Raw genomic sequence first — 123437 nt, forward strand, 5'->3', positions numbered from 1 at the left:
AGAGTCAGCAGCAACATGTATATAAATCTCACCGTGCAAAGAAGATCTGGTTTGGCTCGGACCAGACTCAACATTTGAAAGCACAAATGAATTGTTCCCTTTGTGTGCTTTGGGAACGCAGGGCCAGGGTTAAATTGGCCCAATGAATCAGCGGCCTCTGGTGCAACACTCGGGTAATATAACAGTGCGTCCAATGTAACATCGCTTGCTTTGATCAAATGTTTTGCTTTGTTTTGTTGGGGACAAAAGCAGCTCATTTCTTTTCCACTTTCCTACTCACCTCCATCCACTCATAGCTTGTGTCTGAGAATGACGCCTGTGCTTTCCTGCCTCTTTACTCTTTGTGTGTGAGTGAGTTGTCAAGTTGTTGTGGCTTGCCTTTTATTTCTGCTTGTTATTGTAGAACTCCATTTTTGGTTGGCTCTTCTCAGCTCATTTGCCAACTTTGATCAACTTTTGACCCGTTTCAGTCCGTGCTGTTTGACTTTTCTGAACCACATCACATTTTCAGCAGTGGTTTTAGTTGCCTTAAACTGTGAAAGAAGTGGGCTCATGTTCTCTCAAGTCAGGGGGACTGTTTACTTATAAAAGCTCTTTTTCTTCTTTCTTTTTTCAGTCTTAATTTATTGTTAGAGTTATCCACATTTTGTTGGCTCACGAAGAGGCTAAGGGCTGTTGTTTCAAGATGTTTTTATTTGTCATATACAGGTAACAATGGCACATCATTAATGAAATTCTTAGTCTCAGAGCCCTCTCAATATTGCATATAGAAAAAGTAAAAATGCACATAAGGTAAGACTTAGGTAAAAATAAATATATAAATAAGATAATATATATTAATAAAGAGTAGAATAAATAAATACTTTACTAAAAAATACTGTGGCTGTAATAACACACGTCAGGGTTTCATAGAAACACAGACACTGATTCCAGTGAAACATTATACTGGGCTGTCTGGGGTGTACATGCACCCAGTGTCAGCTGGAATAGACTCCAGGCCATGTTGACATTAATATTGACAGGAACACAACTGAGGAATTCAGTTTGTGACTAAATGAACTACAGAGGCTGTCTTCTGTTTGTGCAACGACTCCGCTGCAATCAAAATGACAAGCCCAGGGGTTAAACAGCATTCAGTTAATGAGCATTTAAATCTGATCTGCAGCTAATGAAGATTACTGTCGAGTGAGTTCATTTTTTGTGTCCTGCAGCCTGGCGTTGCTTCCAATGATGGCTTGGAGTTGAGTAATAAGACAATAATGAAAATAATGACATCCTGTGGCTCGCTCGCATCGTTTTTTTCTAATCCCTATGATGCAGTCAAATAGAGTTGGTCACAGTACTTGAGGATCTACAAAGGAGGGTGGCATAAATAGAGTAAAGCTTTTTTAAGTGCCAGGCAATTTCAAATGCAACTTTCCAAGATGGAGAAAGATGTAAGCAAAGGGGGAGCAGAAGAGGAAGAAGATGAGAGATAGGTACAGTACTTCCAGCTGCTGACAATAATCCTTTTTATACAACTGATACTTGTTTTGGGTTGCTGAGATATTGTTGAATCACCGTCTGCTTTGATAGCAGCCTTCAGCTCTTTTTATTTTTGGTTCAGGTGTTTTTCATCAATCCAGAAGATTCTCCGTGGCTCTCAGGTCGGAGGAGATGACTGGCCAATCAAGCAGTGTGAGAAGATGGTCAGCGAACGATTTGGTATTAGTTTTGGCACTCAGAGTGTGTCAACAGGTGGAAGCATGAAGTGCTCTGAAGTCTCCATGCAGATGGCAGTGTTGACTTTGGACTTGACAAAGCAGAGCAGACCAACCACCACCAACAGCAACAGATGAAACCTTAAATCATCACAGATACCAAAACGTCACACTGGACTTCAGAAACCTTGGATTGAGCCTCTTCCTACAGAATCCAGGACTTTGATTTCCAAATGAAATGAAGAATTTACTTTAATCTGAAAAGAGTATTTTAAACCACTGACTGATGCTCCACTTCTTTTTTTTTCTGTAGCCCAGGTAAGACGCATCTGATGTAACTCTACTTGTTTCTGATTCAGAATGGCTTCATATAAGTGACAGTTGTAGCTTTTTTTTTGAAGACTTCTTGATGCACTGGCAGCAGCTTCAGTCCACTCCTTGCAAAACTCTCCCAAGTTCTTGAATTAACTTTTCATGACAATCCTCCCAAGTCATCCCTACTGCTTTAGCATCTTTTTTTTTTTTAATTTACCATGCTTCTTCCTTCCATGTTGATGATCATCTTCTTCATGCTCTTCTTTTCACTTTTCCATCACGCCACCAACCCTTCATACCACATAGCTTCCCCTCTGAGCCTGGCTCTGCAGGAATTTTCTTCCTCTTAAAAGGGAGTTTTTCCTTCCCACTGTTGCCAACTGCTTGCTGAAAGGGGATCATGTGATTCTTTTCTGCAAAATACTTTAGGGTCTGTACCTTGCAGTACTGTTATTATCATTTCCTAATCACAATAACAGTCAATGCGCTATATAAATAAACCTAAATTTGAACTGTGATCTGAACTGAATTGAATTTGGACAACTTCCCACTGTCCATGGTTACATATGCTGCACTAGACCAAAAAGACTGCATTTACACTCTTTGAATAGTATTACTAGCACTAGTACTCAAACTCAAAATGAAATATTCTAATAATGTTTCAATTTTTTTCTGATTTTCATGAGCCATTAAAACAAAATGAATTACCCAGAAAAATTGTATTCTCATTATACTGAAATCATTTGAGATGCTCTAGTATAAGACTGGGACTGTGGTTTCATGGTGAGAGTCCTCAGTTGACCTGTGAGAAAGTTTAAAGTTGGCCATTGTAACAGTCTCGGCACCAACGATAACCTGGGACAAAATTCTGAGAGAAAGAATCAAACCCAGAAAAAATAAATTGGGGGGCTTCCAGCCAAGAAAAAAATGTTTGCATGATTAGCACAACTGTCATAGTCGATAAAAAACAGATTTGGGGTCTTTTATACAGTCACTGGTTTTATCATTATACAGTATACATAAAGTTTATTTAATAAACAAAATGATTAGATCCATGTCACAGTATCACATGCAGTAAATACAATCTCAGTCTTTTGGGACCTTCAGCACGAGGGGCCAGATAACCAACCATCTTCCAATCTTCAGAGCAAGTATTTTGGTACATAATCTTAACAAAAAAAAGTATGTTTGGCAAAGTTGGTCTTTCATTTTCATTTTCTCTTTAATGTTAAAGTTAATCTTCTCAGATTTCCATCCATTCATTGCCTTCCAGCTACATTATCTGGTTTACATAATTACTATTAACAGAGGAGTGCTCCATGACTTGGCTGCAGATGTGCCTTTCTATGAAGCCTGTTTAGCTGTTCAGCTTATGACAAACAGTGACCTTGGAGAAAATAGTTATAGTTAGCCTGGAGGTTGGGGTGTCTTGAGGTCTTTTTTAACAGATGTGACGCCATCTATAACCAGATAAGTGTATTAATAAATTCAGATTTTCAAATAGGTGAATATATGTTGGCTGAACATGATTTGTTTCTAAGAGTCTTTTCGAAATATCTAAAAATCTCCATTTTGCTGGGGAGAGATGGTGAGTATCAGTTTCAGAGATCACGTAGTTCTTTCTCTCCCACCGGACCACCATGGTCAAAAAATGATGATGCCTATAGCTGCAGTTGGTTTAAAATCTCTCATTGTGGGACACATTTTCTAAAGCCTAGAAAACAAAGTCAAAATGAAAAGGAGCGGCTTATTTCTCTCGCAGACTGCAGACAGTACACTGAAAGGTTATTTTGCTCAGTGACGCCAAATAAATTACAGCCAACACCAGCGTAAATCAAAGCTCACACTAATTTGAAAAGGAGAAACACACCCCCACAAACCGCTGCACTCTCCTCCAAGATCGTACTTAGTGTAGCTGTGATCTTTGTGGAGACATTCAGTGTAAGTATTATATTCCACTTCAGGCTGGTAATAAGTGTTTTTCCACTCGACTCCACTTCTCAAAATGATCCACAATCCATTTCCTCTGGTCACCTGCATGAATATAACACTTCCTTTCTTTCTGCCACTTTATTTTTATCCTTTGGTCTGTGTCTGTGTCTGTATCTGTCGATAGCTTTACCAGCGATTTTCTTTCTTGCATCGAGTTATGTTATTTCCCAGCTCTGCATGACTCCTCGGGTCCCATCTGTGGACACTCAACATGGAAGAAAATTAAACAGATGGTGGGGCTGTCATGCGCCGCGGCGCGTGTGCACAAAAGGATCCAGACGCAGACTCCGCGCTAACAGAAAAGACACTTTATTATAATAACGAAAGGCGACCCGGGAAAACTAAGGAGCAAAACAAGGAACTAAAAACCTGGGGAAACAATGACACGAGGAAGCCGGGATCGGGACTGTGGGAGGCTGCAATAGAAAGGGGAGATGGTTACTAGGGAGCCGGGAAGCGGGGAAAACACATCAGGACTGAGTTAGAGTAGGGGGCTTACGATAGAACGGGACCGTGGGAGCTCGGGAGGGAAGTGTGGCAGTCCGTGAGCAGGAAGTCCGTGGGGATAGCGAATGGGCCAGATGATGCACCGAGTGACCCAGTTGAGCCGGAGGACAGGCAGGTGGCAGACGCCGAGTCGAAACCTGGACACAAGTAGGCGGATTAAACACAGTTCCAACCAGAAGTGAATGCACGCTTTCGTGGAAGTCTAGTTACCACTGTGAGGTGACTAACGGACTGGCGTGGAGTATCCGTCAGCGCCGGGTTAAGTAGATCTTCATGTAATCACCGTGATGGAGAGCAGGTGTGCCGGTGATGGCCCAGCCCGGGGGTGTGGCTACCCGAACATCACGCATTCCACAGACACAGGACCACGGACCATGACAGGGGCAGACAGGGGGACTTAACATTGTGTGTGTGTGTGTGTGTGTGTGTGTGTGTGTGTGTGTGTGTGTGTGAGTGAGAGTGAGTGAGTGAGTGAGTGTGTGAGTGTGTGTGAGTGTGTGAGTGAGTGTGAGTGAGTGAGTGAGTGTGAGTGAGTGTGTGAGTGAGAATGAGAATGTAATCTGGACTGCAGTTTCTGCAGTCTCTCTATGTGGATGTATCTCTTTATGTTGGATAGTTGGCAGTAATAATTCTAGGAGCTCCATATAACCTAAAGTTCTGAGTAATTAGAGATGACACAATGGTTTCTGTCAAAAAGTAATTCTGTTGTTCCACTAACTTTTATTTATCTCTCCTGTGTTTACCTCCCACATCCGGCATGAGTGTTGGCTGTAAGACTCTTTTAGCAGCAGACGTGTAAAGTAAAATTTGCACGTTCATAATATTTTGACCCACCTATTGTTGATGCAGCCATCCATACCGACAATGTCATTTTGCAGAATGAATTTGAGACACTTATTTTTCTGGATAATTTCCATTTCGTATGTGAATAAACAGATCGAACCAATCAGACCACTGCATTTGCCAAGAAGTGTCCTCGTAGTTCACTGAATATACAATCACATGGAAATGGTAAAGTAATATTTTTTTACCTCAGGCACACAGCTAGACACCACCATGATACATAATACATTAGGTTATGTTCTTTGCTGCAGCAGCCAGCTGTGTGTTCTTGTGCAAACTTAATAACTGCAACGTTACCCGTGCAATGTGTGTGCACAGCTTTTGGAGATTTATCAGATGTTAAAGTTATGTCACCTTAAAAGTTTTGAAAGTTCGCTCAATTTTGCATCCTGCTCTGTCCCTTTAAAATACTGTTTCACTGCTACAGCTGAGCTCCAGTTAGTGAACTTAGCACCGAGATGATTTATTGCTACAGTTGCAGAGCTGGGCCAAAATGTTTACACTTCACTCTCTCTCTCTCTCTGTGCTTTTCTTTAGTTTCTGTGTCACTCGCAAATTTGATTTCCGTTCCATTCAGATGCTTCTATGCAGGAAAAATATGAAAAAAAAAAAAGATTTGTCAAACCTGCCAAACTTTCATGTGTAATTCTTGGGCGTTGGAAAAAAAAGAAGGATTTGTGTATTCATTGTGGGAAATATGTCAGTATGTTTTAGTGCTTATTTAAGGTTCTATTTAAAATCTATTTAAGATAGGCTTTAAAATGGTTTCTAGTCATCATTTGTAAATCCAAATCAATCAAATCAAACCGCAATCTGCTCGCTGCAGAAATGTCTCGTTTCTGTCAGTCTGGATACGTGTCTTTGGGATTACAGTTTCCTCTCTATATGACAGGTTTTTACCTCAAACAATGGAGAACAATGTTTTGTAACTGTCTCCAAAACCTATACTGACACAAAGGTTCGATATACAGTCTATGTTAACTTTGAATATGAATGTGGATCTATATGTTAACATATTTATTCATCATCTAATGATATCTGGGAAGCAAATTTGCCTGTAGCCCATTAAGACACAATTTTTAATGACAATATAAGGGTCCCCAGAGCTAGAGATAAATAACTAAACATGGACAGCCAAGAGAAGTATCAGGGAGTGAAGGACCAACTAGAGCACATAGTAAATGATATAGATGGACAAACTGGTGATGGCTGACCAGCTGCACATAGTAGTGATGGACAAGCAGAGAAAGGTCCCTGAGTCTGACAAAAGCCACAGACTGAGCAGCTGCTATACCATCGCCTCGTGTTGCATACAAATGACATCACGGGACTTTTGGGTAATAACCCAACGCACATTACTCACCATAACTCGAAAATGAGTCACGCTGAGCCAATCAGAGTAGATATTAATGAAAAAGGACTAAATGTGATTGTGTTGCCTTGAATGAGTTCAATTCAATTCAGTTTTGTTTATATACATTAATCCAACAGTTCAAGGCACTTTACATCGTAAGGTAAAGACCCTACAGTAATACAGGTAACAGAGAAAATCCAAACAATCATATGACCCCCTATGAGCAAATGCTTTGGTGACAGTGGGAAGGAAAAACTCCCTCTACCAGAAACCTGCAGCGGAACCAGGCTCAGGGAGGGACAGCCATCTGACACATCCAGTTGGGGGTGAGGGAAAGAAGATGGCAAAGACCCACTGTGGAACAGAACCAGAGATTAATAATAAGTACTGATTAAATGCAGAGGGGTGTATAAACACATGAGTGAGTGAAAAAAGTAAGTGAAGAAGAAACAACCTGCAGCCTAGACCTACTGCAGTGTAACTAGGGAAGAATTCAGGGTCCTATAACTCTATGGTTTATCAAAAAGGAAAGCTTTAAGCCTAATCTTAAAAATTGAGACTTTATCTGTCTCCCAAATCAAAGCTGGAAGCTGTTTCCACAGAAGATGGGTCTGGAAACCAAAAGGCTCTGCCTCCCATTCTTTTTAATATGCTACAAACCACAAGTAAGCCTGCAGTCTGAGAACAAAGTGCTCTAATAGGGTGATACGGTACTATGGCATCATTAAGATAAGATGGGGCCTGATTATTCAAGACCGTGTATGTGATGAGAAGGATTTTAAATTCCAAGTCACATGCAGTGGCTTGTTTCTTTCCCATGCTCTACATTGAAGTTCACTTTTGTATTGGAAAACTTTAATATGTCTTGTATCAAACTAATCAGAGATATTGCCAAACTTTTCTGCTTGCAACGCCCCCTCATTCACCTCCCCCTCCATATCTTTGTCTTTCTACACCCACCATTTTTTCTTCTATCTCCTTTCCACCCTAATATCTCCCTCACTCTTTCAATCCAATTTTCTCCTCTTCCTCCATTCTGTCATCCCTTGTCCTCCTCACTGTCCGCCCCCACTCCCTCACATCATTTAGGTCTTTTCATCTCTCGGTCATGCTGTCTATTTGATTGGAGCTTGCCTTTATGGAATTTCATTCTTTAGCTTTGGGGTCATTTTCTATCTGTCTCTTTCATTCTGCATATCCTCCTACTATATTCCTCATTTCCCATCTTTTTTTGAACTGTTTTCCTCACTTCTTTATCATCTTTCAATCACATTTCCTTCCTTTTTTATATCTTTCTGTACCCAGTCTTCCCTCTCCCTTTAGTTGAGCTGTTCCCTCAGCTCATTTATTGAACTTTAGCCCATGTTCCTCTGATAATTCATATTCTCCGTCTCCTTTCCATAGTGCATAGTATTATGCCACCATTACATTAATCATTTCCATAAGTTTACTGAATAATACTAGAAAGTTTACTTCTGAAACCATCAATCATTAAGAATCTGGACATGAAAATGTTATTTTTCTTTGCTACCATTAGCTAATATTTCCCTTTCACAAACATTACACCTATATAAACTAAAGTCATCATATTCTATAAATGACCAACACTGATAAAATCTAGATATATTTGGAAATCTTGTGCCTAGGCTTTGCAACACATTTGTATGGAGGCATGTTTCTAGGTGACTCACAACTGTCCACGTTTGACTTTTGAGTTTGAGGCATTGTTCTGTGGTAAAACGTGCAACCCATCACCTCTCTGTTCCAGTGCTACATATTTCATAAGGTCTCTCTTAAGGTCCCATCACAGCTTTTGATTGAATCCTAGCAATGCTGAAGTCTGGAGTTTGGTTTTAGTCACTAAAACACCTTCATTCGTTTCTTTTTCAGCCGTTCTGTTGTAGACTGCCCTGTTTCATGACTCAGTTTCAGCCACACATTTGCTCTAGAATACTGTGGTATACAGAGGAGTTCACAGTTGACTCACTGACTGCAGGGTCCTCAGGTCCTGTGACTATAAAACAAACCTGAATCATCACACCTCCATCACCATGTTTGACAGTTAGTATGAGGTGTTTGTGCTGATGTGCTGTGGTTTTCATCAAATGTGAAACTGTGCATTGTGGGCAAGCATCACCACCTTGTTCCTAAGCCATGCTGTCATGATCGTTTTCTCCTGTTTTCTCTTGACAATCCTCGTCACTGATGAGATAATTAGAAACATTGGCTGATCAACTCAGTTCTAACACAAACCCTCTGATTAGATTCTTTGTTTCGAGGCTGGGTCTCCACTCCAGTGCTTTGACGTGTCCCAGTGACTGTCCAGTGTTAATCGTGCTTATCATTCCAGCCCTGTTTCTCTGTTTTGTAGCACCATGTCTGAGGCTGATACAGTTGGTTCAGTGTACACCAGACTCAGAGTGGAAACTTTTGAGATTCTGCTATTCCTCTGTGCCAAGCTGACCTTACTGAATGGAAGGCTTCAAACTTTAGTTTCTAATTGCTCTCGGGCGACTCCAGCAGTGCATTCTTGTACCCATACACTATGGCCAAAATTTGCCCAATCCATATCAGAGAACTCAAAAAATAATACATTACATACTATTTGGTCATTTTTGAAAGGTTCATTATTTATAAAATATTTTCACTAAATGTCTCATCACACTGCCCGTTTAATTAGATTTGTTATTTAAATGCTTGAATATTTTGCAATAAAATGTATTATTATTATTATTATTATTATTATTATTATTATTATTGAACAATGATTTAACACTAAAACTTTTCTGTAATGTGAAAAAGACCATTTTTCATAGTCCTCTGAAAAACTAAGGACATCCCATAATTCAGTCAGTTGTAAAAACCACTTTTTGCAGCAGTATTCATTTTTTGTATGGATTTCTCAGTCTCTCACATCGTTGTTGAGGAATTTTGGCCCAGTTCAGCCTTGCAGGTATTTATTTATGCACAGCTCTCTTAAGGTCCCATCACAGCCTTTTGTTACAGGCGAGGCCAAACCGGACAACTAGACTCAAATGCAGATCACACACGGAGGCACTGGTGAGCGTCATTTACAGAACTTTATTTACAAGCCCAAGATAATAACGAAGGTGATTCGACTGTAAACTGTGAACTATGACAAATAACACGAGACTCTAACAACATTAGCAAACACAAGTGATACTAAACTATGTGAAATACTAGATTTACAAAAAGGCACTTGGGGACTGTGACAAGGGAATAGGAACAGGAAACACGATCAGGACGCTCTGAACACTAGAATGAGAGAAGACAAGGTTTAGTGGCTGGGTCTGTGAAGTCCTGGTGAGTATGAACCATAAACAGATTTTATCTTACTTTAGCAGGTGGAGCAATGGCAAGAGAGGGATAAGTGGTCTGAGTGAGGCAGTGTGGGCTACAGGAAGAGGGGATCAGTCGAGTACTGTGACAGGAGGACAAGCAGGTGAGTGAATCCAAAAGGTGCTGTGATGCAAAGAGCTGCCGAGTTTAAACCAGTGTCCGGATAAAAGAGTGTATTGCCAGAGGGTGGAAGTGACAGGATGGCTGAGGGTAGGAAAACACAAGGTGAATAAATATTACTATAAACAAAACTCTTTCTGTGAAACACTATGACGGTCAGCACTAATTGCGGTTAGCTGATGACTTGGCAAAGAGTAGTGTTGCGTGCTGGTCTAAGTACTGGCAGCTCAATTACCAGCAGGTGTGGAGACATGCAGAAATGTAGCGACTCTGCCCAGCGGTTGAAACCGTGACTCTGTGAAAAACCCCAGCATTCACTCTGAGCATGACTCTTTTGATAGAATCGTAGCAGTAGCTGCAGTCTGGAGTTTGGTCTTAGTCACTAAAACTCAGTTCTAACACAAACCCCCTGTTAGATTCTTTGTTTCGAGGCTGGGTCTCCACTCCAATGATAATCGTGCTTATCATTCCAGCCCTGTTTCTCTGTTTTGTAGCACCATGTCTGAGGCTGATACAGTTGGTTCAGTGTACACCAGACTCAGAGTGGAAACTTTTGAGACTCTGCTGCTCCTCTGTGCCAAGCTGACCTTACTGAATGGAAGGCTTCATATTGTCTTATTTTGTCTCCATGTAGCTGCCATACTTGTTCAATCACATTGCTGCAACAAACCTTGTAAAGGTCCAGAACTTAACCCAATTAAAATTTTGTGAAGAATGCTAATGGATGCCCACAATGAACTGAAGCAACGGTGGAAAGAAGATGGGCCAAAATTCATCCATAATGATGTGGAAAAACTGATAAAGTCATACAGGAAATAATTACTTCACATTGTTACTTGTACAGGTGAGTCTACAAGCAGCTGGATCATGGGGTGTAGTTTTTCACAGGACTCCTCTTATAAAACTTTATTTTTCACATGAAAGCTAAAAACACTGAAGCTGTAAAACTGTCTACATTTTTCTGTAAAAAAAAAAAAAAGTAAAGAAAAAACCGAAATAAAATTAGTGATGGCCAACAGCACGAAAGACTGTGGGCACCCCAGCTTGAAACTGACAGACACATGTGAGCTCATTTATGTATACAAACATACTGCATCCCATCACAGCAACTTACTTCAAAGTCATAATGTTAAGGCTAAAACATGTCATAATAGCTTTAGGAGGATTAGGATGATTCATGCCAGGGACCCCACATGGTTCCCAGAAATGCCAACGTCTTTTTTCCATTACATAACTGGTTAGACACCAACTTTACAACTGGATGGAATTACAGCATTATGTGCCCTGCTAATTATTCTGGTCACATGTTAAAAACCCTACATACTCCAGTGTTCAAATGTTCAACTTATAGCATTCATTGTATATATAATAAAATGTATAATTTCATTGTACATTCTTGGACAATGGCAATAAAGTATTTTATTATTATTATTTATAATTATTATTATTAGAAGCATAAATAATTACACTGTTGTTTAAAAAGTAAAATTCTAGTATTTTACTTGTTCGTTATTTACCTCATATGTGTGTGTCTGCACTGCACCTGTGCGGTTTATCAATCCAGCTTGCGTTAGCTGATAAATCACTACTCCACACTTTAATCTACAGACGGTAACTTTTGTCTTAAAAAACAAAACAAAACATGGAGACAGCCAATATGCTAATGTTGGTACTTTGGCTGTAGTTATATCCTAAACACTTTTTGTCGATACTTAATGTTAGCATATTCTATGAACTTGGAATTTTGCTTGGTGTCTAAGGTGTCTAGTTTAGAAATTAATACAGTTTCTCATCAAACGTAATACTGAGTTGGTCATTTTTTTAAAGCCAGGCTTGTCCTGGTCCTGACATCTCCATTGCAGCTTTTGCGTCTCTGTCTCTCTTACCTCCTCTTGCTCACCCTGAATGAGGACCACAGCAGTGAGTCTTCTGCACACCTGTTTCTCATCTTCTCAGTTCACTGCAAAGCTTAAGTATCAGCCTCCGCTTCCTTTGTAAGTACAGTTACTTTCATTGTAAGTAACTATACTGGACTGATTGGACTTTTTGATTATTCATCCTGCCACATTATTTTTCATTTGACTTTAATTCTATTTCTCTTATTGTCCTATACTTTTACAATAACCTAAATATTTCTAACAAATCTACAGAAATCTGTAATTTTATTCAATTTCATTTCATTTGGTCCCTCGCTAATGGCGTCATATATTTTATATTCTTGTAGCCATCAAGCTAGTGACTTGTAATGTTAGAACCACCTCATAAACTGATTTTTGTATGATTGTTCTGACCATGGGTAGCAGCTCTAGGATACCTTCCGACTGAAATTAATGTCATATAATGTTAGTTAAACAAGATGCATTGGTAGCAGAGCAGTTATTATTACATTAGCTACATTACTTTTAGCTTTTTTATTAGCGTGACAACATTATATGAATCTCAACAACAAAAGGTGAAGAGAATAAAACTGGAATATTGTGCCCTTCTTTAAAGATGATTTTGACCCTATGCCATATTACAAAGTCATAAAATTAAAGAAAAAAGAAGAAAAGCATACAGTCAGAGAGGGCAGGATTTTAACTCTATTAAAAATGTTCATTTCTCGTCGTTTTGCCTTAGCTACCAGTCTTTTATTTTTGTGTTTTTGCTCCCTTTCGTGTTTCCTGATTGATTTCCGCACAAGTGTTCTCCTCCCAGACTACCCTTCTCTTCCTGTCTAAACACACAAAGCCTTAAGATGTTCAAACCATTGAGAAAGAAGCTAAGGGCAACAATGGAGAGATCAACTGAATAACAGCCTTATACCCCATAACAATAATTAAAACCAAGATTTATGACAAGTTTGGTTTAAAATTACAGTAATTATTCAACACTTTATTTCTTTTGCTTTTTCATTGCTCAATATTTTGTATTCATTGAGACACGAGAGTGAAGTAAATGAGTTCCAAGAAAGCTGTATTACCATTTACTTTGTTGTATTGCATTAATTTAACAGAACTGCTCGTGTGCGGGACCGATCTTAAACAATGCTTTGATTATTATTATTATTATCATTTTAATGGATAAGGCAGAAAATTATTTGATGGATAAGGTTTTAGAGCTTTGAGTTTTGGAGACAGTTTTTAAATTTGGCAATACAGAAGAAGTGAAAAATGCAGCTGTCTTTATCCACTAGTTTCCATGGAAATATTGGTCAGTTTGTTTTCAGAGAGAGTGCATGTCATTATTAGTAAATGGATCACAGCTCAGTAATTGTGAATTGTGAAATCTGTTTTCCACATAAATCCACAGACACTGTCTTTCTCCTTGCTCTCCACTTTCTAAGTAAAACACACTTCAGATGCAGTAGATTCTGAATCATTTCTGGCAATAACACAAACATGAACAGAGGTGGAAGGAACAGACAAGCTTATGTGAAGCTATGATTGAATAACAACATGATGCTCAGTGTTGAAAACCATATATGACCTGTTGTTTTTCCACTCTTTTTTCTTTCATATTTTCCTGTTATGGTGGTGAATTACAATGGATCATCATGGTCAAACTGCACACTAATCACTAAAGCTGTGTAGATACACACACTGGAAGTGATTTGCAGAGACTAGAGCAGGGGTGGGCAATCTCAGTCCACGAGGGCCGGTGTCCCTGCAGGTTTTAGATGTGTCCTCGAACCAACACAGCTGATTTGGACTGAGATTGCCAACCACCTGGACTAGAGTGACCAGAGACCATAGAAAGATATTTGACAATTTCAAACACTGTGGGCAAAATAACTGCTGCTGACCAAAAGTGGGCGGGACCCAAAGTAAACTGTGTGACCAAGAAGGTCTTATTCTGATTGACATAACACCTTCCAATACCACTGTCATTGGTAGTGTCTTGTGTGCTCTTCCAGACTTTTTCAATTTCATTTTGTTTATATATATATATATATATATATATATATATATATATATATATACCGTAATTGTCGGGCTATAAGCCGCTACTTTTTGCACAAGCTTTGAACCCTGCGGCTTTTAGTCAGGTGCGGCTTTTCTATGGATTGTCCCTGATTTTTGTCATATCGTAAGACGATTTGTTTTGCTTGTTCCGCTGTTGTACGGCACTACGTTGCCTGGCGGAAGGGCATGTGATCAGACACACAGTATCGGGGTTCAAGAGTGGTATGTTGGTCACGTGTCCATCCACCAGGCAACATAGTGCCGTACAAGTAGCGCGAAAAACAAAATTCAAATTAACGCTACGCGTTCAGCGGGAGTCGTGGATGACGAGCGGCAATAAACTTGCGAAAAGCAAGTTATGCTCAACTCCACCATTGGATTCTGACAGCGTGGAAAAGTGTGAAAACATCCACGATCACCAACGGATTTGAAGGGCTGGACTGCTGCATGATGGAGAGGAGGACACCGCCACGGCCCTTCTGAGGGTGTTCGACTCTGACACTGACAACGAGGATTTGTTTGGTTTTGTAAGTGACAACGAATGAAAGAAGCTGAGAGTGGATGACGTAGCCATCCTGAGCCTGTTCGTATCCGACACTGGAGAAGAGGACTTTGGTGGTTTCAGTGCGCAGGAAGAAGAGAAAGATGGTGGTGAATGACTGACTTTTCTTCTTGTTAAAGCCGTGTCACTGCACCTGAGCCTAAAAGGTAGTCCGGATCTATTTTTCTGGTGTGCTGTAGGTTATTGTTATGTACTACATTTGTTACTCATTTATGAAGCACAGTACATGTTTCGTACTTGTAATTACCGCTACTTGTACATATACCTAAAAAGTTATGCAAATATGTACCCATAACTTGTTTTTCAAAATATTAATAAAAGGGGTGTGTCTCCAAACAGCCATCTCTTTCCTGACAATTCGCTTTGTGCATATTCTCTTACATATGATAAGTCAACATTGAAACACCTGCGGCTTTTGGTCAGGTGCGGCTAATGTATGTACAAAACAGGATTTTCCCCTGATTTTAGCTTGTGCGGCTAATATTCAGGTGCGCTTTGTAGTCCGGGAAATACGGTATATCAACAGGAAGAGTGACTGATAGTGGGGTGGCGGGGACATTTGACCTTTCAGGGCCACTGTACAAAAGGTCAGGCATGAGACTGCTGAAAGCGCTAGGCTTCAGGTTTTTACTCTCTGTATGATATAAGTGAGAGCAGACATGGTCATTCTGAGCAGCCCCACCCACTTGTTGTTTAAACCTTCAGTTTGCAAGGGGCAGCCAATCAGAAGAAAGCAGGTTTAAAAGGGAGGAAACTATTGAGCTGCTCAAGTAGTGTCCAAAATAAAAAGATGAAACATTTGGAGTTTGAAATGAGCATAACTAGTCTGCTTTAATCTGCAAATATCTCCTTGGGTGAGACTCATGATCATTTTCATTGCATGTAAAGACTCACTGTAGCCATCTGTCAGTCTATCAAGTTTACGATTTTTCACATTTCTACTTTTAAGACTCTAATTTACCAGAATTTCACACCAAAAGGTTGGCAGCTGTGGCTCTGGGAGCAATGTTGGTTGTTCAATCACAGGTTTGGCATTTTGGTTCCCAGTCTGTGCACTTGTCCATGGGTAGGAAAGTGAAGCTAAGTCCCCAGCTTCACATTGTGTCACTCAGTTCATGGCAAGTGTGTAAACAATTTGGGTACCATGACAGAAACAGTGATCCAAGTATCTGAAAACTGATTGTTGAGCAGGACAAACACAACTTTCTCACCGTCTCGCTGTCTTTGCCGAGCAGTTTCCTTCATGGTTTTCTTTTATGCTCTTTTTAAAATGAAGATAAATACACTGCATCTTAGCCTGCATCCATGGCATCTACTCAGTTCTTTCCTTAACTGTGAAAAATTGGTTTGTAAATAAATCCTATTGTGCATGATGACGCTTCTCACACTGCTGCAAAGCCAGTATTCACGGCTGAGTGAGCGCAGTGAAGATGTTTTAATGTAGCAGCCCCGAGGACAGCAAGTTAACTACTGGATTGAGATTAAGTGGATTTCATGTTGCTATGGACAATGTTATTACTGCACACCCACACGAGCCTTTAGTTATACCTACGCTATTTAGTATAGACTGAGCAGGATTTATTTTGGGTTTGACCCCATTTTTAAGTGGCATTTGATACTGCAGCCAGCAATAGTGGTTTGCATGTTGGCACATATAAAAGCTTCCAAAGAGTGTTTTGTTGGAATGTTCATGTATTCGAGACAATTATGTAAATATCAGGTCTTAGTTTTCTCTGCTCTACTTGTGCTTTTGTGAAATTTGGCCAGCTGGTCAGAGTTTGACATGGTTGTTCAGCTGTGCAATGTAAAATGAGAGCTATTAGCTCATGTTGTTGAAGTCAGGGGGGTTCACTGGAATTGCTGAGTCATTTAATTCTGTCAAAGGGCGTTTTCATACTTGGCCTAAATACTCAAAATCTCCATCCAGCAGCATTTCTTTGGAAGACAAAGACAATATTAGAGGTTTTACTACATTTATTGGCCACTTACTTAAATATATGTGTTCAACTTCCCCTTAAAGCAAATCTCTATATGTAGTATCAGCCAGTCACATGGCAGCAACTCAATGCATTTAGGCATGTAGATGTGGCGTGCTGATGTTCAAACTGAGAATCAGAATGGAGAAAAGAAGTGATTTAACTGACATTGAGCGTGACATGATTGTCGGTGTCCCTGGTGCTGGTCTGAGTAATTCAGAAACTGCTAATCTGCTGGGATTTTCCCACACAGCCATCTCTGGGGTTTACAGAAAATGGTCCAAAAAGAAGAATGTATCAAGTGAGTTTCAGTTCTCTGGGTGAAATTACCTTGTTAATCCCAGAGGTCAGAAGAAAGACAGATCACCCTGTTAGCACCTTCTGTCACCACAGGAAACTGAGATTACAATCCACTCAATAGAAGAATGGAAACATAGCCTGGTCTGATAAGTCTTAATTTCTGCTGCAACATTCAGACTGTAGAGTCGAAATGAAAGCATGGATCCACCCTACCTTATATCAACAGTTCGGGATCCTGGTGGTGTAATAATCATTGTTTGAAAATGTTTGAGTCATTTAGTACCAACTGAGCATTGTTTGACTGCCACAGCCTACCTGGGTATTGTTGCTGACCATGTCCATCCCTTTATGACCACAGTGCATCCATCTGGGCTGCTTTCAGCAGTATAACACACAGTTTTGCATTATCAATGTGCAGTCAACAAGTCTGCAGCTATCATGTCAGTATGGACCAAAATCTCTCATGAATGACCTTACTGCAGCAACCTTTCTGAATATCTGTAAAGAATAATTAAAATAGTTCTGAAGGGAAAAGAGGGTTTAATTTGGTACAAGCAAGATGTAACTGGTAAAGAGATTGGCGAATGTAAATGGTCATTTATAAATCATAAACCAAACAGCTGGAATCTATCACAGTTAAACTCAGCTCTTTGTTGCAGACCCAAGTTACTCTTTTTGTTAGCCAACTGCAAACTTCACATTATGTTATTAAAAAAAACATCTTATATTGACATTGGCACAACAGCAAGGAGTTGTTGCATCACACCTATTTTCATATTCAGTATTCATTTTGATCCCAACTACACACCAGTAAAGTTCGGTGACTGCGTCTTGTACCAATGTCTCCAGCATTTGAACATTACAAAAAACACAATTGCATAAATTATCACACCCAGAACACTTTGATTATCATAATTTGCTGAAGCAACGGGTAGAAGTGCTGAGTGTTAGTTTTGCAAAGTGTATTCAGAGAGATTGAGCATGACAGAATGAGAAAAATATGTGCACATGGAGGAGCCTGCTCACAGAAAAGGAAGAGAAGAGTGTGGTGTGATGTAGCAAGAGAGGGCAACAGACTATAGGAAGTGCCAGGAGGATTGCCATGATTTATACATTGGGGAAACCAAATGACCTCTGGCGAAGTGGATGGCACAACACAGAAGAGCTAACTCGTCAGGGCAAAGACCTCGGAGTCTATTCAGACCTGCAGGCCAGTGGACAATCTTTCAATGATGAGGAGCAACGCTGGTTTGAGCTCGTCAAGGAGGCCCTTTACCTGAAAAGGAAAAGACCATCTCTGAATCGAGGAAGGGGCCTAAAGGTACATCTTTCACCATCTTACAATGCTGTGATTTCAGCCATTCCCCAACTCTCTGTGAATGGTACTCATGATCATTGATCAATGATCAAAAGACATTGACCTCACAGCCCACTGTTCACCGGTATGAAAATGTATTGTTTATAGGGTTGGGCAAACCTGCAGTCAGCTGAGACTGAAGAAGTTGGATAAGTGACGAAACGTTTCTCCCACTGAAAACATTTCGTCCAGATGAACAGAATCGACCTTTTAGGAACATAAAGTGTAGAAAAGCGCAGAGGGATGTTGCAACATTCACAAGAAAGTCTCTCCCTGTTCTTTCACAAGGAAATTTGAGTTTGTGGACAAAGATACAGGATGTCCAGCGCCTCCCAGAACTACGTTTGTTACTATAGTTGTACACTTTGTTGGAGAGTCTATTGTCAATCTCACAATTTTGACCAGGCTGTCAAACGTACTTGTGATTTTGGTTGTTTGAATTGTTTACTTACTTAAAAACTGAAATTAAACATATGAATTACGGTTCTGGTTGAGTTATTGCCATTGAGTTTGGTTATGGCGTCAAAAACCACTAATGAGAAAAAGAATGTCTCTATGTGATTTCCTGTTGGCCTAATAGCCAACGCATCAGCCTCTGTAGCTGGGATTGTGGGTTCAAGTCCCACCTGGGTCTTCTTACCTTTAAATTTTGGGTTTTAATCATGAATAGAGTGCCAACATCTAATTTGCATCTTTACACTTCAGTCTGATTAATAATGAGTACATTACAATTATTATTATTAAATTATCAGCTTGGAAGCTCCTTAGACTGCAAAATCATGTAACACAATCCCTTCAGCATGCCTTTAGATGTTCATTTTTTCAGCTAATGCAAACACTAGATTTTTGGGAAACGTGCCTCAGGATTCTTGTATTAATTGAGGTTGACATCGAAATGTCAGCCTTGCATGTGTGTTTATATTTAATGTAAATATTGTTGCTAATGTCTCAAAAAGGCTCAGTACAGACAGGACACACAGTATGGTGGTATCGTAGTTGGAATGAAACGAACCCCATCTGTCCTCCTCTGACTGTTTTCACAGGCAAAGCAAAACATAAGAGCAGCGAGATGGCCAATGTCCATAACTTAATCAACATCTCAGGCCAAGCAAGCTGGCCTGTTCTTTCAGGCTCTCTCATCTGATTTATGTCCTTCTACTTTTGAATGAATGTACTGGTTTCTTGTTCCTGTATACGGTATATGCTTAACTGTTTGATAAGGATGAGCTAAGCATCAGTTCACACCTGAAAGTTCCTCAGCTTCTTTTTCTACAAATTCAGACTTTTGTTTTATGAGAATAAACATATTTTAAGAACATTAACAGACACAAGGATCTTATTTTGGGACCTCGGGGAGTTTGCGTTGTGTTATGTGGGAAAGTAGGAAAGTCTACAGGCTTTTTATGTTTTATCTGGTGTACACAGCTCACTAGATTTGGTATTTCCAAAGGTAGCAGCTGAGGAAAAAAGTCTTTGTTTTCTCAGTAGTGTGTAAAATTTGCAAACATAAACAGGAGACAGTCTTGAATTTTGATTATCTAACTATCCTTCTGTTAGTCTCTTTCTATGACACATCACTGTGAGTCAGCATCTCAGCGGCCTCAGCATCTGGAGTTTGTCAGTCATGTTAGTGACATGTGTCATCACAAACAGCTGATGAAAATGGGTATCAATTATGAGTAATTTTTTATTCATCAATTAAATCTCTATTTGCCACTTGTGTGTAATGTCTCCCCCTAATGGTGGCCAGGATGGAATGATTGAAATATCATGATCTAAGAATCACGCAAACTGGTGTAATTTTTAATGCTGTACAAAAGTGAAGTTAAACCTGTTTTATACATTCAAGACATCAGACATGATTGGCAGTCACCCTTTAATGCATGGGCTACAAAATAAATAAATAAAAATAAACAAAATCTGTGAAGGTCAATTATAAACATACATTATGGGGCAGGCAACAAACCACTGATTGATTGTTCTTCGTGGCCCCCAAAGGCCTGTTTGAGCACTGTAGTTATGCTTGATAGAGCAGAACTGCTATTATAGTTTACAACCTAATAAAAGAGCAATTACACTGAAAATGGAAACTTCAAAATATTGAAATATCCCCCGAGGATCAGGGCTCGTTTCTCAGATGGGCAGGAGAAACACAAGAGGCAAGAGACACAGAGGACAAGATAGATAGATAGATAGATAGATAGATAGATAGATAGATACCCTGCTGTGCTTACCAACAAAGGTTTTTCCACCAAGTACTAAGCTGTGTTTTGCTATGGAGTCAAAATACTTATTTGAAAATCAATTTATAACTTTTATGTAATGTGTGTTTTAGGAGAGATGGTTGGTTTCTTTGGAGTGAGCACAATTACCAATAGACAGATAGATGTTAATATCTGTAATCAAATCTACATTTTGAGAACATCGCCCTTCATCCGATTAAAAAGAAAAAATCACAGTGACTCATGAGAATCCAAGAACAGGGAGTTATGCCAAACACCTGCTCCCAGTCCCTTTGAGAATGTTGTTGTTATACATGATAAAATCAATTGAAAAGAAAAACCGTCTGTCATGTGAGAGCCCATTAAACCTTGCACCTGGGTCACTCCAAATAAAATCAACCCAATGTGAAACAAGTTGCCACCTGAGCTCCTCTAATCAGCAGAATTTTCCTTTTTTGTATGGAGTAGTTTCAGTACATTTAATGATGCCACACAATTAGGGGTGGTTTGAAATTTGGTGCATTTTAATTTACTTTGTTTTTTGAATATTTTTGAGCCCTCATCTTGTCTTAAGCTGAGGAGTTAGCCACACGACATTGTCATGTCTGCATAATCCCATGTGTTATATCACCATGTGGGACAGTTGTCTGCTCAAAACAAGGTAAACAGCGCTTTCCTACTCTGTCTGAGCACTCAAAGCACTTTACACAACTAATTCATTCACTTCTTCAAAGCTCTATCTACCATTCACACTATGATGCATGCATCGGAGAGCAACATGGGGTTAGTATCTTGCCCAAGGATATTTGGCATGCAGACTGGAGCAGACTGGGATCAAACCACCAACCTTCTGATTAGTGGCTGACCTGCTCTACCACCGAGCTACAGCCACCCCAACACAAGTATCTCTTTGTACCTCATTTTAATACCGTGTTAAAATACGTAACTATTCCATCTCTGTCAAAATAACTTTCTGATAAAGTCATATTTTTAACACTTACGAATGTTGCTTATGGCAGCTCATAAAATAGTCCTGGTGTAAACCAACATCCAAAGTGTAACGTATGATATTGTATCTTGTACCTCCAAAGCATGAAGTTTTACCTCAGCAGGAGCTGCATGGAGGTAAATGTTGCTCACAGACATGTGCACTGTGTGAAGTGTGCATTATGTATTTGTCACAAATGGCTTGAAAAAAATATTAACAATTTTTGTATATGCAACTCCTACATGATTGCTATGGCTTCCCCCCCACTTTTTCTCCAGAATGATCCTATATCGTTTAACCAAAAACTCACTTTTCTGTGTCCTAATTAAGAAGGCAACCCTAACCCACCTGCTTGTTATTGTAATTGTGTCTCTTAAGATACTTTAGACACTATGAAGTTTAGATCAGGGGTGTCACACATAAGGCGTGGAGGATAGCTTTAGAAAATCTGAAAGAAGTCATAGATTTTAACTGTATTGTCACAAGTTTTAATTTTTTTCCCGACTGGTATGCTCCTAAGGTCACACCAAAGTAATCTATCTACTATAGAAATTTCTGTTTCTTACCAGTGGATCCACAGTTAAAACATGAAGTTAAAAACACTCCTATGTCCTCCCAAAAATAGCAAATATCACTGGACTTCTGTTAATTAACCAAAAAAACTTTCAGTTTTATACTTACAGAGTGGTCTTTGCAATGATCTACCAAAACATTTCTGTAATTTTAAACATTTATCTCTCACAGTTTAAGCTGAAAGAATTGTGCTGACAGATTTTTCTGTAGTGTAGAATAATGGCAAACTGTAGGGCACTGAAACCAGCTTAACATCCCTTAATTAGATGATCTTTTCTTTCTTTGGTTTACGTTTTACTATGTTGCTATTAGATACGCAAAGACCATATATGAACAAAAGCCAAAACTTCCAGGTCCAAAAGGTGCAGCCTTAAAACAACATTCTTTCTAATAACCAGCAGGGGGCGCCTTCTCCGCTGCAAAAACAAGTTGGCGTCTGCAGAAGTATATCCTCCAAAGTAGCCAGCTCGAGGCTAAAAGTACTAAAAGTATAAATAGACTCACGCAGCGAGTATCATGACTGTGGACTTGTCTTGTTACACATATTTCACATTCATTTTGAATCAGAGATGCAAACACAGAATATGTGAGGCTATATGTGAAATTTATTATCTTTCAAATGAGGAAGATTCAGCTTGTAAATGATTTTTCGCTGGGTACAATTTCAAAGCGTTTTTTACTATCAGTTATTAGAGGCGTATCATTTCAGTATTTCATTACTTTTGTTACTTTGGAAAAAAGCCTTTAACATTTCACAGCTGCATTGTTTGGATAAGAACCAGTCTCAGGTCATCTGTGAACACCTTAAGGCATTTTTTCTCTCTCTTCCGGTTTGGTGTTCTGGTGCAAGTATGACATCAGTAACTCAGGAGCTGCTGATGACCTGCTTTATCCAGTTGGTGAGCCTGGTGACGCGAGTGTAGACACCGTAGTAGTCTGGACGCCCGCAGCCTCTACCCCAGCTCACCACCCCGGCCAGGAACCAGCGACCTGAAGGCTCCTGACACACCAAGGGACCGCCCGAGTCTCCCTAACAGACAAAGGTAACGTTAACGAGGCACAAATAAGACTGGGTCTTCACAGCACAGAGGCACCATAATAATTGACAGTACTTATAATTACTACAGTGACTCACTATGTCATCATCATCAGGGGTTCTTAGATATGTGGCTTTTAAAACTCATTTTATAACATCGATGTGTTTTAAAAAACTGGGCTAAAAGGAGGAAATAACGTTATAGATTTTTTTAATATTTAAAATTTTAATCAGTTTCTCCTTTTTTGTGGCTTTGAGGACATCTTGACAGAGAGCAGGACTACACGATTCTAAGTGATACATAGAATTTTACTTTCATTGCATCATATCAACTTTAAAACACTGCAGGAACTTATTGAATTTAGATTTTTTGTAATATTAGTTATATTAAAGAGAGAATCCATACAAAATCAGTTTAATTTAAATCTCTGCTTTGATTTTACCTACAGTTTCTTGGCAGTTCTACATACACACTTGTGCGGTATCTCCACCCAGCAAACCAAAGCCTGGTCCTCTTTTGACTGTTCACTCTTCTTTTTTCAAATGCAGGTAAAGATATTTTAGATGGGAATGGTGAGACTGACAAAACAGTAAAACTGCAGGCTGTAAAGGAAACAATGTGTAGAGCTGAGGGGATGAAGTGCTAAGTGTTGTGTTGGACATTCTGAGTTCCACTTGCTTTTTAATTTTTAGTCATTTGATCCATTTTTGCTGCCAAAGTTCAAAGCACATGCAGCTTGTATTTCTTTGTACCTGACAGGCATCTTTCCTTCCATTGCGGTAACCGGCACAAAGCATTCTGGGAGTAACCAGGTGTCCATAGGAACGGATGCAGGATTCCTCGCTAACCAGGCGCACATCAACTTTCTGAAGCACATTACTGGCTGTGCCTGGGAAAAGTAAGAGGACAGAGTGACAGAGGGCAAAAGAATATCCTCTCAGTCGTAATGCTGTTGAGTCTTTGTGCACTGCTTAAGGCCCCAGTAACACCAGCTTAGAGACCCATTAGCAATTGTCTGGAAATGGCCAGTGATGAGGGGAAAACAAGTTTTCCCTGACTGCGAGTGCTTTTGGGAGGTTGTTGCAAAAAGGTATACATTTCTGCACTGACAACCTTCTTTTGATTGTTTTGGTTGTCATCACTCATAGTACGCCTGGAAAATGCTAACTAGTGTTCAGAGTCAAAGCTGTGTCTTCTGAAACATGTTGGTTTCAACTGTAAGACACAACGTTTACCGTGAAGCCAAACATTCTCCGTTTTCACTTCCCATCGCACTTTTCAACTTTCACTGTTGACTTGTCTGCAGACAAATCAGCATACTTTCATGCAAACTGCAGCAATCTGCTAGCGAGCAAAGCAATCACAGAGAAGATTTTGGTGCAGCACCATTTGCAATAGATATCACCCAACAGCACTAATAACACTCTGCAACCTCCAGCGTCCAATAAACATTCCTAATGTGCCCTTTATGGACTGGTGTGAGGGAACCCATTGTGTGCTTGCCCATAGAAAGCTCATATAGGGGTCCTAAAGGGGCAAAGGTGCTGTGGATGCTGTGTGTGCACAGGTATTTCTACTCTAACTGAGCATTTTAACCACTTTCCTAGAAGGCTCAAAGAAAAGACAATTTAATTCAAACACTTTTTCCTAGAACTAAGTGCTTTGTCTAACATATCCCCCGACACACTGTAGACTGAAGTATCCAGAGAAATTGATCCACCAACCTTCCAGCTGCTATATTACCCATGCTATCTAATGAGGCACAGCCACCCGACTTTGGGCCTACATGGGTATGTCTGCCAGCATATTACTTATATTAATGAAACACTATACAGGGTAATGAAACCACGGAACATGTTTTAGTACACTGTGAGAAATAACAGGAGACTGAGAAGCTGAGAGAAGGTGATTGATGCAGAACCTCAGAAACACTGTTCCACGCTGCATACAGCTGGTGGCTGTAATGTACCACGGGGCAGAGTTAGGCAGCCCTCTGTGATCCCTGCTACTGGTGTGAAATGTGGGGTACATCTGGGCAGACCACACTTAGCGTGCTTTGTGTGGGCAGCTGTTGTTCCCCATAGTGTAGAACCCAGATGCACCCATGTTTGCTGGAAAGCCTGGTTGACGTGTCTTCACTTACTAATAATGAACAACAAAGGTCTTCACTTACGGTAACACGAAAACACTTTATTCCAATTATGATCATGCAAATGCATTTTAATGTATTCAAATTTACCTTCGATTTTTCTCAAAAGTTGTATTGATTCTTATGAAGCGTTGCATGCCAGTATATGTTCTCCCACACCTTTTCTCTCTCTCAGCCTTCAGTTTATTAAGTTCATCGTGATAGCAGAAACCACTTCCACCCACACCACTCCATCTCCTCCTGCCTTTTTGATTTAAATTAGGTTTTTTTTCCATGTGTGTTTGCTCAGATATCAAAATAGCACACCCACTTGCCTCCACATCACCATCTGCACAAAAACTCCCCATATCTCGCACGCACTGACAAAAGGATGTTTTTAAAAACCACACAGTCGTTTGGTTGTGAAAATGATGCATCACACTGAATAATACATAAGTCGGTAATCATTCTGCAACAGGAGTCAAACTTGCTTAAAAGAAAAACTAAAAAGTGAGTGAGTGCTCTTCTTTTAGAGTAAACCTTCCATTTTTAAAGCAGTAAATGTAACATCACTCTAGGACTAGTAGTGTTTATGAAACTGCTCAGTGGGATTTAAGTGTCTTTTAAGGGCTGTTGTTGTGTCTGTGCATAAAGCAGCCTGTAGCTCAATGTGATTTATGATCGTGGAGAATGAAAAATGACTGTTTTGAGAGGCAGGTAGGATAGAGGTCTCCAACCTGAAAACAGCAATCCATTTAAAATGTCAGAAGATGAATTTTAAACCTCCAAGATGTTTGATCATAGAGGAAACCGATTAAACTTTGCTCTAATAAATATGGATGGCCACTTGAGGCTGCCTCTGAAAGCAAGTCAGTTGCCACGGTCTCCTATATCAAACTGCCCAACTTTACAGCAGAAATAAACATGGGAAAAAAACTGGTCTCTGTGGCTAATACTCATTTTTTAAAGGTTTAAAGTTTGGGTTTATTACTGGCACAGCTGCTCTGAACAGCAGATGGCTAGGTCACAGACTGTTAAACCTTCTGTCAGCTCGTTCAAGTTACTGAAATGGACCTGTGTCTTTGCAGTTTTATTTCAATATTTTAATGTCATTCCCAGAGAAAAAGTAGTCCAGATGGCACGGTACACAAGGACAGGTCTCTAGTCCATCATAACGCCAAAACAGAGAGACAACCACACGTTCTAAAATCTAACCTACAACAAATTCAAAATCACCAGTTAACCTAATACTCATGTTTCTGGACTGTGGGAGGAAACTGGAGTTTCTGAAAGAAGCCCGTGCAGGCAATGAGTGAACATAAAAAGCCCCAGCTCACCAGGGGAGTCTCACCAAGACCTGTCAGAGGTGCTTGCTTATAGAGGTTTGTCTGATTGTTGGGGTTTTTCTATACTATTGTAGAGTCTTTACTTTACAATATAAAGCAAATTGAGGTGATAAAGTGTAGCAGATATGGAGGAATTTTGAGAGGTCAAACCAAAAACTTGGAAATCACTGCCATAGCAGGTTTACTGGTTATTAAAAGATCTGTAATTTGCTATTCCATACTCTAGCTTCTTTGCACATCCTTCAAGCCCTCCCCTTCCCTGTTTTCAAAGCTCACCCCCCTCACGGAGTGCCCCCCAGCCAGTGACCCAGCAGAGCAGGCCTGGCTCCAGCTGGTGCGTTGGTGAGGGCAAGCAGGTGGGTCGAGCATGCCCAGCCAGCAGCGCAGCGGTGGGCCGGTCCAGCTTGAGCAGGGCCAGGTCGTAGTCGTGGGACTCATCGTCATAGTAATGATGAAGATGGATGCGTTGGACCCGCGCCACCTCCTCTGTAGGGCTGCTGCGGTTGATCAGAAGTTTGCCAAGGTAGACTGTCCACACTGAGGGGGAGTAGAGACTGCAGCAGGAGCAGAACACAAAGAGGTCAAATGTGTTGTAGGGCCAATAAGAAAGCGTTTTTTTCCTGAGCTATTTAAAAAGAAAACACCCACACAGTTAGCAGTATTAACTCATGCCAAGAAATATCTGTTTATACTTTTTCAGCTTTTTTATCTTCCTCATCCACAGACTCTGAAGGCTGCATAAGCTTTTAATCACCATGCAAGAAAATTAAGCAGAGAAAAATAGGTAATGCTCTAGAGGATGCTGCAGCTATAGTTTTGGGGATGGTCCAGATTGTGGGGTTGAAAAACACAAGTGTATACAAATCCATAAATACTCTGCCTCTGACTCAGACAGGCTGTCACAGTTAAACCCCGGTCAGCAAAGATGCAACCGAAGGACAGAAGGAGGAAGCAGCAGCAGAAATAAACTTGATTTATAAAACCACGACTAAAATGCTCCATCAAAGTCACGGCAGAGGATGATAATATTTTAATCTTTACACAACAGAGAGCCTTTGGTTGTCTTGTTATTAACAGCACTTTCTAACATTTAAGTCATCACACCACTTCCTTCCTTCTTGTTTCCTGCCCTTACCGGTCGTCATAGAAACAGTGGGCAGCCGACACCACCCACTGACTGGCGATTAAAGTGCCACCACAGATGTGGTTACCCCGCACCTGCAGGCTGGCCTGCCATGGCCACTCCCCCTCTGAGGCGTCCGTTCCCCCAACGATGCGGCTGGAGAACTGCCTCAGGCCGCACTCTGGATACACACACGCAGGTATGTTTAAACACACTGATGTGCACAGTGTGAGCTAATACATTTCAAATAAAATGCTCGCGAGTTATTGAAACAAATTCTCTGACATAGAAGCACACAGAGGTCTCGAAATTTAAATGTGATACAATTAAAATAATGAGAATAAAGTTAGAAGGTGTTAGGTGATCGAGTCTTCTTACCACAATGTTTCTCATCGGAGGCGTCAGGGCAGTCAGTGACAAAGTCACACTCAGGATTTGGTTTCTTCAGACACGTTCCGTCGGCACACACATAGGTCATATCTGTACACTGCACGCCTGGGCATGGACACAAGTATAAATTTATATTTAATGCAATTAAACAATAAAGTTTACATCATGGCCTGTGTCTGCTTCCCTCATCAGTTCAGCTTGAAGCTAAAAGGAACCAATATGCACGTGGTGCCTGTTACTGTTGAGATGTTCAGGACAAAGTCATGTGGGTCTTCCAAAAGGATGCAGGACAAGATAAAAACAGGCCACTACCTCACTGAAAACAGATATTCCTGATATGTTTTTGGCTGTCCCTGTGGCAGCAGACAGGCAGGGTTTGATTCTGCCGTGGGCGTTTTGCTGCATGCAACCCACACCTTCCTATCCCTCACCTTCATGCATCTTTCTAACTGTCACCTTCTAATTAACTCATTCACTGCCAGCCATTTTCAAATCAGGTAACTCCCCACTGCCATTGACGTCTATAGACGTCAATGGCAGTGAATGAGTTAAAAAGTCAGACACCTCAGACTGAATTGAACGACTGAATGAATCAATGATTTAAAATGACGTCTGGGTGGTTACATCTTAAAGCACACTTTTTATAAGCTAAGCATTTTAAAAGGTGAATGGAGGCTTTGGTTATACAGCACACAGGAAATGTAGTGTTAGAGGCATCTGACTACATATATTCCAAAAAGGGGGATCGTAGTGATTTTTCCAACTACCTTTTGCCGACGGCTGTGGAAGTATTTTATGTGTGAAAAGAAGGACACTTGCAGCCTGTTACCTTCAGTGCAGTTCATCTCATCGGTAGCTTCAGGGCAGTCTGGGTGTTGGTCACACACTTTGTAGTAGTCCACACACTGACTGTCCTCTGGACATTTGTATTGTGCCACACATACTGAGAGACACACATGTAAACACTACATTCAGAACCGTTCACTGACAAAATATTGTAGAAAAACTCAGCCGTGTAACATGAGTTAGCCCACTGTGCTTCTTATTTACAGATTAAATGTATTTTGAGTGTGTCGCAGTACATAATTAATAGCTTGATTTAATGTATGCTGGATTATGTTTATTAGGAGAAAAGCAAAAGAGGAGTTTTATTAGAGAGTACATTTGAAAAAGTTATTAAATAAAGTGCTTTTGATGCTTTTGTATAACAGAAATATACAGTAAATATGTCTGAATTTGTGGCTAGCATATTTTACTTTCTGTAAATTAGTATAGTATCAGCATTAGTCTTTGCAATGAAGAAGTATTTGTCGCTTCCATATTTTTGGTATTATGTTTTTGCATGTTTGTCATAGTTAAATGTTAGATAACCTGAGTAAAATGCAGTTTTTAAATGATGATGATTTTATTTATTAATGGAAAACAGCCATCCAAACCTACCTGACCCTATGTGAAAAAGGGTTGGTTTTCCTATAAACCAAGCGGTCGTTCAGCCTGAGTGGTTCAGTGGTTCACCTTCAGGATCTTCGTGCAGAGAGCAGAATCTGTGGTTCCTTCAGTTACAGCAAGTCATCGAGCAAAGCAGCCCAGACCATCACTCTACCACCAACCGCCATGTTTGACTGTTAGTATGATGATGTTTTCATGAAATGCAGTGCTAGTTTTACACCAGATGTAAACCTTGGCAAATGTCAGACGAGTCTTTGTGTTCTTTTTTTCCTCCTTGATCTCTCCCATGGAGGCCATTTTTTCCCAGTTTCTTTCTCATTGTTGTTGAACTCTGACCTTAACTAAGGCAAATGAGTCCTGCAGTTCTTTAGATGTTGTTCTAGGTTCTCTTGTGGCCTCCTGGATGAGTCTTCAATGCACTTTTGGAGTAAATTTGGTAGGCCAGCCACTCCTCGAAAGGTTCACTGTTCCAAGGTTTCTCCTTTTGTGGATATGACTCTCACTGTAGTTTACTGTGAGTCCCAAAGCCTTAGAAATGGCGTTCTAACCCTTTCCAGACAGATAGATGTCACTGACTTTTTATCTCACCTTTTTTAGATGTCTTACTTCATCACACAGGGCCAGGAAGGTTTAGATAGCTTTTTCCCTTATCCCTGGTTATCTTTGTCTAATATTAAAATTCTCTTGATGATGTCTGGAGAACGTCAAGTCGTGGTTGGCGCTAAACTTTCTTTGTTTTAACGATTCTAAAACTGAAGTAATGGTGTTTAGACCTGCTTCCACTGCTGTTCCGTGTGTTGATCTGCAATCCCTGAAATCATTCTGTAAACCAGAGTTTGTTAATCTGGGTTTTAAAATGGATCCTGAGCTTAAGCTTGAAAGCCAGATCGGGTTGGTTGTAAGGTCTAGTTTCTTTCATCTGAGGCAACTGGCCAAAATTAAGCACTTTCTTACGAGACAGCAATTTGAAACAGTAATCCACGCTTTTGTAACCGTTCGGCTGGATTACTGTAATTCTCTTTATTTTGGGGTGAGTCGATCTTCTGTTTTTCAACTGCAGCTAGTCCAGAATGCTGCTGCACGCCTTTTAACTGGCACTCGTAGATACGAGCATATCACCCCAGTTTTATATTCACTTCATTGGCTGCCCGTGCATTTTAGGATCCATTTTAAGCTGCTTTTATTTGTTTTTAAATGTTTGTCCAATGCTGCCCCTCTGTACCTCTCTGAGCTTCTTCATCCATACATACCTTCCCGGTCCCTCAGGTCGGTAGACCAGCTCCTCCTGAGTGCGCCCAGGACTAATCGTAAGCTCAGAGGGGATCGGGCGTTTGCTGTGGCAGCACCAAAATTGTGGAATGAGTTGCCTTTACATGTTAGACAGGCACCTTCCTTATCTGTTTTTAAATCACGTCTTAAAACATATTTATTTACCTTGGCTTTTAGCACAGCAGGACTTGTTGATGTCTCTTAATATATTTTCTTATTAATTATATTATTTTTAATTTTAAGATATTTTATATGTAATTTAAACTGTTTCCTCTCTGTTTTATATTTGTAGCACTTTGGTCAACATTGTTGGATGTAAAGTGCGTTATAAATAAAGATGCTATCTGAAATATTTAGGTCTTAAAAAATGTGCAAAAACAAAAAAATCAGGACGGGGATGAACATTTTTTCACAGCACTGAATCAATAGTGAACACTTGACCTTAGTCAAACCACTGAGAGCATTGTAGCTTGACAGGCTGCCAACACTCACAGGTTTTAAAATTAGAGATTCTTTCTGCCTTCCAAGTGCTTTCATGGGGTTTTTAAAGAGTAGGCCCATCAGATCAGATCAACATCACCCCTGGATTTAAAGCCAGGCAGCTTTCATTAGCAGCACTCTGATAAGCCTTACATATCTGATGTTTTTCTGGAACAGTTCTACTCTCATCCATGTCATATAAATCTGGCAGTTTTGACTCTCCAGTGTCACAAGTGGCCTCACCAAGAGGGTGGTGGCTGATAGACAATAAATTCAACATTATTTTACTTAGAATGGGCACATTTATGTGTCACATTCAGTATTTGAGCATTTACTCTACCCTCTCAATGTGAAGGGAGAGTTATTTATGTTTGGAGTTCTGTATATACCACAGTTTCTCTCATCGAGGCCATTGGGACAGTCCTTGATTCCATCACAGATGGGCACGCAGAGACCATTCACAGTGCACAGGAACTGTCCTGGGCAAGCTATAAAACACAAATACACACAGAGCTCGAAATTATGCTGAGAAAAGGTCACAAAATGACATCCCAATATTTTCATCAACATTTCATGGCTGTCAGTTCCAGCATCCACAACTCACGATCTGACAGGTTGAAGACGCTGTATTGCAGCTGAAGGCCCGGCCCTGTGAGTGACACCTCAGATGTCATGAAGATAGTGGTTGTCATAGAGAGCAGGAAGAGACGTTCGCTGTAGGGCTGCAGAGCCCTGGTGCCGCACAGTCTGAGAAAGGAGAGGGAGGGTGAAAGTGAAGGGACGTGTCCCTGAAAGCATCACCTCTCCACTTGTACAAGAAACTATTGATCGGTTTCTTCCTGATTAAATAAAGAAAGTAAGGGATTTGTGAGTTTAAAAACATTTTAAAAAATGTAAATTGCCTATACTGGAATTAAAATGCTCTCAAACATAAGGGGATTTGGTTGGCTTGTGTGGTACAACACTGCCCCCTGTTGTTCAGTAGGGAACAAAATCCTCTCAGGGTCTAAATACATTTTACTGAGGCTGAGAAGAAGCAGAACTCAGCACCTGTGCATTACACAGAAAGACAAAATCCTTTACACATGACTATTTGCTAAAAAGGGAACTATTTGAAAGCACGACCCGTTATATCAGTTATGATGAGGATTTGTGTTATGTTGGGCTATCTCAAATGTTCTTTTTGTGTGTGTAAACATGTACAATAAGTTCCAGAATAGGCACTAACGTTGCTTTACTGGGCTGAAAAAGGTCTTTGTGGCACAGCTTACCTGCGATTCTGGATGATCCACTGTCCCTGGGTACAGGCCTGGTTGTACTGGGCTGAAAAAGGTCTTTGTGGCACAGCTTACCTGCGATTCTGGATGATCCACTGTCCCTGGGTACAGGCCTGGTTGTAGCTGGCTCTGCTTAGCTCATAGCCCTCAAATGTCAAACACAAGCCCATCCCTGCACTGGGCATCTGAAATCACACACAGGACAGTAAATGTATCAATCAAGTCATTTACTTGACAGGTTCTTTATTATAATACGAGTTACCATTAGTGATTCAAAGTTTGACGTGGATCATTTGATGATAAATAAAATAATCAATCAATGTGTGGATCAATAAAAGATGCACGGCTGAAGGAGAGGCTTACAGTAAAGCTCCAGGTACAGTTGGTGTCAGGAGGGTAGTAGCTGGGAAAGAAGGGTGTCTTTAGTGTCCCTTGGACCCCTGATATTGCATCCAGCTGTATAGTGGAATTACAGTCTAAGAATGATGAAGACGCAAAGCAAGAAAGATTGTTCAGTCCACAATATAATCATTTAATGTCAATATATACAGAAAAGAAGAGGGGGACTCATGAATATAGCAGGATCCACACAAGATTGATTTCTACCATGTCTTTCAGAACACAACTTGATTGATTCTTGGTTTTGTAAGACCAAGATAGATTGCCATAAAAATACATGAGGATATTGATATCTGCTGCCCAGAGACTAAATTCCACTCACTCTGGTCATTTCTGTAGCTCTTGCACAACTAACCGGTCAATAATTTCATTTACAGTGTGACATATCTAAATATCTACTGGACAGAATACCAAAACGTTTTCCAGATGATGTAACATAATCACTTGGGTGATGACCTGAAATTTTCTAGTGCCACCAAAAAGTTGACATTGCATGTTAGGATGCTGACTTTTAGTCAAATTATTGTATGATACATTTTTTACCAGAGAGAAGTGCAAAACATTCAGGTAGGCTTACCCTGGTGTTCCCAAGCCTGCACAGACAAAGAAAAGGATTCCTTGTAATTGTATAGACCCTGTTTCCAAACCACTGTCATCCATTCTCCTGATGACAGGACACGGACCATGTGCTCATGTCTGCTGCAGCCATACACACTGGTAGGAAGGAAGGAAAGTTGCACAGAGCCCATAAATGATAGTGATAATAACGTGTTAGTATGAGTTTCTATTTTGGACATCTATAACAGGAACTATAGAGGCCTAGATATGTGTAGATCATCCTATTTTAAAGGTCAGGCCAAATATTGATTTCATTTTGTGGTTTTTAAATATTCCTGTCACTTTACATTAATGCCTCACAGTGCTGTGTATCAGTCTAAATATACTTATATTGTTAGGAGAGACTCACGATGTGATGAGATGATTATCAGCAGGGGTGAGCGAGTTGTACACCAGCAGTCTGTCACTGCACTCTGGAAGCAGCCACTCCATATGGAGCTCAAGCTGGGAGCTTGGGGTGGTCTGGAGGTGCCACAGACAGGAGGAACGCTGCGTGTTAGGGCCACGGAGCAGAACGGGGCTGCTGGACACCACCTTCTGATAGCGGTAGCAGTCTTGGGGCAAAAAAGGCAAGAATTAAAGTCAGAACTGAGTCTGTACTTTTGTGCACAGATGATGGGATTTGTAAATGTTAAACTTCAATGGCTTTTGTTTCTATGGTTTAACTTAAGCTGATAGGGATTGATGACATTACACTAAATATAAAGTTTTACTTTGACTTTAGATATGGAGCTATTACGTTAAAAGGAATTGTCTAAAAAGAAACAATTAAAAGATCAAACTAAACTAGAACAATGTGCCATGTAAAGGAATAACACAAGAGAAAATCAGTTTATAGAGTTTTTGGCGTCTGTGCTAATAAAGCTGCTAACATTAGCATTCGAGCTAGCTAGCTTAAAACCTAGAAAATGTTTTGCACTATTTATCTTCCAAACCCAACAATATATAAAGAGCTTACTAATGTTAAATGAATTTAACTTAGACATTCACTGAGCACCCAGATGCTATTAGCACTAGTTAACAGTTTACATTTGCATTCCATTAACATTACTAGAGATTTTGACAGAAAATATCTTATATCTTAGCCATCTGAATCAGAACATTTACTTTTGTAGGTCAAATATGTTGTTAGCAAATTTAAATAATTCAGTTGTTAGTTAGTATCCAAGTTCCATTGTTTTTATCTTGTTATTATTATGCCCCTTTCAAAACATTTTAAAGTCATTTCAAAACTAAACATATAAACTACCTGTACTATGATGTAGTTAAACTCTAAGCATGACCAATGAGTGCCCATCTAAGCAAGTCAAAAAAAAGGGTATTAAATGTTGCCAATTAAATAATGATGCGACCTAATAGAGGTGGAGTTCAAATGTCAAAACAAGGCTTTAAAATGTTTTGCCTTTCACCCCAAAATCACATTTGTTCAGTGAATTATGTATACAGTATAATAAATTAAATTATACTGAGAAGCATGCTCAACATAAAATCCTGTTTACCTTTGTTCCCATGAGTTACTTTATTTCTTGTCTAATGTACAGTGGACTGTGCTACTTGTAATTAAAGTTCCGGTACATGAATTAATTAATACAAAATAAAAAATTATAAACAAACTGAAATAAAATCTGATACCAAATGAGGCTTTCAAAAGTTTTACAACTTTGGGGTCAGTTTCTGTAGGGAGCAGAACAAAAAGGAACAGAAATTAAATATACATTAAATTTAGATTTAAATCTTCCTTTAGCTGTTTTTCTGCCCATGTTCTTCCTCTCACCACTGACAGATAGTGTAGGGAGATGGAAAAGGTATCCATCAAAGCTGGCTGTCTCTTCCACCTTTGACCTGCTGTACCCCTTCAGCCCCTCCACCAGGCTCCTTCTGACCTTCTCCAGCGTGACTCCCTCAGCATGGCTGCTGGGTATATTCAGCAGTATCCAGAAGTGAGCCACAACGCTTCCTTCCCTGCAGAGACAAAAAGACAACCAAGACTCGATGAAAGACCAGTCAAAAGTTTGGACACACCTTCTCATTTCATGGTTTTTCTTTATTTTCATGTCTATTCACATTGTACATTCTCACTGAAAGCATCAAAATTATGAATGAGCATATGAAATAATGTAGGAAACAAAAACGTGTGAAATAACTCAAACCGCTTTTTATATTTTAGATTGCTTTGTACACTCTTGGCATTCTCTCGATGAACTTCATGAGGTCGTCACCTGAAATAGTTTTCCAATAGTCTTATACAGTCTTATCCCAAACCATTGCGTTTGGGTTTAGTTTATGTGACTGAGGAGAACAGGCCATCTGGTGCAGCACTTCCTCACTCTGCTTCTTGGTCAAATAGCCCTTACACAGCCTGGAGGTGTGTTTGGGGTCACTGTCCTGTTGAAAACAAAATTATGGTCAAAATAAAGGTAAACTGGATGGGATGTAATGTCGCTGCAGGCTGCTGTGGTCGCCATGCTGGCTCAGTGTGCCTTCAATTTTGAATAAATCCCCAACAGTGTCAGACGAAGAAGGCAAGAAATTCCACAATTGAACACTGACAAGGCACACCTGTGACATGAAAATGATTGCAGGTGACTACATCATGAAGTGCATTGAGAGAGAGCCAAGGGTTTGCAGCGCTGTCAACAAAGCAAAGAGTAGCTACTTTCAGGAATCTAAAATATAAAACCTATTTAGATATATTTACCAACTTTTTTTCTACATAATTCCATATATCTTGCTTCATATATGATGTCTTCAGCATGTATCTACAAAGGTAGAAAGTAGTAAAAATAAAGAAAAACCATTAAATGAGAAGGTGTGTCCAAACTTTTGACTTCTAGTGTTTTACTGTCTTTACTGATTCAAAGTATTTGGTGCCTATGGCTTCATGTTGTCATAAGTATGCTTGTTTTTGCAGGTATTTGGTGAAATACCAAAAAGGACAGTTTCTTAAATAGTCACAGTGTTTCACTTGTTTGGGCCCCAAAGCAACTTCCCAGCTAAAATCCGCAAATTTACAGTATAAATAAAAAGAAAAAAGAAATGAAAAATAAAACAGCAACATCTGAACAAGGTGAATTCTGAACTCTACAACCAGTCTATAGTCTGTAGTTTATCATTTTAAGGTTGCCATGTCGAGCTTTTTGTATACAGTTTATAAACACGCATGACCTGAAATACAGTTGGTACTTTTACCTCATGATCTTGGGTTGATTATAATCGATCGTGGCTCAAGAGTTGGGAGTTCGCCTTGTAACCGGAAGGTTGCCGGTTCGAGCCCCGGCTCGGACAGTCTCGGTTGTTGTGTCCTTGGGCAAGACACTTCACCTACCGTCTACTGGTGTTGGCCAGAAGGGCCGATGGCGCGATATGGCAGCCTCGCTTCTCTCAGTCTGCCCCAGGGCAGCTGTGGCTTGCCTCCACCAGTGTGTGAATGGGTGGATGACTGGGTGTGTAAAGCGCTTTGGGGTACCTAGGACTAGTAAAAGCGCTATACAAATACAGACCATTTACCATAATATACCTAAACCTATACCTGTTGGTAGGATAAAGTTGATCATCTTCAGTTTTTGTCAGTTCAGAAAGCGGTAGATTCTGAACTTGTTGAAACACATCAGTATTGTAGCAGTTAGCATAAAACACCAACCACTATAAAGAAACAACTGGTGGCTGCTCCCTTATTGAAAACAGAGTAAAAACTTACCGTATGTTAAAGCCACAAAGATATTTTTCGGAGGTTAGTTTTAAGAAAAAATGTGCAGAACAGTGTAGATTTTAAATTTTACTCAAAGCTTATCAGTAGAAAATATCCTCTTGTTGACAAAAACTTGAACTGAACTTGGAGTCATGATGGCACAATATTCACTACTTATCAACCTAGTTCAAGGCTCAATTTGTATTTTAGAATCACTGCTGGCACCTAGTCTACCACTAAACTACAATACTGCCCCATTCCTGTTGTTATGACTCTGACTTATGACTATGTGAAGAAAAAATGTAATGTACATACCCAAAGGCAAACACAGTGGTGCAGTTGAAGTATCGAGAAAGAATCGAACCTTTCATAATATTCTCTACCTGAAAGAAAGCAAAACACTATCAGCTGTTCACATGAAATCATTCAGGTGCAGGATGGTAGTATTCCTGTCAGTACACATGCACTATATGTACTTTATACTGCCAAACATAGCCTCCTGAATGCTAATTTAATGTATTATTTTTGCTGTGCTATGTGGTTCTTTATGGCGTAGTCACCAGTTAATCTGACTACAGTCTGCTCTTCTTCTGTTCTGGTCTATGGCTTATTAGTGTAATGTACTTTAATGATAAGAACTGTTTGTGGTAATATCTCAGAATTATTATAATCTACGGTACCTAAACAAACTTGCTAAGCATTATTTGTTTCAGTCCCCTTTTTTGTTATTGTTTACTTGTTAAGATTACATTGTGAAAATTAGTGGAAAAACAGAAAGCCTTTGAAACTGACAGGATCACCTAAGTGACCTAAATTTTTAAGACATCTGCATCAGAGGAATTCGTGGTCCCTGCTCACCATACTCTCGACGCCCTTGGCTTCCTTCTTGAAAACAGGACTGTTGTGAGAGGACAGATCAGTAGAGAAGTTCCTGTTGAGGATGGATAAGTAGGCAGTGTACTGCTGCTGGACACGAGCCTCTAACACCCAAACCTTGTATTCTGTTACAGAAATGTGGACCAACACAGAAATTAAAGACATCAAAGAGTAACTGTGATGCTACATAATAATAGTATCATAACAGTGATCCAATGTTCTTCATCTGTCGTATGATAATGATCCATGGGACAGCCCATCTGTGCTAAGAATAGGCATGAAAGGCAAGAAAAAAGGAAACTGGAAAATATTTGCTCACTCTGTTTCAGTATACGTGTGCGGTACCATTATAAATATAGCATCTCAGACTGACTCTGATTTGCTTTCCCTAGCTGTCTGTGAGTTTCTGCTTCTTTACCACATCCTTGTCAACCTAATTCAAGCCTTACATTTACATTTTAGAATCACAGCTGGTACCTGCTTGACCACTAAACTACAACACAGAGGACAATATCAACTCTTATTATTTTACACACTAACTCTAAGTTCCATCCATCCATTCATTCGCTTCTGCTTATCCTTTTCAGGGTCACAGGGCTATCATATCCCAGCTCTCATTGGGCGAGAGGTGGGGTACACCCTGGACAGGTCCCCCTTTGTTGCAGGGCTAACACACAGAGACAGACAGCCATCTGCACCCACATTCACACCTATGGGCAATTTAGATCAGTCTATTAACCCAGAGGGAACCCACACAAACATGGGGAGAACATGCAAACTCAACACAGACCTGATGGTGGAATTGAACTCAGGACCTTCTTGCTGTGTGGCAACCGTGCTAAGCACTGTGCCGCCTAACTCTAAGTTAGTTTGTAAAATTTCATGACTAGATGTCACTGAATTACAGCTTGTGGTCAACTGAATTCTGTTTCCCTACTCCTCCCGATAAAAATGCATGACCCTGGCTTCTGTAGTCATTGTAGGACCAACATGTTTTAGTCAGCTGAGAGAGAACTAAAATATTACATTTAGATAGTACTCCATAACGGCTGCATTGTCAATAGCGTATGTCAGTAAAATATTATTTGGTATTTAATGTTCGGCAATTGGAAGAGTTGGCCTTGGTTCAGGATGTGAATCCTGTTGGCGTGTTGAAAATTTGATCTGGCTGCAAAGCATTTAAATGTTTCTCCAGTTCCATCATATCCTGAAGTACATATCCTTTGCCAAAACAGCAATTCTACAGGGATCCAAACGTATGGTGTTCTGGTTTGGGTCTTTAAATTATATCCCGATAAGCAGTACAATTACGGAGCCAGCTTCTCATGCACATGATGACTACTATCCTCAAATAATCCTCATGACTTGACAATTATTTGAAACTGAGCATGTTGCAAAAGATCATAGGTAAACATGCAAACCACATTTTGTAGATGCTGTATACATGTGGCCACTCACACAGCATTGTCATTGTCAGGAGCACAACTTGAGATTAAAATATTAACAAAATGAGAGACAATGTTTTGCTCACCCAGGAAATACCAAGCCAAAACTGCTGCTGCAACTATAATGATGACAATGAGGATGATGAGGAAGGCAAGGACACACTTGCAGGACCGAGACTTCCTAGTGGGCGGAGCCACAGCTTGTGTAGCAGCTCCCACCTGAAAACAAAAGCTTAACATGATCTACAAAGAATCTGACAGAGACAGTCCCAACGCTGTGGCATCCTTTGTTTTAGAGAAAAATGAAAATGTAGTGAATCATTTAGTTAACATCTAACCTGGTTTTTGAGTAAGTTATGTTTGGGAAGTAGGTATCAATTTGTTTAAAATGTTATTATATTTATTTATTGTATTTATTAGATATCTGCAAATCCCAATCAAACACAACTGATTGTTACAAAGCATACTGACACAGTTTATGGAAACATGTATGTAGAAGTGCCTGAACCTGCATCAGTCATGGCATTAAAAGCACAGGAGCCTCCATTTTGAAAGGTCTTGTGCATTCTCTAAAACATGCATTTACTCTAAAAAATGTTAGATACGCAAAAATCCCTACAAAGGACATAGATCAGAGTGCATTGCTGCAGTTTTAATGTTTCAGTATTACTGACCCCATTGCTTAGAGAAGCATGTGTGATCCCCTGGTCACAGGATACGGACTTCTTTGACCCGTGGCCAAGTGCCATTGCATCACACCACATTTCTTAGTCCTTGAGAAATCATCTTGACATCCATGAGGGGTCGCTGAGTTCTGAATTTCCAACCAGAAGTCTTTTACCAGCCATCTTTGGTAATCACAAAGCTGCACATGTTGCTCTGACAGACAAAGAGCAGTCCAATTTCTGTTTGTAAGTCCAAAGGTTAAAAAAAAGACAGTCAATATTTCCCAAACCTCATTTGGCTTCAGCATGTCACTCAGAGTTAGCTGACTTACCTCTATGCATCAGCAAAGCAAGAACTGATGGTTCGATATAACTGGGAGGAGTAAAAGTGAGTCAGGTACACAACCTGATATCACAAATCATCACCAAGCAACAGCAGTGCACCCAGGCAACTGCCTGCACAGGTAGGACTGCAGGGAATAATAAGTTATTTACAGTCTCTATTCTCCAGAGTTAGTTTTCCCTGCAAACAAGAGTCTACTACACACAGAGGTATGATTGTCTTTATCTCAGGGACTAAAGAGTTTCTCACTCCACACTGATTTAAATTTTGCCTCTGCAAATCAATTCATTATCAGGAGCACATTTTTTTGAAAATGTTCATGTAAAATCTTTTATTCGGTTTACATTAAACTTTAAAAATAAAAGGCCCACAAGCTATTTACACTTGTCATTTATTTTATTGTGAAGTTCATCACAGTAAACAACATGTTTTACGACTGACTTGATGGTCTACAACATACAGGGAAACCAAGATCAAAATAATAATGCGAACTGTTAGACTATTTGTCATTGACATACTTCCATTCCATTACAGACGTATACATATATTTATTTTTTTAAAAGGTAAAATTATTTTTATAAAACAAATACAAGTTCTTATATAAGTCATTTATGCTATTAATGATCTGCTACATCTAGACATTTCATCTTCAAATATCCTGGTTATGGTTAATATGCGATTATCATGATAATAACATTAGTTCACAAACTCACCTATCTGGAACTTACATTCCTTTACCAACATTTGTTTCAGTACAATAAGCTACATGCCATTTAGATGATCTCACTAAAACCACAATATAAACGCAAACACTTTTATTATTATAACCACATTATTATTAATTTGAGTTTAGTTTCTCATTAGATAATACATTTGGTTTTTAACAGTAACAGTTTAAGTGCAAAGTTCAGATATAAGAAAAATTATTTTGTTTAAATATAAAAGATAAAGGAAAATACATTTATAAATATCACCACCAGCACTGCTGAACAACGTGAAGTGTATAAAGTTTTATGTGATGTTACATTTTCCTGAGAACTTATCCGGTTGTTCAGTCTGACGTCACTAGCCGTGTCTGGGCCTAAACTCCGCTGCAGGTCCATATATCAGACGATCACTATGGCATTACTGAGAGTTGAAAAACTGTCTGAAGTCTTTCATCTTTAATAAAATGATCAGCGTTCTGCTCTACCAGGTGTAACAATTGAGTTTAACATCCAGGCATCCATGAAAACGGAATTTATGACATTTAACAGAGTTAGAAGTTAGCAGGAAGTTAGCTCGCTAGCTTCTATCTAAATACAATATAGCATGTCCTGACTGCGGGGTTTTGGAAACAAATTAAAACGTACAGCTCTGTTATCACTTCCAACATAAATGAAGACAGAAAACTAAACAGCAGTGACGTTTGTAGGGTTACTGAAGTTTGGCTAGCTGGTATATAATGATGTGCTACGTGACCGCTAGCGACACAGCTATGTTAGCATAATATAAACAAGCTAACTTTTTTTCCACTCGATAAAAGTTAACGTGAGGGTTCTCGGTGGTCAGGAACAAATGTAATCGCATGGCAGGATGCTGTAAAAGGACCAAGCTTCAGCCAGGAGAACAACTGAGATAATCCATCCACAATACGAGGTTAGTCATTCATATACTGCTGCATGGGCTGGGCTGTAGTTACATCCTAAGGTTTTAAAAACTGAGCTTAAATAAATGATTAGCGGTAATAAAAGCCGAGGGAGGTCAACAGGGATCACTGGAGCTTTTTGAGATTAAATAGAAGAAAATACAAAACATTAAACATGTTAACAACACAAAAGCCATATTAAACGCAGACTACTTTAGGCCCGGAAGTAGGATTCGTCACGTCATCACTTAACGACCGGATTGGGTGTGATACATGCAGTGTTGCCAACTCCTCAGTAAGGAAAATCGCTATTGGCTGTCCTAAAAGTCGCTAGAAGTCGCTAAATGACGTCATCGCCTAATTTGCATAATTGGTCATGCTAATCTAATTGTAACCTATGTTGTTGGAGAGAGAAATAACATCGTGGAAGAGACATAAAGTGAGTAAAAAACGTCCTAAATGCATTTAGAGTTTATTTAGAACTACAAATTAAATTTCTTTTAGCAATTATTGTTTTTTTTAATGTCACAATTCCAACCCTGCTCCTTTACCCGGGCTTGGACCAGCAAAAGTGACCCGAGATTGGCACTCTGGTGGAGTTACTTTGTGTGTGTATGTTTATAAGTAGTTTTAAACCTTGTGATCCACAAAACAGCATAAGAGTAAAAGAGTAAAAGAAGAACTGACTGCGTTACAGCACCCGCTGCTTGTTGAGAGTAAAAGCGATACGCGCTTTCACGTCTTTTTTTAGCAATTTTTTTAGAAAAAAACTCGCTAAGGGGTCTGAAAACTCGCTAAATATAGCGACAAAGTCGCTAAGTTGGCAACACTGGATACATGTGCTACATGCTATTTTGTCCTGCTAGTTGAGCCTGCTGTCTGTTCTCAGACCTCCTCCTGTTTCACTGGCATATATCCATCACCAGAGGGCTCCACCGACCTGCCTGTTGACATCAGAGTAAACGCCTGTGTCATGTGACCTGGCTGGAGCTGCAACGCTGGACTCAGTCGTGGCCCAGGCAAGTTCAGAGGCAGTTGTGGAAAAGAGAGCAGGGAGCATGGTAAAGCACTGGAAGGATGAAGTGGAAACAGGAAGCGTGTAGATTCAGTGGACTTATCAGCATCCTCCATGCCCTCATCCTGACTCAGCTGCTCCTCTCCCCCACTGCTAACACCTGAATCCAAGCTGGGAAGCTCCGGGCTGTCAGCCTGCTGTTTCTCCACTCGCTCATAATCAGAACAAACCTGGATAGACTTGCCAAACACACCTCCGCTGCTTCCAAACAGCCTCTGAAAATCTGCCTTTTGTTCATTCCCTCCCTCCTCTTCCTCACCCTCAGGTTCCTCATCATGGCTATCAGTCATATTGATGCTATCTGCCTCCATGCTCTCTTCACTGACCTCTGCACAACTGCACATGCCTGAATCTAGACTCTGGAGCCTAAATCGATCATTGTCGAGCCTCTCAGTTTTCTCGTAGTCTGAAATCACCTGCACTGGCTCACTGTTACTGCTGCCTTTGAGCAGCAACATTAACGTCTCCTTTTCTTTCTCTCTCGCTTCATCACTTTCCTGTTCTGCGCTTTTTCCTTCACCTCGAGTACCAACAGGACCATAAGGCGTGTCAGCCGCACAGGGCTTCAGATTCCCAGCAGTGAGTGAGGAAATAGGAGGAGGGCTACAAAGCTCAGAGTAACTTGGGTTAGTGAAGCTGGAGCTGGTGGAGTCATAGCTCCCTTTGTTCAACACCATCTTCTCATCTGGCTTGTAGGCCACAGCAGCATCCACAGGTGAGGTTAATTCTACAGTGATCATTTCCACTGATTTCAAGAAGGAGTGAAAGTATTCACTGGGGAACCCACTCTGGAGGAGAGAAAGTCATAGAACAGAAGAGATTAGAAAGATTTGAAATATATAAAATTATCAATCTGCACTTTAATGGGATTAAATAGGAAAGCATCAGGTGTTTGGGGTGCTTCACTCAAAATTTAGTGAATTTGAGTTGTTTGGATCATAAAGGTCATAAGTCTGTGGCTGGATTAGTGAGTCACTTTGTCTGTCTGGTTCCACCTCCCACAGAGTTCACATCTATCTGCAATGCTCTGTCTTCTTATGGTACATGTTGTGTCCGTCTGCTTTTTAAGCTACATTAGCTTATTTTGTTTTGCTTTTAGACTCCTTAAACTCTCTGTAGCTCCCTGCTAGTTTACAGAGTTTTTTTAAATAAATATTTTTAGACATGAAAATTAGACCCTGATGCAGTCCACCTCTGTGGTTATACAGTGAGCCTTGTTCCCAGCAGGCAACAGGTTAACAGAGAAAATATTGTGAGGTGACTGTTGTTGTTAAATGGTGCTGCATGAATAAAACTGTACTGAACGAAAATTAAATCATTGTATAATAGACTTCCCATGAACTTATCCAGCATCTGATCCTAACACTGTGATGAAGCACTCTACTCTTAACCCTACACTAAAGAAGAGTCACTATTGCACTAAAACTATTGGCTAACACACAGCTTTGAATATATGATAATAATTTGATTTCCTGCAAACAAATTCACCACAGTATTTCATAAATGTTATGTTTACTGCCCTGAAGTGGCCACAGTTCTATCTAATGCATGGATTAATAACATGTAATAATAACATGTTATAACAGAGGAAATATCTGCGGTTCGTACCTGGATTTCTCGCAGGAAGGATTTTCCTGGGTCTGGTATGGGTGGACCTTTGATTTTCTTTATTATGTAAACCCTAAAAAAATAAAAATAAACCAGAGTTGTCAGAAAATAACTACATCAAATTAGAAGAAATGATAATAATATTATTTGCTATAGAAACTTGTGTCTGTGCTCACGTACCGGGTGGGTTTGTGAGTGCTTAAGAGCAGGCCTGCCAGCAACACCACCACACCGACTATCGTTACAGGAACAACAAACGTATTACCTGAAAAATACGGGACAGATCAGGTCACAGTGGCTCAGAAACATGAGAAAACTGGGTCATACAGCCAAGTCCACGAGACACAGACAAGTTTGCTTCTGCAGCCGATACAGTGAATTTAAATAGAAATCAAGATGTGACTGTGATTTATTATTCAAGAGACTAAGGATGAATTTTGCATGAAGTGCATTGAATACAAAAATACAGACATTTTCAGTTATGCCCTTCATTTAATTATTATTACTAATCCTTGAGTGCAAATCTTTTGTATGTGACTGTCTGAAGTCAGAAACCTTCAAAATGCCATTTCTTCCCTTTACTGCAGCCTCCTTCAGTTGCTGTTTGCTTCTGGGTCTTTCTTCTGTCTGTCTTCACTAAGTGAAAAGTACGCCATGTTGGGCTGGGGTAATGTGACCGATTTGTCCTTTTATGAACATCTCTGTTCCTTTTGCTGCACGTTTTGGGTCATTACAGGCCCATCCTGTGAGTTTGTAATATTTGACTGAATCAGAAAAGAAAGTATTGTTGTTGCTGTAGCTGCTCTGTAAGCATTCACCAGTAAAGACCAGCTAACTATTACCATCAGCAGCCATGCATGCCAGTGCCATGAAGCTGCTGAGTTGTTGATGTGACAACCCTCTAAGTGTTGTAGGACCTCTATGATAAGTCTCTTTTGTTTTTTAGCCCATTCAAGGCCTTGCACTGGTGCCCCATATGGACTGCATATTTATGTTCCCATGAAAAACTACCGAATGGAAACTAAACACTTTGATCAACTCAAGGAAACAGGCCAGATGTGGACATTGATGCTTTTGAATCTGAGAATTAATGTAGTTGTGATATTGGTAGTATGTGTTATTGTCGTCTGCCGTTTATCTTCTTCTTTGGTGGCTAACGAGTGTTTGTTGCAGACAGACCACTCCTAGATCAGTCCTATTGACTTTGAATGGAGAGCCAGCCCTCTCTCTCACCTCTCCCTTAGTGGCTGAGTGGCAGTTACCACTCCTTCACTTTTCCCTTGTATGTTGAAGGTTGTGAGTTATATTACAGCATTGGACATTTTTCACAATGACTTCTTCCCCTCTATGCTGTGTATTGCACACCAACACACTTCAAACTTTAAACATTTTCCCATATACATAATTATTCCATACTGCAGTAATCATGCTCAGCATGAATGAATTGGAAAGATTTTGACATTGGTATGTTATGTTAAACAAAACATTTTGAGATAAATGTACCTGATGGTGGTTTTATTTTCCCTACTGGTGACTCCCACGATGCAGTGGGGCTCCAGTCACTCCAGGCTCCCTCGAATTGAGGTTCAACAGACTGCACACGAACTCGTGCCTCGTACCTCTCGCCTTGTATCAGCAAATCTGGCTCCAGCTCTGCCTTGCACTCCTGCTCACACTGAATGCCACGTTTTCTGTGCACAGCGGGATCCTGACACACAGAAACCAGCGTGGGGTTGAGAACGAATCTTGTTTCACATGTGAACTTTCACGATCTCAACTTTATACTTAAACTTTTTCACATTGTGTCATAAAATCTAAACTTACACTCCATGACTGATCCTGCTTCTTCCACTCGACTTCACTTCTGTATGAACTGATCCTTTCATGTTCAGGGACTTGGGACAACCAGGAAACAGACGTGAAGTTGACTTTTGGCTCTGCAGGAGGATTCACCTTTACTGCAAGATCACACACACAGTTGTTTTAGGTCACCATGAATAGCTCGCACTGTAAATCACAAAGAGCCAGTATTTATACTGTAGATTACACTCACTGTGACAGGATGGCTTGAAGGAAGTGATTAAACTCTTCATTTGGTTGCAGCTCAGATTAAGGGACAACACATTGAAAGACTCAAACTGGAAAAAAATGTAAAAATATTTACTGTTTATGACAGCAGTAAATTCATTTTATTTATTACAGAAGTTTCTGTTTGGCAAACTTCAATTTTGCTTTAAATTCAAAATTGGAGTCACAAATATCCAATCAGATAATAGACTTGGTATAAACAGAGAGCAGCCATAAAGACAGAAGAGATGAAGCTTCTTTTAGACAGAAGGTGACCTGAGTGCATCAGGTAGCAGGTAAAATGAAATATTAGCCTTTTGATTTTGTCAAACTATTGTGAAGGATGCAATGACTGCCATGAGGCCATCTGCAGAATATTAGCGCTGACCCATAATTCAACTGAAATATAGGACATATAATTGTATCCCAGGGTGTTGAAAACAACTAGATTTTTTTCACACACTCACAGTGTATTCCATTTCAAAGATCAGGGAGCACTTCTTTAGGGCTGGTCTGGAGACATCAACAGACTTTAGGTCACAGGAAGTGCTGTAAGAACTGAGAAAAAACAGTATTAATCTCTTTTTGGTGCACATGATGACAGGTGTGATTTATATATTGTGAGTATTATGTGTTGAGCTTTTCTCTTTGTGATTGAGCTCCTTACCGGCGGGGAGATTTATACTGAGCATGTATGGTGCATGCAGTGTCATCAGACACGTATCTGCTGTTCCACAAACATGTGATGTTTCTATTGTAGTCAGTGTAGCAAGTGAGATCTGTGAGAATTAAAACAGGAGAGATTAAATGAAAATGAGTAAATATGTCAAACAACAGATCTTAAAATCAGTTAAACATGAATAAAGAGGAATAAAGACTAACTCTCTGGAAGCCTGGGACACTCATCACTTCTGCAGAGCAGCAGCACAGGCAGCAGAATAAACAGGGAAAGGCTTTTCTTATTTCTCTCCATTAAGTCGACAGTTTTCTTTCTTAGAGGCTGCTGGGATGGTGACTCGTGACTGTGACTGGAAGACTTGAAGGACTGTAGTTGCTTTAGGTATTGACTGACTGCTTTCTGATTCTTCTCATCCTGCAAAGGTAACCACATGAAATAAAATGTTACCATGTTAGCAACATGATTAGAGACGACACAGTTTTATTTCTCCAAACAGTCAATACATATACAACACAAAGTGCTGTTCAGCAACTGTTATTGTGGTTTGGAGACATCTACATAAAATAAAATTGAATTGAAATCATAATTTACATGAAGCGCTTCAAAAATTAATGTTTCCATTGGTGTTGCATTTGTGGTCTTTTCTTTCAGACATGCATCTCTACCACAGCCTCGCAAACTGTTGGCTGTTCGGTTTGTGTTCACTTGGTTTGATCTGCTCCACCATGTCAAATCAAATAAAACTGATACATAAATAACAACAACCTGATCTCCTGGATGTTTTCTTACACAAAAGAAATTTGCACTTAATCTTAAACTGAACAACATTCAGTAAAACATTTTTAATATTGTAATTGTAATAATACAATTCTCTTATAAAAATAATAATAGCTGTACATTAAAGCACACACGCTGTCCATTAAAAGACTTCAGTCAGTGACACTTACCTGCTGGCTGAGCTGCAACTGATCTGCTTCCAACTGCTGACTTAATTTCACCTGATATCCTGTCAAAGAGCATCACATGAGGGTGTTACTTTGTTTACGTATCAAATGTAACCAACTAAACTGACAAGACAAAAAAGGCAGGTGAATTCTGTGAGGTCACTGCCAGAACTACAGCCACAAATCTAGATCATCTCTCGATCACAACCCACAGAGCTCTTCTGACGAACATTTGAGCTTCTGAGTGTTTTTCTCTTGAAGCCTTGTAACCCTTTAGTTTCATCTAATCTGATTCTTCAACTTATAAACGGTTGTATATAACAGTACCTGCAGTGCACCTGTCTGTATAACTCTGAGCTGATAACTTCAAGCATGCAGTATCAGGTGGAAACTGGCTGTTCTGGGTTGTTGCTACAGTTTTTCATCTTCCTTGACTTTAGTACAGCCTGTCAGTTCCCCCACGCTGTTGTATTTTTGGCCACACACACACACACACACACACACACACACACACACACACACACACACTGCACTATTTATAAGGATTAGCAGTAGCTCCCTTTGCATGTGGACCACACTGACATTTAAACTGTGTGTTTGTGTGATTTTGTCCTTTTTGTGGTTTTGCAGCCAAGTACAAGCTAACCAGCAAACACCCACATCCTCACCTAATGTCTTCACATTATGCATTAACTGACTTTAAGCATTTTATCTTTGCAAGAACACATTTCAAACAAACTTTTCTTTTCATAGTGTTCAATACAAACATATTAAGTTTAAACAGCATAGTACTGAAGTTGGTTTAGATTCTCATTCACATAATAAATATCACGTCACATTAGATACTCCAGCTTTGCCCCAAACATAGAGCCAGACTCATAAAGAAGATCTTCAGATCACATCTTCTATAGAACAAAAACTGTGGATCTTTCTGAGAACTCAAATGTTCCATTAATCTGACAGGTTCACTTCCTGCTCAAAGCTTTTCAAGTTGATATAAAAGGTGTGAAAGAGGAAATTATGCTGACTGATCCTCTTAAAATGAGCTTTCAAAGCTTTCAGTTGTGTGCTGCAACTCACAAAAATGTTTCAAAGCAGTTTATGGTTTCTGTAACAGGTGCACTTCCTTCCTGATCTATTGTTATAAATATCAAAGTTTCATGCAAACTGGGAGGCTCTGCAGTGAGCGCTCATGGGTGCTCAAGGTGACAACGTGGCATTCAGTACTTTAACAAGATAAAAGCTCTGAAACTGTACAGAATTAAAAAAAAAACAAGAGATAAAAAATAGAAGAGACCCAATCAAGTCAAGATAAATTTCATGAAGGAAGAAACTTATTGTGGTACATTATGTTGTGAGTCTGCTTTGTTATCTGGTTGTTATCTGGTCTATGCACATTGCAATTGTTCTGACCACATAAACCTACCTGGCAGCATTAATGCACTGTTGCTCCTCAGTGTTGGTATAGAAGCTGAACTTTTATTCTGCCAAATCTTCCCAATGGTTGAAACATGTCACATAGTGTTTGATGTGAAGCAGCTCTTTGTTTATTCCTGTACTGAAATCCTCTGCATTCAAACCTTTCAGACAGATTCCAATTTTTTCATAGAACTTAAACACAAAAAGTTCATCATGGGGTTTCACGAGGTTCTGTGCTGACACTCATCTTTATTCATGCTTAACTTCAACAATATCACTAAAGTACTGCATGCATTTTCATTGCTGTGATGTCAGAGCCCAGCTATATTTATCTATGAGGCCAGACACAATGTTCATTTAGTCCAATTTAAGCATGTCTTAAAGTCATAATTGTCTAAATAACTCAGACAATACTGAGCTTCTTGAATCGATACTATGTAAAGACAACAGATCAATATAAATCTAGATTTATATAGCTCTAAATTTAGTATAACCTCTGCCTCAAGTACTCTCATTGTGATTACCCCCGGACAATCTTATTTATTTTTAATTCCAACATATCCTCAGATCAAGTCTTTGGCACTGCCTTCTTTCAGCTAGATCTCCCATGGTGCACTTCACCTTCCTTCCGCTCTCCTTTCTTTCTCCTCCCATGCATTTCTGTGATCCCATCTGTGATCATTGTGTGGCTTCGCTTTCCTGTAGTCTGGCTTCTTCCTCACTCTGTACCTGTTTGTAAGTGTCTCCAGCTACAGAAACATGTTTCTGATTACTGTCACACCAACCTTCCCACTGTTTGCTGTTTGTGGTTTCTCACTGCTTGTCTTTTCATTCTTTAGTCTACATCAGATGATTGATGCAGATGAGTTGGCCAGGTAAGTGTGTGACCTGTAAAGTGCCTGCAGATTACTAATAACATGGTGCATTAAATATAAATGCAAGAAAACCACAGCTGAAGCAAATTTCATTAGCCGTGCAGTGTCATGATGATTGACCATGACATTTAAAAAAAAAGTATCTTTGTGTTCTAACTCGTTCTTATCATTTTCACAGAGCTGTGAAGCATATGTTCTCTTTATTTATATCGTCTTCTGACTTTTGGACTTCCCCTAACGCATTACAAGAAAAAAGTGAGAAAGATGACCCTCTTATCGCTTTCTTTTTGCCTCACTGAGTCAGAAGCACGATAACCACAAATACACACTAAAGGCTCAAACCACATCCTAACCCTCGTCTCTTCACAGAAAACAATTTTCTTTCCACTGATAAAAAAAAAAACACAAAACGTCATTCACTACCCAGAAAGTCTGCTTTCCCTTCCTTCCTTTCTTATTAGGTGTTTTTTCTTTACATGAGTGGTTGAAAGGCATCTGAGGCCACAGCTTCAAACAGGTGGTAAAGGATCTAGAGAGAGTTAGTGAATCAGTAAGTGCAGATGATTAGTAAGGAGGAAATGGCTGATCACATTGTTAAACACAATCCTGGACAATGAGAGGATGTCTGAGGTAATTTTCAAGTATGACAGTGTTGTCTAAAGCTTAACAACTACAGAATGATAAAGCCGAGGATCCATACCATGAAGTTATAGGAAAGAGCTTATCAGTGAGGAGCAGTGAGTCTCCTGCTGAAAAACAGCTTTACAGATGTCAGACAGAGGACTGCAAGTCAGTAGAAGCAAAACAGAATAAATGCATGTGAATGAGAGAGAGACATGTGCAAGGAGTGGAGATAGTGAAGGTGGATGAGTTTAAATAATTGGGATCAGGCAGGGTGGAGACAAGTGTCAGAAGGGATTTGTGACAGACATATAGCTAGGGTGAAAGGCAATTTTTACAAGTTGGTAGTTGGTATGGTTTATGTGTGTATGTGTGTTTGGAGATGGTAGCACTAACAAGTAGCAGAATTGAAGATCTTAAGGTTTCAATGTGAGTGACCAGAAGAATGAGACTAGACATGAGAACATCAGAGGGACAGCTCAGCTTAAGCAGTTTGGAGACAACGTTAGTGAGGTTAGGCTGAGATGGTTTGGACATGTGCAGAGGAGGGATATTTGAGAGTGGATGTTGAAGATGGAGCTGCAAGGCAGAAAAACAAGAAGACAGGAAGAAAAGAGTCCTAACATCCAGACAGTCTGGGTGCTCGGGGCAGGGTGAAATGGAGGCCAATGATCCACTGTAATGATTTCTAAACCAAACAGCTGAAAGAAGGAGAAGACGACTCTAGGAGAAACCAAGATGGACTTGTACCAGAAGGATGACGAGACAAACGTATGCAGAAGGGAAGATACAGCTCATGAGGTCAGGGCCACTGTGAAGATGCCACTGCTGATAGATATAGCAAGGACAAATTCTGAAGTGTACAGGTTTATACTCTCAGCTCAGAATCAGCCAAATGCTGCAGAATTGGCTGGCCAGCACTTCATAATGCAAATAGATAATGGGTGTAAAAGCATAACAACCCAAGAGTTTCTCAAATAAAGAAAGGATATTCTCTAAGGACTGCATACAGCATGCTTTTAAGTTACTGAAGATAAAACTGAAGACAAAGAGACCCACAAACAGTAAAGGCCTAGCAGAGCATCTCAGTGGAGGACACACAGCATTGGGTGATGTATAGAAATGTCTTTAATATCAGATAATAAACAGATACAAAACTTTTGCTTTGAATTTTGAAATAAAGCTGAAAGTCTGCACTCCAAGCACATATTGATTGTCTGATGTGCAGAGGTGAAATTACAAGCAATACTTTTGATAATAATGAGCTGTAATTCATTATTATCAAGTTGTCTTTACAACTTCCTAAAACACCAACAGTGAAGGAGAGAGCATATTTTTCCCATATTGGTTCTTTTATTGCCTCCCTGTTAAATCTAGAATATAATTTAAAATTATTCTCCTCACATACAAAGTCATTAATAATCAGGCCCCAGCTTATCTTTAAGACCTCTGTTTCATCCCAATAGAGCAGTTTGCTCTTAGACTGCCTGCCTATTTATTTTATTATATTTATAAAAATATAATAAAATAAAAATAAGTGACATTAATAACCTACCAGTCCGGGTATGTTCAGTGTTCTGTCATTTCCATGTCTGTAAGATAATTCAGGGTTTACCTTTGCCCTATATAACACTTCTTTATATCTATCATCTAGTGTGACTTATGAAAGAGAGTTCAAAGAAAAGAAGAAGCTACACACATTGGGGTTTTTTTGTTTTTTTTTACTGATGGCAGTAACTTAGTGATATGGTTGGTCACATGTTTTGACATTTCATATCTGAGAATGAAACAGCCACTATGAGTATGTGAGTTTTTCAATTCCCTTTGTACTCTTTATCAAGTTACTTAACATGTAAGCCACCAACGGCAGGTAGAACAGCACCTTGTAGACTTGTTAAAGTGAAACTCTTTATGTGTTAAAAATGTTTCATGGTTACTACGACTGTGAAATAAGTGAAGTGAAAGTAGTATGATTTCAAAACTAGTGCTTAAACAGTTTAAACAGCCACACAAACCTTAATTTCATGTCTTTGTTTTTTCTTGACTTTTCAAACTTAAATAATAAGTTCTGTTTTATTAAGGCGATTTTTAAAGAGTCCGTGGGAAATATGTCTTCTTGCTGGGAGAACCTTGAGATCTCTTTCCTCTGTATAGTACAGGGTTCATTACTAATTTCTACTAAAAATTACTATTGGATTAGATACTTATTTGCAACAGTGTCAGTACCAACACACCTGCTGACACACAACTTTACACAGCAGTGCTACAGACAGGCAGACATCGCCTCCCCTCACTAATAGCTGAAGTAGAGGATGTTTACACTGAACAACACTTTGGGAGGAGTGATGCAACAACTACTTTTACAAGTGTTAGCCTGGCTGGCACATACGTTACTGTCAGTTGCTTTATTATTAGCAATTAGCAGGGGCGATCGTGGCTCAAGAGTCGGCAGTTCGTCTTGTCATCAGAAGGTTGCCGGTTCGAGCACCGGCTCCGACAGTCTCGGTCGTTGTGTCCTTGAGCAAGACACTTCACCCATTGCCTACTGGTGGTGGTCAGAGGGCCCGGTGGCGCCAGTGTCCGGCAGCCTCGCCTCTGTCAGTGCGCCCCAGGGCAGCTGTGGCTACAATGTAGCTGCCATCACCAGTGTGTGAATGGGTGAATGTAGTGTAAAGTGCTTTGGGGTCCTTAGGGACTAAGTAAAGCACTATACAAATACAGGCCATTTACCATTTTACCCAGTGGGTCACCAGGAAACTTTAGAGGGTTGCGTAAGGGGGTGCATCTGGGACTATATCTTTGCCAAATCAAGCACAAGAATCCATCCACTGAGGAAACCCTGTGGAAATAAGGGCAGCAGCGTAAAATAACATTATGTGAAGGCACATTGGCCATCTGTTCAGCCATTATTAAGGTAGTGGCTAGTGGCTTTAGCTAATAATAGTAATAAGGATAATGTGGGAACTAAGCACCAAATACAATCTTGCCCATATTTTGCCTTTGATGTCAAGTATCAAAGATTTTCTTGATTGACTTGGATGATTTTTATTGACTTTGACATTCATGTCATGACGTGACAGTATCATGGTTTCTCACAAGATGTCATGATTACATTGCTGAAGAGCCGTCTACTATAGTGAATTCGATACAGTCACCAGCTGCTAGGGAAGAATGTGTAATCCCCACAGGGCTGGACTGGTAATCTGTCATACCGTCATACCATCATTTTCCTAGTGGGGTGACGGGTCAGTTGAAGGGCCCTACAAGTTCTAATTCTTGTTAACAGAACTGAATGTTGTAGTTGCTTTTCACACTGTTGATGGCGACTGTATGCTGTTTTCTTTGTACCAGGAAGGCACTGTTAAGTACAAGTTTTAGTTGATGCTGTTGTATAAAAAATGATGAAGAATGATTTTGTTTTATAAGAGAAAAGCTATTTTTATTGTTGTTGTTGGTTAGGAAAAAGGAGATATAATGTCTCTCATCTCTTAGTTACCATAAGGAGAAAAATAAATAAATAATACTGCCACTTTATTATCACAGGTTTGGTTTCAGCTAGAACTTTTAAAGAAAGACTTTATCGATGTTGTGTTGGAAAAATATATATTAGTCTTTTGTTAAGTGTTATGTTTGGAAAAAAAAGGAAAATACTCCCAAGCTGGTGAACTGAATGTTGCAGTTGCTTTTCACACTGTTGATGACGACTGTGTGCTGTTTTCTTTGTACCAGTTGCCAGAATAAAGAGGGAGCCCAGAGTACGGGCAAGTCCAGCGTCACAGTGCCGTCCTTTCTACATGGACATATCACACCACATGCACCATAGACTCACAGAACAGCAACAGCTACACTTGCTTCTGCGTTTGCTGCTGTGAATGAGGGATAATGAAAGAACCTGGCATCTTGGTGCAAGAAGGGATGAGATGAGATGAGATTAGATTAGATGACACTTCATTAATCCCTCGGGTGGGTTCCTCTAAGAAATTCAGTTTCCAGTAGCACAGCACCGACAGAAGTTGCATGTTACAGAGTTGGAATACCAAATAAAAGGGAATGAGAGTAACGGCAAATGTGTCCTCCTTTTCCCCAGATTTGAAGGATTGGTCGGATGTATACTGTCAATTGGACAACTTAAAAATGTTCTTGTTTGGCTTTTTTCAGTGTTTTATTTGTTCGTGAGTAAATCGGTTTGGCTGACATTAAAGTGATAGTTTTCACACGGTTGAATCAACGTCAAACAGAAAACTGATTAAACAGAAATGTGAGATGGTTTGAGAATTTAGGCCAATGTCCTGTTATGTTTTACAAAGCAAGAAACAAACGGTTGAGTTTATTAAACTCCACCGAGACAGCTGGTAATGCAAAACTGAAGGCTAGACCATCCAGTTTCACAACAGCTCACTTCCGGTCTACCCGCCCTGCGGAGAATCCGGCCCACGTAGGCCGCGAAGGCCGGGTCCTCAGGAGGATGCAGCCTAAGAATTTGGACACGACCAGTTACTCATATTTTGTATCTTAAATACAGTGGGGCAAAAAAGTATTTAGTCAGCCACCGATTGTGCAAGTTCCCCCACCTAAAACGATGACAGAGGTCAGTAATTTGCACCAGAGGTACACTTCAACTGTGAGAGACAAAATGTGAAAAAAAAAATCCATGAATCCACATGGTAGGATTTGTAAAGAATTTATTCGTAAATCAGGGTGGAAAATAAGTATTTGGTCAATAACAAAAATACAACTCAATACTTTGTAACATAACCTTTGTTGGCAATAACAGAGGTCAAACGTTTACTATAGGTCTTTACCAGGTTTGCACACACAGTAGCTGGTATTTTGGCCCATTCCTCCATGCAGATCTTCTCGAGAGCAGTGATGTTTTGGGGCTGTCGCCGAGCAACACGGACTTTCAACTCCCGCCACAGATTTTCTATGGGGTTGAGGTCTGGAGACTGGCTAGGCCACTCCAGGACTTTCAAATGCTTCTTACGGAGCCACTCCTTTGTTGCCCGGGCGGTGTGTTTTGGATCATTGTCATGTTGGAAGACCCAGCCTCGTTTCATCTTCAAAGTTCTCACTGATGGAAGGAGGTTTTGGCTCAAAATCTCACGATACATGGCCCCATTCATTCTGTCCTTAACACGGATCAGTCGTCCTGTCCCCTTGGCAGAAAAACAGCCCCATAGCATGATGTTTCCACCCCCATGCTTCACAGTAGGTATGGTGTTCTTGGGATGCAACTCAGTATTCTTCTTCCTCCAAACACGACGAGTTGAGTTTATACCAAAAAGTTCTACTTTGGTTTCATCTGACCACATGACATTCTCCCAATCCTCTGCTGTATCATCCATGTGCTCTCTGGCAAACTTCAGACGGGCCTGGACATGCACTGGCTTCAGCAGCGGAACACGTCTGGCACTGCGGGATTTGATTCCCTGCCGTTGTAGTGTGTTACTGATGGTGACCTTTGTTACTTTGGTCCCAGCTCTCTGCAGGTCATTCACCAGGTCCCCCCGTGTGGTTCTGGGATCTTTGCTCACCGTTCTCATGATCATTTTGACCCCACGGGATGAGATCTTGCGTGGAGCCCCAGATCGAGGGAGATTATCAGTGGTCTTGTATGTCTTCCATTTTCTGATGATTGCTCCCACAGTTGATTTTTTCACACCAAGCTGCTTGCCTATTGTAGATTCACTCTTCCCAGTCTGGTGCAGGTCTACAATACTTTTCCTGGTGTCCTTCGAAAGCTCTTTGGTCTTGGCCATGGCGGAGTTTGGAGTCTGACTGTTTGAGGCTGTGGACAGGTGTCTTTTATACAGATGATGAGTTCAAACAGGTGCCATTCATACAGGTAACGAGTGGGGGACAGAAAAGCTTCTTACAGAAGACGTTACAGGTCTGTGAGAGCCAGAGATTTTCCTTGTTTGAGGTGACCAAATACTTATTTTCCACCCTAATTTACGAATAAATTCTTTACAAATCCTACCATGTGAATTCATGGATTTTTTTTTCACATTCTGTCTCTCACAGTTGAAGTGTACCTCTGGTGCAAATTACTGACCTCTGTCATCATTTTAAGTGGGGGAACTTGCACAATCGGTGGCTGACTAAATACTTTTTTGCCCCACTGTACGTAACGTATGTGTATTCCGTTACTCCCCAACACTGTCTGCCTGCATGGTTTTGGCTCCCACATACAACGAGCCATTAATAATTGAGATTATCTCATGGGCCAGATATAATTGTATAAAACACCCCTGGTTTTGACCCTGTTTCTACCCAATAAGCCATTACACAGACCCACTGTATGCTTCACATATGTCTCAGTTTATCTATGTGCCATTACCTAGAGGGTCAGAGAGTATCTCCTCTTCCTTGAAACTTGTTTCACTCTGTCTTCATCGCTGCGCTCTGGACACTTGTTGCTCACCCCATCGTGTGAATGCTCTCAGTTAGGTGCTTTTGACTAGAATTCATAGGATAGACACACAGGATTAATACATTATCGACTGTATAAACAGTAGAGACCATAATAGATATGTTCTCAAAATCTTTAATAAATTGCCTCCCTCACTGCTAAAAGCTCTAACTTTCAGGAATGGAGAATTATATTTTGGTGCAGTTCTGGACCCATGAACAGTGATGGCTAGCTTTCCTCACTGTCTCTTGTGCAGTGCTGCACTGATCCCTTCCTCAGAGCTATCACAATGCAAACACAACGAGTTATTCAAAGTCATGAGTTTTTTTGATGTGTTTTCAATATTTCCTTTAACTAAGGGAGAGTCAGGTCACATTTTATCTTGAATGACTGAATTGGTCACAAGCTCCATGACTTCAAATGCACGGTTTGCTTCACTCAGAGTCCTACTGGCTTGTTTTCCTACTCTGACCACAGATCTTGAAATCTTACCGTCACTTCTTGAATCCTGTTTGCTGCTGTAGGAAACACATTTTGCGGAGCTGTCAGCTGACTTGACGATGTTCTGTCCACTCTTGTACTCACCCTCCTAATTTCATCCTGTAGAGCTCCACTACTTCTCTGGAGATGTATCTTTCAGCTAAACACTTCACTCTTGACAGTGCTACCTATTGTTGGATCCACAGTTTAACATTTTCCAAAAATAATGCATTGAAGCATCCTGTACTTTATCATTAGTAAAATTTTCCATGGATTCTGTGAATAGTTTGATTAATCATCGGGGTGCAGTGACAATTCCACCTGCAGATTTTGGCTTCAACACACATCTTTGAGTTGGTGTCAGTGGAAAATCCACAATCTTTCAGATTTTTCCATAGTACTAAGTCCCCCCCCCCCCCCCCTCCTCCCCCGAGCCGTGCGCTCCCGTGTATCTTCATCAAAGTTAAGACATCTCCGTTATGGTGATGTTGCCCACGACATTAATCACCTCAGAAATGCCGCCAACATTTCACTTAGACGCAAAGGCACTTTGAGTTGTGTATAACTTTGAAATAAGTTATTTTATTTACTCCTTGGCGCAACAAACACACAAACACGAGCGTAAGAGTTCAGTGCGGCTGCACTCTGCAGGCTGTCCGTGCACTAAAGCACTCTGGTTAACGAACTATCCATTCACACTGACAATGACACGTCTGGTAATATAGAAGCCGACAGGTGCTTACGCTTTTTATGTCCTCGTTAACAGTTCGCTAGTTGGAGCATTTTGACACGACAGGTTCATGTACACAATTTAAACCGCAACACTCAGAAGTTATAACGCTGTATTTACCCTCATCCGGTTGCTTGAAAGTAGTGACGGTGAAAATCGCGAGGCTTCAAAATGACACGTCAGAAACCAGCTGATGATGTCACCGTATTTACGTCCTGTTTTGGGAGTGTTGTGGGAGTTAGTGTCTTATTAAACATGGAAGGAATTGTTTAAAACTACTGCTGTGAATAAAATATTTAATCTCAAGTATGTTTGTTGAAAGGGTTCGTATACATTTCACATTTTCTTCTCCAAGAAAAAATGACATCTTTCATCACTTCTTCTTAAACAGACGTCAGAGCGACGGAACCGCGTACCGACGTGACTGCCGCAAAAAACAGCGGCAGCAGTGACGCTGGTCAATCCTCGGATCCCCAAGATTCATCATATGTGCCAGTGTCAGCGTGGAGCCTTGTCCCCTCGCCCCCACAACCCTGGACAAACGACAGGGACAAGGAAGAGGCGGGTCTCCCGACATCGATCAGAGTGGGCATGGCCACCCTTTCTAAACCCAGAGAAAACACAGGAACAACTTTGTGTTAAAGGTGTTGAGTATGTATATTTATTTAAAAAAATAGTAAAATTATTTAAAAAAACAAAACAAACAAACAAATGCAAGCTCTTATATAGATCAGTAATGTTATGAAGTAAACTTTATGTTAGCTGCCGTTCAAATGTAAGTTAGAAATGTTAATATTTATTTGACACGGGACAGATGATGGCGACAGACACAGCTCTGTTATTATTCTGCTGTTGTCCTTGGGGCTGGCACAGAATCAAATTTTTCATAAGACATATCTATACCAGTCTATATCTAGGCATTTTCAAATATCCTGATTATAGTTAATATGTGATTATCATGATACCCTCTAAATAACATCAGTTCACACACTATACAGATAACACAACTATCTCAGCTATCTGGAACTTACATTCCTTTACCAACATTTGTTTCAGTACAAAAAGCTACATGCCATTTAGATGATCTCTAAAAACACAATAAAAATGCAAACACTTTTATTATTATAACCACCTTATTATTAATTTCGGTTTAGTTTTTCATTAGATAATACATTTCTTTTTTAACAGTAGAAATATCTGATGTAACAATTCACTTTTAAAAGCAAGGTTATAGTGAACAGTTGTGATATATGAAACATAATTTTGCATAACTATGAAAATAAAAGAAAATACTTTTAACGTTGCTGAAAAACGTGAAGTGGATAAAGATTTATGTGATGTTACATTTTCCTGAGAACTGACAGACTGTGATGACTCCTCCAAGTGCTACATGCTATTTTGTCCTGCTAGTTGAGCCTGCTGTCTGTTCTCAGCCCTCCTCTTGTTTCACTGGCATATATCCATCACCAGAGGGCTCCACCGACCTGCCTGTTGACATCCGAGCAAACCCCTGTGTCTTGTGACCTGGCTGGAGCTGCAAAGCTGGACTCAGTCGTGGCCCAGGCAAGTTCAGAGGCAGTTGTGGAAAAGAGAGCAGGGAGCATGGTAAAGCACTGGAAGGATGAGGTGGAAACAGGAAGCGTGTAGATTCAGTGGACTTATCAACATCCTCCATGCCCTCATCCTGACTCAGCTGCTCCTCTCCCCCACTGCTAACACCTGAATCCAAGCTGGGAAGCTCCGGGCTGTCAGCCTGCTGTTTCTCCACTCGCTCATAATCAGAACAAACCTGGATAGACTTGCCAAACACACCTCCGCTGCTTCCAAACAGCCTCTGAAAATCTGCCTTTTGTTTATTCCCTCCCTCCTTCTCTTCCTCAGCCTCAGGTTCTTCATCATGGCTATCAGTCATATTGATGCTATCTGCCTCCATGCTCTCTTCACTGACCTCTGCACAACTGCACATGCCTGAATCTAGACTCTGGAGCCTAAATCGATCATTGTCGAGCCTCTCAGTTTTCTCGTAGTCTGAAATCACCTGCACTGGCTCACTGTTACTGCTGCCTTTGAGCAGCAACATTAACATCTCCTTTTCTTTCTCTCTCGCTTCATCACTTTCCTGTTCTGTGCTTTTTCCTTCACCCTGAGTACCAACAGGACCATAAGGCGTGTCAGCCGCACAGGGCTTCAGATTCCCAGCAGTGAGTGAGGAAATAGGAGGAGGGCTACAAAGCTCAGAGTAACTTGGGTTAGTGAAGCTGGAGCTGGTGGAGTCATAGCTCCCTTTGTTCAACACCATCTTCTCATCTGGCTTGTAGGCCACAGCAGCATCCACAGGTGAGGTTAATTCTACAGTGATCATTTCCACTGATTTCAAGAAGGAGTGAAAGTATTCACTGGAGAACCCACTCTGGAGGAGAGAAAGTCACAGAACAGAAGAGATTAGAAAGATTTGAAATATATAAAATTATCAATCTGCACTTTAATGGGATTAAATAGGAAAGCATCAGGTGTTTGGGGTGCTTCACTCAAACTTTAGTGAATTTGAGTTGCTTGGATCATAAAGGTCATAAGTCTGTGGCTGGATTAGTGAGTCACTTTGTCTGTCTGGTTCCACCTCCCACAGAGTTCACATCTATCTGCAATGCTTTGTCTTCTTATGGTACATGTTGTGTCCGTCTGTTTTTTAAGCTACATTAGCTTATTTTGTTTTTCTTTTGGACTCCTTAAACTCTCTGTAGCTCCCTGCTAGTTTACAGAGTTTTTTTAAATAAATATGTTTAGACATGAAAATTAGACCCTGATGCAGTCCACCTCTGTGGTTATACAGTGAGCCTTGTTCCCAGCAGGCAACAGGTTAACAGAGAAAATACTGTGAGGTGACTGTTGTTGCTAAATGGTGCTGCATGAATAAAACTGTACTGAACGAAAATTAAATCATTGTATAATAGACTTCCCATGAACTTATCCAGCATTTTATTTTAACACTGTGATGAAGCACTCTACTCTTAACCCTACACTAAAGAAGAGTCACTATTGCACTAAAACTATTGGCTAAAACACAGCTTTGAATATATGATAATAATTTGATTTCCTGCAAACAAATTCACCACAGTATTTCATAAATGTTATGTTTACTGCCCTGAAGTGGCCACAGTATTATCTAATGCATGGAATAATAACATGTAATAATAACATGTTATAACAGAGGAAATATCTGCGGTTCATACCTGGATTTCTCGCAGGAAGGATTTTCCTGGGTCTGGTATGGGTGGACCTTTGATTTTCTTTATTATGTAAACCCTAAAAAATTAAAGATCAATCAGAGTTGTAAGAAAATAACTCAAAATAGAAGAAATTCTAATAATATTATTTGCTATAGAAACTTGTGTCTGTGCTCACGCACCGGGTGGTTTTGTGAGTGCTTAAGAGCAGGCCTGCCAGCAACACCACCACACCGACTATCGTTACAGGAACAACAAATGTATTACCTGAAAAATACGGGACAGATCAGGTCACAGTGGCTCAGAAACATGAGAAAACTGGGTCATACAGCCAAGTCCACGAGACACAGACAAGTTTGCTTCTGCAGCCGATACAGTGAATTTAAATAGAAATCAAGATGTGACTGTGATTTATTATTCAAGAGACTAAGGATGAATTTTGCATGAAGTGCATGGAATACAAAAATACAGACATTTTCAGTTATGCCCTTCATTTAATTATTATTACTAATCCTTGAGTGCAAATCTTTTGTATGTGACTGTCTAAAGTCAGAAACCTTCAAAATGCCATTTCTTCCCTTTACTGCAGCCTCCTTCAGTTGCTGTTTGCTTCTGGGTCTTTCTTCTGTCTGTCTTCACTAAGTGAAAAGTACGCCATGTTGGGCTGGGGTCATGTGACCGATTTGTCCTTTTATGAACATCTCTGTTCCTTTTGCTGCATGTTTTGGGTCATTACAGGCCCATCCTGTGAGTTTGTAATATTTGACTGAATCAGAAAAGAAAGTATTGTTGTTGCTGTAGCTGCTCTGTAAGCATTCACCAGTAGAGACCAGCTAACTATTACCATCAGCAGCCATGCATGCCAGTGCCATGAAGCTGCTGAGTTGTTGATGTGACAACCCTCTAAGTCAGCGGTCCCCAACCCCCGGGCCTCGGACCGGTACCGGTCCGTGAGTCGTTTGGTACCCGGCCGCGAGAGTTGAGGCTCAGGTGTGAAATGTATGGTTTTCAGGGTTTTTATCGGTTTTCAGCGTTATTTTGTTATCGTTTTTATCGTTTTTATCGTTAACTCGGTTTTCCTGGGTCTTTTCACGTGTGTTATGAATAAATCTTCTTTTTTCGGTACCGGTACTAGTTTTATTTTGTTGCATTTATCCGCGACACCTTAAAGGCCGGTCTGTGAAAATATTGTCGGGCATAAACCGGTCCATGGCGCAAAAAAGGTTGGAGACCGCTGCTCTAATTGTTGTAGGACCTCTATGATAAGTCTCTTTTGGTTTTTAGCCCATTCAAGGCCTCGCACTGGTGCCCCATATGGACTGCATATTTTATGTTCCCATGAAAAACTACCAAATGGAAACTAAACACTTTCATCAACTCAAGGAAACAGGCCAGATGTGGACATTGATGCTTTGAATCTGAGAATTAATGTAGTTGTAACTGGTTGATATTTTATTGGTAGTATGTGTTATTGCTGTCTGCCATTTTTCTTCTTCTTTGGTGGCTAACAAGTCTCACTCTGAATGTTGTAGACCAGGGCTGCCCAATCCCAGTCCTCAAGAGCTACTATCCTGCAGCTTTTAGATGCATCCCTACTCCAACACAGCTGAATCAAATGGTTTGATTACCTCTTCAGCATGCCATCATGTTTGGCAAAGGCCTGATAGCAAGCCATTCATTTGATTCGGGTGTGTGGGAACAAGGATGCATCTAAAAGCTGCAGGACGGTAGCTCTCGAGGACCGGGATTGGGCACCCCTGTTGTAGACAGACCACTCTTACCTCATAACAACCGGCTACTATTTCTTTGTTTATGAAATATTTCACTTTTTCTGGTGACAAAGTCCTATTGACCTTGAATGGAGAGCCAGCCCTCTCTCTCACCTCTCCCTTGTATGTTGAAGGTTGCAAGTTAAATTACAGTGTAAACGTACACGACACACACAGTAAATGTGCTCACTATTATTGCTTTTTATTTACTATTGTGTGCTCAACGAAAACAGTCTGTTCCAGTTCATTTCTCCTTCCTCCCCACTCAAATCTGCCTTCACTATATAGAGCAGGGGTGGGCAACTACAGGCCTCGACTGCCGGTGTCCTGCAGGTTTTAGATATCACCCTGTGTCAACACACCTGAATCTAATAATTAGTTCATTCCCAGGCCTCTGGAGAAGTTCAAGACATGTTGAGGAGGTAATTTAGCCATTTGAATCAGCTGTGTCTAAAACCTGCAGGACACCGGCACTTGATATAGAGAAACAAAAAGAGACACCGTCATCAGTCAATCGCCACCATCTGTGGCTCACCTGCATCCCAGTACTGCCCCACATCTACCCTGCAGCTGAGCCAGGGACCAAACTCCTGCCACATACAGCATTGGACATTTTTCACAATGGCTTCTTCCCCTCTATGCTGTGTATTATACACCAACACACTTCAAACATTTTCCCATATACATAATTATTCCATACTGCAGTAATCATGCTCAGCATATGGTAAATGGCCTGCATTTGTATAGCGCTTTTCTAGTCCCTAAGGACCCCAAAGTGCTTCACACTACATTCAGTCACTCACCCATTCACACACTGGTGATGGCAAACTACATTGTAGCCACAGCTGCCCTGGGGCGCACTGACAGAGGCGAGGCTGCCGGACACTGGCGCCACCGGGCCCTCTGACCACCACCAGTAGGCAAACATGGGGTTAGTATCTTGCCCAAGGATATTTGGCATGCAGCCAGGATGCAGCCTGGGATCAAACCACCGACCTTCTGATTAGTGGCTGACCTGCTCTGCCACCTGAGCTACAGCCACCCAGCATAAATGAATTGGAAAGATTTTGACATTGGTATGTTATGTTAAACAAAACATTTTGAGATAAATGTACCTGATGGTGGTTTTATTTTCCCTACTGGTGACTCCCATGATGCAGTGGGGCTCCAGTCACTCCAGGCTCCCTCGCGGTGCTGAAAAATAGACCGCACACGAACTCGTGCCTCGTACCTCTCGCCTTGTATCAGCAAATCTTGCTCCAGCTCTGCCTTGCACTCCTGCTCACACTGAATGCCACTTTTATTGTGCACAGCGGGATCCTGACACACAGAAACCAGCGTGGGGTTGAGAACGAATCTTGTTTCACATGTGAACTTTCATGATCTCAACTTTATACTTAAACTTGTTCACATTGTGTCATAAAATCTAAACTTACACTCCATGACTGATCCTGCTTCTTCCACTGCAATTCACTTCTGTATGACCTGATTACATGTTTGTGGACTTGGGACAACCAGGAAACAGACGTGAAGTAGACTTTTGGCTCTGCAGGAGGATTCACCTTTACTGCAAGATCACACACACAGTTGTTTTAGGTCACCATGAATAGCTCGCACTGTAAATCACAAAGAGCCAGTACTGTAGATTACACTCACTGTGACAGGATGGCATGAAGGAAGCGATTAAACTCTTCATTTGGTTGCAGCTCAGATTAAGGGACAACTCATGGAAAGACAGAAACTGGAAAAAAATGTTTGAAAAATATTTACTGTTAAAAAACATTGAGTGAGAACAATATAGAAGTCTTTTGTTTGGCAAACTTCAAATTTGATTTAAAGTAAAACAATTGGAGTCACAAATATCCAATCAGATAATAGAGTTGGTAAAAACAAAGAGCAGCATAAACAGAGAAGAGATGAAGCTTCTTTTAGACAGAGGATGACCTGAGTGCATCAAGCAGAAGATCTAGTAAAAATTGTTAATGAGATTACTGGGTACATTTGAAAGGAGTGTTATACATTTTTTGAGCTTTCTTGCTGAGAATGACATTACTGATACCGCTCCATGTCTATACAGAAGCCATAAAAACTTCACCTTAGTTTCAAATACACAACAGGGAAAAGTAAAAAACAATAAAAATTAATAAATAAATACTGACATCCGCCAGTGTTACCCCCAACCTCTTAGCAGCTGCACTTATAGTACGAATTTAAACATGCAAGCTGATTTCCCTCTCATCATATGCACAGGATTTTCAGAAAACATAATCTCTGACATTGACCAGATAAAAAAACTATTTGGAAGGAGTCAGTGACTGCCCCGAGGCTTTCCGTAGAATATTAGATCTCACTTCTAATTAAAATACAAACTGAGATATAGGATATATGATTTTATCTCGGGGTCTCAGAAATAATTTGATTTCTTCACACACTCACAGTGTTTTTCTTTTCAAAGATCAGGGAGCACTTCTTTAGCGCTGGTCTGGAGACATCAACAGACTTTAGGTCACAGGAAGCGCTGTAAGAACTGAGAAGAGGAATATTAATTTGATTTTCCTGCAGATGGCGTTACTGATGACATCTATGATTTATGTTATGTGAGTTTTATGTGTTGAGGATTTCTCTTTGTGATTGAGGTCCTTACATGTAGCGAGATTTATACTGAGCATGTATGGTGCATTCAGTGTCATCAGACACGTATCTGCTGTTCCACAAACATGTGATGTTTCTATTGTAGTCAGTGTAGCAAGTGAGATCTGTGAGAATTAAAACAGGAGAGATTAAATGAAAATGAGTAAATATGTCAAACAACAGATCTTAAAATCAGTTAAACATGAATAAAGAGGAATAAAGACTAACTCTCTGGAAGCCTGGGACACTCATCACTTCTGCAGAGCAACAGCACAGGCAGCAGAATAAACAGGGAAAGGCTTTTCTTATTTCTCTCCATTAAGTCGACAGTTTTCTTTCTTAGAGGCTGCTGGGATGGTGACTCGTGACTGTGACTGGAAGACTTGAAGGACTGTAGTTGCTTTAGGTATTGACTGACTGCTTTCTGATTCTTCTCATCCTGCAAAGGTAACCACATAAAATAAAATGTTACCATGTTAGCAACATGATTAGAGACGACACAGTTTTATTTCTCCAAACAGTCAGACATCAACCCACAGAGAAGAAAAACAGTTGGCTACAGATAAACACATTATAAACAGAGGAAGGAACAACAGACACACAAGTGTTTCAGATCCTGCCTCAGTTTGTAAAACTAAAAGCAGTGATGATGTAATCCAGACTCCTACTGTGTATACTAAGGAGCACTTAAACTTACTGTGTTTTAATTTACTTTCATCCATTTTCTTCTACTTATCCGATCTAGCATCGCAGCGATGAAAGCTAGAGTCTAACTCAGCTTGCACGCGTCGAGGGGTAAGGTGCACCCTGGACAAGTCACTTTACTATATAATACAAAGTGCTGTTCAGCAACTGTTATTGTGGTTTGGAGACATCTACATAAAATGAAATTGAATTGAAATCATAATTTACATGAAGCGCTTCAAAAATTAATGTTTCCATTGGTGTTGCATTTGTGGTCTTTTCTTTCAGACATGCATCTCTACCACAGCCTCACAAACTGTTGGCTGCTCGGTTTGTGTTCACTTGGTTTGATCTGCTCCACCATGTCAAATCAAATAAAACGGATACATAAATAACAACAACCTGATCTCCTGGATGTTTTCTTACACAAAAGAAATTTGCACTAAATCTTAAACTGAAGAAACAGCAAAACATTTTTAATGTTGTAATTATAAAAATAATAATAGCTGTACATTAAAGCACACACGCTGTCCATTAAAAGACTTCAGTCAGTGACACTTACCTGCTGGCTGAGCTGCAACTGATCTGCTTCCAACTGCTGACTTAATTTCACCTGATATCCTGTCAAAGAGCATCACATGAGGGTGTTACTTTGTTTACATATCAAATGTAACCAACTAAACTGACAAGACAAAAAAAGTGTGAAAAGTCTTTTGATCACAACCCACAGAGCTCTTCTGACGAACATTTGAGCTTCTGAGTGTTTCACTTGAAGCCTTGTAACCCTTTAGTTTCATCTAATCTGATTCTTCAACTTATAAACGGTTGTATATAACAGTACCTGCAGTGCACCTGCCTGTATAACTCTGAGCTGATAACTTCAAGCATGCAGCATCAGGTGGAAACTGGCTGTTCTGGGTTGTTGCTTCATTTTTTGAATCTTCCTTGACTATAGTACAGCCTGTCAGTTCCCCCACCCTGTTGTATTTCTGACCACACACACACACATACACACACACATTGCACTATTTATAAGTATTAGCAGTAGCTCCCTTTGCGTGGTGATTCTGTGAAAAACAAGATGAAAAAGAAACTGTGTTTGTGTGGATTTGTGCTTTTTGTGGTTTTGCAGCCAAGAGCAAGCTGCCCCACAAACACCCACATCCTCACCTAATGTCTTCACATTATGCATTAACTGACTTTAAGCATTTTATCTTTGCAAGAACACTTTTCAAACAAACTTTTCTTTTCATAGTGCTCAATACAAACATATTAAGTTTAAACAGCATAGTACTGAAGTTGGTTTAGATTCTCATTCACATAATAAATATCACGTCACATTAGATACTCCAGCTCTGCTGGGGACTCAAAGGAATCTGTGCAACTATCTGTCTCCGCTGGAGGGTCTGAGGGGTCAGGCGCGGCCTGTTGGTCCTGCTCGTTTTTGTCCACATCCAGCACGGCCTGCTGATCCAGGTCCACCACCACACCATTGCCGGCCACTTTCTAGGCCGTCAGTTAAGGGTCTTTGCCATGACGGACGGCCTCCAGACCTACTCAGTCACTACTGACATCTTCCACGCGGCCAGCCCCGTGAACTGCACTGTTTTGGACCCCTGTACAGTCACCCTCCAGATGGGCCCCCTAAGCTGTTTTGTGAACTGTTTCCTGGGCTTCAGTGCCTTTGGACTTTTTGCTTTGAACTATTTTGTGAGCTCCGGTGTTTCTGGTGGCCTTTTTGTTTTGGATTTGGATTTCATTAGCCCAGCAGTGTCTTAGTAAGTCATGCTAATAGACCATTACTTTTATTTTAATGGATCTTTATGTTCTAACTCATTCTCTTCATTTTGAAAGAGGTGTGAAGCATATGTTCTCTTTATTTATGTTAAGTTTTCTGACTTTTGGACTTCCCCTTACTCAGTACAAGAAAAAGTGAGAAAGGTGACACTCTCTTATTGCTTTCTTTTTGCCTCAGAAGCAAGAAAACCACAAATACACACTAAAAGCTCAAACCACATCCAAACCCTCTTCTCTTCAGAGAAATCAAAATTTTTTCCACTAATACAAAAAAAAAAGTCATTCACTACCCAGAAAGTCTGTTTTCCCTTCCTTCCTTTCTTATTCTGTTTTTTCTTTACATGAGTGGTTGAGGGGCATCTGGGGCCACAGCTTCAAACAGGTGGTAAAGGATCTATTATCAGCCATACTAGCATTCAATACAAAAACTAATTCTGGGATGCATTACAAAAATTACTGATAATATTACATAATAATCACTTTGAGTACTCGCCAGAAACTGCATTAGGTAGCTATTCACTGGAACTCTTCAAATGATGAAAGACGCTGATGCAAGTGAAGGAGGCCATCATTAAGATGTCAAAGCAAAATGAATCAATCAGAGAGAGATAGGAAAAGCTGAAAAGCAGGAGTACCCAAATCAAGTAGTAGATATATAAGTAGTTATAGTAGTAGTGGTCGATTCTTTAAAAAAAGAAAAAAGGAATGCAGAAAAACTAAACTAAAGTGCAACATTTAAAGAGGTACCACTGTCAAAGACATTCAATAGATGCCTTCATGAATGTAAATGCAGAGTTCATGTGGGTAGTCACCTTCCTTAACTCAAATGTTAGGGAAGGTGGTAGGGAAGCAGACTCAGCAGACATTTCAGGTTTCCAGAGGTGAGCAATTTATTTACAGTGAACCCCATCCTACATGAAACTTAACAAAACCTGTCATGTGTGACATCATCAGCACTTTAAAACGAGGAAATGCTAGGCGGGTCTTTCCCCAAACCTGACTTACATGAAGACTGAAACGAAAGAACAAAGTAAGTATGAACAAACGACTTAATCTGTAACATAATAAAATGTAAAGAAACATGTATCTGACTATTTGCCTTAATTTGCAGAATGCTTGATTTGCCGGCAACAGAATGCTTGCACAAACAAACCCGGGATAGTTAGTGCAGCAATGTTACTTTGACAAATAGCAAATCATAGCAAATAAATACACAGACAGAATAATGTGCATAATGTGCAAAAAAAAGGTCAACACATCTGGGACAAATGGAGAGCATTACAACTGCTCATCCACTTTGTCACAGCTTACAACAGGATGCAAACAGCTGGTTACACTCAGGAATAAGAAGGCCAGATCAGAATTTGCCATAAAACAACAAATGCGGCCTTGACTTTGAGCACAGTTTGGATAAAGACCCATCAGGTCACCGCTGTGTTCAAGTTAGAGTAATTTCTGACCAGCACACAAGGTGAAGTAGCTCATTAAGATGAGAGAGAGAGGAGGACGGATGGAGGAGAGTTAGTGAATCAGTAAGTGCAGATGATTAGTACTACAGACTACAGAAGGGTAAAGCTGATGATCCATACCATGAAGTTATGGGAAAGCTTATCAGTGAGGAGCAGTGTGGCCTCCTGCTGAAAAACAGCTCTACAGATGTCAGACAGAGGACTGCAAGTCAGTAGAAGCAAAACAGAATAAATGCATGTGAATGAGAGAGAGACATGTGCAAGGAGTGGAGATAGTGAAGGTGGATGAGACAACGTTAGTGAGGTTAGGCTGAGATGGTTTGCACGCGTGCAGAGGAGGGATATTTGAGAGTGGATGTTGAAGATGGAGCTGCAAGGCAGAAAAACAAGAAGACAGGAAGAAAAGAGTCCTAACATCCAGACAGTCTGGATGCTCGGGGCAGGGTGAAATGGAGGCCAATGATCCACTGTAATGATTTCTAAACCAAACAGCTGAAAGAAGGAGAAGACGACTCTAGGAGAAACCAAGATGGACTTGTACCAGAAGGATGACGAGACAAACGTATGCAGAAGGGAAGATACAGCTCATGAGGTCAGGGCCACTGTGAAGATGCCACTGCTGATAGATATAGCAAGGACAAATTCTGAAGTGTACAGGTTTATACTCTCAGCTCAGAATCAGCCAAATGCTGCAGAATTGGCTGGCCAGCACTTCATAATGCAAATAGATAATGGGTGTAAAAGCATAACAACCCAAGAGTTTCTCAAATAAAGAAAGGATATTCTCTAAGGACTGCATACAGCATGCTTTTAAGTTACTGAAGATAAAACTGAAGACAAAGAGACCCACAAACAGTAAAGGCCTAGCAGAGCATCTCAGTAGAGGACACACAGCATTGGGTGATGTATAGAAATGTCTTTAATATCAGATAATAAACAGATGCAAAACTTTTGCTTTGAATTTTGAAATAAAGCTGAAAGTCTGCACTCCAAGCACATATTGATTGTCTGATTTAAAATCTCTATGGTGATGTGCAGAGGTGAAATTACAATCAATACTTTTAATAATAATTACTTATAATTCATTATTATCAGGTTGTCTTAACAACTTCCTAAAAAGCCTTCAGTGGATACAAAATCCTGCAACGGGAATACCAACAGTGAAGCGCCTTGAGGCGACTTATGTTGTGATTTGGCGCTATATAAATAAAATTGAATTGAATTGAAGGAGAGAGCATATTTTTTCCACATTGCTTCTCTTCATTGCCTCCCTGTTAAATCTAGAATATAATTTAAAATTATTCTCCTCATGTATAAGGTCATTAAGAATCAAGCTCCAGCTTATCTTAAAGACCTCTGTTTCATCCCAATAGAGCACTTTGCTCTTAGACTGCCTCTCTATTAAACTAAAATGTAATAAAATAAAAATTAAATATCAGTAAGAACCTACCAGTCCAGGTGTGTTCAACGTTCTGTCATTTCCATGTCGTAAGGTAATTCAGGCTTTACCATTGCCCTATGTAGCACATCTTTATGTCTATCATATCTAGTGTGACGTATGGAAAAGAGTTCAAAGAAAAGAACAGAAGCAACACAATGTGGATGCTTTTACTGATGGTAGAAACTGGGTGTAGCAGGAATGAGGCATAATGCGACCATGATTCTGCATACTGGAACATTTTATTTTATTTCACTCGATGGCTACTCACACACTTACACGGCTGCTGCTCCCCAGCTGCCAGCCACAACAACAACGGCATGACAGGACCCAGTTCAGTCTTTTAACCCGGCGAGGCATGATTGCAGATGCCCTGCGGGTGCTTTTGCCTACCCTGCAGCGGCACCGCCGACCACGCTCCGCCACACTTGGCGAAATGATTGGTCACATATTTTGACATAAGATAAGATAAGATAAGATAACCTTTATTAGTCCCACACGTGGGAAATTTGTTTTGTCACAGCAGGAAGTGGACAGTGCAAAAGTTATGAGGCAAAAATTAGAATACAATAAGAATAAATACAGTACACAACTGTACAGAATAGAATAAAATAAAATACTATGTACAGTAGAATAAAATAAAATAAATATACAATAAGATAAAAATACAATACAAATACAAATACTATATACAACTGAGTAAAAATACAACGATGACAGAAAGGATTATTGCACTTAGTATTATTGCATATGTATGGATGTGTGTGCTTGATCAGTTAAAGTCTTTATTATGGAGTCTGACAGCAGTGGGGAGGAAAGACCTGCGAAATCTCTCCGTCCCACACCGTGGGTGCCGCAGTCTCCCACTGAAGGAGCTGCTCAGTGCTGTCACAGTCTGCTGCATGGGGTGGGAGATGTTGTCCATCAGGGATGACAGCTTAGCCGCCGTTCTCCTGTCACTCACCACCTCCACTGGGTCCAGAGGGCATCCTAGAACAGAGCTGGCCCTTCGGATCACCCTGTTCAGTCTCTTCCTGTCCCCAGCAGAGATGCTGCCGCCCCAGCAGACGCCACAACAGAGTCATAGAAGGTCTTCAGGAGTGGGCCCTCCACTCCAAACGAGCTGAGTCTCCGCAGCAGGTACAGCCTGCTCTGCCCTTTCCTGTAGAGGGTGTCTGAGTTATGAGTCCAGTCCAGTCTATTGTTCAGATGAACACCAAGGTACCTGTAGCTGTCCACAGCCTCAATGTCCATACCTTGGATGTTCAGTGGTTGCAGTGGAGAATGCTTGTGCCTGCGGAAGTCTACCACCAGTTCCTTGGTTTTACTGGCGTTGATCTGGAGGTAGTTCAGCTGGCACCAGTCCACAAAGTCTTGGGTCAGACCTCTGTACTCCTTGTCGTCCCCATCAGTGATGAGGCCGACTATTGCAGAGACATGTCATATTAGGAACTGTAAAACACCACAATAGCCACTATGAGTATGTAAGTTTTTCAATTCCCTTTGTACTCTTTATCAAGTTACTTAACATGCCAGCCACCAACGGCAGGTAGAACAGCACCTTGTAGACTTGTAAAAGTGAAACTCTTTATGTGTTAAAAATGTTTCATGGTTACTACGACTGTGAAAGAAGTGAAGTGAAAGTAGTATGATTTCAAAACTAGCGCTTAAACACTTAAAACAGCCACACAAACCTTAATTTCATGCCTTTGTTTTTTCTTGACTTTTCAAACTTAAATAATAAGTTCTGTTTTATTAAGGCTATTTTTAAAGAGTCCGTGGGAAATATGTCTTCTTGCTGGGAGAACCTTGAGATCTCTTACCTCATTCATTACTAATTTCTACTAAAAATTACTATTGGATTAGATACTTATTTGCAACCTGGCTGGCACATACGTTACTGTCAGTTGCTTAATTATTAGAAATTACCCAGTGGGTCACCAGGAAACTTTAGAGGGTTGCGTAAGGAAGTGCATCTGGGATTATATCTTAGCCAACTCAAGCGCAAGAATCCATCCACTGAGGAAACCCTGTGGAAATAAGGACAGCAGCGTAAAATATCATTATGTGGGCCCTTCAAGCACTGATAGCAATCCACTCGTACATTTTCATTACTTATATTGTATTGTCCAACCAAATCACTTAACACAACTATTGTGCGCTCATGCACCTTGTAGAACAAAGTGTATTGTATAAGAAATGGTGAAAATGTGGAGCAAAAAATCATTAGCTGTCAAGGCTTCTGCTGCTGAACCATCACCAGTAATACCAGCAACAACTAATAACAAGGCTTTGCAGTCACAGGAGGCTGGTGTTGCTAGGACCAGCTGTGGAGAAGTGCACGAAGAGGGACTGAAGTCCTTAGGAGAGAGTGAAGAAGAGAAACAGGAAGGTGACATTAACGTGGTGAGAAAATAGATGGAGGGACATAAGCAAGGATTCAAGTAAAATGAATGGCTACTTTGACCATGGGCCACTCCTAAAAACTGAATTGCACCAGAAACAACTGGTTGGGCCACCCTTAGCATCAATAACTGCAATCAAGTGTTTGCAGTAACTGGCAATTAGTCTTTTACAGCGCTGGGGAGGAATTTTGACTCTTTCATTTTGCAGAATTGGACGGTCGTCATGACACAGCATCTCAATCTGATTCAGGTCAGCACTTTGACAAGGCTGCTCCTAAGTCTTCATTTTGTTTTCCATTCAGAGGTGGACTATTGGTGTGGTTTAGATCATTGTCCTGCTGCAGAACCCAAGTGCGCTTCAGCTTGAGGTCATGAACAGATGGCCGGACATTCTCCTTCAGGATGTACAGTGGGGCAAAAAAGTATTTAGTCAGCCACCGATTGTGCAAGTTCCCCCACCTAAAATGATGACAGAGGTCAGTAATTTGCACCAGAGGTACACTTCAACTGTGAGAGACAGAATGTGAAAAAAAAGAAATCCATGAATCCACATGGTAGGATTTGTAAAGAATTTATTCGTAAATCAGGGTGGAAAATAAGTATTTGGTCAATAACAAAAATACAACTCAATACTTTGTAACATAACCTTTGTTGGCAATAACAGAGGTCAAACGTTTACTATAGGTCTTTACCAGGTTTTCACACACAGTAGCTGGTATTTTGGCCCATTCCTCCATGCAGATCTTCTCGAGAGCAGTGATGTTTTGGGGCTGTCGCCGAGCAACACGGACTTTCAACTCCCGCCACAGATTTTCTATGGGGTTGAGGTCTGGAGACTGGCTAGGCCACTCCAGGACTTTCAAATGCTTCTTACGGAGCCACTCCTTTGTTGCCCGGGCGGTGTGTTTTGGATCATTGTCATGTTGGAAGACCCAGCCTCGTTTCATCTTCAAAGTTCTCACTGATGGAAGGAGGTTTTGGCTCAAAATCTCACGATACATGGCCCCATTCATTCTGTCCTTAACACGGATCAGTCGTCCTGTCCCCTTGGCAGAAAAACAGCCCCATAGCATGATGTTTCCACCCCCATGCTTCACAGTAGGTATGGTGTTCTTGGGATGCAACTCAGTATTCTTCTTCCTCCAAACACGACGAGTTGAGTTTATACCAAAAAGTTCTACTTTGGTTTCATCTGACCACATGACATTCTCCCAATCCTCTGCTGTATCATCCATGTGCTCTCTGGCAAACTTCAGACGGGCCTGGACATGCACTGGCTTCAGCAGCGGAACACGTCTGGCACTGCGGGATTTGATTCCCTGCCGTTGTAGTGTGTTACTGATGGTGACCTTTGTTACTTTGGTCCCAGCTCTCTGCAGGTCATTCACCAGGTCCCCCCGTGTGGTTCTGGGATCTTTGCTCACCGTTCTCATGATCATTTTGACCCCACGGGATGAGATCTTGCGTGGAGCCCCAGATCGAGGGAGATTATCAGTGGTCTTGTATGTCTTCCATTTTCTGATGATTGCTCCCACAGTTGATTTTTTCACACCAAGCTGCTTGCCTATTGTAGATTCACTCTTCCCAGTCTGGTGCAGGTCTACAATACTTTTCCTGGTGTCCTTCGAAAGCTCTTTGGTCTTGGCCATGGCGGAGTTTGGAGTCTGACTGTTTGAGGCTGTGGACAGGTGTCTTTTATACAGATGATGAGTTCAAACAGGTGCCATTCATACAGGTAACGAGTGGGGGACAGAAACGTTTCTTACAGAAGACGTTACAGGTCTGTGAGAGCCAGAGATTTTCCTTGTTTGAGGTGACCAAATACTTATTTTCCACCCTAATTTACGAATAAATTCTTTACAAATCCTACCATGTGAATTCATGGATTTTTTTTTCACATTCTGTCTCTCACAGTTGAAGTGTACCTCTGGTGCAAATTACTGACCTCTGTCATCATTTTAAGTGGGGGAATTTGCACAATCGGTGGCTGACTAAATACTTTTTTGCCCCACTGTATTGGTAGACAGCAGAGGTCACAGCTCCATTTACCACAGCAAGTCATCCAGGTCCTCAGCCAGCAAAACAACCCCAGACCACCTACCATCATCATACTGTATGTATGATGTTCCTTTTCTAAAATGCTGCGTTACTTTTGTGCCAGATGTAATGGGGTACATGCCTTGCAAAAGTGTGTGTCAGTCCACAGAGTGTTTTCCCAAAAGTCTCGGGGATCATTAGGATGTTTCCTGCATTTTTTAAATTCAGTGTTTTCATAAAAGCCTTGTTTTAAAACTTTTTGTCCTCAATAACAGAAAAAAAATAAAACAGGTAACACTCTATCCAGCTCCTAAAGGTATAAATTCTGCACTCAGCTTTGCAGTCTCCAGTATCATTGATGTGCAGACAGATGCTGCTCATTTTACGGTTTTGCTCGTTTCTTCACCTTTTCCCAACAAGCTACCTTTTAACTCCATCTTGCTGCATACCTGGCTCACCACTACACCTGCTGTCTTCAGAATGTCTGCCCGCAATGTAGCGGGACACAATGTAGTTCTGTCCATCCTTGATCACTCATAGTGCTAAGCAAACCAACTAGAGCTTGTACACGGAGAGCGACGTTATCCAGAGTCCGACCATCACCTGCTCTGATCGGAGGAAGCTCCAGTATATTCCGTAGCTCTTTTAATGCTAATTGTCTGGGTTGCCCATAACTCTCATCAAGGGCTTTGATGGCTTGAGTGTATGGGTCAGAAACATAGGAAAAGGCAAGAGCTAATCGTTTAGCTTGGTCTACTTTCAGATGATCGAGAAGGACATGATATTTAAAGTGCTCTGTCTCATGAGGGACAACAAGGTTGGTAAGGGCCATTCATAACTGCATTTCATTTGCTCTGGTAAGGTCTGGGAAAGAAGGACCCTCAAGCTTGTATACATTCAATTCATCCATCCATCCATCCATTCACTTCCGCTTATCCTTTTCAGGGTCGCGGGGGGCGCTGGAGCCTATCCCAGCTGTCATAGGGCGAGAGGCAGGGTACACCCTGGACAGGTCGCCAGTCTGTCGCAGGGCCAACACACAGGGACAGACAACCATTCGCACTCTCATTCACTCGCACATTCACACCTAGTGGCAATTTGGATTATCCGATTAACCTATCCCCACAAGCTGCATGTCTTTGGACATTCAATTCAATTCAATTCAATTTTATTTATATAGCACCAAATCACAACAAAAGTTGCCTCATGGCAATTTATATTGTACAGTAGATACAGAGAACAGCCCAACAATCATATGAACCCTATTAGCAAGCACTCTGGCGACAGCGGGAATGAAAAACTCCCTTTTAACTGAAAACTGAAGGCTCTCCCTCCCATTCTACTTTTAAATACTCTAGGAACAACAAGTAGGCCTGCAGTGTGAGAGTGAAGTGCTCTAATAGGGTGATATGGTACTACAAGGTGATTAAGAGAAGATGGGGCCTGATTATTTAAGACCTTGTATGTGAGGAGCAGGATTTTGAATTCAATTCTGGATTTAACAGGAAGCCAATGAAGGGAAGCCAAAACAGGAGAAATATGCTCTCTCTTTCTAGTCCCTGTCAGGACTCTTGCTGCTGCATTTGGATTAAAGCATGTGTCCTACTGCTAACAGGATGACTAGAACTAATGAGTAATGAGTGCGGAAGGTCTCTGTTCATGCAAACCATCAGATGTAGCTGGGTGCTGCTTTATAGGAGGGTCTTTGTTCAGGAATGCAAATGAGGGGTCGAGCGGGGTCTTCATCTAACGGAACAGCAGGTTGAACACAGGAAATCTGGTGGGGACCCTGCAGTGGTGTGGTCGGGAAGTTAAAGGTAGTCTCATCTTGTGTAGGAAAAACTGGTCTAGGCAAAGCACTTGGAGGAACTGCAGCATCTAATATTGATGAATTCAGTTAAGGAGGGCTGGCAGCAGTAACTATACCAGAATGACGGCTAACCTGAACCTGTGGGGCCTGAGAGAGTGATTGACAGGCTGCTGGATCAATCACTGCTCATGTTGCTGATGCATTTGAGGAATGGCTTGTAGACTGCATACAGAGGATTTAATTCCATCAGATGAGACTGTGCAAATTGAAGATCTGGAGGACCAGCAGAATGGGGAGAAGAAAAATGAATCATGAACTGCCTAATCTCCCTCGTCATCATCAGGAGTTCCCTCATCACCTCATCTTGATTGGTAGGTAATGGAATAGGGCGTGTCTCTGGCTGGATTTCTACCTCTTGGGGAGGGTCCTGCTGCCCATGTTTGTCTGTGTCAATATGCTGGCATTTTCTTTGACTCTCTGTCTCACATCTAGTACTTCTAGCTCCAGGATACTGAATCTCATACTGTTATAGGTAGGCAGGTCGACTGTCACGACCAGAACGTCTCAAACCTTCAGTTAATGGCTGTTGTGAATCCATGACAATAACACTACTCCGGCTCGAAGGACCATGTTTTGTAGGAAGGCTCGAAGAAGGTTGGAGCTTGTTACCATCATGGGCTCATCCGGTCAGGATGAAAATGAAGAGTCATCAATCACAGGTTTCTCCTTTCATTTGAATATCTAGTGTTAAAGGAAAGACACTCATGGACCGCTAACTCTCAGCTGCTGCCCCATGTGGGAGTGAAGAAAGGGTGAGCTGTAGGTGAGTAGCAATCCTTATATAACGGGTGACAGGTGAGTGCAATTAAGGGCAAGCACCACACCCAATCAAAGGTGAGGAAAAGAAACAAGGTGCATCTGGTGAAGTGAGAGTGCTCAAAAGTGAATCTTTACAACAGGTGTATTGATGAATTAATGGATGCATGGATTGATTGATGGATGATAGTGGTGATATAATGGGACTGTTTTTGCCCCCCCAACCTCCCTTTATCCCCAATCACCCCCTCAGACAGTAGCGGTTTTAGATACGGGCGACACGGGCGGTTGCCCGGGGCGGCATCGTGGTGGGGGGCGGCGTCACGGGCATCGGCAAAAAAAAAAATGCTCGTACTCATGGTGCCCCGACGTCATGCCAGCACATATTGGTAATGGCATAGGCCCGGATCGGTTTTCTATCGCCCATTTCCTGGGAGTAAGGGCGCCCTTCGTTTGCGAGGTGCACCTGCTGCTTGCGGCGCAGAGAGGAGAGGGCGCGGCGACAGGGGATTCTCTGACCGGCTGGAGCAGCATCTAATAACCAACTTGCAAAATAAAACAAAATAAAAACAAACCAACAAACATAAAAACACCAGACATTATGATACAGACTTATAATTTGCACCGATGTTTTTTCGAAATTCTATACGTGAAAAGTAAACGCGAGAGGCCTCGGTGCGCCTGCTCGCTGCTGAAGTCAAAGTAAACTTTATTGTCATCTCCGCTACAGTCCAGTATATAGAGAGACGAGACAACGAGGCTCCAGTTACAGCAGTGCAAGTAAACAAACAATATATATAAGAAGAGTAAGAAAATAAATATACACTTTAGGACTCAGGGTAAAGGGATCAATAACAATTTAAAATTTACAGTTTGATGATTTAAAGTCTCACACACAGCCCGTCAAAAGGGGGGGGGCTGCTTCCAAATAGAGCACATTTCATTTATAATGTTGTAAATCCAAGGCCATTATGTATTCATGATTTGAATCCTAGGTTGTGTGGAATCTCAGAAAAGCACCCTAGACAAAGTGAATCTGTGAACTAAGGTGTAGGTGTGTTAGATCATGTTGTGGTGACCTTCGAGTTCGGGGATTTGTGTTCATACTGGAGTGCAAAATTAAAACCAATGGAAGATGGACGAGAAAAGTTCAAAGCCATCAGGTGCTCAGTTTAGAAAAGAGAAAAGAAGAGGAGGAGAAACAAGCAAAAGATACAGGTAAGCAGATGTGTCATTGGATAATGGCAGGTCATCCTGAAACAATCAGAATCAGAATACTTTATTAATCCCTAAGGAAGTTATGTGGGTTACAGTTGCTCCAAGAAGAAATGGTAAAAATAGCAACAGTAACAGACTAAACTCCACACAATACATTATGTTACAGATTTTAATATTAATTAGTCATTGTCAGTTGTTGATTTGTCCTGTTCTCATTGTATGACGAATTATGATGGCTGCTTGGTAGCCGTTTGCATACTATGCATACTCTCTTTCTCTTCATATGTGTGTGTGTGTGTACAACATGTTTATGTTAATGTACAATCCTTAATATGTTTTGTCTGTGTGTGTGTGTGTGGGGGGGTGGGGGGTGGGGGTGGGGGGGGTGCCAGAGGGAGTATTTGCCCAGGGCGCCAAACAGGCTAGGACCGCCACTGCCCTCAGGCGCGCTCTTAACCTCTGTATTTGGCACTTTTGCTAGTTCATGAGAGAGACAAGCGTCACTGACAGCCGGTGGTAAGGGGGGATGTCAATATCAGGCACAGATAGTGGTAGGAAAAGTAAAGTTCTCTACCTGCTGATTCAAATATGTGATTCACGGTCAAACCCTTTTTTTCTTTTTTATATTGCATTATATAGTGATTATTCACACGGCTCTGTTGGTGCCTGTCTGGTTGCTTGAATAAAATATTTAATCTAATTTTGATCATTGTTCAACAATCAAGTTGTTATTAAGAAAAAAACAACTAGATAGAGGAAAAGACAAACTTTATGTACATTAGAACTTTTCACAGTGGTCACTGTTCAACATCGGGGAAAAAAGGGCGGTGTGAATGTGACGTCTGAGTAACAGCGCTTTATTACGCCCAATAAAATGCAACAGCCCTCTATCCTGTGCACTCATATCCTTCTTGAAAGCCCAAATTTTAAACCCGAGTATGTTTGTTGAAAGGGTTCGTATACATTTCATTAGACGCGCGACAACATTTTTTTCTCCAAGAAAAAATTAAATCTTTCATCACTTCTCAAACAGACGTCAGAGCGACAGAACCACGTACCGACATGACCGCCGCAACAATCAGCGGCAGCTGGCGCAGTGACGCTGGCCATTCTTCTGACTCCCAAGATTCATCCACGTTTGAAAACTGGCTTGATGACACATCATATGTGCCAGTGTCAGCGTGGAGCCTTGTCGCCTCGCCCCCACAACCCTGGACAAACGACAGGGACGAGGAAAAGGCGGGTCTCCCGACATTGATGCATCAGAGTGGGCATGGCCCCTTTCTAAACCCAGAGAAAACACAGGAACAACTTTGTGTTAAAGATGTTGAGTATGTATATTTATTTTTAAAAAAGAAAATTTTCTTAAAAAGAACAAAAAAACAAATGCAAGCTTTTATATAGATGAGAGATGTTTTGTGAAGTAAACTTTATGTTAGCTGCCGTTCAAATGTAACTGAGAAATGTTAATATTTATTTGACACGGGACAGATGATGGCGACAGACACAGCTCTGTTATTATTCTGCTGTTGTCCTTGGGGCTGGCACAATATCAAATTTTTCACAAGACATATATGTGATTATCATGATACCCTCTAAATGACATCAGTTCACACACTATACAGATAACACAACTATCTCAGCTATCTGGAACTTACATTCCTTTACCAACATTTGTTTCAGTACAAAAAGCTACATGCCATTTAGATGATCTCTAAAAACACAATAAAAATGCAAACACTTTTATTATTATAACCACATTATTATTCATTTCGGTTTAGTTTTTCATTAGATAATACATTTCTTTTTTAACAGTAGAAATATCTGATGTAACAATTCACTTTTAAAAGCAAGGTTATATTGAAGAGTTCTGATATATGAAACATAATTTTGCATAACTATGAAAATAAAAGAAAATGCATTTAAAATATAAAATACATTGAATATCACCACCACCATTACTAAACAGCATGAAGTGGATAAAGATTTATGTGATGTTACATTTTCCTGAGAACTGACAGACTGTGATGACTCCTCCAAGTGCTACATGCTATTTTGTCCTGCTAGTTGAGCCTGCTGTCTGTTCTCAGCCCTCCTCCTGTTTCACTGGCATATATCCATCACCAGAGGGCTCCACCGACCTGCCTGTTGACATCAGAACAAACCCCTGTGTCACGTGACCTGGCTGGAGCTGCAACGCTGGACTCAGTCGTGGCCCAGGCAAGTTCAGAGGCAGTTGAGGAAAAGAGAGCAGGGAGCATGGTAAAGCACTGGAAGGAAGAGGTGGAAACAGGAAGCGTATAGATTCAGTGGACTTATCAACACTGGCGTGCACAGATAGAGACGAGGTGGTGCTGAAGCACTTGCCCTTTTGCCCTCAGTCCAAAAAAGTGCCCTTTTGAAAGACGTGATTTTTTTTTTTTTTTTAAAGCTGCGCGATTTAAAAAGGTGTGAAAATAATGGCTTGATTTGTGCCCCTTCTTCAAAGACACCCGAACCCTGTCGCTTTTTCACTGTCACCGTGTCACGTGAACACGCTTGCAGTTCATTTGTTGTGAGGCGTGTAGCAGCGGCATGACATAGGACTACTTGGAGTAGGCATAGTAGGCTAACTATAGCGACTGGGAGCCACGGCGGACAACACGGCAGCTCTTTCCCTTCCCAACCAGTCAGGTAACCCATGAATCGAGTGAAATTATTCTGTTTGCCCTCTAAGACCAACCTGCAATTGTTTTGTTGTGAAGTAGCCTGTCAGAAACTGCACATGACAAACTTTGCCAGCTTGCCCCCTCCATCCATCCATATGGATAAACAAAAAAACGACACATTTAAAATGTAACCTAAACCATTTAGGCAACCCCACTCTCCATCAATTCCGACCTTTTTGCATACACTATTGAAAATATCACGTTATGCTATAGGCTACATGCCGTTAGGCAGAGGGCTCTTTTGAGCCCATTTTTCGTTACAAATTTTAGGATGATCTCACGGAAATCTGTGAATAAATACAAAGTTTTCAAACTGAAGTCAGTGACGGGAAGACATCACACTTTTTAGAGATGGAACTGCAGAAAAACCTAAAACCTTGACATGATTATGAATAATAGAATTATGGACGTTTCTCCATTTTTGTGGATTAGCCTTTCCATAACTAACGTCAACTACTGTCCTACTTTGGTAAGATTGAAATTAATGTCTTTGACTGTCTTTAGTAGGTGTCTCCTGTGAGAAAGTTAGAACACCGTCCAACTGTCTAAAGATGCAGTCTTTAGCCTAACTGGTTGTTACTGACTCAGCGATGCTCGCAGACATTTACGCACTGTGTTGTGACCTGATTGTGACAGAACAGTGACGTTGTTATTGGTAGTTTGAAGGGTACGGTGTTGGGGGTGGTGCATGTTAAAAGTTTTGAGAAGCACTGGTTAGACATGTTAATTTTTTTTGGTGTAACATATTGGCAACATTAACACATTAATTTGCTAAAGGAAAAATAGGCAGTTCCCAATTGCCTGTGAAAACGACCATTCTGCCCTGTTCTTGTAATGACCACAGTCAGTCTTATTCGTTCTCATACATTTTGGTCTATTTATTTACTAATTTCAGCAAGCATAATGCCTAGGAAAGAGAGGCTGAGAAAGGAGAAAATAAAAGTCAAATTGCATTTAACCTGTGCGATTTTTTTATTATACAAAGAAAAGGTTTTCCACATATGCAAAAAGTGCCCTTTTTTCCCCCTGGAGCACTTGCCCCCCAAAATGTCTGTGCACGCCACTGCTTATCAACATCCTCCATGCCCTCATCCTGACTCAGCTGCTCCTCTCCCCCACTGCTAACACCTGAATCCAAGCTGGGAAGCTCCGGGCTGTCAGCCTGCTGTTTCTCCACTCGCTCATAATCAGAACAAACCTGGATAGACTTGCCAAACACACCTCCGCTGCTTCCAAACAGCCTCTGAAAATCTGCCTTTTGTTCATTCCCTCCCTCCTTCTCTTCCTCAGCCTCAGGTTCTTCATCATGGCTATCAGTCATATTGATGCTATCTGCCTCCATGCTCTCTTCACTGACCTCTGCACAACTGCACGTGCCTGAATCTAGACTCTGGAGCCTAAATCGATCATTGTCGAGCCTCTCAGTTTTCTCGTAGTCTGAAATCACCTGCACTGGCTCACTGTTACTGCTGCCTTTGAGCAGCAACATTAACGTCTCCTTTTCTTTCTCTCTCACTTCATCACTTTCCTGTTCTGTGCTTTTTCCTTCACCCTGAGTACCAACAGGACCATAAGGCGTGTCAGCCGCACAGGGCTTCAGATTCCCAGCAGTGAGTGAGGAAATAGGAGGAGGGCTACAAAGCTCAGAGTAACTTGGGTTAGTGAAGCTGGAGCTGGTGGAGTCATAGCTCCCTTTGTTCAACACCATCTTCTCATCTGGCTTGTAGGCCACAGCAGCATCCACAGGTGAGGTTAATTCTACAGTGATCATTTCCACTGATTTCAAGAAGGAGTGAAAGTATTCACTGGAGAACCCACTCTGGAGGAGAGAAAGTCACAGAACAGAAGAGATTAGAAAGATTTGAAATATATAAAATTATCAATCTGCACTTTAATGGGATTAAATAGGAAAGCATCAGGTGTTTGGGGTGCTTCACTCAAACTTTAGTGAATTTGAGTTGCTTGGATCATAAAGGTCATAAGTCTGTGGCTGGATTAGTGAGTCACTTTGTCTGTCTGGTTCCACCTCCCACAGAGTTCACAGCTATCTGCAATGCTCTGTCTTCTTATGGTACATGTTGTGTCCGTCTGCTTTTTAAGCTACATTAGCTTATTTTGTTTTTCTTTTGGACTCCTTAAACTCTCTGTAGCTCCCTGCTAGTTTACAGAGTTTTTTTTAAATAAATATGTTTAGACATGAAAATTAGACCCTGATGCAGTCCACCTCTGTGGTTATACAGTGAGCCTTGTTCCCAGCAGGCAACAGGTTAACAGAGAAAATACTGTGAGGTGACTGTTGTTGCTAAATGGTGCTGCATGAATAAAACTGTACTGAACGAAAATTAAATCATTGTATAATAGACTTTCCCATGAACTTATCCAGCATCTGATTTTAACACTGTGATGAAGCAGGTGTTTTGTTTTTTTTGTTTGTTTGTTTTTTCTTTCTTCCCCCCTTCTCACCGTCTCTTCTCCCCTTTGGTTTTCTTTCTCTCCCTCTCTTTCTTTCATTCTTTCTCCCTGTCCTATCCCCCAGTCATGTCTGTCCCGTTTGTAGCAACTGAAAATAAAATAAATTCATAATTATAATAAAGGTCAATCAAATGGACCAATATGGCAAGGCCATGATGATCCACTTGGTAAAATAAATCCGCTTGGCATCTTTCTTGGCCTTAAGACAACAATTCTGATGGCTAAAGATCCAAACGGGACACAAAAAAAAAAAAAAAAAAAAAAAAAAAAAAAATTTTAAGCTACTACACTTCACGTTCATTAATAACACTTTCTTGTTCTCAGAAATTTGCATTTAATGATCCTGTAACTCATACTTGTTCAATATCCTTATAGCTGCTGTTGAAAAACCAAAGACAGAAACACTGAAACCAGAGAGACGTCAGAGGATCAGTCTCTATTTAGCTCTGGGTTTATTTGTAGCGGTGATTTTTGCACTTCCCCTGCATTACTTGATTTTAACGTATTGCAAATAATCAATTTGTATTTGTAAAATCATTTGTAATTTATATATATATATATATATATATATATATATATATATGTGTGTGTGTATATATATATATATATATATTAGGGGTGCAACGATACACAAAATTCACGGTTCGGTTCGGTTCGATACTTTGGTGTCACGGTTCGATATTTTTTCGATACAAAAAAAATGTTCATGCCTTTTTAATTTGTCATTTATTAAAATTATAAATATATATTTTAACTCAAAAGTACAGTTTTTAAATTTAACCCTAACCCTTGTGCCTGTTTTTTATTTTGACAGCGAATGCGCACCTGCGGACCACTTATGTGCAGCCCTGGTTATTTAGCTCGTCATATTGCAGCCACAGAAATTCTTTTGTCCATGAAACCATAAAGCTGCACTTTCTGTTTGCCTTATAGTCTGATTTGTCATAACTTCTCCATTTTGTGGTAAGCTTTTCTTTGGCTGTCACTTCTTCACCCTGACCTGTCTTATTTGGCTCAGCAGAACTAAAATATATATCCTGCTGCTTTTACACACGCACTCACATAAGCTCAGCGATTCTCTGCGCGATCAACCTCTCACATGTTTAAGCTTGCTGCGTGAGGTTTCACTGAGGTTTCACTTGTCATGTTTGCATAGTAAGCTAACAATTAATAGGACGATGTCAGAGGAATTGGTGCACAAATTATCATCACTCACAGATCAGTGCTGTCGCTCTCTATACACAGTTCGCGCGATTGCAAAGTGAAAGCAAAAAAACAAGCGCAAATTCAAACGCGATTTCAATATGTCACATATTGACAGTGGCTCACCGATGCCAATGACATAATTATCCAGCTACATTTCCGAAAGAATGCAAAAGCATTGACATATATTTTTCCTTCCTACAATAGCCCGACGGGCAGGGCAGAGATAGATTTTGGTAAACCGACTGAAAAAAATCGCTAGCCCCGGGACGTCGGGCTAGCGATATTGCGAGCCCTGTATCTGATTGAGGAATCACTCATCTTTGTAAAAGAGAGTTTATTACAGAGAAATGTCTCTTTCCAAAATAAAAGCTATACTATCCGCTTCTTCTGGGCTATATTCTCAGCAGCATATTAAACATATAAGGAGAATCATGTGCTAACAGCTGTCTAAATGACTCGGCTAAAGTTAGTAGCATGCTTGCTTGTTTTTTTTCTGCTTCCACTTGTCTTTGCACTAGGATGATGTCGGCGTAAATGTGCAGTCATATTCGTTGTGTTCCCACTAGTACTTTCAGGTTAATCTCGTTGAAATGACCTTAACGCCACAACACGGCAAATCTCCGTTAACGAGCTACCGCCGATCGCCCAGTGCATGGGGCTAGACGGCCAACACGTTAACGAGCTAACTGCGCTAACACACTAGTTCCCACCCATGTAATTGAGCATTGCGTGGCACATCCAACATACTGTTTTACTTTAGTCCATGACTCGCTTACCTTCAGGGTCATACGTCACATGAAAACCAAAATAATTCCAAACGCCAGATATGAATGAGGGTGGGGGAGGTCCATGTTACAAGGAGAGCTTAACTTCTGTCTCGCTAGCTTGCCCTGCGCTCTTCCTTCTGACGATGCTGTCTGTGTTGAGCGCTCAGTGGATCTGCGTTCGACTACTCTGCCTAGGCTGCACTGTCGAGCCTAGGCGGAGTAGTCGAACGCAGATTCACTGAGCGCTCAACACAGACAGCATCGTCAGAAGGAAAGTTGATAAAATAAATTACAAATTTTGTATTGTTCGATACATATGCGTACCGAACCGAAAGCACTGTATCGAACGGTTCAATATCGATACGAATATCGTTGCACCCCTAATATATATATATATATATATATATATATATATGTATTTTTTTTTTTAATATATATAATAAAAGGAAAAGAAGAAAAAAAAAAAAAAAAACACTGTGATGAAGCACTCTACTCTTAACCCTGACCCAGTGGTCTCCAACCCTCCGGCTACAGAGTGAGAGTTGACGCTCGGGTGTGAAATTTATGGTTTTCAGGGTTTTTATCATTAACTCGGTTTCCCTGGGTCTTTTCCTGTGTTGTAGTTGTGTCTTATTTTGAAAGAAATATTTACACGTTACCATAGCGACCAGAGAGCATTATGGGGCAGAGAGGAGGATGTTGCTCTCAATGTTGTTGGCGCATTTCAGGAGGACGCCGCTAATAAAGTTACACAATACAGTGAATTTGCGTTTATTATTATATTTACAAAATACCACAAGGTCATATCAGTTCATTTTTTTTCATTTTCCTTGACATCTTAAAGGCCGGTCCCTGAAAATATTGTCTGACATTAAACCGGTCGGTGGCGCAAAAAAAGTTGGGGACTGCTGCCCTAACCTAAAGAAGAGTCACTATTGGACACAAAAGTGGTTAAAACTGAACATTGAATATCTGGTAATAATTGAATTTCCTGCAAACAAATTCACCACAGTATTTCATAAATACTATGTTTACTGCCCTGAAGTGGCCACAGTACTATCTAATGCATGGAATAATAACATGTAATAATAACTTGTTATAACAGAGGAAATATCTGTGGTTCATACCTGGATTTCTCGCAGGAAGGATTTTACTGGGTCTGGTATGGGTCGACCTTTGATTTTCTTTACTATGTAAACCCTAAAAAATAAAAATAAACCAGAGTTGTCAGAAAATAACTACATCAAATTAGAAGAAATGATAATAATATTATTTGCTATAGAAACTTGTGTCCGTGCTCACGTACCGGGTGGTTTTGTGAGTGCTTAAGAGCAGGCCTGCCAGCAACACCACCACACCGACTATCGTTACAGGAACAACAAACGTATTACCTGAAAAATATGGGACAGATCAGGTCACAGTGGCTCAGAAACATGAGAAAACTGGGTCATACAGCCAAGTCTACGAGACACAGACAAGTTTGCTTCTGCAGCCGATACAGTGAATTTAAATAGAAATCAAGATGTGACTGTGATTTATTATTCAAGAGACTAAGGATGAATTTCGCATGAAGTGCATGGAATATAAAAATACAGACATTTTCAGTTATGCCCTTCATTTAATTATTATTACTAATCCTTGAGTGCAAATCTTTTGTATGTGACTGTCTGAAGTCAGAAACCTTCAAAATGCCATTTCTTCCCTTTACTGCAGCCTCCTTCAGTTGCTGTTTGCTTCTGGGTCTTTCTTCTGTCTGTCTTCACTAAGTGAAAAGTACGCCATGTTGGGCTGGGGTCATGTGACCGATTTGTCCTTTTATGAACATCTCTGTTCCTTTTGCTGCATGTTTTGGGTCATTACAGGCCCATCCTGTGAGTTTGTAATATTTGACTGAATCAGAAAAGAAAGTATTGTTGTTGCTGTAGCTGCTCTGTAAGCATTCACCAGTAAAGACCAGCTAACTATTACCATCAGCAGCCATGCATGCCAGTGCCATGAAGCTGCTGAGTTGTTGATGTGACAACCCTCTAAGTGTTGTAGGACCTCTATGATAAGTCTCTTATGGTTTTTAGCCCATTCAAGGCCTCGCACTGGTGCCCCATATGGACTGCATATTTTATGTTCCCATGAAAAACTACCAAATGGAAACTAAACACTTTGATCAACTCAAGGAAACAGGCCAGATGTGGACATTGATGCTTTTGAATCTGAGAATTAATGTAGTTGTAATATTGGTAGTATGTGTTATTGTCGTCTGCCGTTTATCTTCTTCTCGGCAGTTAACTAATCTCACTCTGTTTGCAGTAGACTGATCGCTCCTACCTCATAACGACCGGCTATTATTTCTTCGTTTCTGAAGTATTCCACTTTTTTTGGTGACAAAGTCCTATTGACTTTGAATTGAGAGCCAGCCCTCTCTCTCACCACTCTGGTGAGTTAAAGGCTGTGAGTTAAACAAAACATGTTGAGATAAATGTACCTGATGTTTGTTTTATTTTCCCTACTGGTGACTCCCATGATGCAGTGGGGCTCCAGTCACTCCAGGCTCCCTTGTGGTGCTGAAAAATAGACCGCACACGAACTCGTGCCTCGTGCCTCTCGCCTTGTATCAGCAAATCTTGCTCTAGCTCTGCCTTGCATCCCGGCTGGCACTCCTCTTCATTGCACTGAATGCCAAGTTTTTTGTACACAGCAGGATCCTGACACAAAAAAAGCAGTGCGGAGTTGTGGATGAATCTTGCTTCGATTTCACACAGCCACAAGGTTGCCATTTAAACGTGCACTTTTAAGATCACTCAGCTCAACTTAACTCACTTAAACTTGTTCACATTGTGTCACAAAATCTAAACTTACACTCCATGACTGATCCTGCTTCTTCCACTCGACTTCACTTCTATATGAACTGATCCTTTCATGTTTGTGGACTTGGGACAACCAGGAAACAGACGTGAAGTAGACTTTTGGCTCTGCAGGAGGATTCACCTTTACTGCAAGATCACACACACAGTTGTTTTAGGTCACCATGAATAGCTCGCACTGTAAATCACAAAGAGCCAGTATTTATACTGTAGATTACACTCACTGTGACAGGATGGCATGAAGGAAGTGATTAAACTCTTCATTTGGTTGCAGCTCAGATTAAGGGACAACTCATGGAAAGACTGAAACTGGAAAAAAATGTTTGAAAAATATTTACTGTTAGAGAACATTTATTACAGAAGTTTCTTTTTGGCAAACTTCAAAAGGGGCTTAACAAAAGCTTAATTTTTTCCAACGACAGAAAAACTAACTATTTAGAAGGAGTCAATGACTGCCCCGAGAACATTACTTTCTACTTTCTGCAGAATATTAGTTCTGACTTCTAATTAAACTACAAACTGAGATATAGGATATATGATTTTATCTCGGTGGCGCTACAATAATTTGATTTCTTCACACACTCACAGTGTATTCCATTTCAAAGATCAGGGAGCACTTCTTTAGCGCTGGTCTGGAGACGTCAACAGACTTTAGCTCACAGGAAGCGCTGTAAGAACTGAGAAACAGTATTAATCTCTTTTTGGTGCATATGATGACATCTGTGATTTATGTTATGTGAGTTTTATGTGTTGAGCTTTTCTCTTTGTGATTGAGGTCCTTACATGTAGCGAGATTTATACTGAGCATGTATGGTGCATGCAGTGTCATCAGACACGTATCTGCTGTTCCACAAACATGTGATGTTTCTATTGTAGTCAGTGTAGCAAGTGAGATCTGTGAGAATTAAAACAGGAGAGATTAAATGAAAATGAGTAAATATGTCAAACAACAGATCTTAAAATCAGTTAAACATGAATAAAGAGGAATAAAGACTAACTCTCTGGAAGCCTGGGACACTCATCACTTGTGCAGAGCAGCAGCACAGGCAGCAGAATAAACAGGGAAAGGCTTTTCTTATTTCTCTCCATTAAGTCGACAGTTTTCTTTCTTAGAGGCTGCTGGGATGGTGACTCGTGACTGTGACTGGAAGACTTGAAGGACTGTAGTTGCTTTAGGTATTGACTGACTGCTTTCTGATTCTTCTCATCCTGCAAAGGTAACCACATAAAATAAAATGTTACCATGTTAGCAACATGATTAGAGACGACACAGTTTTATTTCTCCAAACAGTCAGACATCAACCCACAGAGAAGAAAAACAGTTGGCTACAGATAAACACATTATAAACAGAGGAAGGAACAACAGACACACAAGTGTTTCAGATCCTGCCTCAGTTTGTAAAACTAAAAGCAGTGATGATGTAATCCAGACTCCTACTGTGTATACTAAGGAGCACTTAAACTTACTGTGTTTTAATTTACTTTCATCCATTTTCTTCTACTTATCCGATCTAGCATCGCAGCGATGAAAGCTAGAGTCTAACTCAGCTTGCACGCGTCGAGGGGTAAGGTGCACCCTGGACAAGTCACTTTACTATATAATACAAAGTGCTGTTCAGCAACTGTTATTGTGGTTTGGAGACATCTACATAAAATGAAATTGAATTGAAATCATAATTTACATGAAGCGCTTCAAAAATTAATGTTTCCATTGGTGTTGCATTTGTGGTCTTTTCTTTCAGACATGCGTCTCTACCACAGCCTCACAAACTGTTGGCTGCTCGGTTTGTGTTCACTTGGTTTGATCTGCTCCACCATGTCAAATCAAATAAAACTGATACATAAATAACAACAACCTGATCTCCTGGATGTTTTCTTACACAAAAGAAATTGGCACTAAATCTTAAACTGAACAACATTCAGTAAAACATTTTTAATATTGTAATTGTAATAATACAATTCTCTTATAAAAATAATAATAGCTGTACATTAAAGCACACACGCTGTCCATTAAAAGACTTCAGTCAGTGACACTTACCTGCTGGCTGAGCTGCAACTGATCTGCTTCCAACTGCTGACTTAATTTCACCTGATATCCTGTCAAAGAGCATCACATGAGGGTGTTACTTTGTTTACGTATCAAATGTAACCAACTAAACTGACAAGACAAAAAAGGCAGGTGAATTCTGTGAGGTCACTGCCAGAACTACAGCCACAAATCTAGATCATCTCTCGATCACAACCCACAGAGCTCTTCTGACGAACATTTGAGCTTCTGAGTGTTTCACTTGAAGCCTTGTAACCCTTTAGTTTCATCTAATCTGATTCTTCAACTTATAAACGGTTGTATATAACAGTACCTGCAGTGCACCTGCCTGTATAACTCTGAGCTGATAACTTCAAGCATGCAGCATCAGGTGGAAACTGGCTGTTCTGGGTTGTTGCTTCATTATTTGAATCTTCCTTGACTATAGTACAGCCTGTCAGTTCCCCCACCCTGTTGTATTTCTGACCACACACACACACACACATACACACACACATTGCACTATTTATAAGTATTAGCAGTAGCTCCCTTTGCGTGGTGATTCTGTGAAAAACAAGATGAAAAAGAAACTGTGTTTGTGTGATTTTGTCCTTTTTGTGGTTTTGCAGCCAAGTACAAGCTAACCAGCAAACACCCACATCCTCACCCAATGTGTTCACATTATGCATTAACTGACTTTAAGCATTTTATCTTTGCAAGAACACATTTATGTTCAAGTAAACCTTTTTTTTCATAGTGTTCAATACAAACATATTAAGTTTAAACAGCATAGTACTGAAGTTGGTTTAGATTCTCATTCACATAATAAATATCACTACGTCACATTAGATACTCCAGCTTTGCCCCAAACATAGAGCCAGACTCATAAAGAAGATCTTCAGATCACATCTTCTATAGAACAAAAACTGTGGATCTTTATGAGAACTCAAATGTTCTAAAAGCTTTTCAAGTTGATATAAAAGATGTGATGGGGGACATTATGCTTATTGATCCTCTTAAAATGAGCTTTCAGAGCTTTCAGTTGTGTGCTGCAGCTCACAAAAATGGTTCAAAGCAGGCAGTTGTTTATGGTTTCTGTAACAGGTGCACTTCCTTACTGATCTACTGTTATAAATATCAAAGTTTCATGCAAACTGGGAGGCTCTGCACTGAGTGCTCATGGGTGCTCAAGGTGACAACGTGGCATTCAGTACTTTAACAAGATAAAAGCTCTGAAACTGTACAGAATAAAAAAAATACAAGAGATAAACAAATGGAAGAGACCCAATCAAGTCAGCGAGTCTCAACATGAAGGAAGAAACTTATTGTGGTACATTATGTTGTGAGTCTGCTTTGTTATCTGGTTGTTATCTGGTCTATGCACATTGCAATTGTTCTGACCACATAAACCTACCTGACAGCATTAATGCACTGTTGCTCCACAGTGTTGGTATAGAAGCTGAACTTTTACTCTGCCAAATCTTCCCAATGGTTGAAACATGTCACATAGTGTTTGATGTGAAGCAGCTCTTTGTTTATTCCTGTACTGAAATCCTCTGCATTCAAACCTTTCAGACAGATTCCAGTTGTTTCATAGAACTTAAACACAAAAAGTTCATCATGGGGTTTCACAAGGTTCTGTGCTGACACTCTTATGGCATCGGTTTATGGATCCACAACAGTGAAAGTCAGTGATCACATATCCTCTGGTGTTGGGTCGCAAATTTTGAAGCCAATATGATAACCTCCCACCAACGCTGTGGAGGCCAAGCTTTTCACATCCAATTAAAATCAAATCACTCATAATGATTCTCTGGAAAATGCATAGAATTCTTAGAACAGGGTTTATTAAACATTGTCATATGAACAGCAGAACAGTACATTTAAAAGCAGAAATATCACATAGAAAGCAAGCAAACAAAAAGCGAAGCAACCCCGGAGTGCAGAGCCTTAAAGCACAAACAGAAAACGCACACAAAGACAGACAGGAAAGAAGCAGCAGGAAAAAAAGAGAGAGCCCCAGTGCATATCAGAGTCATCTTATACAGGGACAGTGATCCCCCCCTCCTGTCGTTGGGTATCCTTTCATCCATTGTGTTTTCTTTTCATCTTCCACTTATGATATACACGACCCTACACCATAACTTGCAAACCAGTCTCTCATCCATCATTGCACTGGGTCCCTTTGACAGTTTCATGGCCAAAGTGAGTCTGAAAGTCTGCAGAAATGCAGTTAATCAGTTAATCCATTCAACAATATTGTTGGGCCTGCATGCCAGACGTAAACTGCTATCCATGCTGAGTGGGGGTTTACTTGTTCGCCTTCTGGTGTTTGAGGCAAGAACCAGAATCCCTGGTACATGCCCTGTAAAGGCCAGGTTTTTTGTCTTACATAGATATTAAAATGGCTGTACACTTCGGCTTTACAATCATTCATGCTTTTGTGTTACAGCCATTTAAGGGGCTGTATGCTTTTATCTTACAGCCCCAGAAAGGGCTGCAGGCCTTTGCTTTACAGCCATCTTTTGTACAGCCATTTAAAGGGCGGCAAATCCTGTTAAACACCGCTGCATGCTTCTGCTGCACAGTTAAATGCAGCTGCATGCTGAGAAGGGTCCTATGCACATCCTTTAGCAGTGCCAAGCTGAATTAACCCTTTGTTGGACTAGTCACAGTTGACCATTGATATTAATCAACATGTGCTCATACAACAAGTGGCACAACTTTTTCAATAATATAGTGGGAGATATATATGACCTAAATATATGGGTCATGTGATTTGAACATACAGGAAATGTTTAACAAAGTGCCTCCACTCTATAAACACTTCGCTGTAAATATGCATAGTCTATATGAGTATATATGATTACACACAATTTATGAAAGCAACTATGATTACATGTCTAGTGTATACAGGTATATATGTCATAATAAAATCCACAACACCAGAGTCTCAGCACTGGTGTACCCCAGGGCTGTGCTCAGTCCACTTCTCTACTCCCTTTATACACATGATTGCAGGCCTGTCCATCCAAGCAACAATTTTATGAAATATGCTGATGACACCCACGCACACGGACCAGTACCTCCTCTTTGACTTCCACCACCCTCTGCAACACAAACTTGGAGTAATCAGGACCCGGGCAGAGAATGTTCCCTCTAAGCCTGAAGGGAAAAAGAAGGAACACACACATGTAAAGGAAGCACTTAAAACATGCAGTTATCCTAGATGGGCTTTCATCAAGTCAGCAAAGAGGCACAGAAAAGAAGATCAGACACCCACTAGGGAGGATAAGAAAGACAAACACAACAATATTGTCATCCCCTATGTAGCCGGTGTATCAGAAAAACTCAGGAGAATCTTCTCCAATCACGACATCCCAGTGTGCTTCAGAGCCAGCAACACACTCAGACAGAAACTGGTTCATCCCAAAGACAAAACTCCTAAACACAAACTTAACAATGTGGTGTACGCTGTACAGTGCAGCGAGGAATGCCCAGACCTCTACATCGGAGAGCCCAAACAGCCACTTCATAAGCGTATGGCACAACATAGAAGAGCCACCTCCACAGGACAAGACTCAGCAGTCCATCTGCATCTAAAGGACAAAGGTCACTCTTTCGAGGATCCCAATGTACATATTTTGGGAGGACAGATGGTTTGAAAAGAGGAGTAAAAGAAGCCATTTACGTTCACTGTGAGCGACCATCTTTGAACAAAAGCGGTGGTTTACGACACCAACCCTCTGCCATCTATAATCCAGGTGTGAGATCCCTTCCCAGACGCCTTAACGCCCACTCACATCCTGGGCCATCTGACCTCAGGAAATCACACGATAGGGTGGGGCCAGGTTTCACAATGAGCTCACCCGAAACCTTGGCTGATTGTGACCTACACCCATTTTCACACCATGGCTCATGTGATTAGAGGATCTTTAGGGGGTCTTTAGTTCAGGACAAGAAAAATGTAAGAAAGATGACACTCTCTTCTCACTTTCTTTTTGCCTCTCTCCGAGTCAGAAGCAAGAAAACCACAAATACACACTAAAAGTTCAAACCACATCCTAACCCTATTCTCTTCACAGAAAACAAATTTCTTTCCACTGATAAAAAAACAAACAAAAAAACCATCATTCACAGGTCCGCAGCTCAGACCGTAGTAAGTTTTTGCTACGGGTTCCGTGTCGGGCTCGTAGCCAAAAACTGGGTCAACTTTGCTAGCGAGAGACAGAGAGAGGCGTTGAAAGGCTGCTCCAAAGCAACTTATTGTTTCGGAGGAAAACACGAACACAGTGTACAGTCAAGTGTTAATAGCTTACTTACAACTGGGCTCGTCAGGCACTCTTTTTGGCTGTAGTGGTTATTATTATATTTACATGCTTCCAGCTCCCGTTTCTGGTTGGTGACAACCAGTGTTGGTCAAGCTACTTGAAAAAAGTAATCGGTAACTAATTATTGATTACTTCCCCCCAAAAGTAATCCTGTTACTTTACTGATTACTTATTTTCAAAAGTAATTAGTTACTTACACTTTTTAAAAACATGATTTAAAACCTGAATAGGTAATAAAGCAATGGGTCTTTCAGCCCAATTCTACTTTTTCTGCATAATCCATCATATAAAATGTAACCAAATGAAAAAGTCTCTTTTAAAAACTTTTTATTAGTTTTAATCTTTTAACCGTATGCATCAAGGAAAAATTAAATTATATGCAATATTCTCTGACTGGAAGAAATAAGTTTAACATTTAAACCTATACACTCACACTTTCAAATAGATGCAAGTAGAACACAGCAGAAAACAAATAAAATCAAAGACTATGCAGTCCCGTTGCTTTTAAATCTATTTTCACCTGTTTAGCAGGAGTAGGGCAGGCAGAGGTTTGCCCGGTGCTGCAGCAGTCATGTCAGTGGAAGGATCCGGGAGTTTCTCTGTGAATTTCACATTCCCGTGGCAGCGTACTCGGTGCTTGCTCAAACGTTTAGGGGTTTTTTTCACTGTAAAAAGAAGTTTTCTTCCCACGCAGAGTTTACAGCGGATGCTAATGTTTTTGTCACTTTTTACAGAATCAAAATCAAAGTAATGTCAGTACTTCCATGCTTTAAACGCTGCATGGTCATACTCTCTCGATATATTATCCATTGTTGAACTGCACACAGCTGTTGCCACGAACGTCGCACTCGGTTACGTCATTGTCATGAGACACTCTTGCAAACAAAATCACGGTTTAGGAACGCAGTAACGCAGCATGCTTACGGGAAAGTAATCCCTTACTTTACACATTACTTTAAAAAAAGTAATCGGATTACAGTAACGTGTTACCTGTAACGCGTTACTGCCCATCTCTGGTGACAACTCGTACTTTTGGACTCTCCTTTTTCTCCCTCCCTCGCGCTCAGAGGGGGAGGGAGGGAGAAAAAGGAGAGTCGTGCTGCTGGCAGAATGGCAGCACGGACTACACTGCCCATGAGTCTATATTCTTTAGGGTTATGCCATCATAGTAAATCATTTTTTGAATAATAATTTAAAGAAATATTTCTTCACGTCTTTATGCGGGCCACAAGTAGAGGTGACATGGGCCGCGAGAATGAGACACAGGCATTAGAGCCTCTTAATGCAGCGGTGCATGCTCTGAGCAGAGGGGGAATGGGTGCCCCAGGAGGTAGTAGCAAAGGGAGTCGACTGGCCACTAGAGCTGGGCGATATGAGATTTTTCCATATCATGATATGTTTTTTTCATTTCAGGCGATAACGATATATATCACGATATAAGCCAAATAACTAAATTTGTAAGATTTAAATGTGCCGTTGCTCACAAGTAAAATGTGAAACAATCAGCCGCTTGTTTTGATTTAAATATTTATTTCCCATAATAAGTTAAACAGGGCAGATGTACTTAAGGAAAATGAGACTTCAGTTTCAAATAAATAAAGGCAAATATTGCAAACTAAACAAAAAGCAGCCGCTAAAGTGTTTAAGTTTGAAAATAGAACAAACAAAACAGACTACTAAATTGTCACTTCCACTTAGAAACAAAATATTAATTCTAAAAATAAATCTTAGTTTTTTTTACAGAAGAACAGACAAAATTAACTAACTTTTGTCAATATCAAATGAACTGAGAACTAAAAGGAAATTCTCACTCTCCTTGTTGTATAGCTGAGCTTTTCCAACAGTTTTAAAATAAAGATGCTAACAGAACATTCTTTAAATCCTAGGTACACATTTTTAAATTTTGCTGACAGACTGACCAAATTTTTTTTTCTTATATTTAAAAAGGTGACAGAGGCTGGTGTTATCAACATCATTGTTTGACGTTTTCATCACTTGTTCTTTTTGTCTTGAATTGCCCCATTTGGTGGAATCATAATTTAATGTTCTTTATAGGAAAAAGAGCTGAGGTTCTGTATTAGCCAATTGGGATCTGTTAGGATGCCTGGGTCGTTGACCCAGGGGTTTTGAGTTTATTATATTATTTATACTTTCTAGTCTTTGGTTTCTTTGAGTTCTGTCTTATAGTTTATGTCTCTGTCTTCTCTAGCTGCTCTGTCTCCCCTGTCAGCTGTATCCCCTTGTCTAGTTCGCGTCTCTGTGTGTCCTTAGTGGCTATATCCCCGTGTCCAGTCAGTGTCTGTGTCTGCCCTGGTCCCACGTCTCTGTTCCCTCTGTTGCAGTGCGTGCGAGTCTGTGTCTTTGTTCAGTTTGTGTTGTGTGTTTCCTGTTTTACTTTGAAAGTCCATGTCTGATGTTAATGTGTTTGGTTTTGCTTCCCCTTGTCTCGTTAGGCCTGATTTGCCCCAGCTGTGTTTCCCTCCTGTTACCCATTCCCTGATTGCTCCCTCTGTGTATTTTAGCCCTGTGTTTCTCTGTGTCCGTGTCGCGATCTACTGTTTTCTTAGCTGTGTGTTCTGTCATTCCTCCGGTGTAAGTTTATTTTGATTTTTCCAGTTATGTTATATTTGAGTTTAACATTAAAGTTGTTTTGAGTTCACATCTGTTTCCGGAGTCTGCACCTTGGGTCCTATTCCTGCCTGCACACAGCCTCACCTAACAGGATCCTGATAGAACCCCAAAATTCTAAATTTTATTTGGCACATTTTGTCAACTTGATTTACACTGAAGAGTGACTGAATATTTGCCTATTATGCATGCCAACAGCAACTATTACCTCAAATAAATAGGCTGACATGAAGAATATTCTTTCTGATGTTTATTTTTTAACAATAACCATGGAAGTGATTTAGATCTCTAGCTTTTAATATGTTTACATGGGCTCAAAAACACAATTAAAAGAGGCATTTTTAATTTTATTCTGCTTCCCAACTTACCGATAGCTGAGTGAAGTCGATGTCCGAAGCACTGCAGCCGGGTCCAGTTATTCAGGGATGTGGCCTTCACTATATTTGTCCCACTATCGGTTGTGATGCAGACTTGTTTGTCTTCACTCAGTCCCCAGGATGCAAGCGCTTCTGACAGTCCTAATGCAATTACTTCACCCGTGTGGTCGTCGGGAAGGTAGGCAGCTTGAAGACATTTGCTTTTCAGATTCCAGTCTTGGTCGATATAGTGGGCAGTAAGGCTAAGGTAAGGTTCTGACGTGCGACTTGACCACATGTCGGATGTAGTAGCGAAGAACGATACAGTTTGTAGCTCCTTCTCAACAGCCTCACGGCACTCTCTATATAGCGTTGGAAGCGCTATCTGAGAGAAATGTTTACGTCCAGGGAGTTGGTAACGAGGATCCAGTACCTTAATTAGCTGCTTGAATCCTTCATTTTCGACCGTGTTTATTGGTAGCATGTCTTTAGCAAGACAGTAGGCTATGGCATTCGTTATGTCGCTATGTCTCTTAGCTTTTTTGTCATATGGTAAGACGCTGGAGAAAGCCGACTCAATTGACTGTTGCTGCTTCGCAGGGATTCCCCCGGTTGTTTTCGATGACAAATTAGCACTTTCAGTCAGAGATTGAGCGTGCTCTTGTGGGTGGCACTGCTTCAGGTGATGAAACAGGTTAGTTGTATTTCCAGTCTTGGTGGGAACATGCTGTCGGCACAACTTACAGTGCGCGCTACTCTGTTTTTTGTCGGACTTCAAATAGCCGAAATATCTCCACACTACGGAACTTTTCCGGCCCTTCCTTTCGACAATCTCTTCGGCATTCGAGCCGTCATCTGTGTTCTCTTCCGTTCTCTCGGTTGATTTTTCTCTACTTGGTGCACTCATTTTCTCCATCACCCAGTCGACACGGCGGTTAGCTGCTAGCTGCTTCGCAAACAAATACGCACGTGCGCCTTGGCACTTGTGCTGTACGTAACAAGTCACGTGACGTGACGCTGCGGCTGTGATTGGTTCGGCTCTGCGCTACTTAATTTGGATTGGCTGACTTTTTTTTTTTTTCTTTTTTCTTTTTCTTTTTTTTAAGAGGACAAGAGCGGCGAGGTCTATCGCGATAGTTTAATTTCTCTATCGAGTAAAAGTTATATCGCGATACATATCGTTATCGTTATATCGCCCAGCTCTACTGGCCACTGGATCTCCAAACATTTCTTCTCGACAGTGCTATACCGGCACTCCTGATCCGTCAGCTTCCGGCTGATGTAGAGAACTGAGCGGTCGGCTCCCCCTACCTGCTGGGACAAAACGGTCCCCCAGGCCTCTTTGAGTCATCTGTCTTCAGACAAAAGGGGAGGGAAAAGTTAGGTGTGAACGGCAGCAGCTCCCCACAGAGAGCCTGTTTTAGCTGCACAAGCACCACCTGGCACTGCTCCGTCACTGGCCTAGATCGGGGGCACCTTTCCGGGTGAGATCGGTCAAGGGGCTAGCCCCAGGAACTGCCTCACCTCCTTTTTGGACTTGGGGCGCAGGCAGGATGCAATCGCTGCTGTTTTCTCCACCCGTGGATGCACCTGCCCACCCTCCAAGTGGTACTCCAGATACTGTAGCTCCCTCCGTCCAACCGCACACTTATTTAGGTAGGCTGTGAGCCCCACCCTCCTCAGGGAATCCAGGACCGCGGCCACCCGCTGCACATGCTCCTCCTAGCTGTCACTATGGCAGATCACGTCATCTAGGTAGGCAACAGCATATGCAGCGTGCGGCAGCAGCACCTGGTCGATAAGGCGCTGAAAGGTGGCCGGGGCTCTAAACATGCCAAACGGAAACATGACAAATTGGTACAAACCATACAGAGTGGAGAAGGCCATTTTTCCCGGGACTTTGCAGACAAGGGAATCTGCCAGTAGCCCTTGGTTAAATGCAGTGCCGTGAAAAAGTGAGCAGTGCCCAACTGGTCTAGGTGCTCATCAACCTGGGTCATTGGGTACCCATCAAACTGTCACACCTCATTCACCTTGTGATAGTCGACACAGAACCGCATAGAACCATCTTTCTTCACCACGAGAACTATGGGACTACACCAGGCGCTGTGCAACTCTTCTATTACTCCCATTTTCAGCATGTCGGCCATGTCCTTCTGAACAATTTGTCTTTTATGTTCAGGAAGCCTTTAGGGCCATGAACGCAACATCATGCCAGGATGCATTTCAATACGATGCTCAATGAGAGACGTTTGGCTGGGCAGGGGGGAGAACGCGCCTGCAAAGCTCTATTGTAAAGCAGCAACATCCGCTCTCTGCACTTGTGTGGGATGTAAGATGGTTATCACAATGGAGGGAGGTGGGAATGATGGACTCTGGCAACTCCCACCCAAACTCATGTCTCTCTTTGACCAGGCTCAAACCTGAGTTTAGCCCCTCTGTTGAACAGGCTCTGTTGACGCTGCTGAGCCTGGAGCAAATTATCCCATGAAAGCCTCCCCAACCGATGCAGTTTTGCTCTCAGGTCCAGCACGTACTGAATCTCATTTTTCGCAGGACTCGACCCTTCCTCCCAGTTTTTTTTTAATCAGGCTGTCTGCCGTACAGTAACTCAAAGTGAGAAAATCCCGTGGAGGCGTGGGGCACCTTCCCATGTCCCCATGCACACATATTACCTCCACCCACTCAAACAACGCCCCGGGCGGAACAAAGCTTTGGTGGACCAGACTCGGTGTGCAGCCCATGTCCACCAAGGCGTGGCGTATACCCCCTTGACACCTTACCGAAATGTGGTACGTCCCTCCCGGACCAGGGGTGGGTGCTGGAGCCCCGGCCATGCCTTCTGGGCCCCTGGCCCGAAGCAGCGGTGCGAAGGGGTTTGCGGGACTCCATGTCAGTACTCTTTACCGCCTCTTTTCCGAGCTGCCGGCGCCTGTAACTGGTGTTCCATGGGCTGGACGCTCCACCGTGCAGCCTCTGGTCCGACGGCCAGGTGATCCTCCGCCAGCGTCATGGCTGCGGTGAGGTCGGCAGGCCAATGGTAGCGGACCCAGCGGGCAGTGGCCTCGGGCAGCCCCTTCACAAACTGCTCGAGGAACATGAGGTTCAGCATACGTGCCTCCTCCAGTGACGGCTCCCGGAGGTAGCCAGCTGCCTTCCAGCTGCCTGGCCCACGCAAACAGCCATTCTCTCCCTGCCATCTGACTGACATCCTCCGGGGAGAGGCCCATGCGATCCACAACACCACCCAGCAGATGACCTTGAACACCCCCCGAGATGCTGGTGGCAGGCTCAAAACCCCTGTCAGTGGCAAAAGCTGTGTCGCCCTCTCCTCCTCCGGCCAGCGACATGCCAGCACCATGACCTGAAAACCTGTGGATCCTCTCCCTCCGCCATCCAGTTGAGCGTCACTGACAGCAGGGCAGGACGTGCTAGTGCTGCTTGAGCCTTCTATCCTCTTCTTGTCCCTTCACTGGGGCCATTACATCCCAGCCCAGGTCGTGGAAACCCTACTCACAAATGCAGGCAGAGATATACCTCTGCCCTGCTGCCAATCACATGCTTTGTCTCCTACTGTTGCCGTTCTTTGCTGTCAGGACTGGGTCGCCATGTCACATTGGCTGATTTGCTGCCTCTGGCACTACCAAAAGGAAGAGAGCATATTTCTCCAATATTGGTTCTTTTCATTGCCTCCCTGTTAAATCCAGAATATAATTTAAAATTCCTCTCCTCACACACACGGTCTTATGTTAAAGACCTCCAAACTAACAGAGCACTTTGCTCTTAGCCTGTCTGTTTTGCCTGCCTATTAAACTAAAATATAATTTAAAAAAACATAAAGTGACATTAAGAACCTACCAGTCCGGGTGTGTTCAGTGTTCTGTCATTTCAATGTCTGTAAGATAATTCAAGCTTTACCTTTGTCCTATATAACACTTCTGTACATCTAGTGTGACTTATGAAAGAGAGTTCAAAGAAAAGAACAGAAGAAGCTACGAACTGTGGGTTTTTTTTCTGACGACAGTAACTTAGTGATATGATTGGTCACATATTTTGAGACTTCATATGAAGAACTGTGAAACACCACAACAGCCACTATGAGTATGTGATTTTTTTCAATTCCCTTTGTACTCTTTATCAAGTTACTTCACACGTCAGCCACCAACGGCACCTTGTTGACTTGTTAAACCGAAACTCTTTATTTGTTAAAATTGTTTCATGGTTACTATGACAGTGAAAGCAGTGAAGTGAAAGTATTATGATTTCAAAACTAGTTCTTAAACAGTTTAAACATCTCATCTCTTTGTTTTTGTTTTGTTTTTTTTTTACTTTTGAAACTTAAATATAAGTTTTGATATGAAGATTGTGATCTCTTACCTCTGTATAGTATAGGGTTTATTACTCATTGCTACTGAAAGCTTCTGTTACCTAGCAACCGCGCCATAAGCAGCTACAGCTGTGGTGGACAGCTCATGTTTGACATGTTCGATGGAAATAGAGCTTTATTTTATATCATTTGTTTGACTTTAAACAGAGAAAATTGTATTGTTTGATGTATCTGGGAGAACACCACAACCATGCACCGAGTCCCTTTAGCCAACAATTATGCTAAGCTTAGCTAGTAAACTAGTTTGCTAGTGTAGCTCTTGAAACGAGTCTCATTTCATTGTGATGTTACAAATGTAATAGGATTTACATTATTGAGATTTTACTATATATACAAAAAATTTTGAAACAAAAAATGTAGTTGTCTCAAATATTGTATTTCAGTTAAAATTCAAGGTATACATTTCTGTTTTGTATCATTTATACTTGTGTGACTGTCTGACAGAGAAATATTCATACACACTGTCTGAAAGCTTTAGTTATATTTAAGGACAATATCCCATATCCCTAAAATAAACTAAAAAGATTTGATCCTTGTATGTTTCACATAAAACTGAAGACAAACTGATGAAGTAAATATTCTTTTATTGAATGAGAAAACTGCAGTACAATTTACGTAAGATGTTGAAGATATCGGAGCACCAAACAGACTGATGTTTGGGTAAGAGGCTCAAACGGGACAGATGTGATACAGAAACATGACATCCTTATAAAATACTGACAAACTTTATTAATTTACAACCTTTCACAGGTCTTTGAACTTTTTATTTAAATAAACTTCATACTTTTCCCACTGAAACCAGCACAATCCCACTTTGATGAAAACAACAGTTTAACTAAATATATTCTGGATAAATCAAAGAATTATCAAACTTGTCCGTGGTTCACTTTATTTTTCCTTCTTTCTCTGTCAAATCCTGTCGTGCAGCATAAACATCAGTGAGTGGTTCCCTGTATGCAGCTGTTATAGTTTGAGTTGGAGATACTTCTGCAAATACAGGAAAAAAATTTTTAGAAACTGTTTTAAATGTTTTCACCAGTTCCTCAACTACAGAGAACAGCTGTCTATTCTCCCCTTGTTCTCCTCTGCATCTCTTAGCAGCTGCTGGCTCCCCTTTCTCTCCCTCTTCCTCACACACTGTTGAATCAGTCCTGGTGTATCCCCAGGGTCCCATCACCTCTCACCTTCTCAGTCTCTCCTGAGTATGGACATTTGCAAAAGGAAATCAACCATGGCAGTTAAGAACAAAAGCAGAAGAAGCTTATCAAATATCGATTAACTTGCAGAATGAAAACACAGTTTTCTAATAGAATCACATGGACACACTTTATGTATTCTAATCAGAGAAAAAAAACTAAGGGGAAACGGGGCATACGATCCTACAGAAATGTTGGAGGACTTCTCCATTTACTGTCTGTCTCAATATTAACGGTTTATACAGGACGAGAGCTCTTTTAACTACAAACTTCAGCACAGCATGGTTGAGTCCGTGTTCTCACCACAGTTCACGGGCCAGACGTTTGGTGAACATCTGCTCGGTTTATGCTAAAACATTTAAGTACGCTTGGCTTCACACTGACAAAGAGACCCAGCTTTGGCAGAAAACTGAACTAACTAACTAAGACTAACTAACTAAGAGCTCATATGACCCAAAATTGCACTTCTTTATCTCATATTCATTGGGGTTAAATGTGTATTTAAACATCTTTACACCAAAAGAAAGGGCACTTTCACTGGTTTAGCCTACTAGATCAAAGTGAACTGTGCATGGCCCTAAATTGAGTTTGACATCGCTGAAGTAGGTTATACCATGGCTGGGAACTACAGCTGCACCTGATACTACATAAATAAAACTAGCAAAGTATTGTGAGAGTTAGTGTCTCACTAAACATGGAAGACGTTGTTAACAGCTACTGCTGTGCTGCTGAATGTTTGCTAAGTATTCAAAACAAACTTAATACAACTCGTCCCCAAAAATGCAATTTTACTCAGTACTGCTGTTCCCAGACACGGAAAGCGTGAATGAACAGACGTGTCCAACTGATTGAAAAGTGACAGGATATGATGTATGTATGCTGGTGTATGTATGCTGATGTATGTATGCTGATGTATGTATGCTGGTGTATGTATGCTGATGAAGTTAGAAAGGGTTTAGAACTTGTGATTGATCATTTTTAGTGATTAAATCAACTGAAGGCGTTTTTAGGAAAACCTGATTATAATAAATTACAATAAAAGTAATTTAAACATTAAGTAATAAATGCACAAACAAGCTTTTCAATATAACTCTGAGGCAGGATCTTTCTATTTTTACTATACAAATGTAAGAATAACAGTTTGGGGATGTACAAAGGAAGAAAATGAAACATTATTTAGTGTCAGATCCATGATGCATACACATATTAATGAAGGAACTGTTAATGTCAGTAAACCATATTGTGACATTCGGGCATTAATCTGACAGACTTTTTAGATCTTTCTGAGTTTTATCAATTACATTCATTTTGATGACATTTCAGTATGTTGGTAACAGATCTGTGTCATGGTTCTCGGTCATTTAACCCAGTGTTTTGAGTTTCTTGTGTTTTGGTGTCTATTATGTATCATGGTGTAGTTTAGGTTCATTTAGTAGTCTTGAGTTTATTCTATGTTTCAAGTTCTTGTATTCGCTGTTTTGTTCCTTGGCCATTAGGTTCCCCTTGTGTCTCTGTCATGTGTCGCTCTCTGTGTTTTCATGTTTTTGTGCAGGTGTGTCTTGTTTCCCTTTTCTGTGTCCTCGGCCCCTCTCTTAAGTTAAAAAAAAAAATGTTTTGAGGTCTTTCCAGTGTTTTCAAAACTGTGTTGCAGTGAGTTTTTCAGATACACACCAAACACACACACAGAACAACAAAATATATAAAATTACATACACTTCTCGCTCATTTTTTGAGAATTTCACCACTTTTAGTTTTTATGGAAACTAGCTTGTGTTATTCATGACATGACATCATTTAAAATAACTTTCTAAAGCCAGTAAATAGCTGCCACTTAAGTATAAATCTAAATCATACAAATCATTTTGTATTATACAAAAAAAAAAAAAAGCAAAAACAGTTGCGCTATTTTTTCATAATAAATGGGTAGGGGTGCAGTAAAAGTCACCAAGGCTCTGCACAGCTCCAAACTTCCTCTGCCAATGACATAAGTTTAAAAAATGTGCGTTGGGGCTTCACGGTATGGATTTCTATAGCCAAGCAACTCAATATGTATGTGGCCAAGAACTTTAGTGCATGTAGGGAATCTTAGCACAGTTTACTTGTGTCAGTTAGGTCAGCTAGTGGGATGGCAGAGAGGGCAGCCCTTACATTATAGAAAGAGTCACGTTATTTTTTTGTCTATGAGTTTCTAATCAGGCATAAATATTGACAGAAAGTATATTAAGGGTAATGCATTCATGATTCACATATTGTGAAAACTGAGCGTACGGTTACGTAGTTTCCGTAGTGTAGTGGTTATCACGTTCGCCTAACACGCGAAAGGTCCCCGGTTCGAAACCGGGCGGAAACATGATTTTTTTTTTTTTTTTTACTTCAAGATGGCAGCGCGAGCAGACGCAGCGGCCCGACGCTCTCCGCAACTTAGCAGCTTTCTTTTTCTGTGTTATTGTGTAAATACTTACGCTGTTGTGTACTTCACACACATGGAGAAATGCCGAAGTGCCTTTCATTGTTTTTGTAACAATGACAATAAAGAGCTATTCTGTTCTATGTGATGTTACATTTTCCTGAGAACTGAGTGACTGTGATGACTCCTCCAAGTGCTACATGCTATTTTGTCCTGCTAGTTGAGCCTGCTGTCTGTTCTCAGCCCTCCTCCTGTTTCACTGGCATATATCCGTCACCAGAGGGCTCCACCGACCTGCCTGTTGACATCAGAGTAAACCCCTGTGTCATGTGACCTGGCTGGAGCTGCAACGCTGGACTCAGTCGTGGCCCAGGCAAGTTCAGAGGCAGTTGAGGAAAAGAGAGCAGGGAGCATGGTAAAGCACTGGAAGGATGAGGTGGAAACAGGAAGCGTGTAGATTCAGTGGACTTATCAACATCCTCCATGCCCTCATCCTGACTCAGCTGCTCCTCTCCCCCACTGCTAACACCTGAATCCAAGCTGGGAAGCTCCGGGCTGTCAGCCTGCTGTTTCTCCACTCGCTCATAATCAGAACAAACCTGGATAGACTTGCCAAACACACATCCGCTGCTTCCAAACAGCCTCTGAAAATCAGCTTTTTGTTCATTCCCTCCCTCCTTCTCTTCCTCAGCCTCAGGTTCTTCATCATGGCTATCAGTCATATTGATGCTATCTGCCTCCATGCTCGCTTCACTGACTTCTGCACAACTGCACATGCCTGAATCTAGACTCTGGAGCCTAAATCGATCATTGTCGAGCCTCTCAGTTTTCTCGTAGTCTGAAATCACCTGCACTGGCTCACTGTTACTGCTGCCTTTGAGCAGCAACATTAACGTCTCCTTTTCTTTCTCTCTCGCTTCAGTGCTGTCTTTACTTTATTTAGTTTACATATTTACCCTTCATTTAATTACTATTATTATTAATGTCTGCATTCAAATCTTTTGCATAAGACTGCCTCATTCCTTTACTGCAGCATCATTCAGTTACTGTTTGTTTGGAGGTCTTTCTTCTGTTTTGTCTTCACTTAATAAGAAGCATGCGTTGTGTGACTATAAAAATTTATTCTTTTATTCTTTTGATTCTTTTATTATGAACGTACTGTGGTGGAGAACAAACCCTCCTCGCAAAAAAAAAAAAAAAAAAAATCATGTCACAGTTAAAAAACTTGGTAGAACTTTATAATAATATTACACTTTTAAGCATTATTGAGGTAATAAGTGTTGATGGGATTTATTATCTTTAAGGCTAACACTTGATGATTAGCAACACACATTTGTTTATCCTACTGCACACAATGTATTGAAGAATGGTCTGGATTCACTCTGATGCTGGCAGACAAACAGGGGGAAGATCCTTCACAGGAATGTGGATGGAGGTTGTGATAGCTACAAGACAACCCCCCTTCTTGAACTCTATAGGTCAGGCTGGAGAACGACAGGTGGTTGCCATGGTAATGGGAGTGTTGCCTGCGAAAGGGTCATCTCCATATAAGGCTGATATCCAGAGAGGTGCAGAAGAAGAAATGTGCACCAATATCAGACCGAAGGCCACCCTCAACTGATTCCACCAATCATGTTAACATTCTGTTTCTGTGACCCACCATAAAAGTCTATACTATTTGGGTGTGCTGCTCTTTGTTCGTTTGGCTCTCCTGAGCGAGCAAAGAGACTCGGCAGCCGTTTTTTAACTTGAGCCTTCAAATGCTTAATACATTTAAGACAACGCACTTTGAGCATGTTTGTCTTCTCTCTCTCAAAAATGAACCTAACAGTGTGTACTCCATGTTTTATATATAATTACTCCTCCTCAGTATGTCATTTTTAAATACACATATATTTATACATCTGTTACTACAACACCATGTACAGCTATCACTGATAGTAACTCACTGTTAGTATGAATTAAACACTTGCTAATACCTTACTAAAACATTAATAATTCTTAACATTGTGACATTATTATTAAGTGCTACCAAAAACCTAAGTTTTATATACATCCCGTACATCTGTGATTTTAAATATCTGGGTACAGGTTGCAATGTGTGCTGTGAAAGTTTATAGCAATTATACATGCTAAGTTTGTTCCTTTCTTCCTGCTTGTGACTCCCATGATGCAGTTGGGCTCCAGTCACTCCAGGCTCCCTTGCGGTGCTGAAAAATAGGCTGCACACGAACGCGTGCCTCATACCTCTCGCCTTGTATCAGCAAATGTGGCTTCAGCTCTGCCTTGCACTCCTGCCCACATTGAATGCCACGTGTTTTGCGCACAGCGGGATCCTGACACACAGAAAGCAGTGCGGGGTTGAGAATGAATCTTGGTTGGATTCACACAGCCACAAGGTTGTCATTTAAACGTGCACTTTTAAGATCACTTTACACTTAAACTTGTTCACATTGTGTCACAAAATCTAAACGTACACTCCATGACTGATCCTGCTTCTTCCACTGTACTTTACTTTTATATGAACTGATCCTTTCATGTTCAGGGACTTGGGACAACCAGGAAACAGACGTGAAGTTGACTTTTGGCTCTGCAGGAGGATTCACCTTTACTGCAAGATCACACACACAGTTGTTTTAGGTCACCATGAATAGCTCGCACTGTAAATCACAAAGAGCCAGTATTTATACTGTAGATTACACTCACTGTGACAGGATGGCATGAAGGAAGTGATTAAACTCTGCTTCATTTGGTTGCAGCTCAGATTAAGGGACAACTCATGGAAAGACAGAAACTGGAAAAAAAAAAATGTTTAAATCAAATTTGAAGTTTGCCAAAGTCAAAGATTGGAGTCACAAATAGCCAATCAGACAACAGAGTTGGTATAAACAGAGAGCAGCTATAAAGAGAGAAGAGATTAAGCTTCTTTTAGACAGATAACGAGTACATGTATCATCACTCAGTACAAGACTAAAGCGGTGCAGTTTGAACTGTTCAACAGGCAAAAGTCTAGTAAAATAGAAATTAAAATATCAGAAGCAGAAAATGAGAAATAATAGATTCACTTAAAAGGATTTTTCTGTACTTTCAGATTTCATTGCAATTTCACTTTCATGCCATTAAAAAGAAGCTGGACAAAAGCTATAATTACCTTAAACTTCACTTCAAATACAGAACATTCAAAGAGCAAGTCAAAGAGAATGATTCTGGCAAAAAACAATTTTTAAAGATCCCTGCTCACTGACCCCTCTCTCTTTCGTTAACTGTGGTATGTGCTTGATAAATTTGGCTAACCAGTTTTTAAAATTAATCCAACATTGATCACTACTTAGACTACAAACTGACATATAGGACATATGATTGTATATCTGGGGCTTGAAAACAATTTGATTTTTCCACACACTCACAGTGTATTCAATTTCAAAGATCAGGGAGCACTTCTTTAGAGCTGGTCTGGAGACATCAAAAGGCTTTAGGTGACAGGAAGTGCTGTAAGAACTGAAAAAAAAAAACAGTATTAATCTCTTTTTGGTGCACATGATGACAGGTGTGATTTATGTATTGTGAGTATTATGTGTTGAGCTTTTCTCTTTGTGACCGAGGGCCTTACAGGCGTCGAGATTTATAGTGAGCATGTATGGTGCATGCAGTGTCATCAGACACGTATTTGCTGTTCCACAAACATGTGATGTTTCTATTGTAGTCAGTGTAGCAAGTGAGATCTGTGAGAATTAAAACAGGAGAGATTAAATGAAAATGAGTAAATATCAAAAAACAGATCTTAAAGTTTGTTATATGATATAAATCAAGAGGGGGGGAAAGAAGACGACTAACTCTTTGGAAGGCTGGGACACTCCTCACTTTTGCAGACCGGTAGCAGTAGCAGCAGAATAAACAGTGAATAAACGGTTTTCTTGTTTCTCTCCATTCTTCAGGTAGTCAGTTTTCTTACTTAGAGACCGCTGGGATGGTTTGTTTCCAAAGTTTAGTCACTCAAAGAGTTTAAGGATTGTACTAACTTCAGTACTGACTGCTTCTTGGTTCTCCTGCACAGATTCATGTATACATGAATAAAGTAAAAAATCATGGGGCTGATAAGATACAGATGATTCTGATTCCTCACTCTTTTTTGTGCATGCAGTCACACACAAACACATATAGAAATACATTAATACGAATACAACAAGAATAAGTTCTATAAACAGGTGATAAAACAGAAAATCCTGCCTCATTTTGTCCTCTGTGCTTCCACTTACACAGACTAAGAAAACAGTCAACGACTTCAGTCAGTGACTTACCTGCTGGTTGACCTGCGACTGATCTGCTCTCAACTGCTGATTTTGATTCCACCTGATATACTGTCAAAGAGCATCATGTGACGTCTTTGCGTATCACCTGAACCACCCCAAAAACCCCCAAAAACAAATGACAACAAAAAAAGCAAAGTCACTGTAAACGTCACTGCCACACAGCAAAATCTCCAGTGTTAAATTAACACTGGAGAGTGTCTATATGGGTCCACACCTCTGAGTGTTAAATACAACACTGTTGAGTGTTAAATTAACACTTTTGAGTGTTATATGTTTAAAAGTAACCTAGTCAGTTTTGAAGATTAACAAAGACTAACACTGAGCAGTGCTGATTTTCTAACACTGGAATATTTCTAACATTTTGAGTTATTTTCCAGTGTTAGAAAATCAGCACTGCTCAGTGTTAGCCATTGTTAATCTTCAAAACTGACTAGGTTACTTTTAAACATATAACACTGTCAAAAGTGTTAATTTAACACTCAACAGTGTTGTATCTAACACTCAGAGGTGTGGACCCATATAGACACTCTCCAGTGTTAATTTAACACTGGAGATATTGCTGTGCAGAAGTCGAGACGAGCTCTTGAATACACAAAACTCTTCTGACGAACATGAACTCCTGAAAGTTGATCTTCCTTTCTAAATGTTTAACATTAAGGTTTTACTTTCCTCTAATCCAATTATTGAGCTGATTAATAAGGGTGGAAACCACCTCCTCCTGGGTTTTTCCTTCAGTTTTATCTGTGTTTATTCATTCTTTTTCTTCTTTGACTTAAGTACAGACTCATTTCCTCCAGGATGTAGCATTGGAGCGTGCGCAGCAAAAACACACAAAAACACAGCGTGTTATCTATATTAATGCATTAGCAGTAGCTGCATTTGCATGTGAACCACACTGACATTTAAACTGTATTAAAAACAGGATGAAAAATTAAATGTTTGTTCAGATTTAGTGTTTTGCATCCATGTGCAAGCTAACCTAGAAAAGTTCACGCAAGCTTTTCTTTTTATCGTGATCAGTACAAACATGTTAAGTTTAAATTAGCTCCAGAATTTTAATATCTTGGGGTCATTCTAGACCCAACATTATCCTTCAAGAGTCACATAAATAAAGTGTCCCAGGTACTTAAATTTAATAATCGAAATTTTAATCATATACGTAATAATTTAAATATGAATGTTGCAAAAACTTATTTTTACTCAATGATCATCTCTCATATGGACTATTGTTTGACGTCCTGGTCACTTGCTTGTCCAACAACACTTAAAACTACTGAAAACATTTATAAAAGAAGTTTAAAACTACTTGACAAAAAACCGACTTCCCACCACCACTGTCATGTGTTAAAAAAAACATAAATTACTGAACTTCAATAACTTAGTGAAACTTAAAAGAGTGCGTTTAATATATAAAGTCGTACACTCCCTTGCTCCACCACCACTAAAGCAGTTCATTAGGCATAAAGAAAGCTCAGACAGGACCACTCGAGCTACAATCCGAGGAGACTTGTTTATACCCCACAGACGGACAGCATTTGGGCAGAACGTCCTCTCTGTCAAGGGAGGCCATCTGTGGAACAGTCTTCCTCAACCCATTAGAGAATGCTCGACATTCAATTTGTTTAAGGCAAAGGTTAAAAACTGGTTATGGACAAATCAAGTGTGTGATCATGTATGAGTTGTATAGTTTTAATGTTTTATTTGGGAACAGAATGGTGTGTATGTGTAAGTTTGGTGATGGAGTTTTTATTATGAATGAATGATGAATTTTTATGAATTATTATGTCTATTTTTATGCTTAAGGACAACAGATGGAAATTAGCCCTTGGCTATAATCTGGTATGTTTACATTCATGTAATTTTTTTTTTTACATTTATGTTCATTAACATGCACTGTCCTAAATAAATAAAAAAATTAAAAAAATGGACCATGCTGAAGTTTTAGGTTCTCTGTGTGTTTAGATTCTCATTCGCATTATATAATCACATGTGGTATTCGGACTTTATCTCAAACATATGGCCAGAGTCTGGAAATTATCTTTGGCTAAAATCTATTTCACAATTTAAAGCAGTTGATTTTAACAATAACTTGTTCTACTAGATGCCGAACTGCAGTAACAATAATCTGTAGCAGATGGCTAAAACATGTCAAAGAAATTATAATTTGGGTGTTGTGATTTATATATAGCCAGTCATATTCAGATTCATGTTAAGTGGCTTAAATTAAACTTTCTCTTAGACTTTTTCAGGTAACACTGGTAATACTTTTCTACATCAGCTATTATGACTGCTGGAGTTCCACGGGGTTCTACCTTGTCTTTTTTTTTTGTACATGCCCCCTCTAGGTCAAATTATTTGCCAACATATCATCCTTTTTAATTGCAATGCATTAGGTTTACACTTTGAATTTTGGAAATCACCATTTCATATGGATTCATGTCGAAAAATGGATGGCCTGCATTTTACTATAGTTAAAGGAGACTAAAACAGAGCTCTATTAATTATTAACTGAGAAGCTGAAGAATTACCTGGGAGTTTTATAACTCCTTAAAACACAGGCTAGGAACCTTAGGATAATCTCTGACACAGATCTGAAATTTTACAGACTAATAAGTGCAGCAGTCAACAGCACTTTGTTTTTGCTTAAACAAAGTGCTGTTTAAGAATTATTAAAAACACTGCATTACTACGATGTCAGAGCCCAGCCATATTTATCTAGATATAGGACAGATGAAACTGTTCACTTAGTCAAATATAAGTATATCTTAAAGACATAAAGGTCTGGATGAGTCAGGCAAACTGACAAACTTGACAATTTGTACAAAATACAGACTTTCTAAGTGGAGTATAATTACTTTGAATAATGACTTTTCTTCTTTTTTTGCCCCTCTGATATCGATGTTTTAGCCCCTCTCATCATTTTCACAGAGGCGTGAGGCATCTTCCATCTTCTGACTTTTGGACTTCCCCTAACTCAGTACATGGGCAAAAAAAAACCAAAAAAAAAAAAACACCTCTTCTCTTTCTTTCTTTGCAAAAAAATGACTACAATCTGCAAAAATACACACAAAATGTCAAACCACATCCGAACTCAAAAATGAGTGTGTTTCTATTAAGAAAAACAGCCATTTGGTATTCAGAATAATCGGTCCTTTTCACCTTTCATCTTTTTTTCTTCACATTAGTATTTGAGGAGGATCTGAGGCTACATCTTCTAACAGGTGGTAAAGAAGCTAGTCTCGGCCCTGTTAACATTTTATACTAAACATACCGAACTGAACATTAATGCTAATAATTCTTAATAACCACATTGATTGCTGACTGAAACCCATATTTGATAACTGTTTACTGGAACTCTTCATATGAAAGATCCTAATGCAAATGGAGGAGCCCAACATTAAGATGACCAAGCAAAATTAAACTACCACATAGATATATTTACTGATTTTGTCATGCTAATTACTTGGCATGAAAGACCACTGACAACTAAATTACTGGAGGAGGAGTGGCCTTGTATGTGGACAAATCCTTGAAATTTAATGTGGTGGATAAGATGACGATGGTGATTGATAATGTACTGGAAACCATTACAGTTGAAATTTGTAAAGAAAAGTAAAAATGTAATAATTAGCTGTATCTACAGAGCTCCAGGTAGTAGTATTGAGACATTTAAAGACTGGATAGAAGAAACATTTATTGAAATAGGTCACAAAAAAAGTTCTCATTTGTGGAGATCTCAATATTGCTTTGCTAAACCCAAATAAACATAAAACCACTGAGGAATTTATAAAAGCAATGTACTTTATAAACCTATTCTCTAAAATTACTAGACCCACCAGGATCACATCACATTGTGCAACTCTCATAGACATTTTTACAAATGAAGTTGAAAATAAGTGGACTCCTGATTAACGACATAAGTGACCAGCTTCCAATTTTTTTTTACAATCTATGATAGGAATTACAAGATCAATAAAATGGACAATTAAAAAAAAATGTACAGGCGAGTAAGAACAGAAGAAAGAATGAATGCATTTAAAAAAGATTTATTGAAACAGAACTGGGGTGAAGTATATCAGGAACATGACGTTAATAGTGCGTATAATGAATTCCTTAGAATATTTACATTAGTGTACAATACCAGCTGTCCAATAAAGCAATATAGTAGGAAACATAAATATATGAACTGTCCATGGATAACAAAAGGTCTGCAAAATGCATGTATAAAGAAAAATGCTCTATACAGACATTTCTTAAGAAAGAGAACTAAAAATGCAGAAATCAGATACAAAAGATATAAAAATAGGTTAACTAATATACTTAGATATAGATAAAGGATATGAAGGATATGAAGCAATTAGATATAACTAGAAATAATATTAAAAGATTATGGGAAATACTGAACAGTGTTATAAAACGTGGGGCTGGACAAAAGAACTATCCCAAGTATTTCATTTGTAATGACCATGAAGAATACAATATGGATGTTGTGGCAAATAGTCTCAATGAATTCTTTGTAACTGCTGGACCAAATTTAGCAAGAACAATCACTCATCCTGTGGAAGCACAGAAAAACCGGATACACTGATAGACAGTCTCTTTACTACCTCAATTCTCAAAAATTCTTGAAAAACTGTTTAACAACCAACTGGAAAAATTTATAGATAAACATAAACTACTCACCGAGAGTCAGTACGGATTCAGATCAACATCATTGGCACTATTAGATTCAATAGAATACATCACAAAGTCCATAGACAAAAAGCAATATGTGGCTGGGTTATTCATAGACTTGACAAAGGCATTTGACACTATAGGTCATGATATATTTTAATAAGAAAACTGGAACGTTATGGTGTCAGAGGGGTAGTTTTAGATTGGGTCCGGAGTTTTTAATAGACAGGAAGCAGTTTGTGAAATTAAATGGTGGTTGCTCCTTATGTATGGACATTGCTTGTGGTGTACCCCAAGGATCAGTTTTGGGTCCAAAATTCTTCAACTTATACATTAACGACATCTGTCCAATGTGTCCAAAGTATTAAAAATGGTTCTCTTTGCTGACGATACAAACTTGTTTTTGCTCTGGTGATGATCTGCAGAATTTATTGGAGGATATGACTAATGAAATAAGTAAAGTGAAGTTCTGGCTTGATAAAAATAAATTATCATTAAATTTGAATAAATCTAAACTTGTGTTATTTGGAAATAGTAGTTTAAATACAAATGCAAAGATTCAAATAAATGGTGTTGATATTGAAAGAGTCAGTGAAAATAAATTTGTGGGGGTAATGACAGATGAAAAACTTAACTGGAGAGCTCACGTAAGATATATTCATTCTAAAGTATCACGAAGCATTGCAGTACTAAACAAGGCAAAGCAGGTATTCGACAGAACATCATTTCACGTTCTATACTGTTCACTGGTTTCACCATACTTAAGCTATTGTGCAGAAGTCTGGGGCAACAACTTTAAAATGACATTACATTCACTTTTTACTCTTCAAAAAAAAAAAAAAAAAAAAAAAAAAGCAGTTCGAATCATCCACAATGCAGGTTATAGGGAACCCACAAACTCACTATTTTTGCAGTCTGAACCAGGTAATATTCAGAAAATGTTTTTTGTTTTTCTGTAAAGAAGGAAGTTATAATTTAAGGGGTTTTTTTTGTAACTTTAAAACAGGGAAGGTACGTACCACAAGAAAAAGCTCTTGTGTTTCTGTGCATGGAGTGAAACTGTGGAACAGTTTGAATATGGAATTAAAGCAACGTCCAAACATAAAACAGTTCAGAAAGAGTTATAAAAATATGATCTTCTCAAACTATAAAGAAAGGTTAAATACTGAAATTAAGTGAATGTCTCTATTTAAATAATGATGTGGTATTATAGCATATAGTATATATCAGAAATCTGTTCACTATTTTTATTACAGATTATATCAGTAAGGAAGCTGACTAAATATTAACTGATAACTTATGGCAAAGGGGTGGGATTAAATAAGTGTGTACTTCTTCCCTTTCAACATGTAAATGAATCTGAACAGTAGCAATATTGAAATGTATTGACTTTTGTATAGTATTTTCCCCCTCTTATTTTCTTTACTAAATGTACCTGTATATTGTTTACATGTTTGAAATAAATTAACAATAACAATACTTTATGATAGAATTACATGGTGAAAAATAGAAGAAAAAAAACAATTCACATAATGATAAATGGACTGATCCTTGTATAGTATGGAGTGCCAGGACTGCCATAATGCATTAATTAAATACACCATTAAATAATTAATTAAATGTGGCAATAATTAATTAAAATTGAAATTAATTAATTAAATAAATAGTTATGACACATGTAATTAATTAATTATTGACACGTTTAAATAATTAATTATTGACACATTTAATTAATTATTTATGTATTTCACATTTTAATTAGTTATTGACACATTTAATTAATTATTGACACATTTAATTAATTATTTAATGATATTTATTTATTTCATTTTGGCAGTCCTGGCGCCTGGCTCTCATCTTGAAATAATTTTATCTGTCAGCCTCACCCATCAAACTCAGGGGGCGGGGTTAACGCTGATCGAGTCAAAACCATTGCTTTGGCCTGGTGGCCATTGTTTCTAGCACACAACAACTGGCATGTGGAAGCTAACAGAACTGAACTTTGAAAAACCCTGTTTGTGTGTCACCAAATACCGTTTTAATATTTTTTTAGCCGAGAATGTAGTGGTTTAATCTTCATGTGTCTGGTCGGTTTGTCAAGATACAGCCTCTTTGCAAAAGTGCTTCGATGATTTCGGAGATGTCTGCCCAGTCTCACGGCAAAGCGTGGGATAGACCCGCTCGCCTCGCAAGCAATCCCACCGACAAAGCGCAGGCCCCGGTACACAGCTGTAATAACCCCCGCTGACTTCTTTTACTGAGGTTATATTTATCGGTGTTTTATTTCCTGATATTCTTATGTGTCCTACGTGTTTCAGTCGCCAATTCTGAATTATAACTAACATTAAAAACATGTTTAAGGAGGAGAGAGAGCAAATAAATCTGTTTAACATCTGATCTTTGGGTTTTTGTTCAGTAATCAGCGTGACCTGTGTATAAACGCATAAAAGAGATAACGTTGGTGTTTCTGTCATGTAGTAACTGCTGGCTTTAACTGTACAAAGGTTGTTCGACACTATGAAACACATACAGACTTCATGATGTTCGGCTAATACTTTTATTGTGAATATTAATCATGAGGGTAAACGGCCCTGTACACCACGGAGCGAGGTCAGCATATCCACGATATCCTCAGCTCCATGAGTTAACACAGAGTTTCCCAGCTGACTATCTAACTGCCAACTATTCCAGAGACGTGAAAATATACAGCATAAAGAAAAGTGTAAGAGACCCAGCAGCAGATTAGAATAACAGTTATACATTTAATAAATCACCAAATGAATCCAAGAAACGAGCAAACCTGTTCCGACAATTTGAGTTTGTATTCCCTCAGCTGCAGACTCGCTGCTGTTTAAATGTTTGAAAAGGAAGATTAGATATAAACAAACGTCAAACATAGACTCAGTCTGCCTTCACATATGAGGCCAGCACGTATAGTGGCTGTGTCCTGTTTTAAGATCATACGTGTAAAATTGTTGTCTGACCTCCGTCGATCCAGCTGCTCAGAGTCCGTGGTTACCATGGTTACTGCATATGCAGCTATAATGTTAACAGCTGGCACTGAGGAAACCTACACCAGCATGGGTGTTTATGTTTTTCATTGCAAAAGAACTGTCTGAATGGTTAACTGAAGTTAACTTGGATAAATTATAGTTAAGGAGTATCACAGATAACGCCTACGTGAGCTGTGCGACTGTTCACCTGAAATCAGCAGGCTATTACTGAAATACATGTGCTATATCATAAACTATGATATAAATAGGGAGGTCCTATTAACATGTTTAGTTTTAAAGGACACCTTCCTGCCTTTAGTCTCCTTCATGAGCAGTATTAGTTTTCTTCTAACATCCAGAAGTCTGCACCATGTGTTTCATAGTTTGTAACAAGCCTTTGACAGGTAAACATAACATGACCGAAAAAGCAAAAGAGAGAGAGAGAGTGTTGACATAAGAAGAGAAAATGCTCTCAATTATGGAGACAGGCAAATGGTTCATTTATGTTTGATGTGTGTTTATTCCTCCCTAAATATCGTCGGTGAAGTTTGCCATGCACGTCAGATTTTCCTGCGCATTTTTTATACCTCTGCCAACAGAGAGAGAAAAAAAATCACATTCTAACAGACAGCTGGTGCTTAGAATACAGTTGAATAACTATTAAAAAACAGATGATATTTAGATGATAGTTCAGTCTAACACATGTGCCAGTGAACCATTAAACGTCTGTGAAACTATGCAGTTATGAAACGTAACTTTAACCTCAGCCAAACCGATTTGCTCAGTTGTAAATAAAACAGCGAAGTAAACGTGACCCGACAGACAGAACCTGAGTGAATGAAGTCCAGCGTTTAACCACTGAGAGCTAAAACTCAGCTGAGGTTTCAAAGCTGTGTGCCGGTGATTGGACATCAGCCGCTGATGAAGCTGCTTTGCCTATAAAGTGCTCTGTAAGGAAACAAGCTCCAGCAGCTCTGCGCTCGGGGAAAACACTATATTTACTTATCTTGTGCAGAAAAATGCGCTGACATTGCTTTATATCGAGCACTGGCTGCCCAGTTAAACTGTGGCTATCACCAGGTAACGTAGGCGTGTTTCTTGAATTAGCAGCAGGTGTTAAACAGCTGACAGGTGAGGAGGAGGATGCATGCAGGTAAACTGAGGGTCTGTTGAGCTGATCACTGGTTTCGTGAGAAAAATGTCAGCTCGTTCTTTATGTTACTGAAGCACAGAGACACAAGACCAGGCGGAAAGAGACGATCGTTCGGTGAAAATGAGAATCTGCGAATGCAACATGTGGAACACGGAGAGTGGAATATGTAAACAAACCGGTTAACGTAACCCCCTGGGTGCACTCTGCATGCTGACTGTTAGCAGAGCTAGTGAAATCTCTGAAAACATCTGAGCACTGCAAACATGTTCTATGTTGACAACCTGACCAGACATACGTCGCGACATTCGCGGCTAAAACACTGTTAAAAGTGTAGCTGTAATTAATAATTTGCAATAATTAATTAATTAAATGTGTCAATAATTAATTAAAATGTGAAATACATAAATAATTAATTAAATGTGTCAATAATTAATTAATTCCATGTGTCATAACTTTATTTAATTAATTAATTCCAATTTTAATTAATTATTGCCACATTTAATTAATTATTTAATGGTGTATTTAATTAATTCATTATGGCAGTCCTGGCACTCCATATTGATTATCCTGACTGACACCCCCATCACCTCTGTGGACTCATTCTGCTTCCTGGGTACCACCATCACTCAGGACCTGAAGTGGGAGCCCACCATCACCTCCGTCATCAAGAAAGCCCAGCAGAGGATGTACTTCCTGAGGCAGCTGAAGAAATTCAACCTGCCAACACGGACGATGATGCAATTCTACACCGCAATCATCGAGTCCATCCTCACCTCCTCCATCACCGTGTGTACCACACTGGCTGGAGCCACTATCAGGGACAAACAGAGACTGCAGCGTGTTGTGCGCTCTGCTGAGAAGGTGATTGGCTGTAGACTCCCATCTCTGCAGGACCTGTACACCTCCAGGACACTGCGGCGTGCAGCTCGGATCTCAGCTGACCCTTCTCACCCTGGATACAGTCTGTTTGACCTGCTCCCCTCAGGCAGGAGGCTCCGGTCCATTCGCACCAGAACCTCTCGCCATAAGAACAGTTTCTTCCCCTCTGCTGTTGGACACATGAACAATAAACGTACGACTGTCCCCACCACTAACTCATGACCCTACGCTGTGTTCACTGCATCATTCCATGTTTTGGCACTGATCACCACCTGCACTCATGTATATATCTTTCTACGTAGCACTTTTAATTCTTATTCTTACTTTTATTTTTTTCATGTCTATTTAAGCGCAATTTATGACAGCATGTTTGCACTGAAGCACCGCAGCAATTTCCTAATGTTGTAAACCTGCTCAACATTTGGCAATAAAACCCATTCTGATTCTGATTCTGAACCACCAACCTTCCAATCAGTAGCTGATCTGCTCTACCACCTGAGCCACAGCCAACCTAAAAATAATATAAATAAATAAATAAAAACCAAGCAACCTTTGTTACTTAACCTTAATTAGTTAACTAATTAGCTTTACAGCATCCACACTATTATGTAGCAAAGAAAAAAAAAAAAAACCTATAATATAGATTCCTGAAAGTAGCCACCCATTGCTTTGATGAAAGTGCTGCAAACCCCTGGCCTTCTCTTAATAAGCTTCATGATTTAGACACCTCACACCTGTTTCACTTTACAGGTGTGCCTTGTCAGGCCAGGTTGGTACCCTGCTGACAGCCTGATTTCACAACTGTTAGTAGAGCTGGGCGATATGAGATTTTTTCATATCACGATATGTTTTTTTCATTTCAGGCGATAACGATATCTATCACGATATAAGCCAAATAACTATATTTGTAAGATTTAAATGTGCCGTTGCTCACAAGTAAAATGTGAAATAATCAGCAGCTTGTTTTTATTTAAATATTTATTTCCCATAATAAGTTCAACAGGGTAGATGTACTTAAGGAACATGAGACTTTTTCAGATAAATAAAGGCAAATATTGCAAACTACACAAAAGGCAGCCGCTAAAGCGTTTAAGTTTCAAAATAGAACAAACGAAACAGACTAAATTGTCAATTCCACTTAGAAACAAAATATTAATTCTAAAAATAAATCTTAGTTTGTTTTACAGAAGAACAGACAAAACTGACTAACTTTTGTCAATATCAAATAAACTGAGAACTAAAAGGAAATTCTCAATCTCTCCTTGTTGTATAGCTGAGCTTTTCAAACAGTTTTAACAGTTACTTTAGTCTGACAAAAGCCGAATGACGAATTAGCGCTTCCAGTCAGAGACTGAGGCTACGTCCACACGTACACGGGTATTTTTGAAAACAAAGATTTTCCGTTTTCGTTTTAAAAAATAATCCCGTCCACACATAAAGGCAGAAATGAAGGAAAACGCTGCTATGAACATGCCAAAGCAGCAGGTGGCGCTAGATTCCTAACCATGCAGAAATGTTGGCCAATCAGAAGTCTAGAAGCCTCGGTGGGAAAAAGTAAACAAAGCTGGGGCATAGAAGCAGAACCGAGTCGTATGTGTGGAGGGA

General features: G+C 40.3%; 3 protein-coding genes, 2 long non-coding RNA genes and 1 other non-coding gene across 6 annotated transcripts; 1 reads left to right on the forward strand and 5 right to left on the reverse strand.

Annotated features, from left to right (window-relative positions):
* Nucleotides 1-4102: 4102 nt before the first annotated feature.
* Nucleotides 4103-4838, reverse strand: LOC120716404. The gene is made up of 2 exons (XR_005691889.1): nt 4725-4838; nt 4103-4651 (listed from the first exon to the last, which is right to left on the reverse strand). It is a non-coding gene; the product is annotated as an uncharacterized LOC120716404 (long non-coding RNA).
* A 17858-nt stretch (nt 4839-22696) lies between these two features.
* Nucleotides 22697-41788, reverse strand: LOC120716401 (transmembrane protease serine 6). Its single transcript, XM_040003935.1, has 18 exons — nt 40313-41788; nt 39725-39857; nt 38176-38318; nt 37633-37700; nt 35404-35591; nt 35262-35303; nt 33979-34183; nt 33589-33725; nt 32976-33088; nt 32688-32797; nt 31940-32082; nt 31725-31823; nt 28967-29080; nt 28126-28242; nt 27760-27928; nt 26901-27178; nt 23903-24039; nt 22697-23143 (listed from the first exon to the last, which is right to left on the reverse strand). Exons 1-18 carry the CDS (start codon nt 40400-40402, stop codon nt 22979-22981), a joined length of 2451 nt encoding a protein of 816 aa, XP_039859869.1. The 5' UTR covers nt 40403-41788; the 3' UTR covers nt 22697-22978.
* A 1201-nt stretch (nt 41789-42989) lies between these two features.
* Nucleotides 42990-96028, reverse strand: LOC120716400 (cytokine receptor common subunit beta-like). Its single transcript, XM_040003933.1, has 16 exons — nt 93933-96028; nt 92531-92589; nt 91491-91701; nt 91276-91387; nt 91079-91169; nt 90717-90801; nt 90488-90621; nt 65292-65496; nt 47691-47802; nt 47491-47581; nt 47010-47094; nt 46781-46914; nt 46460-46664; nt 45137-45221; nt 44957-45029; nt 42990-44136 (listed from the first exon to the last, which is right to left on the reverse strand). Exons 1-16 carry the CDS (start codon nt 93940-93942, stop codon nt 43159-43161), a joined length of 2670 nt encoding a protein of 889 aa, XP_039859867.1. The 5' UTR covers nt 93943-96028; the 3' UTR covers nt 42990-43158.
* On the reverse strand, nt 66822-68556 carry LOC120716403. Its single transcript, XR_005691888.1, has 3 exons — nt 68333-68556; nt 68054-68112; nt 66822-67246 (listed from the first exon to the last, which is right to left on the reverse strand). It is a non-coding gene; the product is annotated as an uncharacterized LOC120716403 (long non-coding RNA).
* Nucleotides 96029-107309: 11281 nt separating the features above from the next.
* On the reverse strand, nt 107310-112287 carry LOC120716402 (interleukin-2 receptor subunit beta-like). Its single transcript, XM_040003936.1, has 7 exons — nt 112122-112287; nt 111658-111869; nt 111434-111545; nt 111231-111321; nt 110530-110617; nt 110301-110434; nt 107310-110159 (listed from the first exon to the last, which is right to left on the reverse strand). Exons 2-7 carry the CDS (start codon nt 111749-111751, stop codon nt 109956-109958), a joined length of 723 nt encoding a protein of 240 aa, XP_039859870.1. The 5' UTR covers nt 111752-111869; nt 112122-112287; the 3' UTR covers nt 107310-109955.
* trnav-aac lies at nt 107694-107766 on the forward strand. Its single transcript has one exon. It is a non-coding gene; the product is annotated as a tRNA-Val (tRNA).
* Nucleotides 112288-123437: the final 11150 nt, after the last annotated feature.

Source organism: Simochromis diagramma, unplaced genomic scaffold (assembly GCF_900408965.1).
Source record: "Simochromis diagramma unplaced genomic scaffold, fSimDia1.1 OVJJ01000325.1, whole genome shotgun sequence".
Lineage (NCBI taxonomy): Eukaryota > Metazoa > Chordata > Actinopteri > Cichliformes > Cichlidae > Simochromis > Simochromis diagramma.

Bases quoted from the DNA above. Each gene is read 5' to 3' on its own strand.
- LOC120716401 (XM_040003935.1), bottom strand. From the start codon at position 40,402: ATGTGGTGTGATGCAATGGCACTTGGCCACGGGTCAAAGAAGTCCGTA. The intron at 37,701-38,175 runs GTGAGCAGGGAC...GCTTTCTTTCAG, and splicing joins CCAAGGGCGTCGAGAGTATG to GTAGAGAATATTATGAAAGG. The intron at 28,243-28,966 runs GTAACAGGCTGC...GTCCATGCCCAG, and splicing joins TGAGATGAACTGCACTGAAG to GCGTGCAGTGTACAGATATG.
- LOC120716400 (XM_040003933.1), bottom strand. The intron at 46,915-47,009 runs GTGAGTGTAATC...GTGATCTTGCAG, and splicing joins CTTCAAGCCATCCTGTCACA to TAAAGGTGAATCCTCCTGCA. The intron at 45,222-46,459 runs GTACATTTATCT...CGTATTTTTCAG, and splicing joins GAAAATAAAACCACCATCAG to GTAATACGTTTGTTGTTCCT.
- LOC120716402 (XM_040003936.1), bottom strand. From the start codon at position 111,751: ATGGAGAGAAACAAGAAAACCGTTTATTCACTGTTTATTCTGCTGCTA. The intron at 110,618-111,230 runs GTGAGTGTGTGG...TTTTTTTTCCAG, and splicing joins TCTTTGAAATTGAATACACT to TTTCTGTCTTTCCATGAGTT. The intron at 110,160-110,300 runs GTACGTTTAGAT...TCTGTGTGTCAG, and splicing joins AGCAGGATCAGTCATGGAGT to GATCCCGCTGTGCGCAAAAC.